Source organism: Camelus ferus, chromosome 35, assembly GCF_009834535.1.
Source record: "Camelus ferus isolate YT-003-E chromosome 35, BCGSAC_Cfer_1.0, whole genome shotgun sequence".
NCBI lineage: Eukaryota > Metazoa > Chordata > Mammalia > Artiodactyla > Camelidae > Camelus > Camelus ferus.
Genome location: NC_045730.1, coordinates 11,196,511 through 11,340,689, shown reverse-complemented (window position 1 = coordinate 11,340,689; position 144,179 = coordinate 11,196,511). Strand labels below are relative to the sequence as shown.

The window sequence follows — 144,179 nt, the reverse complement described above, 5'->3', positions numbered from 1 at the left end:
CCCACCCCCATTCCCTACAGGCAGGAACGTAGATGTAGTGTTGAGACACCTGCCACAACACAGGTAAGACCACGCCTTGCGGCATGGAATTGCCCAAGTCCTCCAATCAGTAACCACCTGAAGCTGCCTGCCTACCAGCGTGGACTTTTAAATGAAAGAGAAACAGAGTAATGTATTTTATTTCAGCCACCGTTAGTTTGATCTCTATTGAAGCAGTTAAACCAGTATTCTAAGTCATACATGAACTCGCCAGAGGTCACGCAGCAGCACATGGCAGACCCGCGACATCTTCGCTTTCCAGCCTCACCTCCTGACATACGCTTTGACAAGGAAGCTGTCCTTATGCATGGAGAGTGTTATTTTTGCTCTTGGTGTTCTCGTATATTCTAAGAGCCAGATAAATATTTGAAAATGGGAGTGCATTCTGACAATTTCATGGCCTTTTTTAGTGAAGAACCAAAGCTACAGTTCCTCCAGTGTTGAGCGCAATCTATCTCCATTACGATAAATGTTAACACTTTCTTTAAAAAAAACTTGTGCTCTGCTTATGCTGTTTTGAAGTTCTGACTCATTTTCTTTGGAACATAAGACTATTTGAGGGGTGTGAAATTTACTGATTGTTTTCAAATGCGGTGTTCTCTGAGCATGTTTTTCCTGTACCTTGTACGGATGCCTACCATCTTGCCATCTTTTTATAGCTTTTCCTATTCCTACTAAAAGTAGGAACACGTATAGCTAATATTAAGCCAATACCTACCGGTAGAGTCACACTGGTTGATAACAAAATATTGAAATATTTCCATATTCCTTGGGAAACAGCCAACACCCTATGACCTCTGAGGTCTCCCAGCTGCTCTAGCGTCTGTGTGGCTCCTCCTTCGGCACTCCAGATACCCCCAGCACCCAGAACCCAGCAGGGACCCTCCAGGTCTGTGATCTGAATCCTTTTTGACTAATTGGTACTTGTACCCTTTTCATTGCTATCTATTTTTAATGTCAGTTCTGGGAGCATGTCCAGACTATGGCTGGCAAAGTAACTTCATGATAGTTTCTACAGCTCTTCATTTCAACAATGTTTTCGGCAAACCTTTCAGTACAAAGATGTTACCCCTCCTGATAGTTTTATGTCTTCTCAAAAACATAATGTGTACTTCTGTAATTCAAGGCACACATTTTAAACTTTTTTTTAAGGCTTTCCCACCAAATCCCCACTTACCACTTAAGTATTATGCTAACACAAAATTGCACTATAGGGAAATGCATTAAGAATAATTCAGACTTATTCACAGCTGCTCTGTAGTTTAACCACTTTTCCCAAATAATTTTATGTTCTCGAAATGAAAAGTCTCCTGTTTGTTTTCATTGTCAAATTATGTTCTCTAAAGCTGGGGTCCTTCTTGGCATAAAGCCACACTCACATTGGTAATCATGGAACAAAACCCTACTTAAGTAAACTGTAATGTGTTTCTCCTTACCACCTTCTGACAATTATAACAAAATGCACACAGCTTTTATTGTCAGATACAGTAATCTTACTTGAAAAATATATTAAAGAGTGTATGATATAAAGCATTTAGCACACTGTCTGGTATATTATCAACCCAATAAAAATTAGCAATCATTATTATTGTTGTTATTATTATTATATATCAAAACTGCATATCTCATCCTGTTACCCTCCTCTGCTTAAGGTCCTGTGTGGTTCCCCATGGCTTTTCTGAACAGTTTAGCAGGCTCCTGGCTTCCTTTTCAGACCTTATCTCTCAATACTCATGATTTGTCTCCCCTTTATGTTCCAGACATAAGAAGTGACATTAAGACCCCTAACTGGACCCTGTCTCACTTACCTCTAGGCTTTTAAACATATTGCTCCCTTTGCTTGAACACTTCACCCAGGTAACTCTGATTCATGAAGTGTTCGCTTAGATGATGCTTCTTCCGGGCAAGTCTGGGTACCATTCCGTTACTTGCCCAATTCCTAGATTAGAAGCTCTGTGAAGGTAAGGAAATGACCTGTCTCTTTTCCCTGTTGAATCTTCACTGAGGCTCTCTCTCCACTAATACTATAATGGTTGAATAAATCAATGTTTAAAGAGGAACTTGCGCTTTCCACATGAAAATAATAAATCCTTTCAGTTTGAGGAAGTTCACATATACCTGAAAAGACTAAAATACAAATATCATATGGTATCACTTTTATATGGAATCCCCCCAAAATAACACAAATGAACTTATTTACAAAACAGAAACAAACTCACAGAGGTAGAAAACAAACTTATGGTTACCAAAGGGGCAAGAGGAGGTGGGAGTCTGGGATTAGCAGATACAAACTACTACATACAGAAGAGATAAACAACAAGGTCTTACTGTACAGCACAAGGAACTATATTCAATACCTTATAATAACTTACAATGAAAAAGAATATATATGGATAACTGAATCTCTGTGCTGTACATCAGAAACTAACACAGCATTGTAAACCAACTATACTTCAATTTACACAAAAGACTAAAACAAAACAAATCTGTATTTATTTTACTATATGTAAATATATAAAAGCCTATTACACTTAGACTACAACCTATAAAATGGAGAAAAACCTATAAAATAGGGAAGGATGTTTACTCAATTGTATTAAACTTTGAGGACTGTGAGACAAAGAAGAAATTACAAATATGTATTAATATAATTATTTTTTAGTAGTAGGTTAATAGGTATGCAGTTATATAAATTTTATACCTTTTCCCCATTAAGCACACTTTCAGCAAATTTCTTTTAAACAAGTCTTTTTGAAATTTAAAAATGCCTGGGGTATGACTGAATATACTATTTTTTAAGAGATGACATATATTTAATTTACCACTTTCCTAAATGTCATGATTAGAGCATCTTTAATTAATGTTGGTGTAGGTATTTTTTTAATCCATCTATCATGTCATATGAGATATAAATATTCATATATACATTTAGAACTAAAAGAGGTAGATGAATTTTAAACCTTAAAATAGATTCTAATCATTAATGTAATTAATTACATCATATTAGGAATTTTCTTTGAATTTACTTGTGTATACCTGGTTATATTTCTATTCTTGCATGGTAAAAATTTTTCTGTATTTTCGATGAAAGCAGTGTGACAAGCACTCAAATAATGACTTAGTTCAAAATTAATGCCTGAAAATAAGAGTGGGGCCTTCAGCCTTCTGAATATTTTTTTGAACCAAATGTCTAGAACCCTTATTCAAGCAAAAACTGAATACATTTCTTGTTACAAATAAAGGAGAATTGCTGTCTTTAGACTATGTATAGGCTTTCCCACTGGGATCTGAGATCACGTTTTCTGAAGAAAGCAGGCAAGTTTATCAAAACTACTTGTTTTTATGGAAAAATAGTCAAGTAGGAATGGATTATTCAACTGCCTGCCTGGAAAAAAATATGGGGAGGGTTGCAAGTAAAGATGTTCACGTTTAAGGAGGGGAAAGGAGTCAGATCTGTTGAGGTAGTCTTGAACTGAATCAAAGATACAGAGTTTCCAGAAATAAGGAGTGATCAAAAGAATAAGTTACTAAGTGAAGAGGCAACTCACAGAATGGGAGAAAATGTTTGCAAATCACATACCTAGCTCATCCAGAATGTGTAAAGAACTCTTATACTCAACAATAAAAAGACAACCTAATTTTGAAAATGAGCGAAAGGGTTTAATAAACATTTCTCCAAAGGAAATAAAAGTGTGGCTTATAAGCACATGAAAAGATACCCAATGCCATTGTCTTTAGGGCAGTGTAAACCAAAACCACAATTAGATAAAACTTCTCACCACTGGACAATCTTTAATGAAACTAGACACAAATCTGTAGAGACAGAAAGTAGATGAGTGGTTGCCTAGGTCTTTGGGTGGAAAATAAGGGGGAATGGGGAAGTGAGAGTGACTGTTAATGGGTACAAAGTTTCTTTTCGGATGATGAAAATGTTCCAAAATTAGATGACAGTGATGATTGTTCAACTCTGTAAATATATTTTTAAAGCTGGCATGTACACTGTAAATGGGTGAATTGCATTGTACGTGAATTACATCTCAATAAAGCTGCTGAAAGAGAATGAATTACTAGGTATTTTATCAACATTCAGTTTTTAAGCTTTTACTTTCTTTCTCAAAATGTGTCTCATCCTTTTAACTGGCCATAATTCTTGAATAACATGGATATTCCTTGTACCTGAGTAAATTATGTTGAACATTTTCTGTTTTTTCTCGTAAAAACCAAGTAACTAACTTAGCATTTTCTTTCTTCCTCTTTCTGGTGTCAAGGATTACTGTTCTAAAATTGAGGGTCTAAATGAAGCAATCTGCACAGAGATATTTGAGTAATCCTCCAAGTAGGCAAAAGTTATTCTTCTTATTCTGCAAGACTTCCTAACCTATGCTGTACAAAATCTGCTCGCACCGCAAAACTTCTGCCATCACTCTATAAAGCTCACTAATGTAAAGATTTATGACTCATTAAAAGAGCTTCTGGTCAAACGTTTTTGAATTGTGAAATCTATTTTTTTTTAAAATCTGAATGCAATCTCTCCTTCCCATTTCAGGCAGTCACGCATCTCCAGAGCTAAGAATATAAGGATAGGAAGACAGACAATCTCAAAATACTTGATGGAAAAACAGAAACTTCTTTTTCTAAAAGGCTTCTTTATGTGTTTTTCTCCTCCTTCTCCCTCTCCTGGTCTTCCTCCTCCTTCTCCTTTTTCTTCTTTCTCTCTCTCTCTCTCTCTTTTTTTTTTTTCCAGAGAGAAATTTCCTCTGTTACTGGCTCTGTAAGTGAGATCAGAGCCTCAAAAATACCACACTGTATCATTTACTTGGACATTTTCTCAAAAGAGCATTAACTTTGGGAAGTTACAAATGACTCAGAGAGATACAAGATGAGTCAGTAAATGTTGCTAAGATTGTGGTCCCTTCACTATAACCTTAGGGATATTGGATTTCTTGGCAACTTGGCTACCATGAACATTTATTGATTAGGTTAATGGATTCCTTGTGAGTGTGATAGTAAGACACAGGCAGAGTGTTCTTAGTATATCAGTAAATCCTATCAGTCATTATTTGATGCTTGAAAAAAAAATCAGACTAAGGAAGCAAGGTATTAAGTACATAGCAATTTTTGCATTACTGAAAAGCCATATAGGAAGAAAGTCATGTTCAGTTGGATCTCTATTTACTCAATAATAAATGAAGATCAAAGGACCTTTATTAAAAAACAAACAAGTTAAAAAAAATAAAAACTTATTTGGGAAGCTCTCGCCCAAGCCACTAGTTGAGAAATTTTCTGATTACCTTCAATCAATATCATTTTTAACAGAATACTTTTGAATAAAACCACATACAAATGACTAACATTATTGAACCCTTAGTATGTTCCAGGCACTGTTTAAGAATATTCCATGTATTCAGTTCAACCTCACAACCACTTTACAAGATAAGCACTATTATTATTACCATTTTACAGATGAGGGAATTAAGGTACAGAATATACAGCAAGTGGCAAGAGATGGATTTGAACCCAAAGCAATCCCACTCCAGAGCAAACATTCTTTATCTTTGGTGTCATTCATCTATCTTGAGAGAGTACTCAGTACATGTCCTGGTCCAAGGTCTTTCCAAGGAAGAAGGGAAATTCCATTTAGTCTCATGAGTAGACCTTTGTGATGAAGATGAGTCTAATTTGTGCTGATCCTGAAGATCTTTGGGTGCTTTTTTGGATGAAATTTCTAGGAATCATCTGAAAACCTTATGAAACTGAAAGGGAAGGGTGTTACTCTATAAATGTGGTCCTTTGAGTCAGGTTAATAATAAATTGTTTGATTACCTAAGTGAATGGAGTGATAATCTTTGTCAGGAATAAAAAGGCGGCTCCTAATATATAAAGTTCTTAAATAGTATCTTAATTTAAAGAGTGACTTTAAGATTATGCCAGTGATGACTGGTATTTTGCATCCAAGACCATCCAAAGGAAAACTGTAAGGACTTTGACATTTTGGGATCCAATTAGAAGCAAATACCACTTAATTTAGGTGTGTTTCACAACTTCAAAGTAGTTTACTATGTTTCCCCTCATAATGGATAACCAAGAGCTTTATGTATTTTAAAGACATTTAAAAATCCTCAGGCAAATAATAATAAAACTGAGAATAGAGATTCTGACCTATTGAGACATTGGTGTTATTTGCTGAAATTTGTGATATGATCAGTGGTTCCCACCAGGAGTCTAGGAACATAATGATGGAGATTTAGAGCTATTTTTAATACTTTAAAAAGATCAGTAAAACCACAATTTCAAAAGGTTATACACACTGTTTCTTTGCTTTTTATTGAAACACATTGACTGTGTGGTTATCGCACTGGTAATTCACTACAAGCTCTCCAGAAAGGGACTGTTTCATTCATCTATCTTGGGAAAGTACTTAGTACATGCCTGGCACATGGTGGAAAGTAAACAGTTATTTAGTCCAGTGACTACATACCAACAGAAGCTCTGATTGGCGTTGATGACATCATAGAGATTCCTGGAGTTTATTAGATGAAGCAAATGGTTACCAGAGGGTTCCAACATTCTAGAGTTTTAACAACCCCAATTTTATCCATCTAACACATAATTAATGTCATACATAAGTACAGAGTAACTACTAAATTTTAGTGAGCAATAATAACAGTGAACAGTGCCAATGTGTCTGTGTATTACTTACATTATCATTTGTTGGTATCAACTAACACTTCTGCTTATTAACATCAGAACAACAGCTCTGGTCTGTGCAGTTTTTAATATCGTTAAACTTTTGATAATGATTTTTACCTGATGGAGACATGGCTCAATTTTGCAATAGACACACAATTGCAATAGATCCTCTCCCAATATATGTTTTTAGCCAGAAGAGCTCATTCAAAAGATTGCAATCCATTGGGGAAGATAATGAAAGGAATTACTGTGGATAGACAAGGTGATGGAAAAAAATATACATCTTTGTATTTCTGAGCCTGCTGGTCATGGCCAACAGTTCTGGAACTGTATGTAAGGCTGGCCTCATGACTTGGACTGAAGTCAGATACAGGAAGCACTCCCTCCCCCTGCCGGTCTGCTCCATCACCATTCCTGTCCCCTCCATCCCTCCACCCTTACCTGTCCCATTGCTCTATAGCCTAACTGCCAACTGGAATCCAGATTTATCCAGGTTCTCCGAAGCTCAGAAGTTAAGTAACAAAGAGAAACTTTGTTTCCTGTGGCCATTATTCAAAGTGGGATGAACAAGTCAGAGACAGAAAGGTGACTGGCTGATCGGCAGGGCAGGATTCTGGCATTCCTGGGTCCCCTTACTAAAGACCTTCAAAAATCCTTTCTGAATCACCCAAAGTAACATAACTTGCATTGCTCTTTAAATCTCGGGAAAATACTGAGTCTCTGCTTTGAGAACAGGACATAGGTTTATTTTTTTCTTTATATTCACTACATTGTCCAAAGTTTCCAAACACTGAAATTGATTGATATTGCTTTTGTAATTAGAAGAAAAACAAGAAACCAATAAAGAATATAGGAGGGGGAACCAAGAAAATAGCTTCACAGCTGTTGTTGGGAACAGTTTGAAGTCCTAACTCTGGGGGATGGTTTTCATGACCACTAAGAGTCATGTTAGGAAAAAAGTAAGTGTGGTTTACAAAGTGGCTTCATGGATATTTTCTAGTGTATTTTGTTAGGACTTCCTCCCCACAGGCTGATGACTACCTAATTGCTGAATTCCTCTCCTATGGGAGAGATGTGTGAAGAATCCAGGGAATATGAGTCAACTCCCAATTTCCTCTGTATTCATTTAATTAGTCAGCAAATACTGAGCATCAACTATGGTCCAGATAAAGACTAGGTGCTTTGAATATAACAGAGAACAGAACAAGTTTGGTCCCTGTCCTGTGGAAGCCTGCTGTCTAGTTGTGAATACAGGAAAAAAAAAACTAAACAGATAGTATAATTGAAACATTTAGTCCACGCTATGAGAGGGTCATTTCCCTCCAGCCAAAGACCATCATGTGTGGCTGAACAGGTTGGTTTAATACTCATCACAGCAAGGAGAACACACTGCACGTGGAATCATGGGGCGTCTCAGTGACAGGGTGTTAGAACCTGATTGGGTGACTTGGAGGAAGGCTTAAGGAAGGGAGGGCTTTGCTCCATGTTGAATGCTGCCAGAAAGCGGGGGCCTGTCTCTGCCTGGGTACAGACATGGTCATCACTCATTTAGTAAAAGAGCGAATGTTTGCTGTTCTGTGGCTTGTACAGTGGCCTGGCTCTGTCTGTGCTGGGATGAAATGATGAAGTGGCCTTGCTTTGTCTCATTTTATCCTGGTCTCAGAGCAGCCTTGTCTGAGCTTGATACTCCATATGATTGTTTATGTCTAAGAGCAGAATAACACGGTCACCTGTGAATGCCAGGACAGCCTCTGAATGTCGGTCACCCCTCTTTTTTTTTTTTTTTTTTGTCCTTTTTGTTTATCTTTCTCCAGGGAAACAGAGGAGGGGCTGCAACAGTAAACCACAGGAGAGAAATCTTTATTCATTGGGGGTGTTCAGGAATTACTGGTATCTTCCCCAGAATTATTGTATCATGAGAAATCCTTAGAGGGACTTCTAGAAAGACATACTAATCGGTAATGCAACTAGGTATCACTTTGTCTCATGTAGAAAGAGAAATGTGTGTGTGTGTGTGTGTGTGTGTGTGTCTATGTGTGTGTGGAAGGTTCTGGGCAAGGTAATTTTACAGTCCACATATCTCAGCCTATTTGTGTTATTCTGTCCTGTGCCCCTGACAAGACACCACAGGCATGTTCAGTGACAGTGTAGTTGCCCTGCATACCTGATCAGTAAGTCATTTTGAGGATCATCTATTTATAGTTAACAGTAACTCAGGCGTAAGACACTCCAAATACACAGTGGCAAGTTCCAGGAGTTTGACTGCCTCTGAAGATGGCTATGATACTGACTGGAGTTTAAATAATGGTACCAAAAATGGGGGGGATAAAAACCCCACACAATGAAGTATGGTTTATTTTTCCAGTCCCTTCACCCTACATCAATGCACTGCTCTCTCCACTTTCTATTTTTATTAGAAAACCTATATTAGGAAGATGTTTGTGCTCTGTGAATGCTGTCTCAAGTGCCATGGCAACCACTTGCTCTTAGTCAAGCGTTTGGTCTAGATTATACATTTAGAAAAAATTTTAAATGATGCTTAAGAGGATGGGCATAGCCCAGGAATAACTGTAGACATGGAATTCTTGTTCAGAGGGCCAGAAAGTTCAATGTTGAGGGAGAGAGGGATGGGAGATGAGGACTGACTAGTGTCTTTTACCAACAATGGAGGGCTTGAAGGCATTGTCCCATTGGCAGGTAAGCTTTCCATCACCACCACACAAATGTCTACAAGTATTGAGATGAATGGAGAATGGATGTTCTGTACATCTGGAGACCCTGGGTCCATGTGCTGGCTCATCTGCTAAGCATGTGACTGAGCGCTGTGTGACTCAGCTTCCCCATCTGGACGGAGAGATCTCTTAAGTTCCACTGGCTTTGTGCATCTGTGATTACAAATTTTCCTTCTTGAGGCCGTCCTCTCAAGAACTTTTACCCTGTATTTCTTCTTAGATGTAGCAGTGTGGTTAAAAGTTCAAGCCTGGAATGGAAACAAACCTGAGTTAAACCCTGGCTCTGCCCACTTAACTTGCTGTGTGTCCTTGGGAAGGTTCTTTACTTGTGAAATGGATCTTATAATAGTAACTACCTCATAGGGTTGTTGGGAAAGCTGACATGAGTCTAATATTAGTATCTACCTCATATGTTGTGTGGATTACATCAGACAATACACACAAGCTTGTTAAGTACTGTGTCTGTCCCATCAAAAGCAACCAATAAACATTATTGATATATTGGTAAACGTTAACAAATATCAATTAAAAGACATCTTTCTCTTTAGAGTGTCCTTAATGCACAGTCCACCAGGTGTGTTGAATTAAAAATAGACCAACCAACAAATAAATAAAACTTTTAGGCTAAAGCAAGAAAACCTTGCTATAAAGTATTTGTAGCATAGTGGTGCCTAGTCACTTTTCTTAAACTATCTTGAAACAATTTAACATCTGTTACCTAAAGCTTGCTGGTTCATACCACTAACCCTCACTGGTGGGATTATTCAAGCCTGGGTTCGAGGGTAAAATGGGTTTCGGTACAGCTATCTTAAAAAAAAAAAAAAAATCACTCTGTGTAATTGTGTCCCAGACCTAAGCCTTTCTGGGCTAATTTGCGTCTGGTCAATGAATGTTTACCCATCAGGCTCTGTAGCTTTTACTCTGTATCTTTATTTTACTGTTTAGTTTTTTTTTTTTTTTTCAGGAGCAAGTTTTTTTATTTATAGGAAATACACAGAGTGTGCATATGTAAACTATAGTGCAAGTTCACATTTCAATTAATCCTTTGGCAGTTATGTAAAATAATTTTTAAATATCTTCTAAGGTAGAAAATCTTGGTTTATGAAATATGTTTCTATATGAAGTCAAATCCTTGTGACTTAGGGATGGTTTTACAGTTTCCAGTGATTTTTAGAAAATGCTCTTGTCTCACTATGGTTGCTTCTGGTCCATTTTCTTGCAGAGCCAGCAAGGTGGCTTCTTTGCAAAGGTTTCCAAGATCAGCTCCAGAGGAAAAACAGGTTTCTGCTGTTAGCTTTTCTAAGGAAACATCAGGTCCCACTGGCATGTTTTTTGTGCAGATTTTCAAAATAGAAAGCCTGCCCTTTTCATCTGGAGGTGGAATATGAATGATCGTATCTAATCTTCCAGGCCGTAACAAGGCATCATCTAACACATTAGGTCTGTTTGTTGCTGCAACAATCATGACATTGCTACTAAAAACTTCTTGAAACACTAGCTCTTCATTTTTTTCCAGCTCCTTGTATTTACCATGTTGTTCTGAATTACTTCCACTTCTCTCTATAGTCTTCAGTCCAGCCCCATCTAATTCATTTAGGAGAACAGAAAGAACATGCTCTTGAACATTACATCCTGTTCTCCCAACTGATCAAGAATCCAAGATTGAATCAATTTCATCCAAAAACACAATTGCTGGAGTATTTGCTCTCACTTGTCGAAATACCTGAGACAAGATTTTTTCTGAATCTCCAACAAAAGATGAAAAGAGATCAGCTCCGCTCACTGAAACAAAAGAGCAGTGACAGCTGGTGGCCAGGGCCCTGACCAGGGTGGTTTTCGCACAGCCAGGGGAACCATACAGGAGAACCCCCTTTGGTTGTGCCAGGCCCATCCTGACAAACTGCCTGGGGAATTTCAGAGGCCATTCAATGCTCTGTTTTAACTTCAGTTTTACATCTTCAAAGCCACCAATCTGCTCCCGGTCGACAGGCTTGATGTCCGTCTGTCCAATGACACTTCGGAATGATGAGGGTTGGATCTTTTTAAAAGCTTCAAGGAAGTCTGTTTCATCAATCATTGGATTGTCCTGGTTCTGAAGAAATTCACCCTTCTCACTATGAAACAGAGCGTTCATGGCAGCCTCGCTACAGAGTGCGGTCAGGTCTGCACCAACATAGCCAACTGTCATTTCTGCGAAGGAGGCTCAAATCGACTTGACTGGACATGGGCAACTTTGAGGTAATCACTTGTAGAATTGCATTTCTTTGTCTAAGTGTGGGAGTCCCAATGACAATCTCTCGGTCAAATCTCCCAGGTCTGCGCAGCGCTGGGTCTAGCGCGTCCCGCCGATTGGTGGATCCCACCACTACCTCGCGGTCCCCACTGATCCCGTCTAGCAGCGTCAACACCTGGGCCACCACGCGGCTCTCGAGGGCTTGGTGTGGGCCGCCCCGCCGAGGACACAGGGAGTCCACCTCGTCCAGGAAGAGGAGGGTGGGCCTGCGGCTGGCCAGCTCCCGGGCGCGCTGGAAGACCCGACGCACGTTCTCCTCGGCCTCCCCGGGCCGGGCGCCCTGCAGCGCCGGGGCGCTCACGGCCAGCAACTCCGCGCCCGCCTCCCGGGCCGCAGCCCGCACGAGCTGGGTCTTGTCCACTCCGGGAGGGCCGGCCAGGAGCACCCCGCGGGGCACTGCTAGCCCCAGTGAGGCGAGCGCGCTGGGGTAGCGGAGCGGCAGGCGGAAGAGCTCCCGTAGCGAGTCGGCTACCTCCGAACGGCCCCCCAGGGCCACCTCGGGCTGCGGCTCCACTTCCGAGGGACCCCGCTGAGACCGATGTGGGTGCGAGGGGTGACCAGCCCGGCCGGATCCGAGCTGGGCGCCCCGCTGATGATGTGCAGGGCGGCCACCGGGCCAGGAGCGTCTGGAGGAGCGGCCACCACGTGGCACAGAGAGACTGGACGGTTCCTCAGCAGCTCCTGCGCCGCCTCCAGCACCGCGGCTGGATTCGGAGAACCGGGCGAGCCCGCCTGCTCCCGCAACACTGGCCACATGGCGAGGCGCTGAAGAGGCGGGGCAGGGTACTAAGCGGAGGCGGCTGAAGTTGAGACTCCCCGGGGACCCCCGCGCCCCCACTGCCATCCCGGGACTCGCGCACTGCTGATCCAGCTGCACAAAGCCGTCCGCTCCATCCCGCCGTGGCCAAGCGATGCGGAGACAGGAGCCGCCGTCAGGCAGCGAGATCTTCACCGCGGAGCCCAGGTGCGCGCCCAAGGCGCGGAGGGCGGCCGGGCCCAGGCGAGAGCGCTGGGTGGCCCTGTCCCTAGTGTCTACGGGTAGCAGCTTTAAGAGAGGCCCTTCGGGTAAGGGACTTGAGTCCAGAGCCATTGCACGGAAGGCCCAAGGAAGGTACTGTTTAGTTTCTTTAAAAACAGCCTTCTCTTTGAACCAGACCCTGTGCTAAGTTACCCGCACAGGGGCGGAGTCATATTTGCATATTTGGCCTCAGTTATATAACACCTGTCAATTGGTTATAACAGCACTGTATGTGTATTAAACTCGTATTAATATAGTGATTAGTTTTGATACCTCTAAATTTATTTAAGAAGACTATTTTAAAATCTACCTGTGTATATATTATTTTTCCCATCACAAAATTATAAGTAATCATTAAAAATTAAAACATTGTAGTGTTAAAAAATGATTCATGACCCTTGTTAAAGATGGTAAGGTAGACTTGTTTTCAAGTGGGTGGTTAGGTGTAGGCTACTAACAGGGTTTTGTAAAAAGTGAGACTTCACTCCAACAGGAACAAGTGGGGATTTACATGCAAAGAGCAGGCTGGGGTGTCAGTGGATGGAAAATTACTAAATGGAAACCTCAAGGGTAGGGGATTCATAATGGATCCAAGAGAATTCTTGCTGACAGCAGGCCAGAATGATAAAATATAGATGGTGGAGGATGAGGAATTTGATCAGCAACCAAGGATGGGAGATTTTCTTTAATTTGACCTAGCAGCATTCTTGCTCAAACTGGGTTCTGCAAAGACAGAGAGGGAAACTCAAGATTAGGCTTAGTTGAGCAGAAGCCTTAGAAGAGCCTGATTAAATTTAGGTCAAGAAGAGAATCTTGGTCAGTAAAATAAATATCCTAAAGTGATAACTTCCCAAAACACTACCCACGGACAAAGTCTCTATTAATGTAGTGTACAGTCTTCTAAATTTGTTCCATGCCTAGACTAACTTCATTAGGATAAAGACTAAGCTGTTACTACAAAGGGACTCAATGACTTTAAAAGCACAGAGGTTTATTTTTCTCATAGCTAAAAATGCCAATGTGAGAAGAGGCTAAATACGATGTGATTTCAACTGTATATAACATTCTGGAAAAGGCAAAACTATGGGAACAGAAAAATGTTCAGTGGTTGCCAGGGGTCATGGGGGGTGGGGGAGCAGGTAGGGGAAGGATGACTAGGTGGAACACAGGGCATTTTTAGGGAAATGAAGCTACTCAGTATGCTACTGTAGTGGTCAATATTTGTCATCTTACATTTGTCAAAACTCATAGAATCTACAACACAAAGAATGAACCCTGATGAATACTATGAACTTTAGTTAATAGTAATCATCCCCTGCAACAAATATACCATGTTACTGTGTGATGTTAATAATAGATGTTAATGATAGAGGAAACTGAGGGGGTGGGGTGGGGGAATTGTGAGAACTCTCTGTAATTCCTGTTCAGTTTTTCTATAAGCCTAAAGCTGCTTAAGAAAATAAAGTCTTTCTTAAAAAAAATACTAAAGTGAAAATTCTACCTGTTAGGGAAGTTTCTAGATGTTAGGGATATTCTGCTCCATATGGTCATTCAAGGACCCAGGTTCCTTCTGAGTCATTGCTCTGCCATCCCCATGATATTGTCATTGTCTGCATAGAGAGATGCCACCGTCTCTAATCAGGTGGTTCCAATTGGTGGAAAGGAAGAAAAGAAAGTGGAGGAGGTACATCCTCTGTCCAAGACCCTAGCCCTACCCACTACTCCAAGCCATATTCTATTGTGAGACTACAGTCACTTGACCACACCTCACTGCAGGGAAAGCTGGGAAACACTATACAGATGCCCAGGCAAAAGTGAAGAGGAGATTATGCTGAGCATCCAGCCACATGCAAACACACACACAAACATTTGTATTTTATATTTTTATTAAGTATTTTATATATAACTGTATAATTATTTTCATTTACAAATATCTTATAATACCACAGCACATGCTATTCTGCAACTTGTTTTTTCAAATTTATAATGTATCTTGGACATATTTACATACTTTTGAGCTATCTAATTCTTTGAGAGTGGTATATGAGTCTATTTACAGATTTGTCAAAATGGTTGTAAACTTTTAACCTGTCACGAACTTTATGTCATTCCAATTTTATTTCTATTTCACTTATCCAGACTGGTCCACATCCTTTAATTACATGTTTTCATCGTGGCCTGTACTTCTCCTTCATTTGGAATTAAATAATATGTAATGTACTTCTCCTTCATTTGGAATTAAATAATATGTAATTAAATATAATTTGAATAATTTGTTGTATTTGGGGGCTTTTTTGTAATTTTAAATTAAATGTCTAAAAAAATCATGAATAGTGTGATTTGTTGTTTGATATCTATGCAGTCTTCTGGAATAGAAACTTTGTGACCATTCTTCATTAAAGTTGGACTACAGCTGATTCGTTCACTAATCTATCTCTAGAACACACCCCCACACCTATTACACTGTAGGTACCCAATAAATTTATGTCAGTTGAATGTTGAGTGTATGAATAACTGAATATCAAAACTGCCACAGACTTCTCAGAGTATTTCTGGCATAATCCTTAAAGCAAAGTTACTTCATCAAATTCATGAACATCTTGTACTTTTATAGATTGTGCCAAATTGCCCTGCAAAGAGGATGTACCAATTTAGTTTTAAGATTTTTTTTTAATAACAGAAATATGTAAGACCAAAGAGAGGAGTTATTTTGAAACTCAGTTTGTTACATCTCTATAATTGTGAAGAGATAAGTGTTATTTTGGTTTTGGGGAAGGACATTTTTTAAAGATAAAGTAGAGAGAGCCCCCTTTAAATGAGAGATTTAGGTCTATTGAACTTCATAAAATTTTCAAACATTAGTTGATCTTCGATACCATTCAAATATGTATTGTCACGTGTATACAGTGTACTGTTGCAATTGCTCACATTTTTCCTCAAAATGTTGAAATGTAATACAGAAAAGTGTGCATATCATAAGTCTTTGGCTCAATGGATTTTTGCAGACTCAACCTGGATCAAGAAACTGAACGCTCTCAGCACCCCAGAAAGCCCATCAAATAACAGTTTTAGTCTACCTAGGTATTTGTCTCATTTATGAAAGCAAACTGATACGTATCTCGGTAATTGTAGTAATATGCATTTGATACGAATATATTTAAAATACCTTTGCATGCATCCACATATACTATTGCATAGGGTTCCTATCAAATTTTTCTCCTAATTTCTTTCATCCTGACACTCTGTTATTTTAAAGATAGGTCACTGGAGATAAATAGAAGATCCCTTACATCATGCATGGTTAAAATTAAAGTCACTGATCACCCTGCACATTCTTAGAGGTTTCCAGATAGCGCTGAGAGCCAACCACGCAAGTCGTGGAAACAGCTGAGGACTCTGTGACAGGCTGTGACGTGGGGTGATTCAGGTGCAGGGGCTATTATTAGAGTAAGCAAGTGTTGGATGTGTACACAGACTATTAAGTAATCCCTCTGGAAGAGGAGGAAGGAAAGGAAAAGTGAATCTGAGTCTCTGGTGCTTTATTTCTCCAAACTGTACCAGTCACAAGCCAAGTGTAGGGTCAGCAGGTGTCCACGTCGCCCTGCTTCTTGGACTCCGTGTGTCTGTAGAATTCCTGTGAGCTGAGCCAAGCTCCATGTGTCTCTGTGTCCCTTTGAGTGAACTCAGGGTCACTGCTCTTCATAAAGTTCCCCCAAGGAGGAAAGGAAGACATGCACGTGATTACCAAGGAAAATTCCAGAGACTTCAATAAGCATATATATCTCTTTTTCTCAGATCTTCTATCCCATGTTACTTTAACTTCAAATATGATTGCTTTTTTTTTTTTTTAAGGATTTTAAAAAGAGCCAGAAATGAGGCAGTATTGTACAATTTTGTTGGGATGATAATTATTCTACATTTGAAGGCCCAAGTATGAATGACAAGCACCTGTCAGTGGTATAAATGGAATCAAAGCAGAATCATTAGCAGAGGTTAATACAACTCTCCACTAAAAACAAAGCCATCCGCAGAAAGAAAATAACAAAATTTAGAAAAAGTATCTGTCCTACCTTTACCAAATAATTACACACAAATCTGATTTTCATTTGGTAGACTCCATCCATATTCAAAATATCCCAGAAAATTAGAGAAATTGTAATATTGTTAGTGAATAGTGAGGCCCCTAAATTAGGATGTCCACCAAAATGCTGCACACCTTCAGAGAAATTCATTTTAAACTAAGAATGAGTTCTACTTTTAATAAACTACTGGATTACTGAAATTTAATATACGCAAAGCAGTATAACAGTAGCTATACAGGGTCAGAAACACTTGGGTGTGAATCCTCATTTGAACATTCACTATCCATGTGAACTTGGGCCTCAATTGGATCATCTATTTAAAAGGCTATAATAATACATCACTCACCAAGTTGATATGATTCAAAGGAGAAAATGTGGACAGACGGTGTAACAGATGGTCTCGCACATAGTAAGCACTCAGTAAATGATAGCTTGGCTAATATAACGAGCAAGGAAAATTAGCTTATTGCCAGAGTTTCCCAAGGACAGTCCTTGGGTACCAGGGAGTTTCCCTGCTATGAAAAGTGTGACCTTAATGCAAAATCTCCCACTGCAAATCTCTACTTGCAGATGATTAGGATTTCTACAATTTCCCAGGTGTTTACTTTGTTATCAGGCCATGGTCAACAGAATTTTGAGTTCATCTTGATTTTTAACATTGTATCATCTTCCTTTTAAAGATAAGATACTTTTCTGTAGCTTCTTCAGAACCAGTGTGGCTGCTGCGGTTTGTTTGGTTAACTCTAGAGTAAGCAGTAATGTAAATTTGCATTAGCTCTTTTGGGGCCTGTAATTTTGCAGTAACCAGACCTTAAGACATGAATGCATTGTGGCTTAAGTAGGAATTATCCCTACACTTCTTTCTAAGATGTTTTTGTATATTTGAATAACTTTTTCACTAAAAGTGAGACTAGGTGGACTTTGGTCCCAGTAAAGTGGACCATGATCAAATGAGATTTAAAACATGACAACATAATATTCAAGACTACTCCTTGGAACCGTGGTTGTTTTTAATGGAAAGCCTGATCATTTTTGAAAACTATTAACACATCTTAGAGCATAGAATGTAAGGACTGTGGAGTAATTGTCCTCTAAATTTGGTACTAGTCATATGCTTGCAAACAATATATTTAATCCTTGGCTTTGTATCTAAAAGGGGACAGAAAACTTGGAGAGAGTTTAAAGGAAAGCTATAAAAATGATTAAAGCTTTGGGAAACAAGACCCATGAGGAAAAGCTAATGAGACCTTGCTTATTCTGTCTGCAGCAAAGAGCCTGAGCCCAAACTTGAGAAAAGCCTTCGACTTAAAAAGAGCTATTGTCTCTAAACTACAAATGGAAAGAATTTCACTTAAATATGAAATACCCTGACAATGGAGTACTTTACCCAAAAGACTATAGAAAACCGCTAAGCAAAGGATTTTACAAATAGAGTAGATTTTCAGTTGCCACATAAGAGAATTTGAACCTGATGATAAGAAATGTATACGCTGTTTTTTTGAAATGTCTTTCAGTCTCATGATCTGAGGATTTTTTCTCTCCTAAGTGAAAAGCTAATGTTAAATTACAAATGGTGAGATTCCAACCTTAGAGTTGTGTTGAAGATCTTAATCAGACCCTGATGATCTGGTTGAGTAATAAACCTTGTGGTAATCCAGTAAGTGTGATTCAGCAATGACCATGACAGTACTGATGGAGGGGAGAACCCAGTTCTATTGGTGTTTACACCAATTCCTGAATTATGTGAAGAGTTCTCTGATTGCAGCCCTGCTTCATTGACAACTCTAGAAAATGTGGAGGAAATCATAGGGAACTTTGCTTGTTCTATAGGTTGAACTGTGATGACCAATAACTCAAAGACACTTACATGGCAATTTTAATAGTCAAGAAATTTTGTTTAAGATCAGAATGCCATAAGCCAACATGTACCTTTCTCTGTATCGCTCTTTACTGGATGTTTGACCATGTGTGTTCTCAACAACTGTGTAGACCTTTCAAGGTACAGATGATGAACTGTGTAATGTGCACATGAGTGTTCACTGCAGGAGTGAGAGCAGGGGACCACAATACTGTGCATTTGCTTGGTATTAGGAAGGTTTAAAAGGAAAGTCTGCAAGACACACCCTCTGGCCTCACAAAAACAAAACATACTAAAGAAACGCGTCTTCTATTTGGTAGTAGGACCATGCTGTTTATTAAGTAGAACAATTTTTTTTTAAACCAAACTTGTTTACTGATGATACCAGAAGTTTGGGGAAGCCAATAATACCAAATAAAGAAAATCCAAGATTTGTTTTTAAATACAGCTTTAACAGCAACATAAGTATATCTGCCAGATTTGATTAATCTGAATCTAATAATGAAGAAACAAGTTAGAGAAATTCAACATGTGAGATATGGTTCAAGATTCTTGGGGGGCAGGGGGAATCATTGGTGTAGAATATTTTTTTAAGGCAGGGAAATTGTTCTAAATTAAAACTAAAGAATAATACAATGGAAAAATCTTGGTTAGAACCCAGATTAGGAAAACAAACAAAAAAAAAAACCTCAGCTATGAGATATTTTTGGAACAATTAAGGGAATTCAAATATGGACTGTATATTAAATGGTATTATACAATTAATGTTAATTTCCCCAAGTATGATAATTATCTCTCTCTCCCTTTTTCCTTCCATATGTGTGTATGTGTGTATTTAATGAATAGCAAGCAGGATTCTTTTTTTTTTTTTTTTTTTTTTTGCTAAACATGGAACAAAGAATTTAATTAGCAAAACAAGGCAAAACATTTCATGCATATATTTGTACGAGTATGTGCATAGATAGATAAACAGATCAGGCAAATGTGACAAAATATTAAAAAGTGGTGAGTTTGGGTAAAGACCATATGTGTTCAAATGAACTTACATATAAAACAGAAATAGACTCACAGACATAGAATACACACTTATGGTTACCAGGGGGAAGGGGGTGTGAGGGATAAATTGAGAGTTCCAGATGTGCAGATACTGACTGGTATATATAAAATAGATAAACAAGTTTATACTGTACAGCACAGGGAACTATATTCGGTATCTTGGAGTAGCTTATGGTGAAAAAGAATATGAAAATATATGTATATTCATGTATGACTGAAGCACTGTGCCGTATACCAGAACTTGACACAATATTGTAAACTGACTATATTTCAATTAAAAAAAAAAGACCATATGTGTTCATTGTACTATTCTTTTGACTTTTCTGTAATTTTTTTGTTTGTTTAAAAAAAATGCACAGGAGACATGGAATTGCTTCAAAACAATGCAGTTAAAAAAAACTAATATATAGTTAAGGACCCATATTGTATTTGAAATAACAAAAGACGTGAACTTCTTTTAGTTGTCATTATTTTCTGGTAGCTTCTCTTATTCTCAATTTAATAATTGCTCTTCAAGAAGTATTTGCTTTAAAGACAAAAACTTCCAAGGCTAAGAAATGAAGTGATACAGAAATTAAATACAAGAGAAAAAGTAGAGGGAGTGTTACACCTCAGTGGTAGAGCACGTGCCTAGCATGCATGAGGTCCAGGGTTCAACCCCCAGTACTTCCATTAAAGGAAAAGAAAAACAAAGAAAAAAGTACTAAATCATTTAGCAATATGTACAGTCATTATGTGGGATACCTTAAACTTACACAGAGCTCTATGTCAATTATATCTCAATAAAACTGGGGGAAAATAAGTATTATGGGAATTAAAATGTAGATCCATTGTCTCATGATTCACAATTCTTTTTATTCCTGAGTTTTCAGAAATCCCATCTGTGTTTGCCTGTGTGATCATATCCAACGGTGAAAAAGTGAATAAAGATGAGAGGCATGATTATAAAAAATCCTTTGAGTTCCTATTCTTTAAGATGTCAGACTGTAGACCATGGCCTGTAATTTTCTTAAAAACCTTAATAGCGTGTAAAGTTCATTCAAGCAGACTGCCCGTTGAGTTGATCCCACTAACCCAAACCGTCACAATTTAAAAATATTTTTGTGCTCTGATCTTATCAAGTGTAAAAAAATTGATGAAACTGTACCAAATTCAATTACATTTACCAGCATCAGCCTTTTTATTGTCTTGGCCTATCACAGTCCTCCTGAGGTTCATTTGCAATCTGCCAGATGAGTTGTAACTTGCGTATTTCATATTTAGGTTAGGGAATCCTTCTGGAATGCTACAGACTTGTTGTGCTTTGCTGATTGAATTCTTTGTTGCAAATGTTGCAAAAAAAAAAGAATTCAGCTGGACCATAAGAGGGTACACCCAGTCAGTGCTTCAGAAACACAGGTTGGACCAAGCATTTCGTTTTCTGCTCAGCGGTTGCCTGAGTCACCAGATGACTTGTTGGATCTTGAGAACCTGCTTAAGCAGAACAGGCTTGAGGCATGAATCAGAGCAGCTGTTTGTGGTGTGCTTATTACACATCGGGTTCAGTAACTGGTCCCTGGATGTTTTTTTTTTTTTCCCTTGTAATAGTCACATTATCAGATTTCTTCTGAAGCATTTATTATTGAAAAGCTATTCAAATTCTTTTGTGTTGGCCTATAGGTATTAAACAATTTGGGAGAGTCAGAGGCTGTTAAAATATTTCACCAGGGAGCATGCAGCTCATTCTTACAAGGAGAGGTGAAACATTTTACAATGGCATGGGAGTAGTCCTCTATGTTTTGTGGAAGGCAAGTTCAAAGTTCTCTGATTAATCACCAAAGAGAAACCTAGTAATTATGATGTACTTTCTTTCTTGGCAAAATCAGGTTTGTGCCATGGATATGTTTGTAGCAAATTATTTGTTACATAATATGGCATAGATCGGATCTGAGGAGTAACACTTTTGCACATAAAGGTCCACTCTTGAGTACATAGGGTTTGTGGATTGCATTGAAACACTGCAGAGAAAAAGAATCATCAATTGAGCATCATTTCCTACCATGGGGCATTTTGACATTAGTGGATTAAGAACAACTCAGTCATCACAGTAAACGTTCTTTTCCCAAATGGAATGTACAGCCCTTTGTCATGTTTTATTCAATACGTCACCTGTATATAGGAATGCTTCAGTAAATGTTTACTGATTATTAATTGATTGGGAAGAGACAGTATGAGAAAATAAAGGACAATTAAATCTGGAATAAAATGTGTAGCCTGGACAGCCAAGACAAAGATGGAGCAGGACACAGCCATTCTGGTGCCACTGGGAGCAGCTTCCGAACCCATAAATTCAGAGAATTTATGAGCAAGTGGAAATGGCCCTTCAGTGCCCTTTTATTCTTCCCTCTCTTAATGCCTTCACTTCTGAGCTTTGCTCTCCGTGGAAGTACTTGGCTACTGAATTTCTGGGCAGCAGGAAATGCTCAGAAGTGACTCAAATTGTGATCCAAGTGGGCCCCCTTGGAAGTCTTCTGGAGGAAAGAGTTTTTAAATCTACCTTCTTAAAAATGGGTTGTTGTCTCTTTAATGGTAGCTTTTAAATTGTGTTTTGAAAAACCCTGGGCTGGAGTTCTAAATGATCTCTAAAAGATAAATGATCTCTATCCTGCCCCCTTTGTCCATGCTTATTTATCATCTCAAAGAACTGTCTTAAATTACTAAGATCTGATTTCTCCTTTATCTTTGCTTCAAGATAGCTGATGTCTCTTTCTTATCTCAGAAATCTCTGAGGATGTGACCTGTGTGTGTGTGTGTGTGTGTGTGTGAGATATGTAACAAGCTGGATAAAGCATTGGTATGTTTTAAACAATTTGAAATTCACTTTTTAAACACAGAGAAAGGAAAAAACTAACAGGCCATGATCTGGTTCCAAATGAAAAGGTCAGTGGATAAGTTCCTCTTCGTGTTTCTCTACTTCAGGGAAGCCTGGGCTAGTTCCTCCTCCCTGAGTCAGAGAGGAGCTGATAAGACAAACTCACACAAAACTCTGTGTGATTCAATAGTTATCCTCTCGGGAGGAAATGCATCAAGGATGTATCAGAAGGCATGACATCATACAAACAAGGAATTGTTGAAGCTGGGAATTTTGATCATTAGCCAGAAAAGGAGATATTTCCAAGCTTCACATCAGTCATTTGTTCAGTAAACATTTACTGATTACTTTCCATGGCCAGACATTGTACTAGCTGTTAGGGATACTCAGAAGCTCTGGCATTCAAGAAGACTGTGATTTAGTAGGGGAGAGAGAAAAGACACAATTATGATACATTATCCTAAACTAACAGCAGGTTAAAGACCTGCCTGGGATACAGGATGCCAGGAGAAGAGACGCACAAGAACAGAAGCTGTGTTTACTCCACATCCACAGCACCTCTTTCTTCTTCGTAGCAGACACAAGGTTAGAGGTTTGAGCCCACCTCTGAGGGATGGGCCCTGAGGCATCTAAGTCTATCAGGATCCATTTGCTTCTCACTGGACACTGGGCAACACCCAGGACACTGGTCTTTGTTTGTGTGCTGCAGTTCAAGTCATTCCTTTGTGAGGAGAGGTTTTCCGAGAACTTTTAGCAAAGAAGTGTCCATGCTTCTTTTTTCATTAATTGAGATGTAATTCACACACCATAATATCTACCCTTTTAAAGTGTTCAATTCAGTAATTTAGGCACACTCACAAAGTTGTGCAGTCATCACTTCCATCTAATGCCAAACACTTTCATCACCCCTCGAAAGAAACCTGGTACCCATCCCCTATTCCCTGCAGCCGCTGACAACCATTAGAGTTGCTTTGTCTCTTTTGTCTATCCTGGATACTTCATGTAAAGGGAACCATACAATACATGGCTTTTTGTATCTGGCTTCTTTTGCTCAGCACAGTGTGTTCAAGCCTCCGCTCTGTTGCAGCATGTATCAATATTTTATTTCTTTTTATGGTGGAATAATGTTCCTTTACGTAGATAGACCACATTTTGGTGATCCATTCATCAACTGATGGGTATTTGGGTGGTTTGTACTTTAGTATAGTGAATGTTATGAACGCTGATATGAATGTTATCAAAAGATTGGTCCCTGTCCCTGATGAACCAAACTGAAACTTAGAGACAGGGTTTTGGAGCTTAGAAGAAAAGAGACAGCTTTATTATTTTGCCAGGCAAAGGGGACTCACAGCGGGCTAGCGCCTTCAAAACAGTGAACGCACCTTGGGGATGAGGTAGGGTGATTATGTAGCCATTGCTCAAACAGTAAAACATGGAAAACAATCAACAGAACCTTTTTCTCGTCATAAGACTTCTGATGCCTCCAGGTGACCAATGCTATAGAGGCCAGAGGTTGCCACTTTTTCAATCTCTTTATCTTGTAAGCTCCCAAGGAGTGGTCTTTTTGGTATTTAGCTTATTTTGTAAGATTACAGTTCCGTGACCTTCTCCCTCGAGAACAACTCAGAAACCAAGTATGACGATTACTTTCGATTACTAGAATAAAGCAGAAACAGTAACATTAATAGCTTTATTTTCACAACGGGCCTGGAGCTGTGAGTAGCAACTGATCAGTCAGGTCAGTTGACCGTTTTAAGGGCGAGCATGAGAATGAGCAATCTGTCAGCCTAAGTGTGGCCATTTTATTAATCCTCCTTCATGAACAATCGTGCACACATTTTCATGCGTGCCTATGTTTTTAATTCTCATGGGCAGATAGATACCTGGGAGTGGAATTGCTGGGTCATATGGAAAATTTCTATTTAACTATTGAAGGAAATGCTAGACTGGTTTTCCAAAGTGCCTGTACCATTTTCGATACCCACCAGCAGTGTACAATTGTTCTAATTTCTCCACATCATCACCAACCCTTATTGTGTCTTTTTGAATAACTAACCTCCTGTGTATGAAGCGATTATCTCATTATGGTTTCAATTAGCATTTCCTTAACAACTAATAGTGTTAAGCACCTTTTTTACAGGCTTATTAGCCATTTGTATGTCTTCTTTGGAGAGATGTTTATTCAAATCCATTTTCCATTTTTAGATTGTACTATTTGTCGTCTAATTGTTGAGCTGTAACAGTTCTTTATACAGTCTGGATACCAGACCTTGAATGGATGTATGTTCTGCAAACATTTTCCCCTCTTTTGTGCATTGTCTGTTTGTGCTCTTTTGAGAGAACTCTTGCATGTTACCCCCTCTCCCTCAGCCTGTGGGTGTGACTTTTTTCCCTTCCAGTTATAGTGAGATATCATTGACATACAGCACTGCATAAGTTTAAGCTGTCCCTCTGTATGTTGACATAATTGAGGCTGGACTGGTTGTAGCCATCCTGCTACGGGCCAGAGAATGAGCCAAAAGAATCCTAAGACATGGAGGTGGCGCTACTGGACTGAGCCAATCCTTGGGGGACTTTTTATCTTACCCAAGTTCATGAGCCAATGCGCTGATTCATTGTTTAACTGTGATGTTCAGTGACCTGCAGCTGAAAGTCTCCTAAATGACACAGGTAGCCAAGCCAGCCTGAGGGGGAGGAAGGCTTGAACATTTCCTTCTCCTCCAATCAAACCATAAAACTTAAGAACTAATGGTCAACAACATTAATAGCAACATCTGGGAGTTTATCTGAACATTTACAAGAGTTGTGTGTAGAATCAGCTCACAGACAGGGAAACAGATGACGATGCCTTCTTGGAAGTAAGTGGTTAGGGACATTTCTGTTGCGTTGTTACTTAACTGTTAATTTAACAAACTTTTATCTCTGCATTCAATTTTCTGAGGTACAATCTATATTTTAATGGCCTTTGGGCAGGTCAATAGAGGAAAGACTGAACAGGTAATCTACCTCCTCAGTCAGGAAATCATTCTGACTAAATGGGTTTCTTAATAAAGTGCAACATCTTCGCCAACCCCCACTTCCTCTCCTGTGGCACAAAGGAAGCATTTAGCTCTTCTGTGTTCAAAAACTTCAAGGTGTATCAGTTAACTAGCTGTACTGGATGTGGCTTTGCTCTTTTGTGTACCGCTACTGAATGCATTATCAAAGAAAAGAAAGAGAAAGCAAAAAAAAAAAAAAAAAAAGCGTGGAAAGAAGTAATTACAGTAAAGAGACCCAGAGCACCCATGGGTGAATTTCATCCTTGTTTAGAAATTCTAAAGCTGGTGGAGGCCACTTAACGCCTACTTGATTGTTTTTTTCCTTAAAAGAGAATTCCTTTGCTCTAGGAATCAAAACCCCTAATCATTTTTGACAACATTTTATTCTGTGGCTCTCTCAGTCCATCTTCTCACAAAGAGTTAGTAACAAAACTTCCCATTAGGTATCCTGCCCCCAAGACTTTCCTCTAAGACAACACTGAGTCGGGGTGGGGGCTAAGTGCTTAACCCACCCCCTGGGTAGCGCTCAAACAGCTGAGGAAAATGCATGGATCTTTCAGGCAAAGTACCTACTCAGTGGGTCCCAGCAACAGACATTTTAAAAAGGCACATTTCCCTTGCAAAATCACCTGGGCTGGGCTGGGCACCATAGAAGATTATATTCATGTTTTAGTTCAGTGAAGCAGTGGTGCATTGAGATGGTGATGTTGTACACTTTGGTTAGTGCTGCTGCCCCACCAGGAGCCTGCCCAGGACCACACAGCAGAGGGCACCCCTTCAAACCAGCCAAATACAGAGCAGGGGTACTCCTGGGCTAATGTACCTCAATCACCCTGGCATTGAGAACAAACACCACTATGCTGTGTAAAATGACCTCCAAGGATATTTTGCTGCTTTCTCCAGCCCTGGGCTCATAAGAAGCTTTAACAAATGCTTGCTTTGAATTTTATATGCTCATGTCCTTTTAGTTGAATCATTTATTTCTCTATCATCTCTGCATCGTCCCTCTGACTTAATCCTCAGCTATTGGAAGTTGCTCTTCTAAAAAAGCCTCCCCTGACCACACTAGCAGATGCTGGCCTTCACTATCCATGTCCCTCTCCTGCTTTATTCTCTATCACAGCACTTATCACCACCTGACACAGAATATATTCACTTATTGATTGTTTATCTCATGTGCAGTCACACACACATACATGCACACATTAATATAAGAGACACAAGAGAAGGGAATTATTTCTTCTGTATCTTCTTCCAAAAGCCTAAAAAATTAAATGGACAATGAACTTTTTACAGGATAAACAGTTCAATGAATCTGCCTCTTTATTCTCTGATTCATCTATTTAAATAGCTTGCATAGAGGTTAGGATCATGGGCTCAGGACACAGACTGGTTGAAACCCAGTTCCTTCACTTACAAGCTGTGTGAATTTGGGCAATCACATAACCTCTCTGTGCCATAGTTTTTTGTCATTAATGTAGCAGGAATAATAACATACATCTCATAAAGTTTTTATGAGTATTAAGTGAGATAGACATAAAGCACTGAGAATAACACCTGGACCATACACAGCACATAAGCGCAATTCCTATAAAATCTCATATGCTCACTACATGTTAACAATCATTACTCATTTATTCAGCAAATATTTATTGAATGTTTACCACAAGCCAGGTGCTGTGCCAGGTGCTGGGAATACACTGATGAACAAAACCAAAACTGGACCCTGCCCTTATGAAGCTTATAACATAGTGGGAGAGACAGTTATTAATCCAAGTAGCCACACACAAGAATGCAGAATTAATACTCCCTTAAATATTAAGAAGAGCTAGGGCAAGAGTAAATTTATATGGGTATTTGATCCGGTCAGAGATAGAGGAGAAAGATTTCTGGGGGAAGATATGCACAGAGGGGGAAAAGTGGGTATAGCTCTGTGTAATTGAATCACTTTGCTGTACACCTGAAATTAACATTGTTAATTGACTACATGTCAATAAAAAAATTATTAATAGATGTAACATCCAATTTCAAGTTGTTTTGTGTTCTGTGCTATTCTGCAACCTCTTTTTCTTCAAAGAGTCAGCAAAACAAGAATGAGTGAACAGCCTTAATTAGACAGTGATTTTTGCCTTGAAGGTTGATCTCTGCTTAGGGAGCTGAGCTGAGAGTAGACTTTAGCCACAGACACATGGGCAAGTGGAAATGAACAAGGGAATAAAATTTCCTTCTCCCACATCTATGCTGGGGATCAAAAAAAAAAAAAGGAAAATATTGAGATGTATAATTAAGCCATTTTATTTGGATGTAAAAGGAAAGTCAGAGTGCTGACGTCTGAAGGAGTTTTGAACATCTGTTTATTTATATTTATTTATATTATTTATAATATAAATATTTATTTATATTATTTATAAATAAACAGATGTTTATTTATAAAACAATGGTCGGAGAAAATTTAGAGGAAAGAATAAGTTCATTCAAAATCCCACCTCCGTAAAACATAATCATTTTTCCTTTTTTGTTTTCCCTCTCATTCTTGGGTTATTCTAACTGCAGGCATTCTTAAATGGCTGTACTCAAAGGGCACAAATAATTTCATGTCTTGCTTTTATGTGGTGGTGTGTAGTCTTATAATTATTTGTATTAATCATCATCCTCTTTTTATAAGGGGAGAAATAGGAGCCTTTAGAACCTGGCTGATCGCTGCCCTCAACAAATTAAAGTCAGGGTGGCAAGTCTTTCCTTGGTCTGGAAAATTCAGTTAGTTGAAGCATCTTCTGGACCTTAAGGACCTGTGCAAACATGAGATGTCATCATCACCATCGCCACCATCATCATCTTCATCATTGGGATGATCTCCATCACTATCTTGTTGCTTGCAAAGTTGTTTAAGGAGGGTGATACGATGGAAGAAATACCGGTAGATATTACTAGTGTTCCCCAGTATCAGTTCCCCTCTACTTCTGAGCACTTGGAAGAATAGACTTTCCAGTTGCCTTCGCCTTTGATGGAGCCATGTGCCTCTCTCTGCTCAACAGAGTGGGTGAAAGGGGCCAATGTATTTAATCAGCAGTGCCTGAAAGTTTCTCCTTCCTTCTCCTGGTAAAGTGACTCAAGAGGCCTTACATTCCAGACAGATAAAATGTCTATCAGTGGATCCCTAAACAGCTGTGTGGAACAGAACTCACTGCCACCTCTGTGGGACTTGTCATGTGAGTAAGAAATTAACTTTTATTGTATTGATTCACTGAGATGTGGGATTATTTGTTATTGCAGCATAACATAGCCTAATGTGACAAATACACTGTGATGGACCAAAGGATAAAGAAATCCTAGAGGTAGCTGTGGCCTAACTACCTAAATGTCCTTGAGTGAGTGGACTCAGGTATGCCATCTCTAAGGTCCCTTCAGCTCTGGAAACTCTGACATTACAACACCACAGGGCAATCCCATGCAAATGACAGAGAAATGTTACCTATCATTTAAGGAATGAAATAAAATTTCAGCTACAGAAAATTATCTCAGAGAGACAATCAAGCTAGAATAACTTTTAGAATTAAGACAATATATTTTTAACTGTTTTATACACACACCTGCCTCTTAAAGAGAGTGTGTTAAAATAGTTGCATTAAATACAATGACTCATGGTCATTATTATGAACCTTAGTTATTTTACAATATTATCCTCAGGGCCAGTGATGAGTGTAAGTCTCTTGATCGCTCACAATGGCCTAACCCTCTCACGTGACTGGAACGTCTGTTGTGGATTTTTTTATAGTCTTTTGGGGTGTGTGTGCTAGACACTACCTTTCATTGCTGTCAATCTACTGACGGCCTTCAGCAGCCTAGCTCCCCACTTTCATTGGCTGCAGAGGTAGAAAACAGATTTCAACTCTGTTAGAATTGCACATGATAGTTAGGCTTTACAGGATATAAGTAAAGCAAATAGGTTTTCAGCAGGAACTTTGTAGCCTCTGTGGGTACACATTTTTTTTGCTTGATTTCTTAGTCTCACTAATATTGCACAAAGGTAAATTTCCCCAATAACTGGGCTCTGGTAGACAGTGTGTTAATGTATTTGATTCTCTACAGCAACCCCAGCAACATATATTCATTACGTTGCTATTATGTGCCTGATAGCTTTAGAGATACTTCTTAAGCCACTGCCAAAACTAACATCAGGGAAAAACTGCAATAATTTGTCCCACGTGAGAGTTTGGTGAGGCAATATAGCATAATGATTAAGTGTGGAGGCTCTGGAGCGAGACTGTGTTCAGAGGCCCGTTTTACCATTTGCAAGCTCTATGAACTTGGGCAAGTAAATCAACCTCTTGCTGTCTCCATGTCTCCTTTTTAAATAGTGAGTAATCGGCTAAATGAGTAATGTGTTAAGTGCTTAGAAGAGTTCCTGGCACAGTCAGCATTCAGTAAATATTAGACTTGTAAGAAGTATCTTTCTCAGTTCTTTTAGTATATTTACTGTATTGGTCAGGGGTAACAGAACCAATAGGATATAGGGATACAGAGAAGAACTTATCATGAGGGATTGGTTCATGTGATTATGGAAGCTGCGAAGTCCCATCACCTAAAGTCTGCAAGCTGGAGGAACAAGAAGGCAGGTGGTGTAGTTCCGTTCCAAAGGTGGAGGCCTGAGAACTAGAAGCCAAAAGAGGAAGTCCCAGTCCAAGTTCGAAGGCCTGAGAACCAAGAGTGTCCATGTCTGAGGATAAGAGTAGATAGACGTCCAGGCTTAAGCAGAGAGCAAATTCACCCTTCTCTCACCTCTTCATTCCATACGGTTCCTCTCCGGATTGGATGATGCCCACAGACGTCAGTGAGAGGGCTCTTCTTTACTCAGTCTGCCTGTTTGAATGCTAATCTCTTCTGGAGGCACCCTCCCAGACACACCCAGAAATCATGTTTTACCAGCTATCTGGGCACTCCTTAGCCCAGACAAGTTGACACATAAAATGAACCATCAACATTCACAATGACCGATATCAAGAGCAGCAAAGAGGATAATGGTATCCCTGATTGTTAATTTTTCATTGGTTCTGTGTTAGGTCAGTTCTCCAGAGAAATAGAGCCGATAGGGTGATTATATATATAATATAGAGGTAGATTTATTTTAGGAAATTGACTCACGTAATTATGGAGGCTGGTGAATCCAGATCAGAGCTAATGTTACAGTGCTAATTTGAAGATCATCAGGCTGATGACTCAGGAAAGGACCCATGTCACACTCCAAGTCTGCAGGCCATCTGCTGCAGAATTCCCTCTTGTTCAGGTGAGGACAGTCTTTTGTTCTATACAGGTCTTCAACTGATTGGGTGAGGCCCACCCACGAAATAGAGGCCAACAGGCTTTATATAAAATCCACCAATTTCAATGTTACTTTCATCTAAAAACACCCCACAGAAATATCCAGAATAATGTTTGCCCACATGTCTGGGCACCGTGGCCCAGCCAAGCTGACACATAAAACTAACCATAACAGACACATACCATTTTTCCTTACTGGGTCAATTTCTTCAATCAGCAGCTTGGACCTAGCCCTATAATTTCCTGATGGGAAGTTCTCACTTGCAATCCTTTCCCTCTCCTCACTTATACATTGATAATGGGGGTTTCCTTCTCTGTGAAGGAGGCGACAAATGATTAAAATCTCTCTAGGCTGAAATACCTTGTTTCTGCCCTGGAGTGAGAATTTCTGCATGAATTTCTGTAGCCATCAGACACTGGCAGCTTGGATTAATCTCTCAGCCTACCCTTTAGAAAGCAGCCAGCAGAATTTTTCTGCCTAGACTTCTGGGGCCAACTGCTAGGTGCACAACTCTTTAGGAATGGCTCTTTTAAAGAACTTACTCAATTACTTAGTCATTGATTCACTTGGTAAATACTGGACACCTACTATGTGGATGGCATGGATTGCCCCGGGGATACAAGGATGAATAAGACAGATACATATTTTACACACCAAAATCAGTCCTATTAAAGAAGATTTTATGATTTCTTCTGGTTTCTCAGAAAACTGACCTAATCTGGTCACATGCAATTAGGTTTCTTTGGATAGAGGCTGTATCCTTTAAAGATGTTTGATGAAGATCAAGTTTGGCTATTTCCCCACAACTTTGCCCTCAGTCTATAATGAAAGCAAGTTTCAGACATTTATTAAAAAAAACAAAAACAAAAACAAAAATCATTCACTAGCAAGCAAGACCCAAACAGTTTATTCAACCTGTTCAGAGAGGTCCACCAAGTCCCGCCTTTCTGTTCTTTTAGGTGCTCTGACTACTGCCAGGTTTGAATGGTTTCTTCTAAGCAGATGTGATAACTTTCCGGAAGCAAAGTCCTAGGCCCTTTTAGTAAGCATCAGGCCACTAGACAGCAAAGGCTGGACAGAAGACTGTTAGGGGATCAAGCCCCATCTCTCAGGGTCTTTGTGAGGTTCTTGCATACCTCCTGTAAGGGTGCAAGGATTTCTGAACCATGTTAGCTGACCTCCATATCTCGAGGATCTTTAAATTCAACAGTTCAAGCCTACTTCTAACATCTACCATGATAGTCAATAGGCCACTACATTCAGTAAAAGCCCACTGCTGATTTCCGTATACTAACTGGCACAGTGTGGCTTGTTGGTCTAACAACAAAGCTCATTAACAGCAAAGCTCGGAGTAGTCCCTTGTATTGTGTGAGATTCCTGATCTGAGCAACAGTGGGTGGACCAGCCCTGGACTGTGTGCTGCTGATCAGCACCTTGGTTATGTGCTAGGTTATGGCAGAACCCATGGGCCATACACATAATACCTCTCTGTGTGCACTGAATTGTTTCCAGGTAAATACATCCAGGCAAATAAACATACGTCACAAAAATAAACTGAGCTTCGCACCACTATATTCTTCCACATCCAGCATTCCCCCAAGAGTTCTCAAAATTGCTACAGTCAAAATTTTTCCACCATATTTCCAAGATAGGCTTTGAAGCTGAAGAAAAATGAAGGTGCCTGATTTTGCAGCTACAGGCTGTTCATGAGAAATGAGCTGACTGCCCAGGTGGAGCCTGACTTGGTGGTTTGTTGTGGGGAACACACACGGGGGCAGGTCTAAAGCCTGTATTTTATAAGTTTGTTAGGTCAGGGGAATCCTCATACTAACCTAAAATCACACTTTCACTGTCTAGACCGAGTCTTTTTTGGAAGTCTCTCTACCTGTGACTCTGTGTTAGTTATGGGCAAGCTACCTTGTGACACTGGAAAAAGAATAGAGAACTACATGGTACTATGTGGGTATTTTATCCAACTCATGGAAAAGCCTGATGAATGTTCTTTTCACGAGACTAGCTCCCTCTATGATCTGATGAAATGGAGCCCCCTGAACAGGACTTTGCCTGATAAATCCTTATTAGACCTTTTTCAACGGATTCTAAGATTCACATTTTGAACACCTTTGTATAAAATCTTGGATTGCATGAAATACGGTCACTGCCTTTATGACACTCCATTCAGACTTTTTCCTGAACCACCTCACCATAGGCTGCAAAGGACGTGTTACAGATTTCCTAAGAGCTGGGCGTGAAGATCCCCTCTGGTCACATGACCAGACCTGGAGATTTCCCCATTCCCTTCAGCAGCAGGTCCCTAAATCTCTCAGGTGGATGGCTCAATTCTCCCATTTTCTTCCCATTTTTCTTGAGCTCCCTTTTAAAGATCTAAACTTAGCTCCAAACAGAGGATGCCCTATTATGACACTGCTGGAGAACATTTGGCAGTAAGATCCAAATTCCCTGTCCAAGTCCCTCCTGCCCAAACTCCCTATCCCGTCCCTCCTCTTGCTTTTCAGCTTTAGCCAGATAACAAACACTTACTGATGGATTTTTGCAAGAGCGGACACGTTATCTCATGGCAGCAAAATTTAAGATGTGAAAATGATCACGTCTCAGGAGTTTTTCCATAAAGGATTTAGCAGCATCACATTGTCTTGGCCAAGGACTTTGCTCTTTGCTTTTCCACCCTTTTTATTTAAGATCTTTGGTTCTGGATGAAGCACGACATAAAACTAGTTTACATAACAGAGCCTGCACCACATAATGATAGATTACAGCTGGTGATAAAAGAAAAATAAGCACTTTACATAGGATGACTCTCTAGAAAGAATTTAAATTACAAACCTACACTGAAACCTCTTGGCTTTTATTAGACTCTAGAACTGATAATATCCAACTGGAATATACAAATTACTACGTTTAGAGCCAGCACTTGACTCTTCATCAAATCCTTCTGCTATTTAACCTGAGATGTGAACCCTTTTAATAATTGGTAGGTGTTATTTTCATATAAATACACATGATATTTATACATGTTTCAGAGAAGCACTTGAAAATTTAAAACTGGGCCCTAAGTCCTATTAATTTAGCAAGTAAAAACTATTTCAGCTTATGAAATATTTGACTTTTTTCAAATGGAAAATGGGAAACAATGCATTCCTCAGTTGTGGTTTAGAAGGAACACACTCCTTGAAGGCCAGTTCAGCATCGGACTCGCAGTGTGTTCCCTGGGCTGCCTGCTTTTCTCGCTTTCTGGACTATTCCCAACCACCCCAAAAAAGGCTCCTTATTCAGTTTATACTGGTGAGAAAACGGGGGCTCAGAAATGCTATTTAAAAAAAAAAAAAAAAAAAACTTCCCCCATGTGCTAAAGCAAGTAAGTTTTAAAGCTACTATTATTTTTTAATGTTTACTCCAGAGCTAATGAGCTTTCTACTAACAACCATCAGTGAATTCAACACGTGATACAAAAGGCCTGGATTTAGTATAAATGCTTTGCCAGTGCAAGCCCTGGGTATTAGAGGCGGCCATAGGATCTGAAATGAACATTTTTATAAGGCAGAACGCCTGAGAGATTAATGTAGGTAACTGATAAGAAGTGTTACGTAGTTAATAGTTTGAAAAACAAACATCATCATAACTTGGTCTCCTAGATACTGAAATCTGAAGCTCCTTGATATGCTATATAGCATTGTTTCAAACAAAGAGGTTTTGTTCAGTACATGCTTTCGTGGGATGGTGTAACCACGCATCCCATATAGATCAACAAACACTGCACAGGGCTGACCAATGACTCATGAAATCTACTGTGAAATCTCTCTCCTCAGTTTCAAAATATTCATTAAGCATTCCATTAGTAAAATAGCCAAAGGCTTGTCAGTCTTGTCATTATTTTGGCCCAGTTCTAAGAGGATCAGGCTTTTTATTTTGACTTGGAATTTTACTCCCCTAAAAAATGTCATATGCATTGTGGTAAAATAAACATTCACTTCAGAAAAGACAATTAATTTTATTTACATATATTTATTATACTTACATATATATTTAAAAGTACTCTTTTGATTATATAGTAAAGTTTTCCGAAGAAAACTTAGAAGTTAGATTTTGAAAATAAAACTGGCCATAGAGTAAAAGTAACTCTTTTTCTCCTCTCTTCACCTTCCCGGAGGAAAATGAATCTTCACAAAAGATTGTTTTGGCCCTGGTTATGATTTTTATTTGGCATTTAGGACTTCACATCTTTGTCTTTAAATATAGGAGCAGTGCTAACACTACAGTGATACATTCTTTGTATTTTGAGCTTCCAATACCAAACTAACTTCTTTTTCACACAATTAAGAGAATTATAAGAGAAGAAAATAGTATTTTCCTGTAGACAGTAGAAAGAAATGAAAATGTAGTCTGCTTAGTTCTAAAACCAGGCAATGACATAGTGATGCTATCAAAATAGATGTCTCTCATCATTGCCAGTAAGTGATACACAACTTAAAGGCTGAGCAACAGTTTCCCTATAAGGAACTTGTCTTATTGTTGAAACTCAGTAAAAATGAATTTCTCGCAACACGATATGGATTGAAAGTTAATGCCTTTTAACTTAATGTTCTGACTTTATATTAAATAAGAATGTAAGCCTGTTTAATCTCTGCAAAGAATTTTTTTGTTCATGAACGCCTGTGGCCAAGTGGCAGGTGTAGGCCATTCTCCTGGCTGCCTGCTGCCCTCTTACTATGGGATTGCTCTGACAGCCCAAGGCTCACTAGGTAAAGGGCATTCTTATTAGATGAGCGCCCTATTTTTCATCCTCCCCGAGGACGACCTTTAGCATAGGGCCAGAGTGAGCCTGTGACCTCCCGATGTCACGTGGAGAGGGGTGTAGATGTAGACAAAAGCTCAGGTGTCCACTCCCCTCCCTCGCAGGAGGCAGAAGAAGACACTGCGAGTTCGGGGCGTGGCGGGATGCTGCGGGATGACTATGGGGTCCAGCTCTCCTGGGGACACATCAGCGGCGACCTGGCCCATGCGCACCCAGGGAGAAGCGAGCCTGGTGGTGAAGCCCTGCGCCAGGCGGGCCGTAGACACGGCAGCGGGGCGACTGCGGGCCCGCCCAGCTGTTCCGGGGCTGCCCGCCGCGCCTGCGCCCCGGGATTCTCGCGCTCCGCGGGTTCCCGAGGAGTCGCCATGATAACGGTCGCAGAGTTCCCGACTCCGCGGGAGGCGCAGGTACTGCCTGGCCGCCATCTCGGCGGCTCGGATGGAGAGCTGTGGCGACGCGAGCTGTGGCGACGCGCCCGAGACCGAGGAGTGCTGGAAGAGCATCGAGGACCTCCAGTCCACGATTGAACAATTCCAGTTCAGCCCCAGGTGACCGGCGAGAGCAGCGGCGCCCGGGTCTGCGCCTCCTGCCTCTCGCGGGCCCGCCCGCCCGCCGCCCGCCCGCCGCCCCGCTCCTCTTCCCCTCTACCTTCCCGCGCTCCACCTCCCCGCCGCTGCCCCGCTCCTCTTCCCGCGCTCCGCCGCCGCCGCCGCCCCTCCCCTCTTCCCGCGCCCCGCCCCTCTTCCCGCGCTCCACCGCTCTCCAGGTCCCTCGCTCTAGGCCACAGGGCTGCCGTTTTAATGTCTAAAGTGTAATACTGTACACTAAGCAGGGCTCTGGAGCCAGACTGCCTGGGCTGGAATCCTGACACTCCACAGGGCCCAAGAGTTGGGCAAGTCATTTAACTTCTCCGTGCCTGGCTACCTCATCGGGAAACAGCTGTGATGGTAAATAGTGCCTACTTCATAGTTTGCAGCAAACATCCAGTGAGTTCATCTGGGTAATGTGTTTGGGAAAGTACCATAGATACATAGTACGTAGAACCGAATAACTTTGCCAATGTAACTGTTACTCCTTGATCCTTTTTTGCAGTCCCTCTCTCATAATCCTTCTTTGCCCCCTCTGCCCCAGCTTTGTTTATTTGGGTAATGTAGAGCTGATGTTTTGGGCCCAGGGTTGGGGGAGAGTAGTATTTTCCTTTCTAGAAACCATCTGAAATCCTTAAGTGGCCTGCACTAGGTAAGCTGCTTTGGGGGGGGGGGGTGGGCACTTAAGAGTTCCCGAAGACAGAAGCTTCATGGTGCCAGGTGGGCTGGCTTAGAGGCAAGCCCTGCACACACTGAGGCAGCTCCAGGGGCGAGAAGAAAGGACCATAGCGCAGTGGTGGGGACTGGTGAAATAAGATGGCACTGCCAGCTCAGTTGCCCCCGCTCAACTGTATGAAGTGGGTGCCTCTGTTACAAGAGATGAGGGTGCACACAGAATCTGGTTTATTGGTGGTTGTGAAAGCGCATATTGGCGCTAGCGGATGGTAAGCACTGTGGGCACAGTGTCTAACCTGTTCCAGTTGTTTACTGATAGGAATGACTTCTTGCCCTGGATTCCTTGGCATTCCCTGGTGGGGATCTTCTCCGGCCAAAGGCAGTGGCTGTGCCCAGCGGACAGACTGACAGTGCCAGGTGTTCAGTTAATGCTTGTTGCCTGAACAAAGGAGCCACTGATGCCCATGTGAATTTTTCTTCCCCCACAGTCCTGGGGGGACTGTGTTAATGCTCTGGTATCTGGTATGTGTGGGAGAAGCTCAGTACTGACCGCAGTCCTGGGATTAGGGAAGAATTAGTCACTGCGGAGGCAGCAGTCCACAAACTGACGAAAATCTGTCCTTTGTGAAGTGTATGTTCTAGTCAGGAAACCAATGATAAACAAGCAGACTGTATAATAAATAAGCTAAGTGGTGCTAAGTGCTAAGAAAGAAACAGCAGGGAGGGAACAGGAGAAATATTGTGTGGAGTGGGGAAGGGGCTGTCATTTTAGATACTGTGATCAAGGATGGCTTCTTGGACATGTATTTGGGGGGAAGACCTGCAGGCTTGAAGGGGAACCATTCTGATCTAACAGGGAACTGTGTTCCACGCAGCGGACAGAAGCAGGAGAGAGTGGGCATGGGTGTCACAGGCCCAGCAAGGAGGCTGGTGTGGGGGGAGCGGGGAGAGAGGAGGGACAGGGGGAGCAGTGCAGACGAGGGCAGAGGTGAGAGGATGGTGCCGGAGGGGATGAGACCTAGATCATTGTAAGGACTTCAGCGTTCACCTTAAATGAGGTGGTCAAATGTGTTTTTTTCAACACCACCAAGCAGTTCCTCAATTCTGAGCAGACACTGACTGGGTGTATCCTGTAGTTTGCTTATTGATTTATATGATTTTTAATGGAAATATAGTTGCTGTATAATCTTATGTAAGTTACAAGTGTATATAATATAGTGATTCATAATTTTTAATCATTATGTTCCACTTATAATTATTATAAAAATATCATCTATATCCCCCATGTTGTACAGTATATCCTTGTAGCTTATTTTGTACCTAACAGTTTGTACCTCTTAATCCCCTACCCCTGTGTTGCCTCTCCCCTTACCTTCTCCCCCTGGTAACCACTAGTTTGTTCTTATGTCCTGTAGTTTAACTCAATTCTGATGCTGTCTACCTGGACATAGTGTTAGATCCCACATTTTGAGGGCTCAGTCCCGCAAGACTGCCCCGTCCACCCTCTTCAAGGGCCGGTTGCAAGTCTAGGTTGTCACCTGTGTTTCTGACAACCAGCTGTAAATCAGAGGTTCCTGTGAGCCCCCTCTTCAAGTTCAGTTAGTTTGCTAGAGTGGCTTATGGAACTCAGGAAACCAGTTTACTTCCTTGGCTATGGGTTTATGACAAAGAATATTTATTAAAGGATATGAAATAACAGCCAGAGGAAAAGAAACTAAGGCTTATGCTGGCGAGGCCTCCTCCTGCTCCAAAAAGCCGGCTTCTAGATGGGTCCAGAGAGAGGAGTCAGAGAGTGGGGTTGCCCCAGGCTATCAATGCTGGGATTGACTTAGGTAACAACATGGGTGAGGGGGCAGGAAGGAAGTGAGGCCTGGAGCACAGGAGCTCCTGTCCCCGTGGAGTTCAGGGTGCACTACGCTCCTGGCACATGAATGTGTTCTTGACCACCAACCTGGGAGCTCTCTTAACCCTGTAGTTCAGGGATTTTTTTGAAGACCTCATTATATAGGCAAAATTGACCTAATCATTGACTTTTGTGATTGATTCAACCTCCAGCGGTCTCCGGGGAGGGGGTGGGGGGCTGGGACAGAAAGTTTCAACTCTCTAACCCCCATCCTAGGGGCTTCCCTAAAGTGACCTCATTAACGTAAAGTCAGGTGTGGTTGAAAGGGGCTTCTTATGAGTCACCAAAGACACCCAGTTCACCTTTTTTCCTGCTATTTCAGAAACTGAGGACAGAAGACGAGATATTATAAAACATTATAAAAAAAGATCCTATTGTGCTTGCCCCTTAGGAAGTTCCAAGGGCTTGGGCTGCTGTGAGGCAGGAAACATGGCTGGAGACCAAAACATATACTTCTTGTTATAAATCACACCATCACAGATGGGAAGACATGAGGCGGTTGATACAGAGGAATGACATAATCTGGTTTATCTTTCGACAGAATTACTCCGCCTGTTGTTTTGCTGTTGGACTATAATGAGGACAGGGACAGAAAGAGGGAAACTAGTTAGAGGACTATTACAATGTGCCTCATGAAAAATGCCCATGGGGGGAGCAGTGGTTGGAGGTGGGGAGATGAGTCGGGGCCTAGATCTGTGTCAGAGGTGGGACTGATAGGCACAGAGTGCGGAAGATGCTGAAATTTTTGAGCTGAATGATGGGAAGAATGGAGGTGTCATGAACTGGGATGAAGACCAGGAGAGGATTTGCCCTGGGGGGACAATCATAAGCTTGCCTTTGGACATAATATCTTGGGAGTAACTATTAGCCATCCATCTAGGCTGTTAAGTTGCTAGGTGGTTATATGAGTCTTTAGGGGAAGAAAAATAATTTACCCTGTATTCTTCTGAATTCTTGGCTGAGAACCCCCCGCCCCCACCCCCCCACCCCCAGTTGTTCAAAGATTAACAAGAGGAAAACAAACAAGTGTATTAGTGTTTACATAGGAGTTATCCAGGGAAAATGAGTAAGACTCCAAGATGTCCCAATCTAATACCTTGAATACCATCTTCAGTTAAAGACAAAAGAAAGATGTTGGGTAGAGGGAGACCAGTTATGGGAGGTTACCAAGAAGTCCAGTAAACAAGGATAAGTTTTGTTGTGCAGATTTAAATTTGTGCCTTCTCCATTAATAAGATTCCTCCCTGAATTAGAGTCATCTTCCTGGTGAGAGAAAGACACTTACACTTGGAGATTTCCTTTGTAAGTGTAAATTTCTTTTACAAAGGGGGAACTTCTACTCTGTTTCCAGGACTTCTCCTATATGTGCAGTTCCTCAAAATAATTAGCTCAAAATAATCCTTATGCTAACGGGGCATATTTTGGGGGTGCTGTATTCTGCTACCCTTCAAGCCTAAAGTTGAGAAGGGAGCTCCAGTATGGCTGTATCAGTTTGGAGATATTTGGCACAAAATTGCACCTAGAGCTGGGAGACTTAGTGAGATCACCCAGGAAGTGAATGAAAAGAAATGTGCACCTTGGGATGCATCAAATTTGTGTGGTCTTTGAAGAGAAAAAAAAAAAAAAAAAAGGGAGCAATGTTTTCCTTGTTTAAAATTGATCAGTACACCATAGTGAAAGTTCAGCATGTTTAATCCCATTTTCTTTGACTAATTCATTAATAAGCGTTTGTTAGGATAGGCTATTCAAGGATTTAGTGAAAAGTGTCATTGCCTTCTATGAATAAATATTCATGAACCTGTTTTCTGTAGTAAGTTAACATGTTAATTTTGTATCTATTTAAAAAAAAATCTGTAATTGCTGTCTTTCCAAGACTGTATTTTATGCATAACAACCAAGCTATTATTCAGAAATCAAATTGCTGAGTCTATAAATAAGGGCTGTGTCGGAATCACTTAGCTCATTTGTTGTGATGTGGGTTTCCATTCTAGGCAGCGGGGTTGTCATCTAAAATTGGGACATTTGGAATTTGATGGGAGGCTGAAGAAGGAACCTTCTCATTTCACTTAGATTCTGAATGAACCAGAACTTTCTGAATCAGTCATTCAGAAAGTTAGGACTCAAGGGATGGTAAATCCAGAGACCTGTACTTGCCATTCTCGCCAGGGGTGAATCTGTCACCTCTCCGGCTTATGGTTTTAGGTGAGTTACTTCCTCTCTTTGAGCCTCAGCTTCAAAGTTAGATAACCTGAGACGAAAATGTGTGTGTGTGTATTAAGACATGTACCTTAACTAAGCATGAAGGACAAGTTAAGCATTCGATTGGTAGAAAACAAAATTCAGCCAAGTACATTTGAAGATCTAATCAGCTTTATTAGGTGATTCATGAATTGAGCAGCCACCCACCTAGCAATTAGAAGGGTGTTCAGAAGGGGTTGTACAAAATGGAAGGTCTTTATAGGGAAAAGGATGGGGTGAGGGAGCTGTTAGCACAGAAAAGAAAACATTGTTTTTAGGCTAGGACTTTTTTGGGAAAGAGCAGGGGTTTTTATCATGCAGATTGCCTCTTCTACCTCTGGGGGTGGGAGGGGAATGGAAAGGGCCGCGTGACAGATTATCTTCTTGGCACTGACCAGAAAATTCCAGACTGGTTCATTAAGATTACACTTCTGGGGGAGGTCAAAACTTCAGTTAAGTCAGGTATTATGTCTAGATCTGGTATCGTGGACTTTAGAACACGTGGTATCGTGGGCTTTAGAATGCCATTTTTCTCTTCAACATGATAAATAGGTGCTAATATATTTTTAGACACCCCAGGGGAGGTATCTATAAAATTCTTGAATCTGATTTGAAAATATCATGTTATATTACTGTAATATTATGGCACCAGAGGGAATAACTGAAAACATCATTCCAAGTTTCTAAATCATCCTGAAGATATATCTGGGGTGTTTTAATTTTACACTTCTATTTTTTTCCAGCTTTGAGATATAATTGACTTATTATATATTTATCATAGAAACTACTCACACTCAAAATGTGCCTCCCACCAAGATCTTTTGCTTAAAATGGGAAGGAAAGAAAACATACATGGTTAATGCTAATGAAAAATGAAGTTGAATAGTAAAAAGCAGCCACGTGGCACTGGGGAGGATACAAGATTACATTTCTAGACTGGAAGGATGAGTCACTGAGGTCTGTTAAATGGGAGGCATTGAAGAAACAGGTTAAGTTTAGGTAGTCGTCTGTATTTATTATATTGATGTAGCACTCAGGACCCAAACAGGAGACAGAAACCTCACCAGTATTTGAACAGGGAATAAATATTTCCTGTTTCTTATTAAATATTAACAAGGATTTTTAACTAGGCAAAGGCTGTCAAGGAGATAAGACTCTAAGCAGCGTTGTAACAGCCAATGCGAATGCAGGGGTGACCCCAGGGGCAGAGGAAGAGTAAACATGGGAGGGACTAAGAATTTAGAAGACCCCCACCCCCACCAAATGCTGAGATTAAGACCTCTTAGGGGAGGATGCAGCTGGTGGTAGAGAAACTTGCCAGAGGGTGCTGGCCAGAACTGGTCTATGGAGATGGCTTGTTGAGTGGCCAAGAAATTTGGTGAAAGATACAGGCAGGCCAAGGTTCTTTATGTAGTTGGGAGATCCAAATCTTCATTCCTGAAGGTCCTGAGTTCTCAAAAGCCCTACCTTTTTTGGGAGGTTGCTGTATTTTTCCATTAATGTTTACTGTTTAACGTGGAAATACTAAGAGGCACCCCAGAGAGACTCCTGAGTTCCAGACATAGCCCTCTTTGACTCTGTCGTGTATGAACAACCCACTTGCCCCTTGATAATCAGAATTAATCACCTCAACCAGTAGAGTGGCCCCTTTGATACAGGTAAATGGGGCATGAGAAGATGGCCATGTCCTAGGTCCCAGGCGAGTCCCTCAGATGCTCCATCAAGTGAGGGTCCTTGGCTTCGCACAGGAAGAATTCAAGAGTGAGCCATAGTTGAATAAAAGTAGATTTATTCAGAGATGCACACTCCATAAACTGAGCATAGGCCATCGCAGAAGGCCAGAGAGGCCATGAGGTGTGTGTGGGGGTGGTGTTTAAAGTAAAAGTAGATACACACTCCACAGACAGAGTGTGGGCTGACTCAGAAAGTGACGGAGCGAGAGGCCATGAGATGCAGTGTTGCTAGTTTTATTTCATATGCTAACAAGTGGGAGGGTTATTCTGGCTACTTTGGGAAAGGGGCAGGATTCCCAGGAATTGGGCCACTGCCCTCTTTCTGACCTTTCATGGTCAGCCTCAGAACTGTTGTGGCACCTGTGGGTGTGTTATTTCTCATGCTAACATATTACAGTGAGCATATAATGATGCTCAAGGTCTACTGGGAGTCAAATATTCCACCATCTTGGGCCTCAAGATCTCCTGGGAGCTGAATTTTCTGCCATCTTGTGCTAATTGCTGTGTCCTTCCTTTAATGGCTGTGCCCTCCCCCCTTCCTTCTTGTCTTGCCTTTCTTTGCCTTTGATTTAGTGTATAAGGCCAGGTCTCAGGTCAGTTCACTCTCATCTAATTCAATGGAACCACTGTACTTCCCAGTAGAAGCAGCCTCCCCTTGGGAACTAAGACCTCCAAGCCAGCAGATCGTGAAGTTGCTGGGACAGGAAGCAATCATTTGAGGGGTGGCTTAATCCTGACTAACTCAATGAAATAGTCACTATTATTTTGCCTAAGAGGAAACTAACGCACAGAAAGGGTAAGTAATTTACATCATGTCACTTAGCCAGACTATCAGGATGCTTTCAGCTAGAGCTGACAGAAACTCTCACCAATTGTTGATTTATTATATGACATTCCAGGAAGACCAGAGACATGACAGGTTTCTGAGCTAGTTGAGTCAATGGTTAAACAAAGTCAGCAGTCAAAATTATTTCCTTGTTTTTAAAAGCTCATCATGGAGTGTGGGGGTTAGCTCAAGTGGTAGAGCACATGCTTAGCATGTGCAAGGTCCTGGGTTCAATCCCCAGTACCTTCGTTAAGAAAAAAATTATAAAATAAAATCTCGTTCTCTATGCACTGGTTTGTGGCTACCAGGTGACTGTGCCAGTTCCTGGCATCATTTCCACATGTGGCAGTGTTGAGAGCCACAGAGAAACCTCCTCCCAGTGCTCCTGTGTTCCCCTCCGCCACAGACCTTTCCTAACATCACACTGCCCAGAACCAAGTCCCACGCCCACCCCTAAAACACCTGCCCAGAAGACTGGGAACAGCGTGGTGGGCTGGACAAGAGATACCCCTGCACTGGGAATATGTTCACCCCCCACAACCGTGAGGCCTGTGGGAGAGAAATCTGAGGCTCTGCCCTCTGTGAGAAGGGTGTTGCCGTGTGTTGCCCCCATCACAGTCTGCTCCACCTGCTCAGCAGAAAAAGAAGGGTAGAAACACAGGTGCTCCATCTACGGAGCCTGCCCTGGGAAGTCTGGAAATTCTATGTGGGCTTTCATGGCTCTCTTTTTTTTTTAGCAGACATTTTAGAAAACCATAGTTGTGGTAAGTCTGATCAAACTGACAGAATTCACCCAGAAAATTGGCCTTCTTATTACTGTCTGAGATGCCGCTTGTTAAAAGTCCATAGGAGGACTTTACAAATTCTTGCTCCTACTTAGATTTTTTTAGGGAATCGAGTTTAAAATCAAATAGAGCACAATGGTGTGATTATTTTAGAGGGAGTTTGCAGATTTTTGGTTTCAGAACCTCTTTACGGTCTTAAAATTATGGGGACCTTAAAGAATTTTAGTTTATGTTTAGTTACCATATGAGAAATTTTAAAGGAGAAACATTTAAAATAATGATAATCTAATTCTGTGTTAGTACAGATAATGTTTTTTTTAAAGAAAAATGAACTCTACTTTTCAAAACAAAATCTTTAATGAGAATAGTGTCATTGTTTACATTTTTGCAAATCTTTTCAATGCCTGGCTTGATAGAAAATAGCTGAATTCTTCTGTCTGCTTCTGCATTCAGTCTGCCAAGCAGTCATATAACCTATAGATTCTGGAAAAGCCCACTGAATATTTGTGAGAGAATGATAGTGGAAAATGCAAATAAAATCTTAACATTATTATGAAAGTAATTTTGAATTTGTGAATTTCCTCTGAGTGTTCCGGAACCCCAGGGGTTCCTCAGACCACACTTTGAGAACCACTGTCTTATTCTTGCTTAATATGCCCATGCATAATTTATAATGGCTTTGAGCATCAGCACATGCAAAACAGTGGATAAGCTATTAAAAGGAGGCTCATAAATTGATCCATAGCTCAGAAAATGGAAATAAAATGATATCAGTGGAGTAATGTGCTGCAGTCCAGGGAATCTGATAATCCAGCAGAGTCCTAGGGGAAAACCCAAATTGTGAGCAGATAATTCAGTGTTTTCCTCGCTTCACCAATCCTATGAATCTTTAAAATATGGTTTACACAAGATATGCTCACTTAATATATTTTTAAGGAAATATCTATTATATCAAGCACATTTAAACTCATCCCCTCTCCCCTCCACCTTTTTCCCCCAGATTTAACATTTCAGATGATTTGAAGATTGGCTTTTTCAGCACAGACCATGCCACCCAAACAGATTACAGTGAGATTGTGCCATTAAAAGAGTTGAGTTTATCTATACAGAAGCTCATGCAGGTAAATCTGGATTTATTTTGAAACTTCAGATAATTTTTAGGTATTATTTGCCTTCATATTTCTTTCCTTGACAGAATTTAAATGACTAACATTCAAAAAAAAATTGACATCTTTTACAAACCGAGTTGGAGGACAGTTGGGGTTTTGAAATTATTAGTATAAACTACTATTTTTATTTGTGTCATGTTTATGTCATGCTTATATATGTCAACTTGTTTAGTGAAGTGTTTCCTTAGTCTCTCTGGAATTCTTTTGACATCTGTGAACATTTTCTATTTTAGGATACTTCAAAAAAACATAAAATTTTTTTGGCATATAGGAAAATGTCAAGAATAATATAATGAATAACTGCGTTATCCATTGTCAGAAAAGAAGAAAGTTTCCTCTGTGCGTCTGGATTTTTCTGGCTGGCCTAAGAATTGAATTGACATAAGACAGATTACCAGGAGAAAATCCAACAAAGGTTTAATAACGTAATGTGGGAGAGACCCAGAAAAACTTCATAACTTCCCTAAATAGCCAAAGCTGTCAACTTTGCTAAAGACAAGGGAGAATGTTGAGGGTAGCACTTTGGGACTTCAGAGGAGAGGAAGGTAATTCACATGAAGATGGACAAGCAGATATTGGATTAAAAAAGTTTGCTGGGCATGGAATTTTAACAAACAGACTTTACTAGGTTCCTCCCTGTCTACACACCTAGTTCATATTATCCTATAGTCATCTGTAGTGCTAGCCCCCTTCCTGGACCAGGTCTTCTTATACATTCTTTTAGGAAGTTATGCAGAAGATCAAAATTTCCTCTTGAATCTTCGGGGCCTAAAAAGCAACCATCCTAAAGAAATCCTCATGCCAAAGAGACACAATTTGAGGTGGCAGATTTTGCTCCCCTGGATAACCATACAATTTTGTTAAATCTCAGTATTCATCATATTTCCTTCGGTTATAAAAAGAAACAGAACATTTCATACACATTGGATAACAAGTATTATTATTAAAAGCCCTAAATCAATAAAAATGTGACATAGGGTGGCGTGCTGCTGTAAGTACAGGAGGGTCCTTGCTTCTGTTTTTTGTTTTTTGTTTTTTTTTCCACTTAACAACATAACTTGGAAATCATTTATGTCCATTGGTTCATGGAAGGCTTCCTCATCTACTTCACAAGTACATTGTGTCACAAAATGACATCATGTATTTAGCTATCCCCCTAATGATGGGCATTTCAGTTGTTTCTTTTACTGCAGTGAGTAATTCTGTACATCCTCACATGCCAGTCAATCTGTGGTGTCAGATCTTAGAAGTAAAATTTTTGAGTCAAAGGATGCCTGCATTCATCATTTGGAAGGCTGTTGCCAAATTGCCCTGCAGAGAAATTATACCAACTTTTACTCCCACTTTAGAGGATGTCTCTCTTCCCACCCACTGGCCAATGTACTGTCTTCTTTTTAGGCCTTCAGAAAAGTGTTATAACTTTATCACATTGCAACTAGTGTCCCAGTAATTAAGTTCTGGTCAGCAGAATTTAGATGGAATTTTTATATGGCTGCTTTGGGGAATCTTTAAGACATAGTCCATATGCACTGTCTGCCCTTTACTCCCTCCTCCCCTCCCTCTCTCCTTCATCTTTTTTCTTTTTCTTTCCTCTTTTCTGTGCCTAGAACATGGATGCCAGCACGTGCACCATGATTTTGAGGCATACAGGGGACTAAGGAGATAGAAGGGTCTTCGGACGTCTTTACCACCTAGTGAAAGAGAAGTACACTTTCCTCTCTTTTAGGCTTCTGTTATTTGGATTTTTTCAATACAGCTGAACTAAATTCTGATACGATATGCTTAAATCAGGTTAAAGATGTTTCCTTTATTTCTAATTAATGAGGAACTTTTTAAAAAATCATGAATGACTGGATTTGAATGCTTTTCATGGATCTGTTGAGATGATCATAGAGTCATGTGGTTTTTCTCCTTTATCTGATGATGTGATGAAATTCAGTTTGTGAATAGTGAACTTGGAATGAACCCAATTGGACCACAATTCTTGTTTTTGCATCTTTACATTATTTGCTGTTATTTTGCTAAGGATTGTTTTCCATCTATGTGCGTAAGTGAAATTGTCCTATAATTTTCTTCTCATGCTGTTGTTTAATCTTGGTAGCAAAGTCATAGAATTGTCATAAAATGAGTTGAGAAGTGTTCCCTAGTCTGTTCTCTGGAATAATTGGCATGAGATTGGAATGAGCTATTCAATGTAAAATTGCACATAAAACTGCTTATTTTTACTGCTATTGTTGTTTTGTTATAGTTATGTTAAGGTTTTCTTAAATCTTCTTGGGTCAGTTTGATGTTACATTTTTCTACAAAATATTAATTTTGCTAAATTTTCTGAATATCAGTTATGATGTTGATTATTGTCATCACTTATTATTTTTAAAACTTTATTGAATCTGTAGTTATGTTTCTCTTAAAATTCTTAATGTTGTCTGCATACCTTCATTCTTTTTTTTTTTTTTTGATGAATCCTGACAATGTTATCTATTTTGTTAATTTTTTTTCAGAGACTCAATTTTTGGATTTATTAATCCTCTCTATCATATCATTATTTTCTAGTTCATACATTTCTGTTTTTATTATTTAATTCTTTCTACTATCTTTGGGTTTACTCTGTTTTTCTTTTTCTTATTCCTTGAATTGGAGCTGAGTATCAGTTGGGTTGGCATATAGCTCTATGTATAACAATGCAACTGTACTGACTTAAGTAGCGAGAAGTCTTGGGTTAAACAGTCTGGGGTTAGGGCAGTAGCTCCTGATGTCACCTGTGTACCAGATTTGTTTTATCTTTTCACAGCTCCATCATTAGTGCATGGCTTTTGCTTTCATATTTCCGACCTCATAGTCACAAGATGGCTGCTCCATTTCTAGCCTTCAGCTAGTTTTCAAAAATTCCAATCTAATGATCTCTTTTAACAAGTGATTTGTTCTATTTGTATTGATTATGATTACTGATATATTTTTATTTTTATGCCAACTTACTCTGTAATTTCCATTTACCTTTCTTTTTATTTTTTTTTATTGAGGTATAGTCAGTTTACAGTGTTGTGTCAATTTCTGATGTACAGCACAATTCTTCAGTCATACATGAATATACATGTATTCATTTTCTTATTCTTTTTCACCATGAGCCACTACAAAATATTGAATATATTTTCCTGTGTTATACAGTATAAACTTGCTTATCTATTTTATATATACCAGTCAATATCTGCAAATCTCGAACCCCTAGTTTATCCCTTCCTACCCACCTCCCCACCCTGTACCTTCTTTTTTATCTATATTTCTTTTTTCTCCTTCCCTGCTTTGTTAGCTCTCCAAGCATGCTTTTTAGTTACTGTTTTGTTGTTGAGTTTTAACTCCAGTGCTTTGTTGTCAGTGAACAGTCTTTGTGAGACAAATTATTTAGTGTTTGTTGCGACTTGACCTAAAGCTTTGTGCGAGGTCAGTCTTCATGATTATGCCACGGAAATGGAAAATGTAAAAAGCCCCGCCCTGCTTTCCACTGAATTGATAAACTTTCTTTAGTTCCTGTTCTCTCTTCTACTAGAAATCAAGTCAGTCATTTTATCTTTCTTCTTTAATGGTTGTCCTCCAACGTGAACATGCGTACCTGGTTTTACTGTGTCTGCAGTTAAGTAGAATTTCTAATTTGTGTCAACAATCCAAGAAACGTAGTACCTTTATCTATAATCGCCCCCTCTGTCTGACATATTATTGTCAAGTGTTTTAGGTCTACCCTCTTCCCCAATTATTTTACAGTTACTTATTCATATCATTATTTTATACAGTTAATGTTAGTTTTTTATTTGCTCACATTCACCAATTTCTTTGCTCACCGTTTCTTCTTATATCTCAGTACTTATTTTTGAGCTTAATTTCCATTGATCCTAAAACTCGTTGGATCCTTCTTTCAGCAAAGATCATAGTCTACTTAACATTAATCTCGCACAACTTCAAGTGACGTGTAATAACCTTTCAACTGTGTAGGTGCACTTACCACCCTCGCCTACCCTCTGCTGTGGTTATCATGTGTATTACATCTACATATGTTACGGATGCAAGTTATAACGTGCTTTAAACAATCATATATATTTTAAACTAAAAAGAGGAAAAACTGGTCTTTATATTTACCTGGATATTTACTATTTCCAGTGCTCTTCCTTTTTCCCTACAGAGTTACGTTTCCAGCCCATGATATGTCTTCTTAGCCTGAAGAACCTTCTTTAACAATTCTTGTACTATAAGTATTTGGGCAATGGATTCTCATAGTTTTATTTAAAATGTCTTCACATTGAATATCGCATTCTGGGCAGACAAGTTTTTTGTTTTTTGTTTGTTTTTTATGTTTCTTTCACTTGAAAATTGCTCTTCTGGCTTCCATAGTTTCTGATAAGAAAACGTTAATTGTTCCAAGTGTTTTCTAACGTTCAAGATCTTTTTACCTTAGGTTTTCAACCATTTAATTCTTATGTACCCAAGTGCCTAGGTGTGGTTTGTGTGTATTTATCCTGCTCAAGGTTTGTTCAGTTTTTAGAACTTTTCAGCAAAACTGGGAGATTTTTGGCCATTTATGTTGCTGAGTCCAAACTCATTCTGCTCACCACAAGACAGGCCAGTAAATTGGGAGACGAGGTGTTGGGGCAAGGAATAGCGACTTTATTTGGAAAGCTGGCAGACCAAGAGGATGGCAGACTAATGTCTTGGAGAACCACCCTGCTCTAGTGAGAATACAGGCTCCTTTTATACAAAAAATAAGGGGTGGTGGTGGTTGGTGGTTGGTGGTTGTAATCTTCTTGCTGCAGGCATTCTTTGTTCTTGCAGCCATCCCCATGGGCCAGGTCATGGTGTCCCTGTGAACCTCCCACAAAACAAAGGTTATTCTCTACTACGATTTTATCCTCTCCTCCAATTACTCCTATGTCAGACCCTTGATTATTGTCTAACAAGGCCCTGTACTCTATTCATTAGACATTTTAAAAAAAATCTTCTTTCTCTCTATTGATCTATTGATCGATCTTCAAGTTCAAACCTGGACCTCCCGTTTACCAGCCACATCGTGTTGAGCTGGTCGGTCACTTAACCTCTCATGGCATTGATGTCCTCATCTGCAAAAGAAAACCTTCCATGTGGTATCTGGATCCCAAAATTGAGATCCTCCCCAGATTGCTAGTATACAAGGCATCCAATCCCTAAGGGGGCGTGACATCCCATTTGCAGAATTTGCCAACAGGATGTTGTACCTCAGATCAATGACTCTTAGCTCTTGAATCAGACCAAGGGTAAATTTTTAAAAGGGGGGGTCAGGAGGTGAAGGGGGAAAATGACTGAAGCCAGTTCTTTCGCTGGCACTAGTGCCACGCTCTTTGTGGGACAGGGGTAGCGGAAGGGCTCTTGCTCAACTCTAAGCCAGTAAGGCGGGCTTCTGTGGAGCCTGAAGTGTACTTGCTGCTGTTGGAAGGCTCAGAGGACTGGAGCTGATTCACGTGTGAGGAAGCGAAAATGGGCTTTGAAGAAAGTGGAAGGACTAAGCTGGGATCAGCCTGCACTTGCAGAGTTGTTGGAGTGAGGGATGCGATTGCTTCCTGTGGACCATGTGTAGCCAATGAGAGAAAGAGAGAGAGAGAGAGAGTGCCAGCATGGGGCCATTCTGAGTCTTATCCAGTGGAGAAATCTAGAAAGACAAAGATACCCCAACAGCGGGGAGAAGAAAGAGAACCCTAGATTCATGGGGGCGAGGATGGAGTTGCAGAGACCACCTAGAGTAGAGAAGCATCTTTGGTCAACATGCATCCACGGGAGAGAGGGTCCCTGAGCGGGCATCTCTAGAGAAGCAGTATCGTCGGTGCCCAAGGGAAGAAGGGTTAGTTCTCATGTCCTGCCAGACCAGGGTGAAGCCCCCCTGCCAGGTGGCCACAGCTGTGCCTCGCTATCCCCTCTGCCTTGTCTGTGGTGGAGACACCCCAGCTGGGTGTGGGGGAGGAAGAGAGAAAGGACAGAGCTCAAGAGTGAATCCCACTCTTTTCCTTAGAGACCCGTAGCTGTCAACTCCTGCCCTTGGCTTGGAGTACAGGGAGCAGCCTTACCCATGAATGAAGTTGGAAATGTCACATTCTGAATGCTACTTTGAGGCTGTGTTTTGAGTGATGGTACGACTTTCTGTTCTCAAGAACCCTGAGCATGAACTGCCTACAGTTTCCATTCAGGGTAGAGTTACCTTGTGAATGCATTTTAAATAGGTGGTGGGAGACAAAAGTACATTGTGTTTGGATGATAATGGTTCTTAGTCAACATGCTGGTTATATATTTAGGTACTTGGCTGGTGAAGTCACAATTGTTGATTCTTGCCCATCTTTTCTGATCTGAAAGCCACATCTTGAAAACTATTTTTTTTTTGGTAGTTTTTTGAGGTGTGGCAAATGGGACGAAACTGCTAGGACCCTCCTGTCCCTTCCTCCATTAGCATATAGTAGTTGAGCAGATTAACTGGACACCCCCCAGTGTACATGATATTCAAGAGGGAGCCTTAGATTTGGGACAGGCCCCTGACCAGGCACCCAGGTTACCTGCCCAGAACCAGGCCAGTTGCTGGAATCTTTACACAGAGGGCCCTTACTCTCTATAGTAATGTCTTTGTTTCCATTTTTAGATTATGAGATCCCTTCAGTTGGATTTTGGGTTCCTCAGACAACTGCTTCAACAGAAATTCGAAGACCGTCTTCAAGAGGAATCTTTTAGGCTCTTCACTTCTCTGCATGACAGGATCCTGGCGATTGAAAAACATTATCAACAGGTAGACGTTCTCTCATTTCCTTTGTTTTGTGTGGAGATTAATTTTGTGCTTGGATGTGTAGGTCCTGCAGTTTTTAATGTAGTGTCTTATGAGGGCCATATAATTTCCATGTGTTGTGTCCCCTCTGATAGCTCCACAAAGCTGTGTAGTACCTGTTGCTTTACGATGTGCGGGAACTTTTGTGAGTGCTCCATGTACGGACTCATTCAGTGCTCACACTAACCTGATGAAGTAGGTCCAGTTATATTATACCTCTTCTACAGATGAGGAAATTGAGGCACAGAAAGGTTAAATCACTTGCTCTAGCTCACCCATTAGAAAACCAGCAGGGTTTAGGTTCCAGGCCAGACAGTTTGGTACTTGAATTCCAGCCCTTAACTACAATTTTATGTGATCTTATTTACGCTTAATGGCTCTGTAGGAGCCAAGAACATAAAAACTGCTGCTTTGAGGAACTTCCTAAAGCCTTCGGTCAGATTGGCATATTTACTTGTCATTAGGAACAGACATCAGTGTTATTTTCCTGCTGTAAAACAAAAAGCCCATGTGTTGTTTACTACACAATTCAAAGTACCTTTTATTTTATTTTATGTTTTTTTGTGGGGGGGAGGTAATCAGGTTTATTTACTTATTTTAATTGTTTTTTTAATGGAGGTACTGGGGACTGAACCCAGGACCTTGTGCCTGCTAAGCACATGCTCTCCCACTGAGCTATACCCTCCCCACTTCAAGATACCTTTTTTTTTTTTTAAGAACAAGAACAGATCATTCCTTTATTGACATGCATAAAATACATCACATTTTCTGTTCTGCTGATGCTATAAATTCAATACCAATTCTCCAGCCACATCAGTTATGAGCATAAAGCATATCATGTAACTTCAAATCTCTAACAGTGGAAGGCTTAAACAAGAATGGATGCTGCTAGAATAATGCTGCTTCCTTTGATGTGACAACTGAGCATCCATCTCCCTCCCCCTCAGATGATTCTTCAGCATGTTAGAGCAGTGAGGAATGGTTTTAGTCTCATGACCAAGTTAGAGTGAAGATATTGGCCACATAATACACATGCTCCATTTTTTTTTTTTTAATTCTGAATCTTGGGCAACTGTTCTCTTGTAACTACTAGTTTCTAAAAGCAGTTATTGTCCAAATCAGGAAGAACTTGAGTCTTCTCAGATGAGCATGTGAATGAATGGAGGGAGGTAAACAAAAAATAAAATTAAAGAAGATGAGGTCTGATGAGGGGGCAGCCGGATAAGAAAATCAAAAAAGGAGCAGTAATTTAAAGTCTATTCCAGCTATAATGCCAGTTATTCTGACTTTAAGGTAGCATCACATGGCATACTTCTGAGCCCATTCCTGAGATATTCTGTTGTACTTATCTCTGTTTTATAGATCCGTGGAATCTCTGGCACTAGGAGGTCATCTGGGTTTGGATCACATAGCAGTGAACAAATGGATAAAAGAACTTTAGAAATAGTGAAAGCAGGAGACCACTGTGATCTTAGAATATCAAGACAAATACTGCCATTACTGTTAATATTTGGATGTAAATTCTTATTGTAAATGCAATCTTAGGTGGTTTGAAGGGGTAGTCTGTAGGGAAATGAATTGTCAAAACGAATACATGCCTTGATATGGGCTGTCATTAGGTCCCAAAATTGTGGCTTGCCAATGAAACATCATCCCCAACTGGACCTGCAGAACATTGTGCTGGAGGGTCACGGGCCAAATCACTAAGTTCCTTAATCCGTTTCAGCACCATAGTCTGTGCTTTTCGTCTGGCTCCTCACTCTCTCGGTGTGTGCTCAAAGGTCCGGCCAGAACTCTTGATTATCCTTGAAAGGATTGTCTCTTCATTTCATACCAGCTCTACCAGACACAGGCGCAGAGGGGCCGGGGTCTCCCTCAAGCTGCGGCCTCGGCCTCCTCCCAAGGGCGGCAGCTGGTGCCTCCCCGGCCCTTCAGGGCTCACGCGCACAACACCCTTCAAGATACCTTTTTAAATGCATCTCCTCTTTAAGTCCCTCAACAATCTACAAGTGGAAATCCTGTTATCCCTGCTCTACAGATAAGGAAATGGAGCCACCCAGGTTAAGTCACTTGCTTAAAGTCAGACAGTAAGTTGTACAGTGACATTGAAATCCAGTTCTGCCTGATTCTAAAGCCCATTTGTTGTATACACTCCATGTTAGAATCAAAATTGGTAAGAATCAAGGCTATTTTTTTTTAAACGTACTACCTTTCATTGCTATCCATAACAGACAGGATCAAATAATTTGTTTAATCAGAAAATGACTCTGGCTTGCGGATTAACGGCACTGGATTTCTTTTCATGAGCAAAATCCATCCAAAAAGTACAAGGACCAGAAGGAAATGTGAATTCCAAATAGATTTCACTACTTTAAAAAGAATTTCTAAGACACTAAAAAGACTTTGATATGTAAGATAAAACAAAATGTTCACATTATCTGTATTTATTTTATCCACATGAGCTCTCGATTGCTCTTGGTAAAGTGTGAGTAACAGTGGAATGTGTTGTAATTGCTGTAGGGTGGGGGAAATGATTATGAACTGAAGTTTTCAAGGAAATGTGAGGATTTGAATGCTGCTTGTATACTGAGCCCTTCCCTTGGAGGTGGGAGAATTGTATTTGGAAATATATTGTAGTGCTCACTGACTGTATTTATATTTCATTTGCAGAATGAGGATACTTTAAGAAAATGCTACAATCAGCAGTTGGCCGATGCCATAGCTACCATCAAAGGGATGTACAAGGTGGGTTTTTAGTGCTTTTGTGAGTGAGAAGGGCTTTATAACCTGGGAATTACACAGTGTGGGTCTCACCCCGGGCTCCCTGTCAGTGTGTTTAGCTTTGAAGATCTGATTCAGGTCACCAAAGGGGGATCAGATCTAAGGCTATTCATGTTCAGTTTAAATCCAGAGACTGGAAAATTCCAGTCTGGTGTCTAGTGCACCTGGGTTAAGTGGCGAAGTAATCCGGAATTTGGTGAGCACGCAGTTGGGCAGAAGATCAGATAGTAGTCGCTAGAGAAAGTTCGTCAGGTCTGTGGTAAATCCCAGTGAACAGTCTCAGATCCTCAGTGGAGTAACTTTATCTAATGACAGGGACACTTCTGTCGGCCAGGTCATTTCCAATGATTATTTTTCAGTCTTACCAAGCACCTTGCAATTCTTTTAGTACTTATAACTATGATCTTGTCTTTATCTTTGTTATATTCCCATAAAGATATGTTATTTTATTTACAGCAAATTGTGCATTGATTGCACACCTTTTTTCATAGCCCTTGATGCATTTGTATTTAATTATGTGTTTGCTCGTTACATGTCTCTGTTCTGTGCTGGACTGTAAGCCCTATGAGGACAGGGCTGCTCGCCTTACTCGCTGGTATGCCCCGCCTCTTAGCACTGCGCCTGGTATGTAATTAGCAATCGGCTAATAACTACTAAACTGATGGATGGTTGCTGGTACTGGTGGCACCACTGTCATTCTTCTTCCTCGTCCTGTTTTTTAATTAGCAGAGGCACTTCTTACTACGAAGTCAAAATGCTGGATCCTTTCTTTCTCAGCTTCCTTTTCAGCGATGACATGAGCAAGGGCAAGGGCCAGTCCAATGTGACCGGAAAATAAGTTGACTGTGTTTGGAAAAGGAGGTTTTTGTTTGTTTGTTTGTTTTTTGTTTTTTAACTGAAAGAGACTGATGAGAAAAAAAACACTCTCTGTTGTTTTGCTTGACATTATTATGTCTCCTTCTGAGGCTTGGAATTGCTGTAGCCAGTTAAACTGAGGACTGAGATACTCTGGATGTGTACAGGGTAGCAGAGAGGAAACACAGGAAGCACTGGGTTCCTTGGTGACATCACTGAGCAACTAAATAACTCTGGACTTGCCCTGCCTCTGGCCCTTTTATTTCATGAGACAATAACCCCCTTAGTATTTAAGGCACTGTTAGTTGCATGTTCAGTTACTTGAGGCTGAAAATACCCCAGACCCCATTGCTCTGTCAACAGTCTCTGTGACTTTGGGCAAAATTGTGTTCCCAAAGGCAGCCCTGACACTGTCTCCCACTCACCTGCTCTTCTGCAAGGTTACCTTGCTCCTCCTCCACCAGAGGTAAAGCCTGATTCCCCATCCCTAGATCATCTGGCCTTGGTGACTTTGTCCTAAGGACAGAATGTGGAGTAAGTGACATCCAAGGTGAGGGCACAAGAACTACATCCTGTAGCCTCAGTGTTTGCTGTCTGGAGTCTCTCCTTCTGAGAGCCCAAGCCATTTGGAGGGTCTGCATGTGGGTACTGGGTCCACAGGCCCAACTGAGCCCAGCCTTCAGGTCATCCAGCCCCCAGCCATTTCGTCTTTCCACCTGGGGTCCTGGCATTATGGAGTGAGGACAAGCCATCCCGCTATTCCTGTCCCAATCCCTTGACCCACAGAGTTTGTGAGCACAATAAGTAGTTGTTGTTGGGTGCTGCTAAGTTTGAAGAGATGTGTTATGTAGCAGTAAGTAGATGGCTGGGACAGGATCCCAATTCTCACATCAGTAAGCAGTTTCTTAATGATGTTTGTTGGCTAAATTACTTCTCTTATGATTCTACCAGCATGATACAGCATAACAGCTCTGAGTTAGCACAGTGTGCATTTCAGAACAAGGACTCCAGAGTCCAACTTCTCAGGTTCGAATCCTCTGCCACTTAATTGCTGTGTGATCTTAGGCAAAATATGACCCTCTCTGTTCACATTAATACTTAATTTTAGGTGTTTAGTAAGATAAGTTGTCTCTCTTTCCTTCTTCAGGAGTGGCTTGAGCACTCACAGCTCTTTGTTCTTCCATATACATTTTAAAATAAGTCTGTGTTAGGGAGGAAGATAATTCCTTCTGCCCTTCTAAGTTCTTCTGGCTGCTGTAAGAATTAAATTGACATGAAACAGATTAACAGGAGAAAATCAAACAAAAGTTTAGTGGCATGCACATGTGGGAAAGACCCAGGGAAGCTGAGTAACTCACTTTAAGTATCACTTCAGCTGAAGACAAGAGGATGTTGAGGGGTACGGTCTGGGACTTCAAAGGGGAGGGAGGAAACAGAGATGGAAAAGCAAATGTTTGGTAAACAAATGTTTGCTGGGCCAGACAGAGACAGTGGGACACAGAGTGGACTCCGAATTCTAGGCCCTGCGCAAGTTCCCCCCACCACACCTCGCCCACATTCTTTACAGATACCTCTGTTGATAGCTCTTTTCTGGAAACAGGCCCCTTCTCTACATTCTTTAGGCAGTTAAGGGGGAGGTAACAAGAAAACCTTTCTGAGTCTTCTGTTTCTTAAAAATAATCAGCCCAGTTAATCCTTTTGCCAAAGAGACACATTTTGGGATGGCAAATTTTGCTGTCCTACAATTCTTACACCATTTCTTCATTCATTCATTCATTCATTTCTGCCAGCTGCACTGTTGGGGCATCTAGTAAAATGTTAAGTAAAATTGATGACAACAGGCATCTTTATTTTGTATCTAATCTTACAGGGAATGAATACAGTATTTCAACATTACACATAATGCTGTAGATACCATCAGGCTATTTCCTTTGCTAGAGACTTTAAAAAAATTTTTGAATGCATTTTAATTTTGTAAAATATGGGGTTTTATGCATCTACTGAGAGGCCATATAATTTCCCCCCCCCCTTAATCTATTGGTGTGGTAAAATTAATTAATTATTTTTAATGTTAAATCAACCTTTCTTTGTCTAAGCCCAACTTGGTCATAAGATGTCTTTTTGTTTGTTTGTTTTTAAAATTTGTTCCTGAATTCAGTGTGTATTTTATTTAAGATATTTTAAATCTGTGTTCATTAATGTGGTGAGTTGTCCTTTTCTTTTCTTTTTTTTTTTTTTAACTATTCTTGTTCAGGATTATGCTAGTTTCACAAACTGAATTGGGAAACATTACCCCCATTTTTTTCCCTAGGAGCGTTTGTGTGAAATTAGAACTACTTTTTCCTAAAATATTTAGAATTTTGCCAGAGGAGCCAACTGGGCCTGGAGAGGTTGGTTAATTGACTGACATATTTTGAATTCCCCATTCAATTACCTAATGATTACTGGACTATTTGGGCTTCATATTCCTTTTGAGTCAGATACAGTGAAACATTATTTGTCTAGGGCCTTTGTCTGTTCCCTTTAAACTCAAAAAATTGATTGGAATAAAGGCTTTATATCTATCTGTCTGTCTGTCTGTCTATCTTACTGCTCTTGTATACTTTAATCCTTTATTTTTTAACCCCACTGCATCTTTTTATTGCTATTTTATGCATTTTCATTGAGTTTTAAAATACCACTTGTTTTTTATGACTAGAAGTTTTTCTTGTTGACATTCTATGTTCGGTTATTTTTTAATGACTTTCTCTTTGCCCATAACATGTCCTATTAGTTCTATAAATATATTTAAATGCACTTGATGGGTAGTCCATGTTCCATAATTCCCATGCCTTCCGTCTTTGAGGGTCTGATTAGTGTTGACTGTCACTCACGGTATGTCATTTACTTTCGGGGTCATGATTTTTGACTGTGAACTCATATTTCTGTGGAAATTCTTTGAGTCCTGGATTGGGGATGGGTTTCTGTGAAGAAGATTTGTTTGCTTCCGTGAGCTCTTGGATCTGTGACCACTTTAACCTAATTCTCAGCTTGAGACACTTTAGACCCCCCAGAGGTATGAATGCAGGTCACAAAACTCCTGCTTATAAAACTCAGAAGATTCTTCCCTCCTCTGTGCTTGGAGCCAAGTTTCCAGACAGGAGGCAATTTCACTTTCAGTTGGGTGGGAGGAGACACAGGGTTCAGGGTGATTACTTCTAGTTCATTCTAACGCTGAAGAGATGGCCCTTTGGTGGAGTGGTCTCCTACTTTTCCAGAATCACCTCTTTGAGGGGGACCTATGTGCTGTCTCTTCTCTGTGCCCTGTAAAGAGGTGTAAACCAAAGTTCAAATATACCGGGTCTAGCAGTGCCCTTCAGTGCGGGCCAGCTTCAGTGCTCTGCTTACTGCTCTGGATTTCTGCACTTTTTTTTTGCGCTCAATTTTAGCCTCATCATTCCTTACTTTGTCAGCTTATAGAAGCATTTCACCTATTTTTTTTTTTTAGTGTTTATTTTCCTTTGATTTAAAAAAATATTTATTTATTTGTGGTTCATTCTGAAATATATTTCCTTTTTAAAAAAAATTATTTGGTGGGGGGGGCAATTAGGTTTATTTATTTATCTATTTTTAGAGGAAGTACTGGGGATTGAACCTAGGACCTCGTGCATGCTAAGCATGTGCTCTTCCACTTCAGCTATATACCCTCTCCCCCACATTTCACCTATCTTATCCAGAATTTTTGTTGTTTACAAAGAGAAAGTCAAAATAACATTTTTTTGGGGGGGGAGACACTTTTATAGTTCTTTGTGTTTTCAACAATTTCTGGATCACTGATAAACTTCTAGTGCGTATCAAATACTCAAAAAATATGGCAAAATAAGTGACTGTCAGTGTTTCTATGTGCTTTCTTTATGTCTAGGAGTAGAAAACTCTGAAAAGATTAAATGCTTTATATGCATCAGTGTTTCATAAACGTATGCTGGTTAAATACACTTAGCCAACTGTGTATTAATTGTGGTTCGTTGGTTTATCTAAATAAAGAATTGGTTTAAAGATACAGGAGTGATTCTTTGGATCTTTGCTTTGGCTTGTTGGCATGACTTTGATCCCTGACCTCAGACAGCCTTCCAAATCCTGGCCACCCAGTTTGTTAAGGCTTAGTCTTAAGGAAGAATAGAAGAGTGTTGAAAAAAACAGCCTAAGCACACACTTCTGGTTAAGAGGTAACTTTTGGTTAAGCGTAAATGACTCTCTGCTGCCCTCTGGAGACCAATTCTGGTTACAGATACAAGTGTTTTTTTAAGCTATAGAGCAAGGTTTTAAATCTTTTTAACTATTAAAACAATTTCTTGTGTGATATAGTACTTTATTTGCAGATAGAAGAAAGTATTTTACTAAAACTTACACCACCTTTTCTTTTTTTGGTCTTGGAAATGTATCAGCTCTGATTCAGATAAGAAAACACACTACTCTGGGTCCCTCAGAACAGAGGGATTTGGGAACATATAAAACCCTTAGAAAGACTGGAGGAGTAAAAGTTTGGGAGACTGTCACTAGCTTTCAAATTAATAAGCAATTTTCCCAGTATCTTTTGTTTAGGATCTTTTCCTTTTCTGTTGATATATGATGTTTCCATCATATTCAATGATAAACTGAGGCATATTAAATTTTTAAGTTTATTTCAGCAAAAATTAATAAGTCATGAGGATGTAATGTAAGGAGTAGGGACTCTAGTCAATGATATTGTAATAAGTTTGTATGGTGACAGGTGGTAACTAGACTTACTGTGATTATTTGGTAATGTACACAAATATTGAACCACTATGTTGAACACCTGAAACTAATATAATATTGTCTGTTTATTATATTTCAATAAAACAAGAGGGAATAAATAAATGGTATGAGTATTTTTAATGAATTTATTTGTGCAAAAATTGATTCAAGTCAGGCAGCAATAGAGCAGAAGTGGTTAGGAGCGCTGCAACACGGGAGTCAGGGGAAAAACTTTTATAGAGGAAAGGTGGAAGCAAAGGAAGGGAATTATTTGATTGGCTGTAGCTTAAGTGTTTGCCTTCTATGGAAAAGCCTAGTTGGCTGTTTGTGACTGGTTGTCCTCAGGTATTAATTTATTAACCTTGAGGCATTTACAGGCACAGGTTTGCTTACGTAGGCTGTGAAGGTATTGATGGCCTCCATGTTTAACTAACTTAACACTCATCATACATCAGTAATCAGATAAATAATCATTTATCTCAAGGTTACTTCTGCTGTTTTGTGGCTCTATGTTAAGATTACCTATGCAGTATTATATCTATCCATTGCTTTTTTTGGTATTTAATATTTTTAGCATTATAATACGTTTTAATATCTGGTATGTTTGGGTCTTTTTTCATTAGTTCTTCTTCCCAAAAATGTCTTTGCTTTTTTTATTTATCCAGATTAATTTTAAAATAATTATATCTACTTCTTTTCCATAAAGGCCTCCCTTAGCATTTGTATTCAAATGAAACTGGTTGGAAACTTATTCATGAGTTTTGGAAGAAGTCTGTATCCTTTATAATTAATTGTCAGTCTTCCTATCCAAGAATATTTTTTGATTCACTTATGTCTTACTTCATGTATCTCAATAAAGTTTCATAATTTATTTGCATACATTGAATATCTTTTTCATGGAACTAAATTTTTCCTAAATATTATATTTTATGTCTTTAGAGAATGAAATCTTTTTTAGCCATATTTTAAGAGTCTATTTTGATGTAGATGGAAACCATTGATTTTTCAGCAGCTTTATTGAGATATAATTTATATAGCATAAAATTCACTCATTTGAAGTGTACAAGGGGAGAGTGTGTGCTTAGCATGCATGAGGTCCTGGGTTCAATCCCCCAGTTATCTCCATTAAGAATAAATAAATAAACAAACAAACCTAATAACCCCCTCAAACAAAGAAAAAGTGATTAAAATTTAAAAATAAAGTGTACAGTTCAGTGGCTGATGTTATATTTACAGAGTTGTGCAACCATCATCATCATCTAATTTTAAAACATTTTCATCACCCCCAAAAGGAAAGCTTGTACCCATCAGCAGTCACTCCCTGTTTCTCCCTTCTCCCTTCCGTCTCCTGTTCCAAACCTCCTGCAACCTCTAATCTACTATCTCTACAGATTTACCTATTCTGAACATTTTATATAAATGGGATTGTACAATATGTGCTCTTGTGTGATTGACTTCTTTCATGTCATGTTTAATTTTGCTTTCAGGTTTGGAAGATGCTCACTTCCTGTGCCTTGCTGCATGAGCTTGAAAGCTGCTTTAGATAATGGTCTCCTAGATCTTTTAAAAGAGAATTTTAGGGAGACCTCGAAGCTTTATTCTGTTCTCCATCTATACTGGATGTTGAGGATTTCCTTTTTTTTCTCTCTCTCTCTCTTTTTTTTAATTGAACTATCATTGATTTACCGTGTTGTATTAGTTTCTGGTGTACAGCATAGAGATTCAGTTACATATGTGTATATATATACACACACACACACACACACACACACACATATTCTTTTTCATTATAGGGTACTCCAAGGCATTAAATATAGTTGCCTGTCCTATACAGTAAATCCTTGTTGTTTTTTTCTGTTTTCTATATAATAGTTTGTATCCGCTAATCCCAAACTCCCAATTTATCCCTCCCCCCTCCTCCTTGACAACCATAAGTTTATTTTCTATGTCTGTGAGTCTCTTTCTGTTCTGTAAATAAGTTCATTTGTATCATTTTTAAGATTCCACATATAAGTGATACCATATGACATTTGTCTTTGAGGATTTCCTTATACATAGAATACTTTGGGACTAGCCTAGAACTGTACCCAGTGGGCCCTGTGGATATTTATAGAATGGATGCTGACGTGTTCTTGCAGGGTTCTGTGTGTGGACGAGATCTCTGAGGGTGGCACAGTAAGGGAAGAAGGCTTCCTGTTGTTCAGAAGCCTTGGCCCCAGACTGCTGGAAATATAACCATCAGCATTTCGTTCCCTTAAATCACCTCCCTCTCCTTTACCAGCAGGGGGCTAATGAATGAAGTCATTACCTTCTTAGTGGGTATTCTTTCTTCCATCAGTAAAACTGGGCTGGACAGAGGACCTTAGGTGATGGACTGTTGGGGGAGTTCGGAGGAGGAGAGGGGGATGGAGGGATGTTTACACTGAGGAGAGGATACAGAGGAGCAGAGAGAGCCCTGGATAAGCTGTACCTCCGCTGTCCTGTGCGTACCTGGTCTCCTTGAATCTAATGTAGACTGCGGCTCCCCTTCTTTGTCTTAGGTGCCACTGGTGACGGGGCATCAGTTACAGAACAGTGAGTGACAGTGCTTGGGGAAACCTCCTCCTTCTCTCTAGGCAGATAATTAATGACAATGAAAGCTGTTGTCACTAAGTGACTTACTTACTGCGGCCCAGGCCCTGTGCAGAGTGCCTCATGTGTGGCATGATATTTATAACATTGCTATAAAAAGACCTAAAGGACTAGCCTTAAACTCAAATGGATTACAGAAAAATGCAAAGTTTAATATCTAAGTTTTTATCTGAGTGCCTTCCTTTTTGGTGTGACCATAATCAGCATTCAGAACGAAAAGGAAATGAAACTAACTCCTTTTCCGCACGTCCTCACTTGGATATTTGGAGAAAACCCTGTTATTCGTGCCTTCTCCCCTATGGCTGGGCCACCATCTCCCTCATTTGTCCTCATATGAAGAAGATTCCAGATTCCTCAGCAACCTGCTCATGCTCTTAAAATGCTCTCTGGTTTGTTAGTCCTCTCGTAACATGCAGGATAAATACGTAACCAGAACCACCAGCAGTGTCTCCCTAGTGACTCTGAGGAACTTCAAAATCCCAGGAGCATGAGAAAAGTTATCCGTCCTTATTCTAGTTCCAGGCCCCGGGAGTGAGAGGAGTCTTCCTGAAGCAGACCGTTGGCTGTGTATTTTTTTATATTTATTTTTCATGAAATAGAAATAATGCTATTAATAATATTTAAAGTATTCATTCAATATTGTTAAAATGGTCACACTGCCCAAGGCAATCTACAGATTTAATGCAATCCCTATCAAATTACCCAGGACATATTTCACAGAACTAGAACAAATCATAATAAAATTTATATGGAACCATCAAAGACCTAGAATTGCCAAAGCATTACTGAAGAGAAAGAAAGAGGCTGGAGGAATAACTCTCCCAGACTTCAGACAATACTGTAAAGCTACAATCATCAAGACAGCATGGTATTGGTACCAAAACAGACATATAGACCAATGGAACAGAACAGAGAGCCCGGAAATGAACCCACAAACTTCTGGTCAACTAATCTTTGAGAAAGGAGGCAAGAATATACAATGGAATAAAGACAGCGAATGGTGTTGGGAAAACTGGACAGCAGCATGTAAAACAATGAAGCTAGAACACTCCCTTACACCATACACAAAAATCAACTCAAAATGGATCAAAGACTTAAACATAAGACAAGATACAATAAACTTCCTAGAGTAAAATATAGGCAAAGTATTATCTGACATACATCTCAAAAATGTTCTCCTAGGGCAGTCTACGCAAGCAATAGAAATAAAGGCAAGAATAAACAAATGGGACCTAATGAAACTTACAAGCTTCTGCACAGCAAAGGAAACCATAAGTAAAACAAAAAACCTACGGATTGGGAAAAAAATTTTTGCAAATGAAACCGACAAAGGCTTGATCTCCAGAATATATAATAAGCAGCTCATACAACTTAATAAGAAAAAAATAAACAACCCAATCCAAAAATGGGCAGAAGACCTAAACAAGCAATTCTCCAAGGAAGACATACAAATGATCAATAGGCACATGAAAAAATGCTCAATTTCACTAATTATCAGAGAAATGCAAATCAAAACTACAATGAGGTATCACCTCACACCAGTCAGAATAGCCAGCATTCAGAAATCCACAAATGACAAATGCTGGAGAGGCTGTGGAGAAAAGGGAACCCTCCTTCACTGCTGGTGGGAATGCAGTTTGGTGCAGCCACTGTGGAAAACACTATGGAGATTCCTCAAAAGACTAGGAATAGACTCACCATATGACCCAGGAATCCCACTCCTGGGCATATATCCAGAAGGAACCCTACTTCAGGATGACACCTGCACCCCAATGTTCATAGCAGCACTATTTACAATAGCCAAGACATGGAAACAGCCTAAATGTCCATCAACAGATGACTGGATAAAGAAGTGGTATATTTATACAATGGAATACTATTCAGCCATAAAAACCGACAACATAACGCCATTTGCAGCAACATGGATGCTCCTGGAGAATGTCATTCTAAGTGAAGTAAGCCAGAAAGAGAAAGAAAATACTATATGAGATCGCTCATATGAGGAATCTAAAAACAAACAAACAAAGCATAAATACAAAACAGAAATAGACTACAGACATAGAATACAAACTTATGGTTGCCAAGGGTGCGGGGGGTGAGAAGAGATAGACTGGGATTTCAAAATTATAGAATAGATAAACAAGATTATACTGTATAGCACAGGGAAATATATACAAGATTTTATGGTAGCTTACAGAGAAAAAAACGTGACAATGAATATATATGTTCATGTATAACTGAAAAATTGTGCTCAACACTGGAATTTGACACAACATTGTAAAATGATTATAAATCAATGAAAAATTTTTAAAAAAATATTTAAAGTATTCAGGATGCACTGACTTTTTCCAGTTTTATTGAGATAGAATCAATGTAAGCACTTTATAAGTTTAAAGGATACCATGTAATGACTTGACTTACACATATTGTAAAATAATTACCACTATATGTTTAGTTAACATCCATCTCCTCATATAGTTACTAAAAAATATTTTTTTCCTTATGATGAGAACTTTTAGGATTTACTCATTTAGCATCTTTCAAAAATTACATAACCAGGAAAGATGCAAAGAAAACTTGGTCTACACCACAGTACTGGACGTGGGTCATGAGTTCTTAGTAAACACTACATAGATCAAAGGCAATGCATGATGTTGAGTGCTTTAACTGTTCGTTTGCTCAGGTATTTTTCCATCATCTGATTTTGTGGCAGAGGTAAAAACAGTCCTTGCACTCAAGTGGTTCATAATCTAGGGTCATGGAAGGTAAGAAATGTAGCAATTCCAGCTTGTAGTAGAGGTGTGCACCTGATGGCTGCCTGGTTACTTGGAAGGATAGTTAAGAGAGACTTTTAAGAGGAAGTGATTCTTGAGCTAAGCCTTGAAGGTGTGGGGGAGGGAGAAATTTCCCCCTCCACCCCTCTCTAGTTCTTCTGGTGGGATTTAGAATACTGTTGACACAAGGCAGATTCACAGGAGAAAAAGAAATTTTCATTTGTGCACATGGAAGTCTTACAAAAGTGAGACCTAAGAAGTAGCCAACACAGGAAGCTTTTATTTTTAGATGAAGAAACAATACACTGAGGGATTAACAGGACAAAGAAACAGGTTTTGAGTGCCCAGTAAATAAAGAATGTGAACAGAGTGTGGGTTTCTCAGGTTGAATTTCCTCTCTGGTGATTAGTGTATGCACCTACCTCCAGATGCAGGGAGGGTACCTGTCTTATGGGAGATTTATTTCCTGCTTTCAGGAAGACAGAAAAGAGGGTCAAAGTACCCCCCTTGCATTGACCATTTCTTAAGTAATTTTAATTCAAAGTAATCAATATGCCATTGAGGGGCAGCTTACACTGGGTCCCAACAAAGGATGATGAATTTTGATGAGCTTAGGGAAAATAGGAGAAAGACAGGGAAGTGGCCCATCTGACAACAGAGAGGCATTAAGTTTCAAGGCACAGCCAGGGAACTGGCAGGTCTTTGTTAGGACTGGAAGACAGGGGGCTGGAGAAAGTGGTGAGAGGAGATCCAGGAAGGGAAACCAAGGAATTGATATTTTATCTCAAAGACATCAAAGAATTGTTGTAGAATTCTAAGCAGCTTTCATGACCTGCCTAGATTTGCAGCCTTGAAAGATAAGTATTATTGGAGTGTCTATGAAACTTGATAAATAATACCCATCTCTCCCACCTAGGTTCTGGATCAGTTAAAAAATGAAGTCAGGGAGCCAGCAGATGGAGATGATTGGTTTTACTGAGAAGACAGGCTACTCAGTGCTAAATCCCACAATTTGGCAGATTATCTCCCATCACAGGCAGCACGGGGCTGGGGAGGTCTGTTCCCACTGGGGCAGAGCATCTGCTCCCCCAAAGAGAAAGGGAAGGGGGAGGTGATGGCCAAGATATGACCAAGTTCCTTCTTCCAACGTCTTAATCAGATAACTGTTGGAGGATGTCCCTCTACATGGAAGGAAACAACGTTCCCTGGGTTCTTCTTCTTCACTTAACATATTGAGCTCAACCATTTAGCCTGTGATCAACTCAGTGTGTGTCTCGGCCTTGGAGAGGAAAGCCTTGCTCCCGCCTTCGTGATGCAGCCCCCACCAATAACAGCCATGCTCCTCTGGGGGTCCTGAGACCACCGGTGCCCCAGAAGACTCAGCAGTGGGTTAGAAGAGTGCATGATTTACATTAAACTCCGAGATCACTTTGTCTCCAATATTGAGAATTTACTTCCTGGTTAATTTCTTACCCCAGATTATGTCCAGCTGTGTTGACCAATTTTGTCTGTCAAGAGATTTTGCCCATGAGGTCAAATGACATCATAAAATTACTCTATAATAAAAAGCCAGTATCTGTGCCCCAGATTTAAATATTAACTCCTTCTCACTTTCAACTGTCAAAGGAAAAATTTTAATATAAATATTAATTATTCTTATAAGGCCAAAGGAATTAAAGTCCAAAACAAAATTTTCTTGCCATTGTGAATGAAAAGACCAAAAGACACACTCCTGCCTCTTTCCCTTCCTCATTCCCTGCATCAGAACCAAGCTCTCAGAGTGCGGTGTGGTCAGGATATTAGGTACATGAGGGAGGATGGAGCAAATATCAGTGCATCGAACATCATGGGCACCAGTTTTCTTACTGCCAGAGAAGGTGTTATACTCTGGAAAGGAGACAAGCCATAATAAACACTGTGGTGTTGGGTTGGAATGGGTGGTGTTGGTGTGACTGTGTGGTCTTTAGATGTAGATGTTGATTAGTCACGACTCTCTAGAGAAAGAGAACCAATAGGATGTATGTACAGAAAGAGACAGAAAAAGATTTATTTTAAGGAGTTTGCTCACATGCTTGTAGGGGCTGGCAAGTCTGAAACCTGCAAAGCAGGCCAGCAGGCTGGAGACCCAGGGAAGAGTTGATGTTACAGCTTGAATCCGAAGACACTCTGCTGATAGAATTCCCTCTTCCTCCAGGGACCTCAGTCTTTCTCTGAAGACCTTCAACTGATATGACGAGGCCCACCTGCAGTGGGGTAGTCTGCTTTACTCAGTGTCTGTTGATTTCAGTGTTAATCTCACATGAAAAGTACCTTCATAACATCTAGGCTGGTGTTTGACCAAATCTCTGGATGTTAGAAAGCGAAGCCAGGCCCAACCGCTCTTCTTCCCTGAAGGCTGCCAATCTAAGGGAGGCCAGAACTGGGAAAGGTCAGGAGCTTTGATGGATAAGAAGAGTAGGCTGGATTGGGATTTGGGGATTTTGAGTTAGGGGGGTTTGGGGGGTTTTTTGGCTCTTGCTTTCTTCCTTTTTTTTAAATTCAATTTTGTTGCTGAGAGTTTAAAAAAAAGGCATGGAACTTTTCTGAGAGTTCTAAGAGGAAAAACATGAGGCAGGAGATTATATTTGGAGGGGTGGTGAGAAAAAAAAAAACAGCTGCTTTCTGCTTACCTATTCTTGAGTCCAGGGTGTTCAGTAAACACTAGTAAAACATCAGAAACATTCTGGAAGATGAAGAGAAGTGAATCCAATGCATTTGGGCCTGAACGATTAATTTTTGTAATGTCAAAACTGAAACTTTTTGTTCTTCTGAAGAACTGTGGTGTGGCCCTCCCTGCCCTGAAGTCCAGAGGGGCTGAGCGCACCCTAGAGGCAGGCCCAGCACAGCGGGGTGTGTGCAGTGTCTCAGCACAGTCCTGGTGGGATTTTAAATGAACTCCCCAGGATGGTTTATGCTGTGTCATCAAGGAGATGATTTGGCCAGCTTGTCAGATGCATCTTTGCTCTGCTGTTTTTTTAGGAGGAAAATAAACCCATCATATTCAGAACATAAAAATTAGTAAGCAAAAAACAAGTAATAAATAAATGGACCCCAAAAGAATGTTTATAAAGTATAGAAAGAAGCCAGCACTGGAAGGGGGATGGGTAGGAGAGTGGTGCTCAGGCTTCCCAGAATACGTGGCATCTGGGTTTGAATGACAAACAGTAACAAGAACAACAAATGCTAAGATAAAGTACAGATGGGGAGCAAATTGCGCTGTAGACACCATCCAAAATTGTTTACATGCATTATCTTACTGAATTCTCATGGCAATTCAGGTGGCATTATTATTTGGCCCATTTCACAGGTGATAAAACTGAGGCAAAGGATTTAAGAAACTTTTTCAAGGTCACAAAGCTACTAAGTGACAGAGCCGGTCTGCAGACCCAGGCCCCCTTGTTCTAATGCCATTCAGGAGACTGACAAGTAAGAGCTCCCCAGCTGGCCTAGGAGTTCCAAGTGCAGAGGCACGGAGGCCTGATCACCATGTGCTTCCGGGAAATGGTGTGCTGCGTGCCAGCACCGGTAGGATGCCCAGTCTGGTGGGGAAAGGGAGAGAAGGCTAGCACAAAACAGGTGAGCTGGCAGCAGGCCCTGAGGGGTGCAGTTTTGTCCATCATGCTAAGAGTCGGACTTTACCCTGTGGGAGCCGGGGAGAGCTGCAATTTAGAAAGGTCATTTTGGCCACAGGCTGGAGATTGATTGCAGAGGACAAACGAAGATGCAGGGAGGTAAGTTAAGGACTGTTGCAATAGTCCAGGTGAGCAAGACAGGGATGATGATTGTAACCAATCAGGACCCGCTGGGGCCTTCCTGGGACAGACCCCTCCCTGAATCCTCTGTTTCAGCTCCTCCCTGAAGTGTCTAAATAACAGTATCTGAGGCCCCTCCGTCACCTGGCCTTTAAAAATGCTTTCCTGAAGTCGATGGGGAGTTCGGGTGTTTCGGCACCAGCTGTCCCAGGCTTCTTGCATGGTGCCCTGCAATAAACGCTGCACCTTCCTTCACAACCTGGTGTCAGTAGGCTGGCTTTACTGCCCATGTTTTGCTTTGGTAACAGGATGGGAGTGGAACAGGGAAGGAGAGGGTAATTTCAGGAGTGATTTGGGGGTGGGTTGAGCAAATTTGGTGAGTTAGTGAGGGAGTAGAAGGGGCTTAAAATGACAGAAAATGGGTTTCCGGCTTGTGCTGCTGTTATGGGGGAGGCAGATAGGAGGAGTGGGAAGATGGTGACCTCTCTTTGGACCTGTTGAATTTGAGATGCCCAGTAACTGATGCTCAGGCCACTAGTGGGTTAACTCTCTTGGCCTCTGCAGAGCATTTGATCTGTAGACCTAGAAAAGAAAAGATGTGAAGAACAGGTCTGTGTACTTAACACTGTTCTTTAAAATCACCCAATTAAAAAGCAAATATTGTCATATGGATTGTTCTGTTTTCACTCTTTTTAATTCTACTACATATTCATTTACTGATTTTTTTCCATTGGTGCTGTGTAGACTATGTCAGTGTTATGTCCTTAGCTTGACTCTTAACGCTACCTCAGTATAACATTCTTCTTCTCAGTCTGCTGATATTCATTATATACCAGTAGAACAATTTTAGTTTGTAAATCTAGCTCTTTGAAATATAGTATTAAGTATATTAGCAGATATGGTTAGGTTTTACGACGTTTCTCATATGTCCATGTGTCCAAATGTATTAGTAATGAACAAGTGATAAAAAATAAAATAGTTCTCCCATAATTCCCAAAAGAGCCCAAAATGTACAATACGGTTTTGTGTGTCAGTGCTGAAAATGGGATTTTAATATCTTGGAAGTAAGTATCCATGTCTCTGTTCCAAACCACTGAGGGAATTGACTACACCACCGAAGTTCACTTCCTTTTTACATATTAAAAATTTTTTGCTAGCTTCCTTTCTAGAGGAAGATTGAAGTTGGACATTCACCATTATGATGTGGATTTACAATTAAGATTCCCTATTATTATTATCATTTGCACAGCTGATGCAGTTAGGGTAAGACACTATGCTTTGTGTTTCACAAAATAATACTGTGCTGTTTTCCATTATTGTTCAATATGACTATAGTTGTTTACTAAGATGTGTGCAGCTTGCAAAAGTAACTTTATAAGACAGAAGCTTGAATAAAACATGAAATGGTTTCTGCTGGTGCTAGCTTCGTGTCTAATTTCCAACACTGTTTTCTCCCCCCAGCAATTCTTTGAGATAGAAGAAGAGAAGATGCCTGTGCAAGACTCAGCCACTGCCAAAATTACTTTTTTGTTGAAAAAAATGAAGGAGAAAGAAGAACTTATTAAGGAATTAAAAGAAGAACTAGACCAATATGAGGAATTTGGATTTCATAAAGTTGTAAGTTTCACAGCAAAGAGTAATTCATTTAATATATGTAAATAAAGTTACAACTGTCTACAAGCTGCGTTAGGGAGAGAGGAACTACAGTTGATAAAATCAACTGGGAATCTCTCCACAACATAAACCAGTCCAACCCTTTTCTTTTCAACAGCACATTCTAGAAAACCCAAGATAATTATAAATAGGAGTAATATAATTATTCTCAATTCTTATTTATAATGGAAATAAAATAACCTATCTCCCACTGCAAAAATTATCTCACACGAGAGGAGCCTGTGAATAGATTTTTGTTTTAATTTTGAAGATTCCCACCCTTTTTTGCAGTCCAGACAATTTGAAAGACACAAAATAATCTCAAGGCTTCCAAGAAATGAACTTGGCACAAGATGATCTTACGTAGAAATACTGTCCACAAGGAAAATTCTCAGAGGGTTTTCACCCTGTTCTCACAGTTGCAGTGGGAGCCAGGAGTGGCTTTCCTGCTCAGACAGAAGACTGATGAGAACAGAAATGGGAAGATAGGTGAGAAAGGAGAGCTTAGGTGTCCATCAAGGAGGAGACTTTTAAGGATCTGGAAAAGTGTGGTCTCTGAGGGCAAGTTCATTTCCATCTCAAGTCAGCTCTGAGCCACTGGCTGTCTTGGCCCAACCACAGTCCAGAGCCAGAGGGATTTTTGTTACTCGGTTCTAAGAGCAAGAAGTGGATTGTCTGAGTAGGAGAGGCTAACAGAGAGGCCAGAGAATAGCAATCTGTTGAGTATCAGCTAGCAGGTATCAGGTACCTCATCTGGGGGACCTCCTCACCTGAATCCAAAGGACCACATAAGGAGGTGGGGCTTTATCCTCTATAGTAAGAATGAAAGGTTGCAGTTTATTTATGTATATACACATTATAATATTATAAAGGATTGTATTATTGTATATATTTATATCACAATGTCATTATAATTAATGTACGATATATTAATACATGTGCATATACACATAAATATTGAGCCATGCATATAACATGTACAGAAAAAAATCTGAGAAGTTATACATCAAAGTGTTAACACTAGGAAGAAACACTTGTGGGTTGCTGAGCCCTTTAAGTGCAATCTGTGCTTTATCTAAATCCCACACTATTCAAAACTCCAAAGTTAGAAGAGCTAAGGAATTGAACTTGCACCATTCTAAAGGACTTTGTTTACTAACTGCTGAAGGGGTGTTTGCTTTTTTTAATCTATTAGGATTATTGTTTGTGGTTAAAAAAAAAACTTGGAGCATCTTCTAAGCAATGTAGTATTAAGTAGTATGATTGTAGATCTAATCAAGTTGAATATTACTTCATTTTACTTGTTCTGATTGCCTTGGAGGATCCAATTTTTCCATTCTTTTCTTGGGTCTACATTTACTCTTATTTTTTGGAGAAAATTATTTAATAGAAAGAGCAAAAAAAGCTGTAATAATTTTGGCTTTGAATCCTGCCTTGGCTAAAGATATCCTGCATCGACTGGCAGGGCAATTTTGCTGCATTTATTTCCCATTTGTGAAACGGGCCATGATACCTGCCTAGCCAACAGACAGAGGTATGAGGAGGAGACCTGTCGTATTGAATGTGAACTGCTTTGAGTTACTTGAGGAAAGGCATGCATATAAATTCTAGTTATCATTATGAGGAAATACACTAATTCTTAATGACCGTCTGGTTTACACATCATGAAATGCACTGAACAGACATCTGGACTGTTGAGAACATCCCAATTCAGTAATTGAGCTCCTTCCAGTAAAACAAGAGGTCTTTCTTGGCGTGTTTATACCTCTAAGTGTCCTCAGCCCATTAGCTGGTCTGTCTGGATGTCCTGGAAGACGGACAGAGGCTTGGTGAGGACCACCGGACGTAGGAGACTCACCCTGCTCTTGTACAAGCAGGGAGGGTGTTGTTCCCTGGTTCAGGATGCCTTCCTGAAGACCTGGTTGTTCTACTGCAGTTTGTCCCCAAGGACAACACATCAGTATTTCTGTAAACACCTTAAGGTCTGAAGAAGATGAGACACTCCTGATAACTGGGCATTGGACATCTCTCCCAACTCCTTAGGACCCCAATAAAACGAAGGCTGCCTGAGGGCAGCGCAGAGCAGAGCTAATGTGCATTTGGGATGTGAACGCTGCAGAGGCGGGTCATGGCTTATATAAAAATCAACTTCTGAAAAATACGTTTTTGAAATCCTCTAGCTTTCCCAGAACTCCGTGCCACTCAAGTTCTGGGTGCTGTACCCTTTTAAATTAGAAATTTCATCTAATACAGCTGCTCCCTCTAGTGGTGTTAGGAAAAAAAAAAAAAAACCTAGAGACGCCTGGTATCTGAGATTAGATTTGGAAAAACGAATTTGGAGAAACAATTAGAAATTTTCAAAGTGGCAATGGAAATAGCTTGAAGAAAACGTGAAATAAGCAAATTAAATAATCAGTGAGGACATACTCTAGTTTTTTCTTACTCATAGTCCAGTTCCATAAATTGCTTTGTCATTAATAGTCATAATATCTCTCCAGGACTATTTTAGAGAAATCTAAGACTGTGATAGGAAAGGGAAAGTTTGATAAACAGCTAGTTTAACCTCTATTTATGACAAAATGGAAATCGGAAAAAGGAAGCTCTTCAAGTTACAGAAGCTTCCATCTCTCCAGGTCAGAACATCCTTAATGCTGAGTTTTCCCCAAGAGCAACTTCCTTCCAGTGTCTTTTGGGTTTTGGGTTTTGTGAAAAGCCACTATGACTTAATGCATACCGCTGTAGTTATCAGGTTGTCATGCTGTATGTTGATAAATCCTCTTGATAATACGAGCATGTGTCTGTCTTTCCATGCACAGGCATGTTTTCCATTGCAATCAGAGTGGTCATTTTGGAAAAACTTTGTATTTTTCTTTCCTACCCCAACATGGATGCACTGTGCAACCATCGCCCATACTCCCACCCTCGTAGGTGAACGTAATTGCTTGTGGCTGACAGTTCGGAAACAGAGCTGTCATTCCAGAGTGGCAGCTCTGCAGGGCTGCACTGCCTAGTGTGCTGCTTTCCTGGTTGTCACTCACAGGGGAAGCACCTGCTCTTCTCTGTGACTGTCATGCAGCATGGGCACACATCGGGACTGCTCCACACACTCCCCCCCAACCCCACCATCAAATTGAGATGTCCTGGAGTCTTCTACGTGGAGCCTGCAGAATTAAGATGCCAATATGGCAGGAGGGAGACTGCTGGGAGGGCACATGTGGTGCTCCTAACAGTGCAGCTCAGACTTTATTGTGTGTAGGGGGGTCACCTGCAGCTCTTGTTAAGATACAGATTCTGACAGTAGGTCTGGGCTGAGCCCTGAGATCCTGCATTTCCCAAAAGCTCCCACATGCTGCTGGGCTCCTGGTCCTTGGACCACATTCTAGCAAGGCTCGAGTCTTCAGACTCTGCGCTTGTCTTCAGAAACAATTCTTTGATGACTCAGTTTGGAATTCTGAAACCCAGAAACAGTGATACTGCACGTCTCGTGACTGTTCACAGGAGAAATGCCATGTCAGCCACCACCTGAAAGTCCTAACTCTCACTGCATGAGAGGAAAACTCTAAATTGGCAAGTTACTTTACGAATGTAAAATTCCAGAGTGATCATGGGTCCCACACAAACTGTCTTAGACTAGAATGTGACTTGAAATTGCTTAAACTAGTTAACCCCCTTTTAATGATCTCCATCCTTCTTAACTTTCATTTTTTAATGCAGTTCATTTTACAGAAGTCTCATGGTTTAAGTCAGGCAAAGCTAGTGGTATGGGCAGATGGTAGAAGGAACACCACCACAAAACCTGCCACTCAAAGTGTAACAGATGACCGTAGCCGCCCAGAACTATCCCTTTGTTCATTTTGCTAATGAGTGTCCTCATTGCTGTGGGAATCTGAATACTTAATGACCTGCAGTTCCTGCAGCTGACAGATGGTGGGGACAGAGCTAAAGGTTAACCTCTCAGAACAGGGGCTGTCGGTGGATTTGTGGGGGGGGGGGGGAGGAATAACAAAAGCCCTGAGTTGAACATGTTTCCCTGTTTCCTGCTTTTCTATGAGATTTTTAGAAAGTCATTTAGGTATTCGCTGCTATCACTTGTAATTTTTATACTTCATCTGATTAATTTAAATAGTTCATATTTAGTTAACAGTAATGGGGGTGCTCACCTAATCTGCTGTGGGTGTTCATTTTCTGCCACTGTTAGGAAATCTACACTTCAGTCTATTAAGGAAAATATTGTTTGTTTGTTTTTTAAAAAGCTTTTTTAGTCTATAAATACATTCTGTGATGTTCTCAAATTTAACCATGTGGGATAGGAAACTAATGACTGGGATTCTTCCTTTATTAAGAAAACAGCATAGTTTCTTAGCTTTTAACTTTGTTAGTTCTCATTAATTAAGAATGAATTGGGCTCAAACAATTTAAGTGGAATGGTGAATCAAAATCATGAAGATTCATAATTGGGCTTAGTGCAAAATTTAACATTAAGTGTTAACGTTGACGTAACTAACTTCAGTAGTAAGTCACTTGTTTTTTAAGGGTTTATGAATGTCCTGCAAAGCACTGTCACTACTCATTTTTTTCTCTCAAACCATTATGACCACAGAGGAAAACATTTTAATAATTTGCTTTCAGATATCTCTAGAGTTAAAAAAAAATATAGTTTCAAAAGGACACCAGTTATCTTCGGAGAGATGATTTTATTTTCAAGAGGAGATTTTATTCTTGTGTATTTGCAATCATAGCATTGCTACAAGAAATAAGTTATAATTCATCTCAAGATTAAAGTTCAGAAGTATTTCCAGTGTCTATATTAATTTTGAAGGAAGGCATATATAGACACGTCTCTTTTAGTGTTAGAATGTAATGACTTTCAAACAGGCACTTTAGTATTTTGAAATAATCAATTTAATTGCATAATCAATTTAATATTTTACCATCATGAAGTATAAAGTTTTGCACCAGCTTCTCCAATTCATTACGTCTTGATTTAAAAAAACCAGTGTGTGGCAGGAAAATCTAGACAGCCATAAGCAAGTATATTCAGATGTTTTCAATAGCTTTGAACCAGATGAGAAGAAGAAAAGGAGGGTAGCTTTCCCAATAAGCTTCTATCGTGTAAGAAAAAGCTTCTCCCATAATGGACGTGGCAAGATTTAAACAAAAGACACACATAATAAAAATGTAAATGAGTTTGCTTTACTAAAACTATAACTTTAAAAGTCTTTTGTTGGAAGTTATCCTGAAACCTTCTTACAAGGTAATCACTGTTTGCATAGAGATTTAAACCCATGTCTTCAATAGCATTAAACGCCTGCACAGTCCCAGTGTGACAGGCATGCAAAGCCATGTTAATGTTCAGAATATGAATTGCCTCTGGGTGGCTCCTCCACCCAGCAGAAAACCAACTGTGTGGATATCCGTGTGCCTGATGGACTCCATGCGGCTCCCAGCCTGGAAACGTCACCACTTTGACATGTGATGTGCTCCTCCTGACACTGGCAGCGCTGACACTGGGAAATGCCACAAAGGCAACAAGCCCCCCTCCCTAGCCATGCGCTTTGCCACCCCCTGGCGCTGCCCGTCCGCGGTCCCCGCGGCCTGCCTAGTTACGCGCGGACAGCACTTCAGATGCACACAGAGGGAAGTGTGGGTGGAGGGGCCCCAGCTGCCTCCCCGGACACAGCCTCCATAATGAATTGACCTGAATGATGAGGGCACACAAACAGTATGATATGCATTATTCCTGTCAATAAACTGTCCCCATGTGCTGTGGTCTTTGTACAGAACGGACTGCAGCCTTTCTTCCAGCAAGCCCCATTTAGTCTCCTTCCTTTTTACTATTCATATTATAAGTGTGTAATAGAATTCAGAAAATTATATGATAGCTCTTGTGTCTCTGTATTGTCTTGTGTTGCATATTTAAATCCTTGGCTCCCGGCTTAGAAATATGGAATTCTCCATCTTTTAGGACTCTTTTGTGAAAGACATCAGCCCTCTAAAAGCAACTCCAGAAAGGGAAAATTTGGAGTACAAAATGGAAAACGAGAGAATGCTTCAAGTCATTTCAGAACTCCGAGAAGAAATCCGACTCAATCTAAAAGAAAATTCTGTATTAGGTAACATTTTAAAGTTATGTTTGAGAAAACACAATACGTGGGGTACTTTATAAAATTCATAGCAACGTTTGTCTTTTCCAATGTGTTTGCTTATTTACATTTAAAAGATCAGTTTGATAGTCATTTTTGATTTTCATTCTTTTCTTGGAACAGAACTTGGTCGTACTCCCCTAGCCACACGTTTTTAACTCAGGGTGGTTATTTCTTAAGCCAAGTATTGGCCTTTGAAAAAATACACTCATCAGTGCTCCACATCACTTAGAAATATTATAAACAAACTTTTGCTGACTTCTGTTTCATGTGCTTAATCGATTACCTAAAAATGTGTAACATTTTAATACTTAAGCATACATATTGGGATATGCTTTGTGGAGAAACAGAGTTAGCCCTTCAGAAAATATCATACTATTTACTACTTTACCTTCAATTTTAGGGACAAATTTTAAGTACCAATTTCCATTTGTAGAACCCTCCCCCCCCCCCTTTTTTTTTACATACCATAAACATTGGTAAATGTTGCATTTAAATCATCAAAGTTAGAGTGCTCTAAAGTATTTACATGTACTGTTCTCTTTATATGTATATTGTTTATATAATTTTGCCCTTAATCTGCAGAATGAAAAGCTCTGAGTAAGCAATAGAAAATTTATAGCAAAACATTGATAAAATCAGATGCAGGACAGTATTCCTTGAATATGTAATTATACCATGCCAGTGTAGTTTCATTTCTCTTCTGACACAGTGTAACAGTGCTTTTTTCGGGTTTGGGTGGTTCTTACTGAGTCATAAGTGCCACCTGCTAAAGTAGTTTGTATTGGTTGTGACTAACAGCAGAAGTGTCCATTGCTGGTCTTGGTGAAAAGCTTGCAATCCTCAGCCACACTTGGATCTTGAACTTAGTTCTTAATCCCTATCTGACCAGCCGTCTGAACAGCAGGAAGAAGGCTGTGAATGTCAAGGGCAGTTGTGAAGGTCACAGTCCTGCTAGGACTTGCGTCCACCATGCCTGCCAGTGGTGTACAACCTGCCCTGAAGCAGGCAGATTGAATACAGGGGCATAAGCTTGTAATTTCATGGTTGGCCCCTCTCTCCTTTTGTTTACAGAAGATGAAATTATAAGTCTGAAAGAGAAGGCAGAAAAGGATCATAAAACCATTAAAAAGGTACTGTAACTTTTTTTTACATTGATGGATGACTCTTTTAAATGGAAATATCAGCATAATTGGTGAAATAACACTGTGTCCCCCTTGTGATGCAGAGAAAAGCTGACTTCTGTATTTAGTCTCTCCCATTATTTGGGTAGGATCTCTAGTAATGAAAAAGGATTCCAGCTTAAAAATGAATTAATGTTTTCTATATAAAATAGATAAACAAGATCCTACCATGTAGCACAGAGAACTTATATTCACCACTTTGTAATAGCCTATAATGAAAAAAATATGAAAAAGTTTATATATATAAAAAAGTTTTATATATATATAATATATATAATATATAATATGTATAATATATATATAATATATATATAATATATATAAAACATATATATATATAACATATATATATATAACTGAATCACTGTGCTGTACACCAGAAATGAACACAGCATTGTAAACTGACTATACTCCAATTGAAAATGAATTATTGTTTTCTTTGATTTGGGTTAACTGAGTGTCTACCTTGTTGATTGTAAGAAATTGAAAAATCATGTAACATAGGAGTCCAGAGATGTGCTTGTGGAAAAATTATGTTATCAAGAATAAACAGTCTTATTTTCCAATTAGATGTTGGTTTAGGTTCATTTTCCTGTATATAAATGGACTGGGTTTGTGTTACCCAGGTAATCTCTATTTAGAGCAGGGAATTCTTCTGGTGTTTCCTGGTGCATCTGATGGGCCGGACCATGGCAGGTCCACCCACAGGTCAGATGCTCCTGCTTTGTGCTTCCTTCGTTCTCACAAGTGTTGCAGCTGTGGTAGCTTTCAAAACCCTTGCCTGTGATGGTCAGGCTGTCCTGCGATGGCCCTGTGACGCAGAGACAGCACTGTCTCTCAGTTTCTGGTATCCTCCCAGCGCTCAGCACAGTGTCTGGCATACTTATAAAAATGCTCTATGAGTGCTTCACAGAATGAGAATGTAGTTAGAGATCATAAAATTTACAGATAAAAATGTGGATTTACATCCCTGAATTATTCCAAATAAATGTAAATGCTTTCCAGTAACTGGATTGAATATCAATTTTTAATGAAGATTAATTAAAATTAGATAAAACTTCAATTCCTCAGTCACACTAGCCTTGCATCCAGTACTCATGTGACTAAGTTTAGATTCAGATTTCAACCTGATTTTACAGTTGAAGGTATTCTTAGGTTTTAGATAAAATTACCTCCAAGAACTGTTTTTAAAAGAAATGCATCCCATGATGGGTCAGAGTTGGGGGATGTTTTCTGTCATCACTGAATCCATCACAGGCTTCTACAACATGATGTCATTTTCTTGTGCTTCATCCTATTTTCAATGGTGACAGTGCAAATGCCATTCTTACCAAGATAACAAGAGTCTGTGAACAGAAAAAGTTTAACCTTCTTGGCATCAACTTCCAAGAGTGAAAATGAGATCTCAGCTTTCTGGTTTCAATTAGTAACCTTCAAGGGAACCATCTCGGTTTATGTAAATGTTTGCCAGGCTGTTCGTTCTGTACTGTCACTGGTAGAGATGAGTTGGGTGAGCCTAGTAGTCTTTGGGGAGAGTTCAAGAAAATTAACGCAAAAAGTCTCACCATTAAGCCATTGATTAGAAAGAAACATCCCCACCGAGTGGCTGGTTAGACCCTGTGTGAGCTTAAATATTTCTATTAAATGCTGCCTGAGCTTTCTAGCTCTGCACTGCCCAGTGGTTGTCACCAGCCACACGTGGCTATTGAACACTTGGGTCTAGTACAGCTGAGAAGTGGAATTTTAATTATATTTAATTTAATTTTAATGTAGAAATTGATATTCGTTTCAGTTAGTGAAAAACCTTCATGTATGTTTTGAATAACTCGAATATGTGAATCTACTTTTTTACCTGTATATTTAATGAAATCTAGATATAAATTGAGTATCTCCAGTGGAATTTTAGCCCCTAAATTGAGATGCGCAGTAAGTGAAAAATCACACTGGATTTCAAAGACTTAGGTACTATAAGAAATGTGAAATATCTCACTAATGGTTTTTAAGATTGCTTATTACACATTGAAATAGTATTTTGGATACCCATTGGGATAAATAAAATATATTAAAATCAATTTCACCTGTTTCTTTTACCTTTTTAACAAGGCTACTGTAAAGTTCAGAATTATGTCTGTGATTCACATTATATTTTTATTTGACAGCTCTGTTCTAGACAAATATAGCAGACCCCTAGTCTGATCATTTTTTGGATTCTGGCTCTTTTTTTTTTTTTTTCTTCGTATGCACTGGCCCTCCACCGAGGCCAAGAATATAGGCCCGATTTGGTATTGAGCACAAGGAATCTAGAACCCTGGGTTCCTCTTCTGTTTCTGACACTACAGCCCCTTATCCGGTTCCTCATCCCCCTTCTTCTTGACTCTTTCTTCCCAAGTCTCTGTGTGGATGGAATGAGATAACATATGTCAGAGAGCTTCATCAGTTGAAAAGCAGATCAGGAATTGTTGAACAAATGGGGGCTGATGTTTCCTGGTTTGTTTCCAGTATCCTTCACTAAATCAATTAATTTGGCATGTTTAGTAGATGCCTTTGAGCACCAGGCACTGCTGAGATACAAAAATTTTATATGTACATCACACACACACAGAGTCCCGTTGTGAAGCAGAGCTAGTCTAGAGGGAGGGACAGAACCCACAGGCCTGTGTGATGGGGACCATAACAGAAGGATGTACGTAGAGAAGAGATGCTGGGCTTGACCTGGAAGGTCCTGGAAAGACTTCATCAGTTCCGCACCTATCTCACTCTCCTGCGCTTGAACTGATTTTTCCAGGTGGCTAGGAGGGGAAGAGCTGCACACAGTGTCAGGTCCACTTGCTGAGCTCTTCGTGACTGGGGTGCGTACAGCTTGCGGTGGAATCCGGTGAGACTAAGCGGTGAGAATTTGTGTTGCGGCAGGAAGAGGAGGAAGTGTGGGTGCGTGGAGGGAGTAGGCAAAAAATGGAAGAATGGAAATGGGCCGCTCTGGAGCCTCTGGATGAGCCACAGGGTCTCCTTTTCAGCCCTGGAAGATGCAAGTAAAAACAAGTTGAAAATGGAACTGAATTTGGGGAGGATGACTTCTGGCCATTGCCCTGGGCTCAGCATTGTTGTGTATGGGATTCAGTAAATTTTACATTTAAATTTCAGTAATCTAATGACAGCTGAATCTGTGTCCCAGCTATGGCTACACTGTGAATTCTTTTCTGAGGGGACAGACCAGTGGTCAGAGATCGCAGCCCAGGTGTGGTTGGCATCGGGACACAGCAGCATCAGCTGCTGTGGGGAAAGCTGGGGGCACACCCAGCCTGGACTGTAAGGGAGCAGGGAAGTTTGGAGGAAGGACACCGAGCTGAGTCCCAGAAGAGAGGTTAGAATTAGCCAGGAAAGGATGAAGGGGAGGTGGGAAGGGCCAGAATGTGAGAAGGGGGCATGCACACAACTTGCTAAGGCTGGAGGGTTTGTGCGAACAGGGTGGTGAGAAGCAGGGCATATTTTGGAGGGCTGTTATTCATGCCAAGGAGTTTGAGTTGCCTTCTGAGTGGATGGGAGCTTTGAACGTTGGGGCAAGATCAGATCTGTGTTTCAGAAAGAAAACAACCAAGAATTGCCAAAGCATTTTTGAAGAAAAAGAACAAAGCTGGAGGAATAACCCTCCCAGACTTCAGACAATGCTACAGAGCTACAGTAATCAAAACAGCACGGTATTGGAATAAAAACAGACATATGGATCAATGGATTAGAATAGAGAGCCCAGAAATAAACCCACAGACCTATGATCAGTTAATCTTCGACAAAGGAGGCAAGAATATACAATGCAGAAAGAAAACAAATGGCAGGGAGGAAAAATTCAAAGCCAGAGAGACCAGTTATAAGGTTTCTTTTTTTTTTGGAGTCCCGATTTTATTCTGTAGCTGAATGCCCAACTTAGAACGTAATTGCAAGTATTCGGCTATGCAAAAGAGAACAGTGCCTAAGTACAAATGGGAGACATGATTTGTTTTAAATAAATACTTAAACATGGGTGGGTCCTACAAGTACTGGGAGTCTAGGTGTGCCTTGGCAGAGCTGCCTCACCTGTGGACCCACGAAGATGCCATAATTCCCCAATCAACGCATGGACCTGCGGTGTCGATGGCCACAGTGACAACGCGCTCTCGGCCAGAGCTGCCCAGCCCCCTGCAAGGCCTGGAATTTCTCGAAGGTCAATGGCCCATAACAGTTAGGTGTCAGTATCACTCTCCGGGGCCCTGTGGGCCTGGGCCTGCGGCGCCTAGATGACCTTGTTCAGTCCGTTTTACAGGACCAGCACGAAGGTGCCCTTGAAGAAGGCTTTGCCCCTTTCATCTCAGAAGATCTGCCAGCAGTCCAGGGTGCCCCTGTACATGATGTTGGCTCCTTTGCGGCCAGACTGCATCATCACCGGCGCACGGTATCGAAAGGGTGGGAGACCACGCTGGCCATGGGCGTCACCGCTGCGCGATCATCCAGCTTACCACGATGTGGGTGTTTTGGGGGTCGGGGAGCATGCCTTTGGCTGTGTCATACATGCAGAAGTAGGCGGCCCAGTAGATGATGATGCCCTGCATGGAGATGTTGAAGCCCTGGTACAGGCCTCGGACTGCGTCAGACTTCATGATCTTCACCAGACTGTCCCCTAGGCCTTTGAACTCCCGCTCCTTGCCAGACTTCCCCACATCGGCTGCCAGGCGGGTTCTGGTGAAATCCAGCAGGTAGACAAAGCAGAGGGAGGTGGCTCCGGCTGCGCCTCCAGAGACCAGATTGCCGGCAAAATACCTCCAGAAATGCATGTGCTTGTCCATGCCCCCCAGGAAGATCTGCTTGTACTTGTCCTTGAAGGTGAAATTGAGGGCTTGCATGGGGAAGTGGCAGATGACATTGGCCAGGTTGCCCCTCCAGAAGGACAGCACGCCCTGCTCCTTGGGGATGAGCACAATGCAGTCCACGACGCCTTTGTACTGCTTGTCGGCCGCAATCTGCTTACTGGCATGAGGCACCTGCAGCAGCAGCAGCTTGACCCACTCGATCGGGGCCACGTCTGTCTTGGAGATGGCGGCGGCAATGCCTCTGGCCAGGAAGTCCTTGGCGAAGGAGATGGCCTGCTCTGTCATGGTGGCGAAGCGGGCAGCGAGCAGGTGGAGAGCGGAATGGAGGCGCAGAAACCTGAAGGTTGGGCGCCGCCAGTCAGCCTTGCTGCCACCAGGACCAAAAAAAAAGAAAGAAACAGCAAGGTTTCTCGTATAAACCAGGGCAACTACAAAGTCCTGAAACAGAAAGAGGACTGTGACCCTGGAGATGAAGGAGAGGATGAGTTCAAGAGATGATTAGAGAGCAAAAGTTATGAATTTGATAAGGTTGAAGGTGGGAGAGATAAAGGAGAGAGAAGTGAAAGCTGGGTAGCATTCAGATGAGAATGGGAACAGGAGTAGGGCAGGAGGGAAGCAGGGCAGACGCCATCACAGAAGCCAAGCATGAGAGTCTCAAAAAGGAAGGAAGCATTCAGTGTGGCCAGTGCTGCCAGAGGCCAGGTGTGCAAAAGGCTAAAAAGGGAAGACTGGACAGTTAGCTTTGGCAACTGTTAATTCATGAGTGTCATTTGACTGGATCCTGGAAGCAGTAGAGAAAAGGGGGTGAATGCACAAGTAGGGACAGTGAACATGGGCAACTGTCTAGAAGTTTGGCTGTGGGTGGCCAGGGAGACGTCAGGGAGGAGTTGGAGGGGGACATGGGATTGAGGAAGGAATTTTTTAAAAGGTGAAACTAGAGTGTTTTGGGGGGAGGTAATTAGGTTTATTAATTGATTTATTCATTTTAATGGAGGTACTGGGAGTTGAACCCAGGACCTTGTGCACGCTAAGCGTGTGTTCTGCCACTGAGCACTACCTTCCCCCACAAAACTAGAGTATTTTCAAATGATGTCATTGGGAAGAAGAATGAGAAGGGAAAAGCACAACAGAGAGAAGAGATAGTTGAGAGATCTAAGGAGGGAGGAAGGGTGGGGCCAGTGGCCAGTAATTGATGCCCATTGGAAACTTAATGACACTTCTTTTTAGACTAAGGTATAATGACTTAACACGAAATCTTTTCCTTTCCTTCCACTTCTCATTGATTTACTTTCTCTAAAGCCTCTGTCCAGCCTTTCACAGCTTCAACTACACCACCTTATGAGGCTCTCATATAACCAGTGCTCCCTGCTCCCCGGCCCTGCTCGGGGACTGCCCTGTACCTTTGGAGACAGCCGATCCTTGATTTAGGTGACATTGCAAGATGCATATGGAGCTTTAACCCAGAGCCACTGTGTGCTCCCTCTCCCCATCCTTTCACTTGGGTCTAATTGGCATGCTTTCTCACTGCCCACTACCACTCTGCCCATCACCACTACTTTTCTCAATTCCATCTCTCTTCCTCTCCTCTCCTCCTGGAGTAACTCACAAAGAACATGGCAGGCACCTGGATTTGTTTTCTCCTCTGCACTCTCTTGCTCACCCTGTCACTTAGCGTACCTAGCCTCACCTTTACACCTTCTCATCAGAAGAGGGGACATTCTTCTTTGCCTTGACCTATCCATCCACCTGTTTGCCTGACTCCATCTCTTCCTTCCTCCTCTTCTGGGATTTCTTCATCAGCCTTTCTCTCTCTCGTGCCTTTAAGCATTTCCCTCCAGCCTACAGACATAGCCAAGGCATCATCCTGGGTGGTATCCCCTGACCTTGACCACCCCTGAAGCCATCACCATTCCGTCTTCTTCAAATATCAACAAAAAGAAATCTGTGTCTACCAGTCCCTTCTTCACGCCCCCACTGCTAGTTTTTCCCATTGATAAGGTCACAATGAGATTCCCCTTGCTCTCAGCCCATTTCATTCTTATTCCTTCTTGAATCTTCTGCATGACAGATCTATGCCCCATGTCAGAGATGCCTTCTGCAGCAATGCTTGCTTCTGATTTTTTCAGAAGCACACTTCTTCACTCTTTCGTGAGCAATACTTGTCGATAGTTTCTCTTCCTCCATCTTTCACGAGAATGCTGTCCTGGGAATTCTCTTTATCCTTGGTTGTCGTTGTTTTCTCTCTGGCTGACCTTAGACTCTCCTATAACTGGCACATCTGTTTACCGTTGACCTCCAGACTTTCTCTCCTGCTTCGTGTTTTCCCTGAACACTACATCCATAATATCACTTCCGTCCTCATCCTCAATTTCCTTGTTACATGCCCTGCGAAGACTTCCTTGACAGTCCCCTCCTGTCCCCTATGGTAATTAGGGACTTCCACTGTGCCCTCGCATACCTGGGACTATCTGCTCCGTGGAGGTCAATAACCATGTCTTATCTTTGTATCCTTTATTATCAGCTCTTAAAAATATTTGCTGAACAAAAATGCCTTCCATTTTCCTCAAACCCAGTGTCAAAACTTGAATTTATTACTCCACAAATTTGGACTTGGTCGTATTCACCACTTAAATGAATGACACTGCCATCTGTCCAGAGGACCAGAGACAAATCTAAAGTCATCCTCTACTCTCTCCTTGACATCTTGTGTCTAGTTGGTCATTAAGTCTGTAGACTTTCTCTCCAAAATTTATCTCCAGTCTCCTTTCTCTGCAGGAACGTTGTCACAGACTTGATGGAGGTCTTCCTCATGTCCATCAGGTCCTACTTCATTTTCCTGTCTCCAAGCTCATCCCCCTGCAAATCTGGCTTCCACGTTGCTGCCATGGGATCTGATACCCTCATCCTAGGTGCTAAAACTTTCACTGGTTTCCCATTGCCTTCAGCATAAAATCAGGCGGTCCCAAAACATTCTGGGTGATTTTTATGTGCCAGGAACAGCTAAGCACTTTCACATTTACTGTCTCAAATTCTTTTCAGAAAAACTCTTCAATGTCGGTTTTGTTATACTAATTTAGAGAAGAGAAAACTAAGACTTGAAGCATAGAATTAATTTACCTCCACAGCTAGTAAGCAGCAGTGCTCTGATCTGAACTGACCCCTGTTCTCTGCATCACACCTTTCTGACCTCCACTCCTAACTGAGGTGGGCAAGGACCCTCATAATTTCCCCTTGGATCACCATCTGCCTTCATTTCCTGCCATTCCTGTCTAGACGTGCCCTGGGTCCAGAAACACCGGACTCTTCCCAGTTCCTCCATCACTCCATGCTTCTCTGCGGTTACTTTGCTGTTTTGATTGCCATCTTCTTTGCCTTTCTCCTCCTCTAGCTTGTTGAACTTATACAGATCCTTCAAGACCCTTGTCCAATAGCACTTCTGTGCCATTACCACCAGGCATAGAGATCTTGTTGTAATTACTGTTGCTAGGTGATGTGGATTTTTATTCTTTTGGACTACCTGAAGATTTGATTGAGTGACCTTTTTGCTTGCGTGTTACAGTTATTTTTTTCACATTGCTCCCCTACTGTACTATATATGCTCCAGGGAAGGGATCTGTTTTCCATTTTTATACCTCCACAGCCCAACAAAATGCCTCGCATCCAAAAGGTGTTCCAAACATGTTTATTAAGTTAATAAGTATATGAATTAATTGAATGGAATGGATGTCAAAAGGAGTTGTTGAATTTTGTCAGTGTATATACCACACACAAATGACAATCATTTAAAGTACTGAGACAAGCCAAATTACTACAAAGGTCCCACAGTATATGCTTTGATGGCTATTTTCAATTGGCATAATATGGCTTGATGTGCATATAAGTATAGCACAAAAACCTAAAATAAGAGAAATGGGTCATATAAAGAGAAAAACAAAATTGCTCTTTTTGATAAACTAGGACTTTTCTTTATTTTGCATTGGTACCACATTTTGGGGGAAGTGGGGTGAGAAAGACTAAATAAATTGTTATTTTCTGTGTATGTTTTGCTTGTTTATATAATAAAATATAATAGTTGTATAATAATGTATTATTATTACATGATAATCTGTGGACTTATTTTTTTTTTGCTTTGATTATACTAGGATCCATTTTCCCCTCACATTTAGAATCAAAATATGTTTCACTAAATTTTATTAAGGAGGAATCTCAGGTGCTCTGTTCTTATCTTTAATCAAAATGTAACATTCTTCTCTTCCAGCTAATGGATGGTAGAGACAAATTACTGTATGAGCTTGATTTTGAAAAATCATTGGTTCAAGAAGTGGTAAGAGGATTTACATTATTTCTTAATAAATTTGAATCCAGGAGTTTAATTATGAAAGTTTTATAAGCTTTATTTGTAACTATTTGCTGTGAACTCTTCATTTCATTTTTATCAATAATCTAAATGCGTGCATAATTATAAACATTTTTAATGATTGTTTTGAAGAAAACAGTTTAGGTGGTACTGTAATTAATATACTTAAAATGTAGAAGAGTCTTACGTAAGAAAGAGTATTACAATTTAAAACAGTTTACAAAATTCTTGTTTATTATAGGGATTAAAAAAACAAATATGAGAGCCCAATATTTTGAAGGATTTGCTATTTTTAGTTACAAATTGCCATAAGTGAAAACAAAAAAGAGACTAGCCAGATATTTTGGCATTCTGTGTTGGTCTCATAAGAAAACACTGCCTTTTTATGTTCTTTTAAGAGAACTTTCCAGACGGCTGGTCTTTTATTTTATCAGTTGACTACCCACCCCCCAGGATCCCCCACCTCACCCCCTGCCCATCTTATGGTGTTGTACTCTGGCTTTCAACTGATCACCACGAGTATGTCTTTGTTACAGTAAACTGACTGTGTTTATTATAATCAAAAATAAAACACAGCTTGACTTGCGTTCTAAATGTGCTTGAAAAGAATATGATACTGTTTAGAAGAGAAAAGGTTGTTCATAGGAAATCAACACCACTTCAGATATTGAAACATTCCCTTTTTTACAGCTTGTCACACTTTGTGCCAAGTCATGACTGTTTCCCTAACTCTGTTTTGTTACTCTCAGCACCATGTGTTTTGGGTGCCTTGTCATAGAAATTAATGCAAAACAATTCTCGGGGGCTACAATAAAGCCTTCTATGAAACCAGCTTGGGAATGCAGGCTAGGAAAACAATCGTGGTTAGCTAGCCACCAAAACCATGTGTTAACAAATATGTTTCTTTTGAATTCTTTACTTTTAAACACCTGACATATAAAAATTGTCTCTGTGATGGAGTTTCCTTGGTAGATTTCTCCTGCCTCATCCCATCCTCTTCTGTCATTACCCCCAAGTCCAGGAGCTGCTTCTGAAAACAAACAACTGAATGTGCACATTGTCATGAATGGAAATGTATTTTTATAGAGTGGTAAGCCAATGTTAAACTGTCAGTTCGTCAGCAGTATTAGACAAGAAATTAAACTACTTAATCAGTGAGCTTGTGCCTAGGCTGTGAACAGACCCCACGGTCTCTGAATTGCTTTGCCTCTTTATTTGAACTGTAAGCGCTTGCCGGTGCTATTCTCCTGCCCATGGGGGAACCAATCGTGTTTTATTTTGTTGCCTAGAAATTTAGAAGTTGAGCACCACGCTTGTTGCCAAGCAGCGAGATCTTGCACCGCAAACCTCACAACTGCAAAGAGCGTTCAGCATGCTCAGAACTGGTTCGGGGGTTCACGGTTTCAGTAGAGGGAGTGTACTTAAGGTTCTTATGACTGGGTTTCCATGGCATGCCTTTGGGTCCAGCGAGACCTCTATTTGGCACCCCCATCCCCACCAAGGGAGTCTGTTGTCCCCTCAGAGGAAGGCTGACTTTGTGACTGTTTGGGCTTCCTTCGTTGCTCTAGTGCATTTTTCCAGAAATGGAGATTTGTGATTTTGACTAGATGGAGGAGTGGGAGAAGGTGGTGTTGACCAGAGTCATTGTGTAAAAATTAAAAGAACTTTCTCACTGAAGGGCTTTTGTTCCATGCTTGACTATTACTTTTTCAATACAGTTTATTTTCTGGCCTATTAAGAGCCTAGTTTAAAAAGTCAAAGAGCTTGAAGTAAACCACTAGGATCAGTAAATAGAGGTCAGTAGTAAAGTATGGAGCGGCTGTGTCCTTGGATTGGCTTTGAGGGAAGCATATAAAATAATTTTGAATCTTTTTGTGATTCCTACACTTAGTGGCTTTTATTTATCCTTTTTGTGTGTGTGTGTAAAACTGAGATATAATTGCCATATAACTTTATATTAGTTTCAGGAATGGAGCATAATGATTTGATATATGCATATATTGCAAAATGAACACTGCCATCAGTCTAGTAGTTAATATTCATCACCACACAAATGTATACAATTTTTTTCCTGATGAGAACTTTTAAGATTTATTCTCTTAGCGAGTTTCAAATATACAATACAGTATGGTTAACTGCAGTCACTGTGTTGTACATTGCATCCCCAGGACTTACTTATCTTTAAACTGGAAGTTTCTATCTTTTGACCACCTTTACCTGTTTTTCCCACCCCCTCCTTCATCCCCTGCCTCAGACAACCAACAATCTGTTCTCTGTATCTAGGGGTTTAGGGGCTTTTTGTTGTTATTGTTGTTGTTTTTAAAGATTCCACATAAAAGTGAGATCATACGTCACACGTATTTGCCTTTCTCTGTCTGACTTATTTCACTTAGCATGATGCCCTCCAGGTCCATCCATGTTGTTGCAAATGGCAAGACTGCCTTTTTATCCATGGCTGGATAATATTCCACTGTACAAATAAACCACATCTTCTTTATCCATACATCTATCAGTGGACTCTTAGGTTGCTTCCATGTCTTGACTATTGTAAATAATGGTTCAGTGAACATGGTGTGCATATATCTTTTCAAGTTAGTGTTTTGATTCCTTTGGATAAATACCCAGAAGTGGGATTGCTGGATCATATGGTAGTTCTCTTTTTAATTTTTTGAGAAACCTGTGTACTGTTTTCCATAGTGGCTACACCAATTTGCATTCCCACCAAGTGCACAGGGGTTCCCTTTCCTTCACATCTTTGCCGACATTTGTTACCACTTGCCTTTTTGACAATGGCGATTCTAACAATTGGGAAGTGATATCTCACTGTGGTTTTGATTTGCACTTTCCTGAAAATAAAAGTACCAGTTGACCATTTGAATATCTTCTTTGGAAAAATGTCTACTCAGGTCATCTGCCCATTTATTAATTGGGCTATTTGGATTTTTTTGCTATTGCGTTGTATGAGATCTTTATATATTTTGGATATTAACCCCTTATGACACATATGGTTTCCAAATGTTATCTCCCATTCTGTAGTTTGCCTTTTCATTCTGTTGATTGTTTCTTTTGCTGTGCAGAAGATTTCTAGTTTTATTTAGTCCCAATTTGTTTATTTTTTATTTTGTTACTTGTGTTTTAGGTGTCATATCCAAAAAAAAAAAAAAAAATCATTGCTGAGACCCATGTCAAAAAGCTTTTCCCCTGTTTTTCTTTAGGAGTTTTATGGCTTCCAGTCTTTAATTTAAGTCTTTAATCCATTTTGGGTTAATTTTTGTGAGAGGTGTCAGATACAGGGGTCTAGTTTCATTCTTTTAGATGGGACTATCCAGTTTTCCCAGCACTGATTAGTGAAGAGAGTGTCTTTTCTCCATTGAGTATTTTTGTCTGCCTTGTCAAATATTAGTGGTTCATATTCTTGATGCTGTTCCATTGATTTATGTCTCTGTTCTTAATGCTAGTACCATACTGTTTTGATTCTGTAGCTTTATAATATATTTGAAATCAGAAAGTGTGATTCCTCTAGCTTTATTCTTCTTTCTCAGGACTGCTTTGGTTTTCTGGGGTCTGTACGGTTCCATATACATTTTAGGATTGTTTTTTCTACTTCTGTAAAAAGTGTCATTGGAATCTTGATAAGGATTATATTGAATCTATAGGTGACTGAGTAGTATAGATATTTTAACAATATTGATTCTTCCAATCTATGAACACAAAGTTTCTTTCCATTTATTTGTGTGTTCTTCAATTTCTGTCATCAGTGTCTTTTCCAGTGTAGAGATTTTTTCACCCCCTTGGTTACACATATTCTTAAATATTTTATTGTTTTTGATGCTGTTATAAATGGGATTATTTTCTTTATTCTCTCTCAGACAATTCATTGTTAGTGTGTAGAAATGCTACTGACTTTTATCTGTAGATTTTGTATCCTAAACTTTCATTTATCATGAAGCTAACAAAAAAGAGTGTTCTCATCAGAAGAGTATCATAACTGAACTCTTATCCTTAACTGATTTTCCATCTACTTCATTCCAGTGCACCTTATTTCTAGGAAAAATCCAGACTTGAGATTGAAAGGAGTTGCAAATGTTACTCTAGCTTCTCATTTTGAGGGCACAGCACTGAGTTATCTCTGCAGTCAGCTTTGATCTCATAACAGGTTCCCTTGTTGCCTGGGTTCCCTCTGAGCCACACTTCAAGTCTGCCCAGTTCTATTATATGTAACATGGCAGTGTTTGGTCATTCAGCTAGAAAACTGATATTTTGATAACCCAGATATTTACTCTAATAAAATACATGTCTGAATTTCTGTGCCTAGGAACCATCACACATTTCCAGTGGGAATAGATAAATCCATGACCCAAGGCAAGGGTCTTTAGAGGTTATCCTATGTTCTACCATGGTATATTGGCTGTGGGGTCAGATAACTTGCCTCTTCAGTTCCTGTGTCTTCCAATCAAGATAGACTTAGTCAAGGGGCCTCATTTGCTCCTGGACCTGATTTAAGTAATAAGATTCTGACTTCAAGCTGATACTGTTACAGGATGAGATTTTTGCAGGCCTCCACCCCAGTTCTCTCATTCTTGTTCTACCTTGCTGGTTTTCCTCCTTTTGGAGTCTTCTAAATGTTGAGTTTCCTCCACTGAGTGTAGTGGGTTCTCTTGTATTTCTCTGTAGCCTCTTCCTTGGTGAGCTATCCATTCCACATCACTCGTATTCTTATGACTTCTAACTTTTTATTTCCAGTCCACACCTCTCCTTAGCATTCCAGCCTTACAATTCCATTTGCCAACTAAACATCCATATTTGGATGTTTCAGGCATCTTGAATTTGATTTCTTTCTTTCCCTTGCTGTTCATCACCATCACCACCATCAATTCATTCAAATAGAAAAATCTAGCTAATTACCTCTAAAATTACAGCTCATAATCCCATCTTCATCTTCATCACGCCCCTGTTTTCCCCGATCAAGCCACCAACATTTTTCACCTGGATTACCATAGTTATGACATCTTAACTATCTTTTCCCCTATAATCTTACTTCTGTCTTGTTTAACCTCCACTAGGAAACATCATCAACCAATAGGGTTTAATTGGCATATAGGGAACACTCCATACAACAGCAGAATGCTTTTTCTCCTGGTACCTATGGGACTCTCCCCGCAGTAGACCACATTCTGGGCCATAAAATACACCTGAACACATTGTTAAAAACTATAATCTTGCAAAATAGATTTGCTGATGAAGATGGAATCAAACTACAAAAGATAAGGGAAAACACTTGGAAATTAAACAACAAGCTCCAAATAGTTCATCAGTTAAAAAGAAGTCCCTCTCTCTATATATATTTTTAGGTACAGAGAACTGAATGAAAAATAAAACATACCAAGCATGTTAGATATAGCTAGAAACTGTGCTGAGAGGGAAATCACTAAATACCTACAGCAGAGAAGAGGGAAAAGGTCTTAAATCAGTAACCTAAGTTCCTACCTCAAGAAGTCAGAAAAAGAAGAGGCGAAGGAAGAAAATAATAGAGATAATGGCAGAAATAAGTAAAGTTGAAAATACTGAAACAACAGAGAAAATCTATGAATAAAGATCTCATTTTTGAAAATAAATCAATAAAAATGATAAACTTCTAGCAAGACTAAAAAAGTATGGAAATAGATGGGGTAAAAGACACACATCTCCAATATTAAGAATGAAATGGGATATCACTATAGAAACTAAAGTCTTCAAAAGGATGCTCAGGGAAACTACAAACAACTTTATGCTCATAAATTTTACAACTTAGAAAAAAATGGAGCAATTCCTCAAAAAACAGTAACTACCAAAATTCAACCAAGATGAAATAGGTGATCTTAATAGTAAAAATAATAAAAAATTGAATCCATAATTTAAAAGCTCCTGAGAAAGAAATCTCTAGGTCTGGGTGGTTTCATTAGAGAATCTAGCAAACATTAAAGAGCAAACAGCAATTTTACAAAGCTGGAAGCAACTCCCATGTCATTAAACAGATAAATGGTTAAACTGTGATACATCCATACTACGCAACACTACTTAGCAGTAAAAAAGAATAGTCTAATGCTGCAGTTGCAGCCTGGACGAATCCAAAGAATTATGCTGAATGGAAAAAACAATCCCCAAAGATTACCTTTGTATGATTCATTCATATAACTCTTTTGAAAAGACAGAGTTTTAAAAATGAAGAATAAAATTGTGGTTGCCACGGTTAAGGATGGGGAGGGGGCACAATAAAGGAGGTGGATGTGGTTTTAAAAGGGCAACAGGGGAGATCCCTGTGGTGGTGGTACTCTTCTGTATCTTGACTGTGGTTACGGATAGAGAAACATACACAGATGATATCATTGCATAGAAGTACATGTATGAATGTATACTAGAAAAGTCTGAATAAGATTGGTGGATCATAATTGCCAGTATCCTAATTGTGATATTGTACTATAGTTTTACAAAATGTTACCTTTAGGGGAAACTGGGTAAAGAGCATCACAAGGTCTTGCTGTATTATTTCTTACAATCGCATGTGAATCTACAATTATTTCAAAAGAAAAGGCCATTTTAAAACATTGAAGTTTTTAAAATTTTATTTGTGAATAAGGGCAGACAAATTGGATACCTAGAGAAACAGTTTGACAGGTTCTTCAAAACTAAACATGCCACCACAATATAGAAACTGTGTCTTGGGTACCAGTCTTGTCAGATACGTGTTTTGTAACTATTTCCCCACCAGTTGTGCCTTTTATGTTCATTTTCTTAACACTGTGTTTTGATGAGAAAAAAAATTTTTTTTTACTTTAAAGTCTAATTTATCAATTGTTTTCTTTGATAGATATGGCTTTATGTATGTTTATAGTGTCTGGCATATAATGTGCACTCAGTAAATATATTTTTAATGAATAAGAGATAATTTATTAATTTTTTTTAGCAATTTCTTATAATTATATGGAGAAAATGATTTTAAACCATTATAATGGAGCTTAGTTATAACATCAGCCTTGAGTTAAAACTCACCAAGACCCTCTAAATACAGTCCCTCTTGGGCATCAGTTACTATCCTTCCTGTTCCAAGATTTCATGAGACAGGGGACAGGCAGCGAGCACTATGCTGAACCGGTTCCCGGCGCCCCCAGCACGGCCATGGACGACCTGGATGCCCTGCTGGCAGACTTGGAGTCCACCACTTCCCACATCTCCAAACAGCCCGTGTTTTTGTCTGAGGAGACCCCCTACTCGTACCCAACTGGAAACCACACGTACCAGGAGATTGCTGTGCCACCCCTTGTCCCGCCTCCCCTGATCAGCGAGGCCCTCAATGGCACGATTCTTGACCCCTTAGACCATGGCAGCCCAGCACCTCCTGATTTGTCCATGAGTAGCCTCAGTCCCCGTCCTCTGTGTACAGCTCCAGCACCAAAACTTCCAGTGCCTACATCCCGCAGGATGGCATGGGCCCTCCGTGTTCCCGAGCCAGTGAGGAAGAGTACGTGTACAGCTTTCCCAACAAGCAGAAGTTGGCCAAGCTGTCACCCACCGTCATGAGCTCCTCCTTGGGCAGCAACCTTCCGGAACTCGACCGCCTGCTACTGGAGCTGAATGCAGTGCAGCATAACCCCCCGGGCTTCCCCACAGATGAGGCCAACTCAAGCCCCACCGCCTGGTGCTCTGAGCTCCCACTATGGCATCCCGGAGAATAACAGCCCGCTGCGGGGCAAAGCTGGGCCGCTGACCAAAGAGAGGCCCAAGCGGAACAGGGGCCGGGGCCTGGAGGACGTGTGGCCCAGTGTGGAGTCTGTTGGATGAGCTGGAGAGCTCTGTGCCCAGCCATGTCCCCACCATCACTGTGAACCAGGGTGAGATGGGCAGCCCCCAGCGAGTCACCTCCAGCCAGCAGCAGACATGCATCTCGGCCTCCTCTACCACCAGGGAGCTGGACAAGCTGATGGCCTCACTGTCAGATTTTAAGTTCATGGCCCAGGGGAAGATGGGTCCCCAGGGGGGCCCTCAAAGCCCGGGAGCCAACTCGACAGCATGCTGGGGAGCCAGCAGTCTGACCTGAACAAACAGGGAGTCGCCACAGTTGCCAAGGGAGTCTGCGGGGCCAGCAAGAAACCCGTTGCAGGGCAGGTCGTGACTGCCATGGGGAAAACATGGCGCCCAGAGCACTTCATCTGCACCCACTGCCAGGAGGAGATCGGGTCCCGGAACTTCTCTGAGCAGGATGGCCGGCCCTGCTGTGAAAAGGACTATCACATCCCCTTCTCTCTGCGCTGCTACTACTGCAGTGGGCCCACCCTGGATAAAGTGGTGGCAGCCCTTGACCGGACGTGGCACCTGGAGCACTTCTTCTGTGCCCAGTGTGGCGCCTTCTCCGGGCCTGAAGGGCTCCACGAGAAAGACGGCAAGGCCTACTGCTGCAAGGATTACTTCGACATGTTCGCGCCCAAGGGCGGCGGCGGCGCCCGGACCATCCTGGAGAACAACATCTCGGCCCTCGACACCCTCTGGCTTCCTGAGTACTTCGTGTGCCGGGACTGCTTCATGCCTGTCATCAACGGCAGCTTCTTCAAGCATGATGGGCAGCCCTACTGTGAGCCCTTGTGCTCCTGCCCTTCCAGCCTCTCCACGAGCAGTGGGGCTTACTGTGCTGTGGCTGCCAGAAGCCCATCCCGGGCCGCTGCATCACCGCGATGGCCAAGAAGTTCCACTTGGAGCACTTTGTCTGTGCCTTCTGCCTCAAACAGCTCAACAAGGGCACCTTCAAGGAGCAGAACGACAAGCCTTACTGTCAGAACTGCTTCCTCAGGCTCTTCTGCTAGGCGCCCTCATCCCTTCCTTGCACTCCCGTCCCCGGCCCAGCCTCCCAACTGCTACTGGGACCCAGAGGCCCGGGGGTGGAGGGGCAAATCCGACCGAAACTGGAACCACATCCTTGGCTGCTGCAGGATGGCATGAGGACCCTGAGGGGTCCTGCCTGTTTTTGTCACCTGCTGCCAGAGCCTCTGGGCCTCCCTCCTCCTCCTGCAGCTCTCCCCAGGATGCCAGCTCTTCACCCTCCCCAGAGGCAGAGGCTGGAGGGTCCTACCCCACCCTGCATGTGTCCCCACCAACCCACCTGGCCATGCCAGAACCCCACACTGGGGCCATCCCTTCCTCGTGTTTCGGCAGTAGAGCCAGCGGGGAGGGCAGGCAGGGTCACATGGGGGCCCCTTTTCATCCATATTCTCCCTTTCAACCTAATTCTTGTTTTGAAAGTATTGGGGGACTAAGCTCCCTCCAGACAATGCCAGCATCCATCTGTCCATCCAAGGGTGGGTGGGCCCAGGGGCCACAGAAGGTTCCTTGTGCTCCTGCTCTTCCAGCCTCCCCAGGCCTGGGTGACTGCCCCCACCCCCCATACCTGCTCTGGATCTACTGAGAAGGGCCTCTCTCCAGCACTAATGTTTTATAGTCACTTCCTCTGTCCCCGGGGACGGCGTGAGGTGGGGACATTCACCCCGTGCCTGGACACTGTACAGACTTTGATAGATTTCTACACTGAGACTTGAATTCATATCTTCTGAGTTGTTTTGACTTCTCTATACAAAAATGATTTTGAAGATTTTAAAGACGTTTCCTTTTGTATTCTTCCCCAGTGTCCACCACCACTGGTCCTGTGGGTGACGGTGGCTGTGGTAAATGGGGTTTGCCTTGTACTGAGGGCTTGGGGCGGGGAAGCAATTTGTATTTTATTTTTTCTTAGCATGAACGGGTGAAGTGGGAGCAGCTCTGCGACTCCCCTTCCTTAACTTCACAGCTCACCAGGACTCTTTATAAACTGCTGTATTCTGAAAAACAAAACAAACAAACAAAAAAAACTCTTCCTTACTGCCCAGGCCAGCAAACTCTTCACTGAAACTGGCCTTAAGGGTGTCTTGCCCTTTGGGGCCCAGAATTCTGAACCCCATCCATCCTGTTCCTGAGGGAGGAGAAGAGGGAAGTACACTTTGGGGGTGCTGCTTCCAAGTAATTCTATTAGGAGTGTCCACTCCCCTGTGAACTTTCTGGCAACAAAGAGAACATTCTCAGCCTCCTCACTGCTTCTCTGGAGCTCTTTCTCTTGCCTTCTCAGGGACTGGTATCTGATTTTGACTGTTAGCCTTGTTGATTCCACTGAGTGCATCATGTCCCCAAATTTCCTGCCCTCCCTGGAGTCTGGAGGCCTGGGGGAAAGAGCCCAGGTTGTTGCAAGGGGGCCTGATAGGACTCTGGGCAGAGAGACAGGATCCTGCTGAGACAGCAGGAAGCCCCCAGAGTGCTCTTCCCCGAGGATGAAACAGACAGGGCTGGGGTTCCAGATACAGCAGAGGCTGAGTGTGCTGTGGTCCTGAAGAGGGTCCCTCCTTGGTGGCAGGGCTGGGAGCAGCCGGGGTCTGGGAAGGTCAGCCAGGACCCTCCCCCTACAGGTCTGATGTCTCCACTTCCACCCATAGGCCTTACTGGTCTGTTTATAGTGACCTGCCCAGGCCCCTCCCCTAGGGGGCGTGGGGTTTCAGAGGTCCACCTGCTGGGTCAGTGGTTATTTGATGATTTGATTTTTTTTTTTTCCCTCTGTAAACTTATAACCTGGCTTTCCCCCCATTTCAATTCCTGTGATTTATGCCAATAAAGTTTGCCATTATTTTCACCTTTAAAAAAAAAAAGAAAGATTTCATGAGACAGACCTGCTTTCTGTTGAATTCTGCTCTATATTAGTAGGTGAGAGAGAGGTTTGAAAATCTGTTGTAGTTGTTGTTCAGATACCAATGAAATGAATGGTTAGATGTATTTCTCATCATTGTTTAATTTCATAATAAGATCAGCCAGAATTAAAATCACTAGCATTACTCATAAATTTATATTATGAAAAAAAACTTAATATTATTGAAACATGCGTTAATTTTTTTTTTTTTTTGCCATTTGCAACAACATAGATGGGCTTTGAGGAAATTATGCTAAGTGAAATAAGTCAGACAGAGAAAACTAGACACCATATGATCTCATATAGGTGGATTAAAAAAAACAAAACCCAAACTCATAGATACAGAGAACAGATTCACAGTTGCCAGAGGTGTGAGGTGGGGGATTAAATGGGTAAAGGTGTTCAGAAGGCACAAATTTATAGTAATAAAATAAATAAGCTAGGGGAATATAATGTACAACATGGTGACTGTAGTTAATAATGCTGTATTGCTTATTTGAAAGCTGCTAAGAGAGTAGAAATTCCCAATATAAGAAAAAATTATAACAAGTATAATGATAGGTGTTAGCTAGACTCATTGTGATCATTTTGTAATATATGCAAATATTGAATCATTATGTTGTATACCTGTTACATGTCAATAACATCTCAATTTAAATATATATCAAAATGTGTATACACACACACACACAACACACACACATTGATAAAATGCCTTTTATGCCTGGAAATTAGAATTAACTTTTTAAGCTAAAATTTTGTTCATTACATTATTGAAGTTTGGCTACTATCTGAAATTTCTCCAAAAATATCTTAAAAGGCCTGGGATTTATAGCTATTATAATAATACATGAAACAAATTATTACCTCATAAGCAAAGAATGCATGTTTTCGTATAATGCCTGTTATGCTTAAAGAAATAAACACATGCCAATGACTTTAAATATTTACAATTTTATCTATTCCTGTTCACTTATAAGTACTTTTTTCCTGGGTACAAATTTATTTTCTCTTCTAATTCATATTCAAGATTATAACTTATATTCCCATAATAGTTTTGGCAGTGAAATGTTAAAGTGCTATTCTTTCATTGCTTAAAGAAGTTTTACTGAAAAGCCTCTTTTTTAATCTTTGCAAATGATAACAAATGATATGGGTCTTTAATCTCACAGGTTAATAAACAGAAAGAGGACATTGAAATGAGAAGAAAGTTTGATGCCACAGGCACCAAGGTTTGCTTTTAAGTTCTTTTTTTTTTTTTTTCTTTTTTATTCTGTTCAGCTTTGATTTGGGCATCTGGGTTGAAGAAATTGAACATACCACCCCGAGGCTTTTCACTTTCCAACATCTTAGTTTGAAGGAGAAAATGCTTAAAAGTGAGGCAAGAAGGGTGAATGGGTGACCAGGAGGCTAATGGTGGAGAGCAGTGAGGAGAGAGTGAGTGGAAGGTGCCATCTGATGTGCCAGATCTTAGGCTCAGTGCCCTGTCCCTTCAGACTCCTGTCCCTTCATTCCTACCTGCTGCTCTCCTGCCTCCTTATAAAGAAGATACACACCTCAAGCTACACCTCATCCCACTCCATGAAGACCCCCACCTTTCCAGGTGCTTCCAGGAAATACTGATCTGTTGGCATGTTCTTAGAACAGGAGCATCAGTGGGAGAAGCAGAAAAACAGGCCCCTCCAGCAAATTATATCAGGCCAAGTGGGTGGGGGGTGGTGGAAGGGGAACGGTGGGCCTGGGAGCAAGAATAGATCCAGGCCCTTTGGGGCTGAAAACTTCAGCCCTGGGATTCTAGTTCAGGAGAGGAGGGCAAGGGAGGCAAAGGGAGGGGCATGGACCTGAAGCATGAAACGAGGATAACAGAATGGTTTCTTTTGTGCCAGGGCATCAGAGAAACACTCAAGGGGAAAGAAACCACTTTGTCCCCGCAGCCCTCACAGCCCAAGAGTGCAGGTGTTTCGAGGCCACATTCTTCCTCCATCAGTTTATTGCATTTTAAGACCAAACGAGTCAAGAGTCCAATGAAGCCTTTAAAGGAAGAGCAGCCCACGGTAAGACCCACTCACAGGATGATGCCCTGTGACACTTCCTTCATCTGCAGAGAGGCCACTGTGCTGCTGCAGCCTCCACACCCCTCCTCCTGTCCAGCATGGAGCCCACAGCCTCCAACCCCCCACTCCCCCCGGCTCCCTCTGCACGCAGCTGGGCAGGGGCTCTGGCTGCTCTTCCCTGCAACGGCGTGTCCTTTTCAGTCCCCTCACCCAGGAGGATGCCACCATTATCCTTAGCTTGGTGGTTTATTTCACCGAGTCACTAAGCCTTCGTGGCTCTCTATTAAATTAGCAAGATGGAGAAGCCACATTGCAAGCACTTTCTGGGATGTATCACCCCTAATTCATTACTGCCCAGTATCTATCAGAAGCTTCCTGAAGATTCCCTTGAAGGACATGCATGTGTACAGTCCATTTGCTCATGGCCTGTTCTAAATCTACAGAGGATTAACTCGTACTGTCAGGGACATGTGTGCATGAATTATATGGTATTGCTCTCCTTGCCCCACTTGCCTCCAAATAATCAGAATCCCTTCTGCCTGACTGCAGTGGTCCCGCTGGTCTGCATTAAAGGCATGTTAAGAAGCAGATCTGTGACGTTCAACTCAGTGTTGGCTTATTGTGTGGACAGTGCAAAGATGCTGCTAACTGCATTACTCGATCCTCCTTTATAAGGAGCCGGTGGGGAAACTTTCTTCTGCAGTTAGTTATGGGAAGAGTTGCACTTCTCTGAGCAGTTGACACGTCCAGCAGGCACTGTGAATCATGCAGCCAGTCCAAGGTCCTTTTCCACGCTGACTTTCAGAAAGTTTAGAGGCCGGTTGGTGACACACACAGCCAAGGTACAGCCCTTCCTGGAATGAGTCCGTCTGTCCACTAGCACATTTTGTTTTCCCTTATGCCTTTGTGTTGTTTCCACGTGTCCCCATGTTCTTCCTCCTTCCCCCGCAGGGGGCAGATCTGCCTCTCCAACATTTAGGGCAGGAGAGCAGAGCAGAATCTTGCTCGCTGTGTCATCCTCACTCCAAACAGGGGTGAGAAAAGATCTGGTCCTCTCACTGACTCCTCAGGCAGGTGCTCATTGCTGGAACCCAGCTTAGGAGGCGGAGAGCAGGCAGAGGAAGGCCAGGGTGTTATATCACTGCAGGTCACCCCACTGGGGAGAAAAGGCATTCTTCTCTGAAATCACTTACACTTTGCAGAAAGTTAGGAAGTATCAACAACTGGAAAACAATGTCATTTCCCAAAGAGGAGAGAATGACATTTGGGGACTACAGTGTATGACTCCACCAGTGACTGGGTCCTAGATGTAAGATGTTTAGAATCCAGGTTTGGGAAGTTGGGTTTTTTGGTTTTTGGGGTTTTTTGTTTGTTTGTTTGTTTGTTTTTGATGGGGAGAGGCCCATGAGAAAACAAAAAGCAAAACAAAAAGCAACCCCCTGGGCTGAGTGTGAGGTGCTGCCTGCTGACCTTGGTGGGGGCCCAGCCTTACTGGGTGAGGGGATCTGGTCCAATCCTGAGCCTAAAGGAGCCTGTGGTGGAGGTGATGTCCTGTTCCGGAAAGCTCTGTCAGCTGCCATGAAATCAGGTCGTGTGCAGGGGTCTGTGGTCCAAGGCTCTGAGAGGATGGCGGGGAGGATTGCAGAGCAGGGTCAGCAACTGATGGGGACAGAGCAACGGAGCCTCCACCCTGAGCTCACGGCAGCCAGGGGAGATGCCCGGTCCTCACTGCAGGCCCAGGGCAGAAACTAAACCCTAGAATTGCAGATTAGAAACTCCAGTGGCCCCAACGGACAGCTCAAAATTGAGCTTCCAAAGTCACAGCCATGAGGGGCAGAAATACCACCCCTGACGGAAAAGGCACCAGCAAGGGGAGACAGGGGCAGACAGGGTCTCTGAGAGGGTATCATCTCAGTAGGATTTTCCCTTCATGTCACAGCCTTTCCTTCTGACCAGAATGATTGCTACGTAGATGTTTCCAAAGCTTTAACAGTCCATTTTGTTCAGCAGGAGAGACTCTGAAGTTAATGTGTAACAGTAAGTTAAAACTGGGTGGGGGTGGGGAGGGGAGAGATGACGTAAGCTGGTGTTTACATTTTCATGGGAATTGACTCGATTTTAAAGAGAAGTATATTTTTCTAGCTCCCCGTTACTGCTCTCATATACACCTTTGCGAGGAATAATCCTGTTACTCTTAATAATCCTGTTTGTCCCTTCCATCACTTCCGTGCATGCTGTATTCCTTATCACAGATGAAGTCTGCGTGTATGCACTCTGGTTATCATTTCCCTGCTTCTCTCTCTTAAATATTTTATTATGTCAAGGTAGTTGGACTTAAAAATAGTCTCTGAAGGGTTTTATCATCTTTACTGCGTGTAAATGACCAAACGGAGAGCTTGCTGCAGGAACTTTTTTACATCAGTCATTTACCTTATCTAATTAGTCATACTTATTTTTTGAAATCTGTGTCATTTGGTGGGAACGGCACCACGTGCTTCACACGGTGCGCACACAGCGATAAACTGAGTGTTTAGCCAGTCTGAAAAGCCCGGTAGGAACATTGCTGTCTGATTCCTATTTATGAAAGATTTCACAACATGAGATTTGTATTTGGACAGCGTTTTGGTGTAAAGTTTATTTTTTGATAGCTCTGAAACATTTCAAATACTGAGGTTTCACGTAACAAGGTTACATTGGATTCCCAGGTTTTTCCCCTCCCCGCTCCAAGGTAATTAGTTAATTAAGGTTGCACCCAGTAAATGCTCCCCTAGAAGACTTCTGAGCTTTCACGGGGTAACCTGTCGATGCTGATGGGACATATGGTGCGTGCTTAGATCTGCAGAAAGCATCAGGGTCCTTCTGTGTGGGAAATGGGACACGGGACAAAGTCAGTGGTACTCCCATTCTTCAACTTCACTCCACACACAGCCATCTGTACATCGTAAAAAACTTTAATAAAAACTCTAGAACGTGTTCTTTTGGCATTCAAGAATTGTGAGGTGAAATATTCTGCGGTTGTTTTGCGGTTATGGCCGTAGTCACCCTGCAAGCTAGTAATTTTTTAAAAATTATTACTACTATAGGATATAGAACTATGATGGTACATAGTGCTAGAGGCCAGGTGGGTGAGAGGAAAATCTTTCCCACCCCTTTCCTATACATCCCTTTCCCCTGATTGGTTTGCCTGTGAAGTTGAAAATAAGCTCCATCAGAGAAAAAATTAATATAGTCCGTTCATTGTTTCATTATATCATTATTTTTCCCCTGGGCTTGGTTGATAAAGCAGGCAGTTCATAGCTCTTCAGAGCTACGTGGGAAAGCCAGCATTTTGCTCCTTGTCGATCTTGCCCCCTCCCCCCGGGTGGTGGAATAACCCAGAGCTAAGATGTGATGGTCTTCAGGGGCTGCCAAAGAATATTTACTGTATTTTAACAGATTATGTTGACCCAAAAGAATTTTCTTTACCATACTGGATCTTTGTTTCCTAACATGAACAACTTTAAAATGTAGAGACAATTGAAATCATAACTGCAATTACTTGTTTTATTTTAAAACCAAGTTTTTCATCTGCCACTAAAGTGAATTCGTCTTTAGATTCTGCTCTCAGAGACCAAAACTGAAAAAAATCTGAATAATATCATACTTAAAATTCAACTGAAGATCGCTTTTACTTTCTGTATTATTTTATTCTGAGTAGTTTGATGATAAGTTAAATATTTTCAGTATATGTGGAACTAAAAATTTTTTAGTGAAAATAGTATCCAGTGTTTGTTCACAGATGAAAAAAATTTTAAATGTTTTTCTTTTCCTTTTTAAAATTTTTCCCTATTTTTATTGAGTTATAGTCAGTTTATAATGTTGTGTCAATAAATTTTTTTAAATTAAAAATCACCTGAGAGGTTTTACAACCTTGTTTTCTTCTTGTTTATTTTTGTTGGGGAACAATTATAACAATTTACTTGTAGAAATTCTAATATTTTAGTATAATTTAAGGACCTAAGTTATTGGTGTGGAAATCAGGAAAAGATAAACTTGAGATTTGTTATCAGTTTCTATTCATTTACATGCAGTAAAGATGGTAAAAACCCTTCAGACAATTTTTAAGTCCATCTCCCTCGACATAATAAAATATTTAAAAGAGGAAAGCAGGGAAATGATAACCAGAGTGTATACACGTAGAGTTCGTCTACACTGTCAGTCCTGGGCAGATGCTAGGACCTGACCATGGGTGACATCTTGGTGGGAACAGAAGAAACGTCATCCAGGAGCCCGCAGGGCCACCATCTCACTGCATGGGGTTACTCTACTCCATCTGCCTGGGTTTTAGCTGTGGGTTTCTTTCCAGCTCACACTGGGAGTTGGGGCCAGTCTCGAACACCAGGTCATTTGACCAGAGTCCTAACGCTGCCCAGACTGGAGCCTCAGCCCCTGAACTCTTGTCATGCTGCCCCTCATCCTAACGACCATCGTGGCCTATCCCAGTCCTGCTGTGACTTCCATCACAGACTCACTGCTGTCAAACAGCCCCAGGATGGATGCTAGCCCATCGGCTGCTGCTGTTGGACTACTGGCCATGCTCCTTGGATCCAACTCTGCCAACTTGTCATTTTCTCCAGCCCTGACCTCTTCAAGCCTAGTCACCCCAGGTCCCAGGTGTCTCCTCAAATCCTGGGGATTAGTTTATGTAAGTGAAAACATACATCAGTTCCCCTTTCTTTAGGAATGTCTTTTCACGGACAGTGGTACTTAAGACTTTTCTTCATGTAATGCCTTGTTGATTTCTTTTCCTCCATAAAGTCTCTGCTTATTCATCAAAAAACTGAAGTAATCGAAGGACAGTTATTTGCTTTTCCCTTATTTATTCACCTCTTACGTATCACTCCTAACTTGTATTTCTGATCAACCTTAGACAACCAGTCATAGCTCACTGTACTGACTTTATGCAGGCCAAACTGTAAGAGTTCTAATGTTTTATTAGCCTATGCAACTTTATTAGGGAATCAAGGTACACTGATATTTAGACTTTAAAGTATTTTGAAAATAGCCTGAGGGTCTCTGTCACCAGTCTCTATGTGGGAGACATTTCTCGGTCTATTGTAATAATATATATCTCCAGAATAGAATAGGAGTTACCTACACCAGTGCCATGAAGTGTATGGAGTCTAGTTAGTTCAGTGGCTGAAAGCACATGGGAACCCATGTTGGGCTTCATGTCGCCAGAATGATGGACATGAGCTTGAACAACAGAGTGTGGTTCTAGTCCGTCTCTTAACTGAGAGTCTGCAAGTGGATTCTGACCCAGATACATGACATTTCTGTCTGGTTTACATTAAGTAAGGCATATGCATATTTTAAAGGTAACTTTTATATTAAAATGAGAAAGATTTTAATAATTTTAGATTCTTGTACAACCATTGGAAGAGCTAGGCGAACACCTATTAGGAAAGCAACAAAAAAACATTCAGATGGAAGCACCCAAGCAGGCTAGTGGACAAGGGATCAGTGAGAAGTCACTGCAGTTTGTAGGAACCTCCAGAAACCTCCCACCAAAGGGCTTAGTCTTCAGTGGTAAAGATAGCATTTTGGTGAGGAGGGTATAGCTCAAGTGGTAGAGCACATGCTTAGCATGCAGGAGGTCGTGGTTTCAGTCCCCAGTACTTCCTCTAAAAATAAATAAATAAATAGACCTACCCTCCCCTATGCAAAAAAAAAAAAAATACAATTTTTAAAATAAATTTCATAAGAGCTCTGCAGAAAGTCACTGTGAAACTCATATTTGTCCATTCAAGCCTGCCTGATTCACAAGTCTCCTGTCCTGCCCTCAGCTTTTCTCACAAGCGTTTGTGGGGACAGAGACAAAGCTGTGAGTGAGAACTCCCCTGTTAACATGGGCTCTCAGCTACTTTAGTCCGCCCTGCTAGCCTGTACCTGCTCCCCGCTACTTTGTATTTTAGCTTATTTTTCTTGCCTGCTTGTGTTGTCCCTCTGATAACACAGGCTCTCAGCTAATTCAGTCTGCCCTGCTAGCCTGTACCTGCTCCTCGCTACTTTGCATTTTAGCTTATTTTTCTTGCCTGCTTGTGTTATCCCTGCCATGGTGTTCCTTCTGCTGTGGGTGAGGCTGTTTATTTGTCTCTTCTCTCCTTGGAAGGGCTCGTTCCTCTTTGGAATTCAGTTACCTGGTTGTGACCTCAGTTTTCTGATGAGTTCAAGAAAAGTTGTGATTTTGTAGTGTGTCTGGATTTTTCTTGTTGTTAGTGTGGGAGTGGCATTTTTTTGCATCCTATGAGGGAGCCAGATGTGTTCCATTATTTTTTTTAACAGATTCATACTTAGTACACAAAATTTGCTCAGTAAAGAAACATCAAAAGAAGAAAGAAAAAAGAATCCTGCCACCCAGAGATAATCATTGAAAACCTCTTGTGAGCATCCTTGCAGACAAATGATGCAGATTTGCACACACAGCAAGTTACAGGGAATGTTGTTCAATGCCACTGAATAACTATATCTATGTATGTGTATAATTAATCATGTATAGTATTTCACTCCACAGAAGTAGCACAATTTACTTAAGCAATATCTATCAATTTACTAGTGCCTTTTAAAGACATTTTTGCTATTCTTTTGTTATTATAAACCATGACTTTATCATCTTTCATAGAGAGATTACCGTCATGGAAGAGTTGTGGTTATAAAGGTTTTAGATAGAATCATTTGATGAGAGATGTATGTGCTGCTTCTGTAGTCCTGACTTCCTGCAGTGAACATGAAGTCTAGGATGATGCGGAGCCAGGTAAAGAGACCAATCTGTATAGACTTCCATGACCTTCCAGGCCATTGGGCAGATGTGCTTGAGGTTTGCATATAACCTGGATCAGCCTGGTTTCTATAGGGCTTCATAGTCCAGTCATCTGCCAAGATGTCTCACGGCCCCTTGGCAGATGTGGAGTGGCACCCTTGGGGTACATCAAATAAGGAGTCTTAGTCCTATTTTTGAAAGAATTTTGAAATTGAATGCTAATGATTTTGTTAGAAAAAAATTTACCACTGATACACGGAGGTCAGTGTTTTGTTTGGACTTCTGGCCTACACAGTGATTAGGGCTTGCTTAGAGACAACCTCCTGTGCTATATCCTCAGCGTTCCTCATTCTTAAGTCTCTTCTCACCAAACTGTAAGCACACAGGCTGCAATTGCATCTCTCTCCCCTCTCCCCCACACCAGCCACCACCCAGTCGTACATTACTGGTGTTCAAAAATAGTTGTTTGTTTAGAAGGTAATCAGAAAAAAAAATGATAATGTGAAAGTCAAGATTAATGAAATTTTAGGGACAGAAGATCATCTTTCTTCACGAGTTAGAAAGATTGTTTTGATAGTAATGTATTTGACGGTTTCAAGGAGAGAATTAAGGAGGCATTAAACCTGGGACAAATGGCCAAAGTTTCAGAGGAGTGTTTGTGAATTAGAAACATAATTGCACTTCTGTTGTTGCAAACCTGAGCTGTTGATACCAAATTTAGATTATGTGTTTTAAGTGTTGGGTTTTTTAAAACATGTTTTAAGTGCTTAAAAGTGGGAAACAAATTTAAGAATCGTAATTTCTCTTATAAGTAAAACTTATTTCTTAATTTTATGGACTTTTAGTTATAAAAATATATACAAAATCAAAAGAAAATGAGAAATATTTATAATGAATTATTTCTAAACACAGTGTTTGATTATCTTTATTATTATTTTACATTTTCCTACTTAGGGAGTGATCTACATTTATATTACCATTCATTGTCACCTCTACCTGTTGTTTGGCAGTCCAGCATTTGCACCTGTCAATAAAGTAGCCACATAAAGACCAGGACATGTATTCCAGAGAAAGTGGAATGTCAGCAGCTGGCAAAACAAAATGACAGTTTACTGTGGACAGAGCCAGGATTCAAAATAACGTGCTGCAGGAGAGTTGAAAGTTCATCTCAAACTGGAGAGCAAACACTCTAGTCTACATGTGCTGTTTTATTATTCTAACAGTATTGTCTTTGGGAGAGACTGAATAGTTATTTGCTTTACAGAAGATACGCTTTAGTACAGTCTTATCTCTAGCTATGACGGAGTTGATCATTATGTAAGAGTCAGGAAAAGGGGGCCTTGAAAATCGGTCCTAGTTTTTACTGTAGGTGACTTTAAACATAGAATCTTTCTTTTTTTTCTTTTTTAATAAACTTTCAGTTACTGATGGGACTTCAGGTGGAGTGAAATAAGTAAATGTAAATGTCTCTCTAAGTGGACACCTACTTGGTTTTGCCAGTTTGTTTTCCTAACTTCCTGTGGGTTCGTTTTTTAAATTTGCATTAGCTTGTTCCCATTAGCATATGGGCAAGGCCCTGCCGAAGTCTGGGCTCTTACCCCAGTGACTTCCTTGGTCCACTGTTAACCAGATGGCAGTGAACTTACTCTGTACTGCTTGTGACCTGCTCAGAGAGGCAATTCAAGTGGATTAGTGCTCTTTGAGAACAAACAGGTGGAGGGAGACCCCAAAATGCATGCCTCCTATGACTTGGGGGACTCCCACTTTTTGGAGGCCAAGGAAGGCTAATGGTAACAAAAGGCTTTCATTGTTTTGTTCAGCTGGTGGTGTTGTGCCTTAGGCTCTGTTTTTGGCTTGCTGCCTGTCACATGGACCTTGGGAAGACTGAGTCACTCTGCTGGTGGTGGGAGTTGGTAGTTTTCTCCAGGGAGCTATATAGACAACTAAGGGAACAATAATCTGGGTAGTTGTAGGACCACCAGAAAGCTCTCCAGGACTGTGGGCACTGATGGAGCGGGAGTTCAGTGAGCTAATGGAAGAGCAGTGGGTTAGGGTCCCAGTTCAGGATTAAGGCAGTGCTGAGAATCCTGTCAGCCTGGGGATAAATCCGAACTGTGCGTCAGCCACACGTGGGCACAGGCTTCCATTCCTGACCTTCTGTTCTTCTCTTTCTAGAAATTTCATGAATAGTCTTATCCGAGTCTTTAGCATCTACTAACACACTGATAACTCCTAGGATCAACTGTACTTCCAGATTCAAGCCCTTGTCCTGGTTACCTTTTACATGCTTTCATTTGTGCCGTGGGTATCTCAAACTCAAAGTGTCAGAATCTGAATTTACCAAAAAAAAAAAAAAAAAAAAAGAAAAAAAAGAAAAGGAAAAGGAAAAGAAGAAAAAAAGAAAACTAGCATAAAATTGTCTGTATTGCTATAATTTTTTTAATCGTTGTTAATGGTTCCATTCTCCATCTAGTTGCCACATAAGAAATTATAGACAATTATCTTCTCACCCAAAAAGTGCCCCCAAATTCTCTTTCATAATTCCTTTCTAATATGTCGCCTCTACTTTAGCTCTCCTTGTTTTCTGTTGTACCTTTAGTGCTTAGAACTTTTCCTGTCACATAGTAGGACACATAGCCAGTACGTTTGGCACATAGTGAGTATTTAATAAGTGAAGGAACAAAGAGCATGAACAAAGCAGTTGGACCTGTAGGAAAGTTTATCTAGGAAACAGATAAGAACTTAAAAGACATTTTAAAAAATAAATATATTTTGGAAAAACATTCAAGAGAAACTTTTATCCATTAAACAAGGACAGGTTACCATGAAAAGGAGCAGTTTGAGGAATAGAACACTTTCTTGGAAGTAACAACAAACAAACAAACAAACAAACAAAAAGGCATTGGGCAGGCTGAATAATAAGATTGACCCAGCTAAAGAGCTAACTAATAATCTAGGAGATAAAGCACAAAAAAAAAAAAAGTCTCTTAGAATCATAGTGCAAAGCAGCAGATAGAGATCATGAGAAAAGTTAAAATACAGAGATTAGATCCCAGAGGTGTAATACCTTTCTAAAAGAGTTTTCAGAAAACAAAACAGATACAGTGGAAGTAAGACAGTAATAAAAAAAAAATAAAACTTTCATTAGCTAAGGGGAAAAAACATTAATATTCAGAGGGACAGACCCACCAAGGGCTAACCAGGATTGAAAAGAAAAGCAGAATGTCAACTCTTTTTTTTTTTTTTTTTTTTAATTGGAGTATAGTCAGTTGCAATGTGTCAGTTTCTGGTGAACAGCACAAAGTCCCAGTCATGCATGTGTATATATATATATATACACACACACACACACATATATATATATATACACACACATATTTGTTTTCATATTTTTTCATTAAAAATTATTACAAGATATTGAATATAGTTCCCTCAACTTTTTAAAAAATCAAATCTCAGATGCTCCTGATTGTAAGATACACCATTATTTTATGTACCACTAGCAAGGAAAACCTGTTGCCAATTAAATTACGACATACACACCAACTACAAGACACCTCAGTTTCAAAGATGCTAAAATGCTGAATGAGACGGAATAAGTGTCTTAGAACTGATGTAGGTACATTGTGGAGAAATTTTAGGTCTCTGAGAATTGAAAAGAGGGAGAAAAAATCCAGTTTACCTACAATGAGACAAAAAAAGAAAACATTAATTTTCTCATCAGGATACATATCCATAAAAAAATAAGGCAAAGTTTTCAAAAGGAAGAAAAAAGTTTGAACTTTTTTATATCCAGCTAAAGTCTAAATTGAGTATATAAGAAAAAGATATTTTGAACATGTAAAGACTCAAAAAGTTTATCGCTCATGGAATCCAAATCAAGATAAATTACTTGAGAATGCTCTTAACTAAAAATTTTAAAAATTCAATATGCAGGATGATATGGGCACAAGAAAAAGGAGAAATTAAGGATGACCCTGCTTGGCAGAGCCCATTCGACCAAAATGGGCAACAGATCAAGGGCTTTCTGGTCACAGAACCCACTAGATAAGACAGTGGTGCTAATAAGAAGCAATTTTTTCCATCTGCTATATAGGAATAGAGGGACAGCTAATCAAGCAGATTTTTATATTCAGTATATTTTCTCACTACCATTTGCTCTCTGCATCATTGGAGAGGTATAGTAGTGAAAATTCATTATAATTATTATTTAAAATAAAATTTTATTCATTTATGGTTAAGTAAATGAGCAAATGAATGCATTAAAATCTAAAAAAACTGCAGTATGTGATTTACTTAACCATTTTGAAATGCAGCTTTTTAATATCTATAACTGGGATTAATTAAATTTAATCCAAAAGATAGTTGAGAAAAAGTAAAGGTTTTTTTTTTAAGTTTGTAACTTCACTGGGTGATAACTGCCCACTTCATTAAAAAAAAAAAGTATAATGGTAAAATTTGACAAATATATAATTACAAAGTAATGTATTAAAAAACATCCGTAGTGAGAAAGTTGATTTTAATGGGATGTAGTTGTCCAATTGCAAATGCAATGGATAAACACTGAGTCTTGTAAATTGAAATAAGGCAGTCATGACCCTTGTGGGACTGGCATTGGCATACTTTTAAACTCATTTGCCTTTCTGTAAGCTGCAGAAAGCCCACATCTTTATGCATTGATTTGAAATGTTATATTCACTTTGGTTTATTTTCTTTCCAGGTTAAATATGCTGTACCTGTTGTGATGCATGAAGAAGAGGCAACACCATCAGTGACTAAGGTATAATACTGACTAATATGACCATTATTTTTAACCTAATTATTGTTTATATAGATGCTGACTATTCTTAGAAAGTAGCAGTGGCTTTGAAAGCTACACAAAGTATCAGTCTAATGAAGAGACAGAAGACCTGATTGCCTCTATAGTACGATTCTGGGTTATACCCCTCCCACACCCAAAGAAATGTCATTCAGGACATGGCTGAAATTCCATTGTTATAGATTCATTTCTTTGCTAAAACTTTGTACCCTTGTGAAATATAAGGAATACTGAGAAATGACAGAAAGCTCTAATGTGACTGAGTTGGTCAGATCCTTTCCTGATGACTCTTTTGATAGAAAGAGGAAATAGAGTAACTGGTGGTAGCTGCTGCCTATGAGGAAGAGATTTAGAAAAAGTGGCACCTGGTAAGGGGAGGGGCAATGGAGATACATTTTGGTTGCTTTGTAATGTTGCCTAGAGCCAGCTGTTTTTAAGTGAATCGTTTACAGGAAACGGAGGCATGGGATCCTAAATGTTTCCAATTTATGGGAATTTGCAAGTAAGGGTAACTCATTGTTCCCTCAAATTACTTTTTATGGTAGTTAGAATATGCCCACTAATCGAAATAGACTTTCAGATTTCCGGAGAAATGGGGTGGACTGTTCATGTAATTAACTTTGTGATGTATTTTCTGTTGAAAGATTGAAGAAGAGAAACGTGTTTTGGAAGAGCAAATAGAAATATTAAAGGCTAAGTTAGAGAAACAGAAAAAGAAGACAGAGAGGTACTGGTAATAATAATTCATAATTGTTCATTTGCAGCTAATACAATATTTAACCATCTCTAAATTTATTACAGGTGTCAGAAGGAATCAGATCAGATGAACAAAATCTGGGAAAAGAAATTCTTAATTCTCAGGAACAGGTATACTATGGTGACATATACAAATTCTATTTATAAAAATACAACCAACCATCTTTTAAGGAAATTGGGGGCCTTGTGTTTATCTATATATATTAACTAATATAAAATGCCCACACACTTCTAACAAGAAATGCAAAATAGTTGGCCTAAAATAGAAGGGTTGTCAAAAGTCACTTCAAAGGAAAAATAATTCAAGTCTCTGTTTTATTTTGGATCTCAGTGTTTCAAATTTAAATGATCAACAGGATGGACAGACCTGATACCTGGTTTAATCAGAGTTACACGGTCATCTTCCTCTATAGAACTATTAATCATTTTCCTGCTTGTTTGCACATAATGATATTTGTCTTCAAATATAGAGACCTGAATGAGTGAGGGAGCATGCCAATATGATTACCTGGAAGATACTTCCAGGCGAAAGAACTGTCAAGTGCAAAGGTCCTGGGGTGGGAGCTTGCTTGTGTGTTCAAGGACAGTGAGGAAGCCAGCTGGCTGGAGTGGTGTGAGCAGGGGAGAGTGGTAGAGGAGGTCAGTGAGGTACAAGACTTGGAGTTTTTCTTTGAAATGGGAAATCACTAGAAGGTTTGTTTTTAATCAATAAGAAAAATTTCTCATTTACATGCCTAGTGGGTCATTATCACACTTAATACAGTTAGCAATATAAATTCTTTAGTATTACTTACTGACCAGATCATATTCAGACTTCTTGATTATCTCAAGGAAATCTTTTACAGTTGTTTATTTAAATTGGGATCCAGGATAGGTGGACCACTGCATTAGGGTGTTGTCTCCTTTAAATATTTATTTTTTTTCTGTAATGGTCCCACTTACCTCCCCATTTTCTCCAATCCATTGATTTGCTAGAGGAATATGCCCATTTGTTACATAGACTGTCTCACATTCAGGATTTGGCTAATTGTTAATGTGCATGTGTGTAGGTGTGTGGTTCCTCTATCTGTATTTCCTTCTTCAGCTGTATTTTCTACAAACTGATCTTTAAATCCAGAGTTGATCGACTCAGGTTCAGTATTTTAGGCAAGACTACTTCCCTCGAAGTTCTGTGTAATTCCCATTGAATCACCTCTTAAGGCACATAATGTCTAGCTGTATTTTATTCATGTGTTATCAGCCTAGTTCATATATTGTAAAATTCACCATTTTCCTTTCTCCAAATAATTTGAACATCCATCAGGGATCACAAACCATGATCCAAGATTTCATTAGGGGTTGCAAATTGGTGATACTTGAATTTTATCTTACCTTCTGCATTTCTTAGCTGAATTCTATTCAAGAAAAAATTTCTCCCAACTATTTAGTTACCCTGAAATATGGTTTCAGGTGAGATAAGATAAATGCTTGATTCCCTTTATTTGTCAATATTCAGAATAATGAGTTGGTGCCCTAAAACCTCATTGGAAAATCTTGAACTAAGGAAAGACCCAAACTGACCTGATGTCTTAACAAGAATTATTCTGACCTCTGTGTTGATAAAAGGCCCTAGAGAAGTCAAAGGAAAAGCAAGGAGGAAAGTTAGGAACTCCAGAAAGAATAACCCTCTCTTAAGCAAAACAAGATGGTGATTTGACTGGGATGGGAGCAGTGGAGGTGTTAAGAAATGATTAAATTTGGGGTATATTTTGCAAGTAGGATGTGTTGAAATATTGGAGATAAAGTGGGAAAGAAAGAAGTCAAGGATGATTGCAAGGATTTTACCTAAATGACAGGAAAGATAGAGTCACCTTCAACTGAGACAAGCAAGCACATTTTGGTGGGAAGTCAGTTCAGTTTTGAGACATTAAATTTATGATGCCTTAGTCACTTAAGGATAGATGTCTAATGGCAGTAATGAGCACATGAGTCTGGAGTTCAGAAGAAAGTTGAGGCTGGGCACATACATTTGGGATGCATTAGCACAGATGGCATTTAAAGCCATGAGATTAAATGAGATCAACTAAGAGTGAGTGTTGGTGGAGAAAAGCAGAGACATACAAGGACTGAGTCCTAATATTTGTTAATATCTGACTCTCAAAAACTTTTTTCAATCTGATGTTTTCCCTCCAAAGGACCTCCCTCTTTTGTGAACTGTTTTCATCTTTTGCTTTCTTGTCGGCTTGTGAAATTCCTTTATGTATTCTTCATCAATTTTAGATGTTATATATTTCTTCTCCCAGTCTATTAACTTTGTGTATGCTGTCCTTTATTGTACAGAAATTCTTAGTTCTTATCCAACAGTATTTTTGCCCTAGGTTTGTGTTTAGAAAGTCCTTCCCCATCTCCACTAAAATGTTCTCGCACGCTTTTGTACAAGCCTACTTGATTTACCTCTCATATTTAGGTCTTCACTCCATTGGGAGGTCGCCTTCCTATGCCATGGGAAGTACTTTCCCCAGCACCATCTACTAAACAGCCCACCCTTTCTAGATTGGGTTGTGGGGCCACTTTAGTCATATACTGTGTTCTAGTACATTCCAGAATCTGTTTCAGTGTTCCTACCCTATTCCATTTATTTTTCCTCTCCAAACTGTTCTTATACTGTGATTTCTGTGGTATGTGTTAATATCCCGTGCGGCTCTTCCCTCCTGTTTGCTTTTCAGGGTGGGAAGATAGGTAGTTTTAAAAATGAAAGAAATAAGTTCATACCAACATGTTGACATTTTTACTTGTATCCCTTTGCTCTTACATCGAAAACTCTAGTTTCTAATTGCATGAACATAGGACTGATTTGCTCTTTCCTGTAATTTCTGTTCCTTTTCACCCCTCTGCTTCTTTTGTTTCAGCTTTCACACCCTCAAGAACGAGATGTTTACTAGGCACACATTGTTCCGTCAGTTTGCAGTGCTGGCTGATACATCCTTCAGTTACCAGGTAAGTACCTGTCAGGGGTAGATGCTCTTGGTCTCTTTGATGATATCTGCAACATGCCTTCCTGAACCTATTTCACATTTGCTGACCCCTGACGTTAGAGGCTCTGGAGATGACAGTCATTCTGCTAGATGCTGACGGCATAAGGCAGAGTGTCTAAACCCAAAGAGCTCATCTAATGTGCGATATAGATGTATACACAAATTGTTACCCCACAACATGGTTGAGCTATCGTAGAGGCAAGTGAAAAATCTCAGAGAAGGGGTGACTCATTCCAGCTGGGAAGCATCTGTCAACCTCACTGTTTGTGGGTATGGATGGAAAGTGGGAAGATACCACAGCTCAAGATCCAAGTATCCAGTCACTTCCAAAGGGAAAAAGGAGGTAAAAGAGTCTGCTCCAAGTACCAAGCCATTCATTTTCACACTAGAAATCACCTGTAGTTAGAGCCCAATTCTAAAATAGACTTTTTAAAAAACCAAACATTTACTGAATGTTTTTACTTGGGAGTTGTAACTGTGAAGGTAAATGATGCCTGGGATAGAAATGTAATCAATAAATTGCAAACAGTCAGTTAATTAACATACTATAAATGCTGCTGAGAAATTGCTATTATACTAAGTGTTCTGGGGACAAGGCATGTTTGTGGGAAAGGTCACAAGAAATATAAAATACGGTTTCTTGTGTCAAGAGGCTTACAATCTAAAATCACTTTCTTTTAAAAATTTTTCAACAATTTTCGCTTTAAGATGATTTTCTAAATTCAAGTTGCTGCAAGAGATCAAAGAACTTAAGAACATTGGCAAGATAACATTATTTCTAATTTGTAACTAAATTTACATAGTAATATGAACCTTGCTGAGGAAGTGTTCCGAGTCTGGTCTACATTGCTGGGAGTATATGTAGTCTCTTTCTTTTCCTTTTGGTTTTTCCTCTTCTCAACTGAAGTTTAGATATTTAATCAGCTGGACAAACTAAACATTGGAGGACCCATGAGAATGTTGTGCTACTAAAACATCGGTCTTTTAAAAGATTATCTAGTAAAATTTTTTGATCCAAATTTGAATTGTCCAGACTTTATGAAACAGAATTCTAAAATCTTGAAATTATACCAGTCCAGGCATATTAATAGAGCCAGTCTTTTCCTTGAGAAAAATCTTGGCCCTGCTCTCAGATGTCCATGCACTCTGTCTTCCTGTGGGGGAGGGGCGGTACTCCATCTAGTCGAGAATACATCTGTGTGCCACTGCTTGTTTGGGATTCAGGCTCATGAATCCTTATCTGTACAGCTACACAGTATGTAGGCACTGAAGACACCCATCAGTGTGGATGGCAAATATTTAAGAAAAATAGACAGGAAGTGAGGGAAGAGGAGAGAATGATGAACGAATGCATTTTGGGTAAAGTAACATTTTCTCTTGGGTCTCTGCACTGCGGTCACTCATCCATTCACAGATACTTGCTGAGTACACATATGTGCCAAGCACTCTGCTCCAGGCTGGGATAAGATAGTGCACATGGCAAACATGGCTTCTTCCCTTACGGATTATAAATTCCACAAGATCCCAGACTGGTCTGTCCTACACCCCAAGGTTAGAATAGTGCCTTCACCCACAGTGTAGACAAGATAGATGCTGATAGGGAAAGTTCACATTTTTGGCTCTTGCCGCAGCGCCGGCCGCGCCCGCCCCGCCTCTAGGCGCCGGCTCGGGAGCCCGGTCCGCGAGCGGCAGCGGCGGCTGCGGGGGGGGGGGGGGGGCGATGCGCGGTTTGGCGCGGGCGGGCCTGGCCCGGCTCCCCGCGCTCGCGCTGCTGACCTGCGGCCTGTGACCGGCGCGCGCGGACAACGCGAGCCAGGGCTACTACACGGCGCTCGTCAACGGGACGGTGCAGGAGCCCGGCCGCGGCGCCCTGCTCACGTTCCGCATGGACCGCGGGCGCTACGGGGTCGGCTCGCCCAAGGCCGAGGTCCGCGGTCAGGTGCTGGCGCCGCTGCCCATCCACGGAGTTGCTGATCATCTGGGCTGTGATCCTCAAACACGGTTCTTTGTCCTTCCCAACATCAAACAGTGGATTGCCTTGCTGCAGAGGGGAAACTGCACGTTTAAAGAGAAAATAGCGGGCTGCTTTCCACAATACGGTGGCTGTAGTCGTCTACAATAATAAAGCCAGAGGAGCCAGTCGCCATGACTCATCCAGGCACTGGAGATATTATTGCTCTCATGATTACAGACTTTAGGGGTAAGGATATTTTGAGTTATCTGGAGAAAAACATCTCTGCACAAATGACAATAGCTGTTGGAACCCGAATGCCGCCAAAGAACTTAAGCCGTGGCTCTCTGGTCTTCGTGTCAATATCCTTTATTGTTTTGATGATTATTTCTTCAGCCTGGCTTATATGCTACTTCATTCAGAAGATCAGGTACACGAACGCTCGGGACAGGAACCAGCATCGCCTTGGAGATGCAGCCAAGAAGCCATCAGCAAATTGACAACCAGAACCGTAAGAAAGGGTGATAAGCAGACAGACCCAGACTTCCATCATTGCGCAGTCCGCATAGAGAGCTATAAGCAGAACGATGTTGTCCGGATCCTCCCCTGCAAGCATGTTTTCCACAAATCCTGCGTGGATCTCCCTGGCTTAGCGAACACTGTGCCTGTCCTATATGCAAACTTAATATTTTAAAGGCCCTGGGAATTGTGCAAAATTTGCCGTGTACTGATAATGTAGCATTTGACGTGGAGAGGCTCACCAGAACCCAAGCAGTTAACCGGAGATCAGCCCTGGGTGACCTTGCCAGTGACAACTCCCTTGGCCTTGAGCCACTTCGAACTTCGCGGATCTCACCTCTTCCTCAGGACAGGGAGCTCACTCCTAGAACGGGAGAGACCAACATCGCAGTGATAAAAGAATGGTTTATTATTATTGCCAGCTTTGGTCTCCTCAGTGCTCGCACGCTCTGCTACATGATCATCAGAGCCACAGCTAGCTTGAATGCTAATGAGGTAGAATGGTTTTGAAGAAGGAAAAAAAATGCTTTCTGACTGATTGCCTTGAAGGAAAAAAGAACCTATTTTTGTGCATCATTTACCAATCATGCCACACAAGCATTTATTTTTAGTACACTTTATTTTTTCATAAGATTGCTAATGCCAAAGCTTTGTATTAAAATAAATAATAAAATTTTTAAAAAAAGAAACTTCAAATTTTTAAGTTACGTATTTGAATAAAAGCTATGAAAAGAAAAGGTTTAACATTTTCTGACTCTTGAGGTGTACTTTACATAGGTAGAGTGCACCAATATTAAGGTTATCATGTGAAGAGTTTTTACCTGTGTGTAGCTGTCACCTCAATGCAGGGGTAGGACATTTCCATCATCCCTGAAAGACAATACCTCCCCACGTCAAACCAACGTGTTCTGATTTCTCTCATGACAGCTTAGTTTTGCCTGTTGTTAAAATTCATGTCAATGGTATCCTGTGGTCTGTACTGACTGAATAGTATTCTGTTGTATGAATAAACCATAATTTGTTTATCCCTTCCCCTCCTGGTGGACACTAAAAAGCACCTATAAACATTCTTGTGCAAGTCGTTTGTGGAAATATGTTTTTGTAAGTCTCACGTAAGAATAGAATGGCTGCGATATAGGAGTATATGTGTTTATAAGAAATTGCCGCTGTTCCACAGTGATTGTATCATTTTCCCTCCCACCTGCAATGTTTGAGTGTTTCTTTTGTTCCACATCTTTGCTAACTTGATAATGTCAGTTTTTAAATTTTAACCATCCTAAGATAGTATTCCATTGAAGTGTCAACTTGGCATTTCCCTGATAAATAATCTTAAGCATCTTTTCATGTGTTTATTGGCCATTCTTAGATCTTCTTTTGTAAAAAGACTATCCAAGACTTTTTTTAAAATTGTGGTAAAATACGCATAATGAAATTTGCCATCCCGACCATTTTTTTTAACCTTTTTTTTAATGGAGGTACTGGGAATTGAACCCAGGATCTCATGCATGCTAAGCATACGCTCTACCACTGAGCTATACTCCCCCCTCCACATTGTAACCATTTTTAAATGTATAGTTTAACAATGTCCAGTACAGTCACACTGTTGTGGGACCAATCACCTGAACCCCCTTAATCTTACAAAACAGAAGCTCTATACCCATTAAACAACAACTCCCCAGTCTCTCCTCTCCCGACTTTTGTCTGTTTTTAGTTTTTACTGAGTTACAATATTTTGTTATGGGTTTTGGATACATATGTGTTTTGTCAGATGTATGTATTGAAAATATTTCTCCCTAGTCTGTAGTTTTTCCTTGCATTTTCAGAACAATGTCCTTTGAAAGAAGTTTCTAATTTTAATAAAGATCAACTTAGCTCTTTCTGTTGCAGATTGTAGAACTATATCTCACATTCCACATAGACTTCTTATGGTATAATTTTGATCTTTCTTTTCCCATTGAATTTTACTGGCTCCTTTGTTCCAAATCAATTGGTTATGTGTATATGAGTCTATTTCAAAACCCTCTATTTTGTTCTGTTGGTCTATGTATCTGTCTGTCCCTTTGCCGATACTATACCATTCTTAATTAATAACTTTATAGTAAGTCTTGAAACTAGGTAGTATAAATCCTTCAGTTTTATTCCTCTTCTCCAAGATTGTCTTGGCAATTCTCTATCCTTATTACTTCCATATACATTTTAGAATCTACAAGTCAATTTCTTTTTTTAAAAATCCGCTAGCATTTTGCTTGGGGTGTTGTTGAATTGTATTTCTTGAATGTCTTGAGCCAGTAGTTTATCTCAGAATCCAGAGACCCAAAAAGATGCCAGACATTTAGTTAAATAAATCAATGGCAAAGATTTCTTTTTAAGGTTTGAGGCTGTGCTCTACAAGCTAGTAGGTGTAGCTGTCAAGGAAAAGCTCACGAGGATTGTTCGCTGTTGCTGTGTGTTATATATTATGTTACTTTCTCATTCAGCTCAGGGAGATGCTTCACTGTCATATCTTTTTTATGGATTAGACTTTTCATTCATAGCTTGTTGGGTTCTGTCTAGCCCTGAATTCTAAATTGTCTGTTATCCATTCTATTAATGTCTTCTTGTTTGTCTTTTACTGTTAACTTTGCTCAACCTTTGGTATTTCTGTGTCATTTTGTTTTAGTTGTGAACTTACAAGGAACAACGTGATTGGATTTTAGTTCTTCGAAAAACGTTTTGCTTTTCACCATTCAGCTCCTGGGAATCAGGACCACTACAGTGTAGCTTCCAGGATCCAGGCTGCCCTAGGCTGTGTAGTACCTGACCACGTATGTCAGTAAATCCCAGATGGCATAGGGATAATCGGAAGGAAGTAGAGTCAGAAGAGACAACAAGGAAAACATTTTTCTTGAATTTTCTCTCAAAGTAGCCTGAGTCAGGAAGGGATCTATTCCTTGGATTTAAAAAAAAGGATTTCCCCAGCAAATAAGTTAGGAGCATAATTTTCACATCTTGGTTAACTCAGGGTTGAAGAACATTCTCCATCCCTTTGGGCTGATCATTATTGCCCCTGGATAACACGGTACATACTGTCTGTGTCTTTCAGAAAGTTAAACCCTTACTTGTGCAGTCCAAAATGAACTTGGTAACAGAGTCACTGTCTTCTGGAAGTGTTCACCACTCGTCGTCGGTAGGTAGATTATTTCTTCCCTATGAAACATTTAATCTGTCAGTATTATTCAAGCTCAGTAATGGAACTTTTTGATTTACCTGCAGATGGACAACAAGTATGTAGACCTGGTCAGCGATCAGATATCCTCTCAGCTTTCACTGAAGGGTAAGGACCTTATTGTTGCAGGAAAACATTCACACATGGGATGGGTATGTAAGCAAGGGTAATATCACTTTTCTTTGCCATCCTAAGATGTTTGGTTTCTGGGTGAATGCAAGACTTTTTTCAGCCAATTTGTAAAATTAATGCTTAGATATGGTGGATAAAAGAACGCTAATATGTGTTTCTGAATATTGATCTCTGCTAACTGAAAATGAATTGAGTCATATTTCAAACCTAGAAACTGTCTCAGTTGGAATTCATGTTTCTTTGTTAAACTGCCAGCAAACCTGAAGCTCCTGTTAAATTCCTATTGTCCAATTTAATACTTAGGAGAAAAGTACGACTATTTCTAGCATCCTTGTCTCCCTTCAGTCCTTGCGGGGCCTCAGATTGGACCCCTTTAGAGGTGGCAGTACATTTGTCCATAAGTTTCTGTAAATCTTTATGAAACAACTGTGCTTGCTTTTCTCTAAAAAAACAAGTTGGGTTAACAAAATATGACATGATTAGTTTGAATTATTATTATTGATACTAATCAAAGGGTGTCAGTCATTTCTGTTTTTCATCTCCTGGAATGTTTAAAAGTAGACTTTCATAATGAATCTCTATGCACAGAGGAAGTGTGTGATAAGAGCTTAAAATCATCTACTTTTTGAGAACTAGATTGAGCTTTGGCAGAAAGGAACGTCTCTTCTGGGTCTCTGTGCATTGGAGAGCCTTTTTCTGTACTGCTGACATGTATAGGCAGTATCTTTCTCACATGCGTCTGCCCTGGGTACAGAGGAATCTCTGTGGTCACATTGCTGGCTGCCTCCTGGGCTGGCATTTTAGATCACAGTGACCCCCAAGACTGGACTCCAGAGCACGCAGCTGCCTGCTAAGACCGTGGCAACCTTTCAAAGACATCAGCATTTAAATCGGGGATTAGATCTGTTGAGTTGTTGGAAATTCCAACCCGTACAGTAACTTATTTCTAAACATCATTTCTAAAACATCATTATGTGTTAGGAGAAGAGAGACTCTAATGATTTATTATTAAAATGGAGCTTGTTTAATTTGGAACCTGTGTTTGACCTGGTGTTTTAGTTAGAGAGTTTAATTCACAGCAACAGTCCCTTCCCCAAAAATTGAGTTGAGGATTTTACATCCAAAACTGACTGTTCTCAGCCAAGCAGACCATTTTCAAAGGTTCATTTGGAGTGAATACAAACCAACATTGATGACCACATGGGCCATGAGGCAGCCTCTGCCAAAACAGCATTGTCACTCCCGGTCGTGTCCTCTGCCCTGAGAATGCCAAGCGTAGAGTCATTTTCCACCCTGTCTACTGAAAGCCCCCTTTTTGGCCTTACTAATAAAATTGAAAGTAAATGCTATTTGATGATCCACAATTTTGCAGGACGCCACTAGGCGTGTCATTCTGAATGTGACAACTGCACCCAGAAAGCCTCTGGACAGAACCCTGTAATGTCTTTCTACAAAATCTCTGATGTAACGTTGACACCTCCTGTTCTTAAGTTAGTGTGGGGAAATCATCCCATTAACAGAAATTTCTGGTTAAGTGGGTTCCAATGAAATCAAAATTTACTAAAAATTAATTTTCTATTTTTAATGGATAAGAACAATCAATAAATGAGTGCCAGAAGGAAATTGAATGACAGATTTAGTAATTTGGGGAGTAAATGAATTTTTTTCATTAGATAGCAGTGTTCAATGGTTATGGCAACTGAGTGGCATTCATACTAGAAGCTTAAAGGGCCAAATTGTCTTCACAAAACAAATCACCCCAAACTTCTCAGGTACTTCAGAAGATTGAACACCCCCTTCGGACCCCTAGGAAATAGTTTAATACATTATTAGTGTTTTCAAACAGTAATTGACAAATACATCATCAAATAGGTGATTAGCTACATGGTTAGTATGTACCTGACTTACAAACCGTTATTACTTTCTGTAACATGGGAGGTTACTGTAACCTACCTGGGGACAGAAGCCAAATTGAGCTCCTTAAAGTCACTGTTGCATTGAGTTCTGTTTTATAAACTATGTAAATAGAATATAAATATTTTAAATATCCTATTGACTACTTCTCCCCTCCACTAACAGGATCTTCAGGGTTGTGTCAAAGACTGAGGTTCTCACATTGTACTTTCATACCACAAGACTTTTGAAAATTATGGATAACTAACACTTCGTGGGTTGTAGGTACTGTTCTAAATGTCTTTCTAGTTTTAACCCTAATTGTCACAAAAACCTTATAAGGTCGGCACTCTTGCTTTCCCAAGTCTGCAGAGGAGACAGTTGGATACAGAAGGGTTTAGTAAGCTGCCAGGGTTATGACTGCAAATAAACAGATTATTTATTTATAAGTAAGGCTTAACTCAGACCCAGACAGTGTTGCCCCAGAGCCCAGGCTTGTCACCACCCAGTTATGTTGATTTGTCCGAAGACTCATGCATGACAATGTGCGGTCCCATTTTCAACCGCACACACTGTAGGAAAACATGTGATGTAACAGAAAAGCTTTGGAGGTGGACAGACTTGGGTTCCCATCTCATTCCAGCCACTTACTCACTGGGTGACTTCATCTCAGCTCCCTTGGCTGTGTAAAATGGAGAAGGTGACCTCCTAGCTTAGTTATGAGGATTCAGTGAGTTAACATCAGTGACGTGCCTAGCTAACTGCACCCCTACCTCTCCTCCTGAGCTGTGCACAAGGTAATCCCTGGGTCCCCAAAATAAAGGCTGGCAAACCTGCATGTTGATCCACTACACGAGACCTGTAATGTCCTCAGCAGCAGGCTACTGCTTTAAACAAACTAGTCTGTCTCTCACATTCTTTAGTAACTGTCAACCAAGCATAAGTAAGAATAAAATCCATCAAAATATACAGTAAGTATTTTGAAAAGAGCAAAATTAAACATGGAATATGACTTAAAGCAATGTTACATGAGGTGATATGTCTTTCTTAAGCAAATTTAAATTGATTTTTTGTTATGCAGCAAACTTTACTCCAAAAAAATTCTAGCAAGAACAACAGAATGAATTGTGTAGCACAGAAGGCTAAGAGATAAATAAATCCTCGTTAATATAGGGGAGTGAAAAAATGAGGTCCAGTACTATCTGCAGAATTCCAAAGCCGTTTTTTACACGATAGTAATTATCCCAAGAGATCCCAGGTAACATTATTAATTTGTTTGCTGCTTACCTGTGATAAAATTTGGGATCTGAGCTGCTCATTGTGTACCGTGCACTGCTGCAGATTTTATGTACTCAAGAAGACCTTTCTCACAGTCCAGTAATTAGGTGCTGTTGACATTGTAATCTTTGGAAATGTTCCTAATGAGCCCCAAAGACACGAATCTCATAGATAAAACCTCAAAGTAACAGTGACTCTTTAAGTGGCTGGTTGGTAAGAGAAAGCGCAAACATGAATATCTGAAACGCAGGAGAAACCCAAATTTAAACCTAGATTACATTGTGTTGTTAATTCTGAGACTTTTAGGGAAGAAACATGGAAGAGGTGATTTGAAAGGCTTTTAGAGAATAGTACAACGATCGCCATACATTGGATAGGATCTTTAAAACTTTCTTTTCACCCTTTGAAACTTTGGACCTGAAAAGTGTTTTCTTTACTGAGTTTATTATCTACCCACCAATTTATAAAAGTAAGTATTAATAGAGTGGAGTTCAGTTGCCCTTTTTTGTTTTAAACACAAAGATAATTTTAAAAATGACAGAAGAAATTGGAGCTTAAAAGATAAAAAGAAAAGAATTTCAGGCATAAGTGTTAGCATTGTTTTACATATTGTTTCTCCACTTCAGCTATAATGAATATAATTTAGTAAGGTATTCATATTCAAATACATACTTTGTAATGTTCCTCTATGCACCACATATATACACAAACAATAAATAACATCACTTAGCATGTAACTGAGGGCTATTAAAAATGTTAAAACAGGACTAATCTGATTTACTAAATATAATGTATTAAAGGATCTGTTAATGTTTAAGATGTCACTGTCACCAGTTTTTCTATGTCCCTTATTGTCACCAATTTCCTATAATCCAAACGTTGTATTTCTAAGTTATATATGTCATCCTTGTCTTTGAGACTTGGGCTGACTCTCAACTACCTTTCTTTAGGAATTTTTCTGGCTTTTTATGCATATATTCCAGAGACATTTTCTATTCAAGGCATGGGGTTTAGGATATGAAATAACACATTAAATCCTGGATGATCAGCATTGTGTCTCTTAACATACCTTTCCAAGTACACTGAATTCTCAGTGGCATAGAGAAGACTCAAGATGACAGTTGGATTTGAGAATTAATCCCAAAAATCCACAGCTCTCTATTTAACTGAAGCCTCATCTGTAGGTCAGATAAGGGTTTGAAAAATGTGAGAAATGAAAATGAAGGATAATTCATGTTTTGAAGATAGTGTTAATAGTTGAAATAAGTAGGCGGGCCTTTGAATTTGTAAGATCGTAACAACTTAATAGAAAGAAAGGTCACAACGAATACATATTCAATATGTACTTTACTAATTTGATGGGCTGTCTTGTCATTCAGTCAGGTGATGCTTTTAAGTATATGTAGACAGTGTTTCATTCAATAAATGCCACTAAGCGTCTTCCTAATGATGCCCCAAACTGGTACTTAGAGGTATCCGAAGCATGATGCAAGGATACTTTCTGGTGTGTGTTATTACTCAGTCACTGGACCACGAATTGGATCCCAGCAGCCTCTCTGGATCCTGTGGCCACTGATTTCATCCCAAACCTCAGCTGCTCATTGCTGCCCGGTTACTTAACAGTCATTATAAACCATATCAGCCTTTATGATGGTAACAAAATACTGAGAAAGATTTTAATTAGTGTCCAGACAAGTGGGTATTAATTTTTAAATTTAGAAATGGTTCTGTTAGAGAAATGGCAAAATGTTAGAAGATACTGTGTATGGATTTATGCTAATTCATGGGCATAGCAAGTGTACCCTTAACTGAGCTGGGAATGATGTCTTTGTATGTGAAAAATACCCTATGAAGATTCCTTTCTTCTTTTTTTTTTTTTAAATTCCTATTTATTATTGAAGTGTAGTCGATTTACAGTGTTAGTTTCAGGTGTACAGCAAAGCAATTCAGTTATACATACACATACATATATTTTTTTCCAGCACAGCTTGTTACAAGATACTGAATATGGCTCCCTATGCTATACAATAGGTCTTTGTTGTCTGTCTGTTTTATGTATGGTAATGTGTATGTGTTAATCCCAAACTCCTAATCTAGCCCTCCCCAAACCGCCCCCACCCCTGCTATAACCACAGTTTGCTTTCTATGTGAATACTCCTTTCAACGGGAGGAACCCCAGTTTTGGAATTCGAGGGAATAAATTGAGATCAGAAAAGTGGGGATTTTTGGGTCAGTGTCCCTGAGCTCCAGTCATCAGCCTATCACATTCCTGGCTGGTCCCGATTCTTTAATGTACGTTCCTCTTCTTGCATGAAACAATCATATGGGAAAAAGTAGGCTGTAGGGAGAAGTGTGTTGGGTACTGTTACATGCTACACAAATGTAAGCTAGAGTGACGAAAAATTATAAAATAATCTTATTATCTGTGTTTTCATATCCGTAAGAATGAACTGAGGAAAGGCTTAATGTCCTCATAGACATATTTACTGTAGAAACTTTTTGTATGTTTATCATGAAATATTTCAAATATTCAGAAAACACAGAATTACATGTTGAACACCCCCTGACTCTTGTTAGATTTTGCCACGATTGATTCATTAAAGAAAGAAAATAGGAAGAAGACTTGAAGCCCCCGAAAACCATTTCCCTCCCTCCCTCCCCAGAGGTAACCACTGCCCTGATTTTAGCACTGGTCAATCTTGCATAATTCATAATATTTCTACACACGCGTGACATATGTGTAACATCATTTGGCATGTTTTCAAGCATTGTATACATGAGCGTGGAATGTATGTATTCTTTCTTTCCCCATAAATGTTATGTTTTGGAAATTTAATTATAGTGTCTTGCTGCGTGCAGCTTGAGTTCACTTATTTTACATGTTGTATAAGTATATTCACTGTATGATATGCTATAGTATATTCTCGCTCCTGTTGTGAATTCAGGTTCTCAATTTCTTGCAGTCAAAAGCACAGCTGCTATTATAAACATCCCTGTACATGCCTCATAGTCTTACATTGAAGAGTTTCACTAGAGTAAATGCAGTTGCTGAGTTGAAGAATATATAGCCATCTTTAACTTTACCAGATACTGTCAAATTGTGCTATTAAATGGTTACAATGATTTAGACTCATACCAGTAGTTTATGAGTTTGTATTGTTCCATATTCTTACTAACACTTGAGGTTGCCATAGTTTTTAATTTTTGCCAACCTGATAGATGTGAAATTATATCTCATTTTAAAATTTGCAGTCAAATGCTCTACCCCTGAGCTATACCCCCTCATTTTTTTAATTTGAAATTCCCCAATAACTAGTGAGAATGATTGTTATTTGACTATTTATTTTGGTTTCCTCTTCTATGAATTGCTTGTTATTAGTAGTTGAGCACTTTTATATGATGTGGTTATTCATATGTTTCTTATTGATTTGTAGGAGTTTCTATAAATTCTGAATGTTTACCTTTTGTCAGTTTTATATTTCACAAATATCTTCACATTATTTCTGGTGTGTATTTTAACTTTGCTTTTGATGTCTTTTGTGGGTTCAAAGTTTTTTTCAGATAATTATGTTTTCAATCTTTTAATTTATGCATTGTTCTTTTATTATGTTTTTTAGATAAATTGTCCTACTCTGAGTTAATAAAGGTAGTTCTACATCGTCTTTTGGAATTTATTTATTATTTGGTATGATTTTGGAGTGTAACTTTTTTGTTCCAATAGAATAGCTGATTGCCCCACCACCGTATATCTCCCCCGCTCCTGGTTTGTAATGCTACCTCTGACACATGTTGTGTTTCCACACAAGCTTAGACCTTTTCTAGGCTCTCCATTCTCTGCAGTTGACCTATTTGTCTTACTGCTCTAATGCCAGGGTCTTAATAACTTTGGCTTTAAAATAAAACTTTGGTATCTGGCACAGTAAGTGCCTCCATCTTATTCTTCAAAATCGTCTTAGCCTTTCTTGGGTCTTTTGCTTTTTGTATGAATTTGAGGTTTATCATTTCAAGATCCATGAAAAAACTGTTGACATTTTGATTTAAGGATCAATCTGGAAAGAACAAATATTTTTGTACCAGTGAGTCCTCCCAGCTCTGAATATAACTTTGCATTGATCTGGAGATTCCTATGTATCTTCTTTATAATGATGTTTTGTAATATCATCATAAAGGTCTTACACTTCTTTTATTAGATTTGTTCCTAAGTAACTAATAAATGTAACTATCTTACAGTTTTTGTTACTATTACAAATGAAATCTTTGTTTTTCTATGACATATTCTAAGTGTTTATTACTGTTGAGTATTTGATTGTATATTTTGATGTTTGTTCCAATAAACTTGCTGAACTCTGTTGAGTCTAAAAGTTTGTCTGAAAAGTCTCTTCTCATTTTTATTAGACAATCACATCATCTAGAACTTAAAAGACTGTCTCACCCAATCTTTGTGCACCGCTTTTTTTTTCGTTTTCTTATTGCACTGGCTAGGATTGTCAGTATGCTACTGAATAGAACAGTCAGTGTCCCCCTTGTCTTGTTTCTCTCTTAATAGGACAGTTTCTAAAGTGTCACCATTAAGTATAATGTCCATTTAGGTTTGTCATAGCTCTTCTTTCTCAAGTCAGTAATACTGTCTTCTATTGCAAGTGCTAAGAGTTTTTATAACAAATTGATGGCCAACTTTTATTTCTACCTATTGAGCTAATAATTGTGATATTTCTCCTTTAATCTGTTAGTGTTGAAATACATTAAAAATGTCTTATATTGAATCATATGTGCATTTCCTAATTTGTGTTCATAGATAAATAAAATAGTAGAAAATTAAAGTTAAGATTTTTCTTCTGAGTTTGGTCTATATAATTTTTCTCCTGAACTACCCTTATCTAGTTTGGATATAAAAATTATACTTGACTCATAGAATTGGTTAGCTCCACCCCTTATTTGAGACTGCTAAAGTTTGTATAAAATAGCATTATCTGTTCTTTGATAGTTTTTGTTTTTGTTTTTGTTTTTGTTTTTTACTATCTGGCCAACAGACCATGTGTCTTTTATGAAGGCGGGAGAGATTTCTGAATACCAATTTAGTTTCTTTAATGGTTATAAGTCAGTTTCAGCAACATTTCTTCTAGGTCATTAATCCATTTTATCTAGGTTTTCAAATATGTTGAGATAAACTTGTTAATTATATTCTCCTATGAATTCCATAATCTCCATAATTGTGTCCCCTTTTCTGTCCCTAACATTGTTTAATATATTCACCATTTGTTTATTCTTAATCCTGCTAGAGGTATTATACAAATTTTAGTCTTTAATAAAGTACTACAAATTTTTGGGTTTTTTGACTCACTCTGCTATTTTTGGGTTTTCTGATTTATTTTTCTCTATTATTGTCTTCTATTTTTGAAAGATATTTTTCTGTGTGTTTTTCCTACACCTTACTCATTTATTTTTTAAAAAATGCATTTATGACTCTAAAAACTATTTTAGCTCTATTCTATAAATCTTGACATATAATACTTCAATTTTTGCTTAGTTCTAAATATTTTATTGCCATCATGATTACCTCACATGTTAATGGGAGATTTTAAACATACTTTGTTGTGATTGCTTTACTTTAAATAATGACTTCTAATTTAATTGTATTTAAGTCAGAGGATCTGGAGTGTAAGACATTGATCCTTGGAAATTTGTACAGATTTCCTTTGAGAGTACTTTGTAAGCTTTCCAAACAAACTTGAAAGTAATTTTTCTTTTCTATTTTTTGAGTGCAGAATTCTGTACCTATTCGGTCATCCTGTTAATTTGTTAGTTCAAATGTTTTCTATTCTAATTATTTTATGCTTAATCTCTTATTTTTCTGAGAAAAAATGTAAAAATATCTCCCTGTAATTGAGAATTTATTGGTTTCTCTTAATAACTGTTGATTTCTGTTTAACATCTTTCAAGTCTGCATAAAATGCATCCTAATTTATTATATTTTTTTCCTTGGTGATTCATTGTATACAATATTCCTCTGTATCTCTTGTAATTCCTTGATGCCTCAAATTCTATTGTATCTGATATAAATAACACTGTAATAACTTCCTTTTTATTAGCATTTGCATTAAATTTCTTTTCCCATCCTTTTATTTTTAGTCATTTTATAATTCTTTATATTTGATTTTTCTCTTTTAACCAACTTAAAATTAGATATTTTACTTTTTAGTTTTTGATAATATCTACTTTTTAATGAATGAATTCTATTTACAACAATTATAATTATTGATAAATTTAGACTTATTTCTACTATCTCACTTTTTACTTCCTAATATTTTGCTTTACTTCCTAATGTCTGTTTTCATGCTTTCTTGGGGATTGATATTGTTATATTGTTTCTCCTCTGGTGGGTCTGAAAGCCACAAGCTCTATTTCTTTTATTTTGGTGTGTATGTTTATGTATATGTCTTATGTTTTAGTATATTTGTATATCTTATATTTTAGTATATGTGTATGTTAAAAAGTAACATTACTTCAAAAATTTGTTTAGTGAGGAGCTATTGATAGTAAATTCTGTTTGTCTTAATTTTATCTCACTCTTGAGGACAGTTTAGCAAGATACGATATTCTAGGTTGGCAGTTATTTTTTCCTCCACATTTTGTTATTATACCATTGCCTTTGAGCCTCTTCTTAGGGTTATTGACGTCTGTTGTCAATTTGTTAACTGTTAATGGTCATTTTGTGTTTTCTTTATGGTAGCATTTAAGGTTTAGTTTTTATTCTTTTTTTTTTTTTTAACATTTTTTATTGTTATAGTCATTTTACAATGTAGTTTTTATTCCTGATGGGCTGTAGTTTTACTACAATGTACTCATTGTATAAAATATATTTTATCTTTATAAATATTCAGAGTATAATTTGGATTTGATGACTCATATCTTTCTTTACTTCTAGAAATTTCTCAGCTACTATCTTTTCAGATATTGCTTGTGTAACATTCTCTACATTATTTTCTTCTGAAGCACCTCACAATCTCTTCTCATGCCTCTAACCTAAATTTTCTGATTTTTATGTGTATTTCTCTGTTGTGCATATGTCTGGATTCCTCAATCTTACCTTTTCCAATTTTCTAATCCTCTCTTCAGCTATGCCCAATTTAGCCTATGTTGTATTTTCATTTTAGTGACTTCAAAAAAAAAAAAAATTTCCCAAGACTTTAAATGGATTCATTTTCATAGCCACCAGTTCTTATTTTATTCTGGCCTGTTTTCTATCATAATTTATTTTTTTTAGTGGGCACTATCTGCTATTTCTTTGAGCATACTAAACATACATGTTTTTTAAATCTTTGTCAGACTGTTTCACCAACTTAAGTGAATTTGTGTTCTGATACCTTATCTTTCTGTTCTTTTATTTATTTTAGAACTTTGGTTTACAGACTCAAGTTTCTCTCCATCATTCAGTCATTCATATGCATTCGCTCTTACTGTCGCTCTCCTCCCCACCCCCAGGCCTCCAACCTGAATGCAGGATTTCCTAAATACAGGTCTGTGACTGCACACACTTCTGCTCCTCACTCTCAGTCTACACAGTTCTTTTAAGTTTGGGGTGTCCCTTCTGCTGTGACATTAGGGTCTTGAAGCTATCCAGTGGCTTGGCTCAGTTCCTCTGAGTGAAGTAAGTTTTGCCTCCAAGCCTCCCTAAACCCATAGCTTTCTCAAAAGCCTGAGCCCCAGGTTAGAAACTATTTTTTTCTCCCAGTTTCCTTTCATTCATACTTCTGTCTTCAAGGAGTGATTTGTTCTTTCACCCAACATGGAGCACATTTAGCCTCTGTGACAAAAAGGGGGCTTTCTTCCTGGTTGTCAGAATGAACTTCTGCAGCTGGAATTAGACAGGCCTGTGGTTTCAGCCTGTGTATGTGTTTCCTAGCGCTGCTGTAACAAAAGAAAGCCACCTGATTGGCTAAACCACAGAAATTCATGGTCTCCCAGCTCTGAAGGCTGGAAGTTTGAAATCAAGGCATCAGCAGAGTTGGTTCCTTCTGAGGGTTGTGGGGGGTGGGGGTGGAGGAGCATGTTCCATGCTGCTCTCTCAGCTTCCAGAACCTCAGGTGTTCCTTTGCTTGTACATGGCAGTCTTCTCCCATGTCTTCACATTGGCTTCCCTCTGTGTGTGTGTACTTTCCCCTTTTTATGAGGACAGTGACATACTGGATTAGTGTGCACCCTAATGACTTCATCTTATCTCCATCATCTGCAATGAAGTACCTACTTCCAAATAAGGTCACATTCACAGGGACTGGACGTTAGGACTCTGTGGTGTCTTTGGAGGAGACACAATTGGGTCCAAGAGTCTTGCTCACTGCTTTACACTTCTTTACCTGAGAAATGTTTTTCTTGTTTTGCCCAGTATGTCTTCGGGTTTTTTCCTTTTTCAGTTGTATTTATCACATCCATACATTGTACTAATCATGAACTTGTTACAGTGTACTTCCTCCTCCCCCCACCAAAAAATTCCTGTATGTTCAAACCAGGTTTCTTCATGTTTCCAGGCCAAAGACCCTTCATTTGATTTCAGCCTTACCTTAAGTATTCAATCTATTCTAAGAACACTTCCCCTTTGTAAACAATGGCCACATTTATTGTTATCCTGTGCATCAAAAGCATGCATCAAACATCTACCAATATTTACCATTTTTAAAAGAACATCTTAAAAGTCTCTGGTGCATCTTAGTAAGAGTCCTTTCCCCTTGTGTTCTGTCTGTGAAATAGGGAATAAATTACCTTCAATGAGAAAGGATGTGTTTTGGGTTGAATTATGTCCTCTCTCTCTCAAAAGATTTGTTGAAACCCCAACCCCGGTTCCAGTGAATGTGACCTTATTTGTAAAACAGGGTCTTTGCAGATGTAATCAAGTTAAGATGAGGTCCTTATGGTGGGCCCTAATCCAACATGACCAGTGTCCTTATAGGAAGAGAGAAGTTGGGACCCAGAGATGCACAGAGAGAATCCTATGTAATGACAGAGACAGAGATTGGAGAGAGGCCAGGGAGCCACCCCCGCAAAGGATGTCCAGCCACTGCCAGAAGTTAGGAAGAGGCAAGGAGAGATTCTGCCCAGAGTGAGAGTGAGCATGGTCCTGCCAACACCTCAATTTCAGATTTCCAGCCTCCAGAACTCGGAGAGAATACATATGTATTGTTTTAAGCTGTCTGGCTTATGTTACTTTGTTATAGCAGCCCTAGGAAGCTAAAGACAGGAGGGCAACTTAATAACTTCTGTGTGACATCCACATTCAGTAGCTGGACAGCCACCATCCCAGCTGCATTCAGGGACCTTGTATTTCTAGTTGGCATCACATTTTAGGATTAGGAGTTCTGCCGTTGACTTCCCACGTAATGGAGACGTTTATCCTTGACTCATAGGCAAGCTACTTCCTCCCACCTCAAAATACACTGTAGTGTTAAGGAATCAAATGTGATACGGCTAGTGCATATAAATGTGCCTGCCACTTTCCTGGCAGTCAGTAAGTAATCAATAAATGTTTAGTAAAACTGAGTCTGAAGTTCGCTCCACTCAGACTTGTGATTGTATGAACTTGGATTATAACCTGACAACCTCCCCATTCGTCTTCAGACTTAAGAGTCCCACCGTGTCCAGTGCTCTCTTCCTATAAATGTGTCGATGCCTCCTTTTCTTATTCACCCCTCCCCTTCCTGTTCAAGTGAGCACCCTCTGCTCCTCCTCACCTTTAATGTCAGCACCCCCAGAGGGAAATCGGGACCTGCTCTCTCTCCTTCTCCAGCCCCAGGTTACTCCCCGTGGCTTCTGGCTCCACAGCTCCCTGACTTGGCTCCTCCCTAGGTGACCAGAATCCTCCAGGTGTGGAATAGGCTTTCCAGTGTCCCCAGTATGTCTCCTCTCACTTGGCCACACCCCTTGCATTTTGTTGCTAATAAGCCTCCCTCATCTCTTGAGATGCTCTCCTCTTGACCCCAAGATACCAGCCTGTTCTATCCTCCTCCCCCCAGTTCTCAGAGCATCCTCCCCAGTCTCTCCTGGTTCCGCAATCCTGCTCCTGCTCTGAGTCTTATGTGTTGGAGTCCCTAAGGATTTCATTCTTTGATTCACTCTGACACACTTTGTTATTCCTCTGCTTAATCCTTCCATAGATGCCTGTGGCTTTCAGGATGACAGTAAATTCTTCAGCTGAGCATATAAGGCCACGCATAATCCCTACCTCTTCCCGCCAGGAGCTCTCTAATCCAGTCAGAGCAGGTGACTTCCTGTTCCCCACGACTCCAGGCTATTGCATGCTCCTGGGCCTTGATGCATGCCTGCGCCTAGGCGGTAGGTCCTCTGCCTTCTCTTGCTGGGACTCGCTCATATTCTGTGGTTAGCTGGCCATTGATGGCCTTAGGCTGGCTGGCTGCTGGGGTGACAGGGGCAACCATACCTTATATTTCTCATCACTGATCAGGCAAACCCAATCTTGCTTTCATGGTTGTGTCAGGGTTCTTAAGAGCAGCGAAAAGAAGAGTGAGCTCCACCCACTGCACCAGGACTGTGGAATTCAGCTGGCACCACGTCTGCTCCTGTCTCGTGAGTCAAAGCAAGTCTTGTGACTAAGACCAGTCAGTGTGGGAGGCAACTGGAAAGGCGACCACACTACTCAACCTCCTAGGTTTCACATTCTGTCTGCTCGTTCATTCATTCATTCCACAGAGACTTTATGAGCAAAATTTTAGGAGCTGAGGATGCAGAGGGTCTTCTCAGGACTTGGAATTTCTATTCTAAGTCTGACACTCAGAGACTAGCACATTCAGTGAGTCCTACCAGGATTTATGGAGGGCCCATGAGGCAGGGCGAACCTGAGATGGCCTCTCTGTGGTCGTCACCATTTCTGCAGAAATTGCTACCTCCTTACAATCAGGGTTGTCTGTTAGTAGCCTCTTCCCCCGTAAAGATCACAAAAAGCCTAACTATAGAAAAATAGCTATAAAGTATTTGGGGTGTGTACATTTAAAAAATTGTAATGGAAAAATTACTGTATTTCTTTGGCTGCCTATAAATTCAAGCATGACATTGTGTGAAAACAACATTTCTGATAAATATCCAAACATCAAATGTGGGCTAGGGGAGCAACTGAAGTTTCAATCCTCCTTGCTTGTTTATAGGAACAAATTTGCTTGTAACTTCAAATTCATAACTTACACAAATCACAAAGGCTGAAAGTCCGAATGAAAAATCCCCTTTTAAATAACTATCTGAAGCTTCCATATTAGGTCTAATGATTTTCCCTAGGACGAGGGCAGATTGCACTGGGAGCCAGGCTTTCATAAAGACGGGGGCTGGGCCTTGATTTTCTCACAAAAGGCACAATGTGAAGCGCATCTGTGAACATCGCATAATTTGTTATGTTCTACAAAGAGGTGGGTTTTTGTTACACACATACCAAAGCTACTTGGTACTGTTACACCAATGATCTCTATTCAGGTCCCGAAAAGAAGTTGGCCTCAGAAGAGTGAAAGGAGAGTAAATTTTTCTTTAAAAATTAGATACAGATTATCACTCCAAAATGCAGGAGGGAATTTTACAAGTGACGGTGCACTGATCAGCCATCCAGTGGACACCCAGGCCTTTATGAATTGCATGCGAGCTGTGGTCAGCTGTGACCAATGTGGTTTATTACTCTCCAGAAGAGCTGAACTGAGATTATGCATCTAATTTAATTGAGAAATGTTGGGTGAACTTGAACTGTTTCATGGATGTGAATGACCAGAGAATTTATTTGATAAGACATTAAAGGCTGAATATGGTAACGATCCTTTTGATGGTTTGATACAGTCATTGCTTTAGTTCATTAGCAAGTGTCTCATATATTTTTGTTGTTATTGTTCTTCTGGTGATCACATGAGCAGCCCTGATGAAAAAGAGGAGAAACGTTTCTGTGCGACATCATCAGAAAAAGTTTCAAAACTTACCTTTATCGGTAAATATTCATGACAGTTTTTAATGTAGTTAGTGTTTTAAAAAGTGACATCAGCTTTAAAGTAAAGGAAGTTAACAGTAATAAAGTTGTGAAAAAATTAGTGAATCTACTGTATTTTCATGCAGTAGTCCCTAAATTATTTTTAAATATTGTCTTCTGATTTCATTTATTAAGGGGTAAAAAAGTCATCAGGGAGTTAACATGTTATTCACCAACATCCTTTGCATTTTCTTGTAAACTGGGTGCTGTGAGCTCTCACTGATGGCATCTCAATGAAACATTATGATAACTTTATCAGTAACAGAACACACAAGGTGACATCAGATGAAAAGGCACTTTCTCTTCCTACATCTGTAACATTTATGATAAATTCTGCTATATTCTCAATGACTGATGCTAGGGTATCACATTTGGATTGGTATGCGTTTTTTTCTATATTTAAATTAATATCTTTTAAACTACTCACAAGAACTCAGAGATGGAAACTCTAAGAATAAATTACAAAATCATACCTCATGTTCCTAGTGACTCTTTAAATGGGATTTTTCATTGAAACTTTGTCATTAACACAGAAAAGCCTTTTGGTTGTGCCCATACAAGCATAATAAATTGTATATGTTTGTGATGCTGAACGAGTCTTGCCCATATGCTGCACTGCAAAGCTACATGAATGAGGCATTTACCAAATCAGGCCCACCACATTAAACAGAAAAACAATCTTTATTCATGGTAACTTATCAGTTTCAATTAATCAACCCTAACAATGGAAATTCTGATGTGTTCAAGCAACTTGAAAGCAATAGGTCATCTTGAGGGCAGCCATGTTGTGTCTTTGTGCCTAAAGTTTCAAACAAAGCAACATCTCCAATAAATATACATGCACATATATACATACGTGTGCATATATATACATACCAATGGATGGCCACAGCTATGTCGGGTCAGGCCAACCAAAATGCATGTTCATTGTTTATGATTTTTATCATCGCAAATGTCATTGTTTTCCTCCAAGTATTACTTTTTGTGCTCTGCAAGTGTAAACAAAAGGAAAGAAATTTCCATTGGATGACCATCCTTTCAGTTTCTGTGCTGCTATGTGAATAGCATTGTGCAAACCATTCCAATGGTTTTGAAAAGGGGTAACCATTGGTTTGATTTGGTTACACGGTTTAGTAAAGAGCTCCCTCCCACTGCCTTAGGGTCTGTGAAAGGTCTGTGACCTGTTTAGAACTGCCAAGTGAAATGTCATGTCGCCCCTCCCAAATGGGAGTATCTGCATTCATTTGATCAGTATAAAAAATGATTGGGGATGGCGAGATCAGTGCTTTTGAATTGCAATTTATAGCAGTTTACAAAAATGCACATTGTTGGAAAAGAAAACATGGAAGTGTTTCTTTCTAAATTGCATTACCTGTGAAATGTCATTAGTCTTTTAAGGATATTTACATCCTTTTTTATTATTATCATTTAGGAGACTTACTTCAACTAAAGAAAATCAGAATTTTATTATATGGTCATTTTTTAGACTTGTATTTTGGTTCTAACAGCAGAATTTAAGGGCCACAATGTGTCTGTATTCTCAGGATAAACATAATTTGTTGTCATTTCCACTTATTCATTCTCTAAGATGGTCTTTGCTAATCAGTTGCATTAGCAGAGGAGTCCCAATTATCTTTCCCAGATTATAGAAAGGACTCATTTGCTGGCAAATGCCTTGTCTGCTGACATCTAATAGGGACTCAGAAACCACAGGCATACTTAATTCTACCAGGCCTCCACTATTCATTCCTTCAGTGGTTTGCTACTGAACCTTCTCTGTTGGATGAATACTTTTTCTAAAGTAGATTCATCTGCATGTATGCACAGTTTCATAAAAGGAAATGTTATTTCTTTTCATTAAATGCATGCAAGAGTACATGACCTTTGTCCCAAAAGCTAAGGAAGGCTGTTCAAGTTCATAAAGGCTTAATGCAGCCACCTGGGCCTCTGGGATCCAGAAGTCTTGAAGCTCCATCTCTTTCCCCTTAGGCTGTGGGTGGAATCAGGAATTATTCTGAAGAATTCTTCTTTTAGTAAGAAAAGTTACGTTGGGAAAAAAGCCTCAGGATTTCCCTGGTGGGTACTTGGCTGGAGAAGGAGCGGCCCCGCTTCAGAAAAGACTTGACCCAGATACACTCCCTAACACTCCACTTTGAACCTCCCCACCATTGAAAGCTGAGCTTGTCGCGTTTTTATCTTTGTTCATGTTAAGCCTTCGAGTGACAGCCTGGCTCTGTGTTCCCCTCTCCCACTGCCCCGGCTGTAAGTGTCCACATTGACACCTACCGGTGACCGCAGGCTGCCACTCTTTGTTGCCTTCTCCACGCTCCTGGCTTTCACTGGGATTAGCTCCGGGCCTTTGTTCCCTCTTCAAAGCGGGAACATCACATCCCATGTTGTGGCTTTCCTGTCTCAGACCCCCAACGCTTTCCTCACAATTTACACACCAGGTAAATGTCCCTCCCTACAGAGCAGAGAGCCCAGCCTAGGGTGTGGTTGGGGGTAGGGAGGGCCAAAACTTCCCCATTCCCCAACTTCAGACCCCCATCCAGTTGCTTTTCTTTCCTTCTCATTCAAAGTTTTCTATTTCCTAAGGAGGAAAGATTGAAAGTGCAAATGGAAATGCAAACCTTAGTTAGATCCTTGGACCCAAACATAAGACAGCCCTTGCCTTGTTTTATTCTCTTACAATGACTCCTAATTCTAGGGCGGTAACTTTCAGAGGAAGGTCATTTACTAGCCTTGGTCACAGGCCCCTAAGACCATTTCTCCAGTCTGGCACATCAGGAAGACTATCTCAGGGGAAAACTTGACTGTCACAGAACTATTCTGAAGGCCAAGGAGGAGCTGAAGGTCTGTCTTACCTCCCTCCTGGCTCCAGGATACTGAACAGGCCCCCCAGCTGGGGCCAGGCCTGGGAGGACCCACTAAACAAGAGGTAAAGAGCTCTGGGTGAGGAGAGGGGAGTGGTTTATGTACAGTAAGTAAAACCAAGTTCAATTCTCTTCATCTTCCCATGTATTCAGTGATGCTGTCAGGAACCCCGGAAGAAGAGTCTTTGGGGAAGCCATCGATGCCCCAGAACATGCCAGTGAATGACACGGAAGCTACTGAGTAACAGGACAGGACCGTGGGCTGCACAGAGCAGGACTCCGGAAGGAGGGCCCTCACCAATCCTGGCCTAAGGCCTGCCTCCCTGACAAGGGAGACCATCTCCAAGGCATTTCTAAAATAACTGCCCTGTCTCTCCAGATGTCTACTAACCAGCATGCCACACTTGAAGAGGACACTGAGTGCGCCCTCTCTGCACATCTTTCCAAGCCCTTAAGGAAACCGCTCGCTGGTGCTTGGTGAGCTGGGCGCACAGACCCGGAGCAACCGCCAAATCCACCCAGGCACTTCCTGGGCTCAGCGGTGTGCCCCAGCTCCTCGGGGTGGGAAGGAACGATCTTCAATTAAAATGTAAAAGTTTGAGGCACTAACCCTGTGTCACTCCCTCTCTAAGGTACCCAGGCGGTCTAGAACATGAAGTCAAACAGATTTTCTGTCTCCTCACCAACTGACCCCATCAAGGTGAACCGTAAAACCTGGAAGGGGATTTTAAATGTTCTCTTAAGGAGGTCCACTCTCATCTCACACAGGCACGGGGCTCCCAGCCGTATCTTAAACGCCGTACATAAACAATTCTTTAGGAAATGTGCAAACTCTTTGGAGTGTTGCTTTCTGGTAAATATGAAGGTGAAGATTCACGTATCTAGTCTTTCCAGAACGTCAGGTCCCATTTTCTGATAAGACCGGTTTGCTTTCTTCCATGCGTCACGGCCAACTCAGGCCTTTCTGTTCCCCTGACTACCAGTCAGGCCCAGTCTGTAGGCTGTGGATTACAGATTTCTAAAGCTGTTTATTAAATCTCAAGAAATATATTGGTGGTAGCTGTCGCATAAAGCTGATACACTCTGGTGCAAAAGAAAGCTAGGCAATTTATTTGCGCGTAAAAGGCACTGGGTTTAATTGAAGAGAGACGTTATTTTCAAGGCAAGGACAGAGGGTGGCATAGCGTGGTGGAGCATTATTCGAGCTCCATCTACTATGCACTATATGCCACCGTCTCCAAAGGAGTGTTGCCCTAGAAACTTGTTTTAAATCTGCTGCTATATATCAACACCTTGTTTTAGCAGTCCTTGGCTGAATTACAGTTACACAGTTTGGCGCTTCTTTCAAATTTCCTCCCATCAGTTTGGCTAAAGAAAGGAATTTTTCTCCTTTAGAAATGAATTGGCTTAATTAGTAAGTAGATTAATGGCAATTGCTGGTGAGTTGGTTTCCAGCAGAGTTTCACCAGAGAGGGTTAATCGGAGTCAGGTCTGGAATCTTTCCCAGAACTGGCTGCCAGCCATTTCCACCAACCAATCAACCCTACAAGAAATGGAGGAAATGAAATAGAATTTATATTCTCTGTGCTATTACCCTGGATGGAAATTCCTTGGAAGCAACCTCCTGGTTGGGTGTAGATCAGGCTGTTTCATTTTAGAATTTTATCAGAAACCCTGAAAGGTATTACCTTCAAGATTTATCTGGGTACCAAAGCAGAATTTCAAATGGCACTGTGAGTGTCTCCACAGAACACTGAGGGTGCATTGGAAATGCCTGAGGCACTTAGTCAATTTCAGGGTTTAAAGAAGTTGCAAAAACCTCCTAAGTCCCACTCTAAATCTTATCTACCAGAGATCTTTAACAAAGTTTCCTGTATGTTTTGCAGCCTTTTCAACTTATTTTTCCATAGTGATAAAAATGCATTCATAGTTTAACTTGCAGCTGCATTAGTCTTGCAAAAAAAAAAAAAAATCCCTGCTGAGAAATGCATATAATAGGAAAAACAGATCGGCTGGACAGCAGTGTAATTAATGCCAGAAAGGGCTGAGGCCGGTTTCATAGTTTGTCCTTTGAGGATATCAAGACGAGACCTGGTGAAAAATGACGCATGCTTTAGCATTTCAGAAAGCTGGCAACTGGCTGCGCTTTTCCTTTTTTCTTTGACTTTCTGCCTTGGAACAAAGAGGTCGGCAGAACTAGCTAGGTTGTAATGAGTTCTATGTCCCTAGCACATTAAGTGCATCATGGAAACATATTGTATCGAAATAGTTTGGAGGAGAATACCGGGGATGAAAGAGAATGGGTGCTTTGATCAGCTCCCTGGGGTCCTGAGCGCGCACAGACTGACTTGCAAGGCGTTATTCAGCTCCAGCTAGACACACTTACAACACCATTCAAAGGAATTTGCATATCTGTAATTTATCACATTGGTCCAGAACATTTTTGCAAGGTAAATAAAAGTTGGCCGAATAAAAAAAAATCAGTCATCTCATATATAGAGGAAACTGTGAAGCCTGTTTTTCCAATAAAAACAGAAATAAATATATCCATAAAACATGACAATTTAGAAGCTGGCTTTATTATAAAATGTGCTTGGAGCAACAGGTTATTTGCTAACAAAGACAAGAGTGGCCACAATTTCTTTGCGCTTCTACTTTAGGGGCGTGTATCTGAAGCTTCCCACTGTAATAAAGGCAGAAAGTTGAATAGATGTGTGGCTATAACCAGCCTGCGACATGCAGAGAAAAATTAGTACACACTTTTCAGGAGATGTGAGAGATGGCTTAATCTCCTTGGTGTCTGTAAATGCTAAGGTTAAATCTCATTTCTTCTCCTGTTAATTTCATTGCCAAGCCCTGGTAGCTGAGTTTAGAAACTCAGGAAGATGAAATGTCCCGACACTCGGTCAATAGGAAAACTTGCTTCAGAATGCCCCATGAGAACAAGTGAAAATTTAACAGGCAGGCATTGTTCTGAGTTTTTAAACAACCCAGTTAAACAGCAAACAAGAATCTTCAACTTGACCTTGGAAAAGGCTGTGTGCCTGCAGATAATCTATCAAACAACTCTGGATGACAATGATATATTTCAAAGTATTGTCAGATGAAAAGATTGATAAATTTGCTGCTGCAAAGGGAGAACTTTGGAAACAGGCAACAGGCAATTTAGCGCGTTCTCTCTGCTACCACCTCCTCTGTCCCTGCTGCCCCATCCCCACCCCTCCACCCCCGGCCTTGGGGCCAGCTCTGTGGAAGAGGGCCAGTAAATCAGCACTGTAATATTTCTTAAGGGGCACAGAAAAGCTGTGAACAGTACTTCTCATATTAAACGCAATATTTCTTGGCTTTCGTGGGGAACAAAAGTCATAGCAAGACGTCTTTATGGCTAATTCAGTCAAAGGCACATCTCCGTTCCCCCCGCAGAAAGGTCAGTGTCGTTGTGTTTGGTCCACCGAGGGGGTGTTTTCACGCTGAAAACTGAGCCAGCTGTCCCTGTCATACCCTCACCATTGGGGAGCACGCACTAGCCATGGTTATTAGGCACATTCTACACCTGCAAAAATACCGATTTCCAAGACTTTTCAAGACCCCCCCCCCCCAGTTCTCATGCCCCCTCCTCTTTCGTCTACTAAATGTTGACAACACAATTCAAGCCCTGGATGAAAGCACTGCACGTAAGAGGAAAGCTGGGGAGGGGACGGCTCAGCCTGCCTCTCGTGGTGTGTATTGAGCAGCCATGAAAGAAATGAGGCATCAAGGATGTTTTCAAAAGTACGGGAAAACTTCCAAATAATTGCTTAGAGGCATCTCACTTTTGCTCTTCCCACACATGCTAATTATTGAGCCCCAATATTTA

At 40.3% G+C, this 144,179-nt stretch overlaps 3 protein-coding genes and 3 pseudogenes across 9 annotated transcripts; 3 read left to right on the top strand and 3 right to left on the bottom strand.

The window, feature by feature from the left end:
* Window positions 1-10,563: 10,563 nt before the first annotated feature.
* On the bottom strand, window positions 10,564-13,170 carry LOC102520305 (spermatogenesis-associated protein 5-like protein 1). The gene is given in 4 exon segments (XM_032473822.1): window positions 10,564-11,655; window positions 11,657-12,279; window positions 12,282-12,531; window positions 12,533-13,170. Coding segments are annotated over 4 exon segments (2,265 nt in total). The 5' UTR covers window positions 12,845-13,170; the 3' UTR covers window positions 10,564-10,575.
* Window positions 13,171-35,887: 22,717 nt separating this feature from the next.
* On the top strand, window positions 35,888-140,932 carry C35H10orf67 (chromosome 35 C10orf67 homolog). Of its 7 annotated transcripts, XM_032473983.1 has the most exons (18): window positions 36,191-36,338; window positions 36,623-36,737; window positions 45,538-45,658; window positions 52,350-52,493; window positions 55,200-55,274; window positions 71,578-71,733; window positions 77,735-77,882; window positions 78,987-79,045; window positions 88,193-88,258; window positions 100,199-100,258; window positions 100,913-101,080; window positions 112,600-112,659; window positions 113,343-113,425; window positions 113,500-113,565; window positions 116,343-116,430; window positions 122,021-122,104; window positions 122,191-122,251; window positions 140,477-140,932. In XM_032473983.1, exons 3-18 carry the CDS (start codon window positions 45,653-45,655, stop codon window positions 140,566-140,568), a joined length of 1,416 nt encoding a protein of 471 aa, XP_032329874.1. In that variant the 5' UTR covers window positions 36,191-36,338; window positions 36,623-36,737; window positions 45,538-45,652; the 3' UTR covers window positions 140,569-140,932. The 7 variants fall into 7 exon arrangements, with proteins under 7 accessions (XP_032329870.1, XP_032329871.1, XP_032329872.1 ...); XM_032473979.1 differs by lacking the exon at window positions 36,623-36,737 and having other exon boundaries at window positions 35,888-36,338; XM_032473980.1 differs by lacking the exons at window positions 36,623-36,737; window positions 140,477-140,932 and adding an exon at window positions 124,355-126,263 and having other exon boundaries at window positions 35,888-36,338.
* On the bottom strand, window positions 53,691-54,574 carry LOC106730054 (ubiquitin-conjugating enzyme E2 D3). The gene is given in 5 exon segments (XM_032473987.1): window positions 53,691-53,884; window positions 53,887-54,048; window positions 54,051-54,125; window positions 54,128-54,177; window positions 54,179-54,574. Coding segments are annotated over 5 exon segments (426 nt in total). The 5' UTR covers window positions 54,262-54,574; the 3' UTR covers window positions 53,691-53,828.
* On the bottom strand, window positions 83,183-84,511 carry LOC102507350 (annotated as a pseudogene).
* LOC102506317 lies at window positions 86,076-98,977 on the top strand (annotated as a pseudogene).
* LOC102506565 lies at window positions 118,174-119,487 on the top strand (annotated as a pseudogene).
* Window positions 140,933-144,179: the final 3,247 nt, after the last annotated feature.

Coding starts and splice junctions, on each gene's coding strand:
- C35H10orf67 (XM_032473979.1), top strand. CDS start 36,229: ATGGAGAGCTGTGGCGACGCGAGCTGTGGCGACGCGCCCGAGACCGAG. Junction 100,259..100,912: donor TTGATGCCACAGGCACCAAG/GTTTGCTTTTAA, acceptor CTTTTGTGCCAG/GGCATCAGAGAAACACTCAA. Junction 113,566..116,342: donor TTCTTAATTCTCAGGAACAG/GTATACTATGGT, acceptor CTTTTGTTTCAG/CTTTCACACCCTCAAGAACG.